The sequence below is a fragment of the Pagrus major genome, chromosome 15 (assembly GCF_040436345.1).
Source record: "Pagrus major chromosome 15, Pma_NU_1.0".
In the NCBI taxonomy this organism is placed as follows: domain Eukaryota; kingdom Metazoa; phylum Chordata; class Actinopteri; order Spariformes; family Sparidae; genus Pagrus; species Pagrus major.
This window is the reverse complement of record NC_133229.1, coordinates 19,527,266-19,657,143: the sequence shown is the minus strand read 5'-3', so window position 1 is coordinate 19,657,143 and position 129,878 is coordinate 19,527,266. Positions and strand designations below refer to the sequence as shown.

Here is a 129,878-nt window from a genome sequence, read left to right as displayed (position 1 = left end):
GTTTCAATTTATTCTCCAAAACTGTGTAGTGTCCCTTTTTTAAGTTTCATTAAAAATCATGATAAATGATGCTAATCTGAGACCAGTTGGCTAATGATGGCGCCTTCTTTAGCAAATCGCCACCGCACAAATCTGTCATAATTGTTTGTACAGCAATGCAGAACGACCTTTAAAACATTAAAATAAAATAAAAAGTGAAAACCTAATTAAGGTCTAAGGACTGAAACGTATCTCCAATAAAGTGTTTTTGCTAGTTAAGACCTCTATCTTCTCTTTTCCATGATTAGTTCCTCATACACAACTGTCATACAAGAAACTGACTGTGTGCATGACCATTTAAAGTCATGATTTAAACAGTGAGAGTTGAAAATTGTTTTAGTAATGAGTCAGCCATTAACGACTTCAAATGCACTCAATGGAAGTTATCTGAGTGGTCAATCTAAACTGTAAAAAGTCCAAGAAACGCAGCCAGCAGCAGAACACACCAACACACAGCTAGCTGTAACATAAATGGCCACAATTGCTATTGAAATCAGATATTGTCTTCAGTGTCGAGGTGATTTCCCGAATATATTCACACAGTTATGTGATCCTGTTGGATTTTCTCATGCATTTCATTGTTGTTTTTAGCTGACAACTTTGAAACCCAGAGGTTTGGGGCTTTCCTACCAGATACCAGTCCTGTCTGATGATGGAAATCCCAGATCGTGACTGAAATCTAATCAACTTGGTCACTATGAGATTTTGAAGAGTCCCACTAAACATTTAGACAAGAGGTTGTCAAGTTTTGAGGTTGAAGGGTCAAGTGCATGCAGGTGGTCTAACAGCAACAGGAAGTTAACTAGCCATTGTAGTTAGGCCCACTCATTTATAGGACAGTGTCACAGCTCACCAAAGCAAAAGAAGTAGCTACATTAAAACCCTGATTTTTGCTATTTTGACTGAGCGGGTCCCTACAGTGTCAGAAAACCTCTGCCTTAGCCTTTAAAGTTGTTCAAAAGTCTTCGATTTTGATGTCCAACTAAGTATTTAAACCCTAATGTGACGTAGTCAGTGTGTGGGAGGATGTTCAGTGTGTGTTCGGCTCAGAGTCTCAGATCATTTCTAACCAACAGCTCTGAGAACATTCCAAAGCAAATGGAAAACATCCGAACAAACAAGTGGTCCACACCCTCGTCACAGAGCCGCAACACATAGAGCAGCTCCTCACACCAAGATCAAAGTTTGTACATCCAAAATTATGTTTGTGTTTGGTTTGTTTATTTTGTTACATGACGTCAGATGAATTTTGTCTAAAGCATCCATGTACCATATAGCCAGAGTAAACATTTTAGCTGCCTCAGGGTCATTAACTGCCTACAGATGGCAATAACTATTTGTCAATTAGCTGTGCAGGTTATAAAGATGAATCAACAATGTCTTTTCTATCTGTTGCAAGTCTACTTTTCCTCATACCGAGGTTAATCCCCTGATCTGGGCGGACAAAACACAGGATTTAACACATCTGTTCAGCTCTGAATTTGCCGGTCCACCCACGTTTAAACTCCACTGTGCTTCTTCCTGTTGAACAAAGTATTAAACAGACCTTCACTGAAGGATTTTCTCAACATCTTAACCTTGAGTAGGCTCCAAGATAGGAACCAGACAAGACATTTTTAGACTTTAGACAGTAACTGTGTGGCCTTGGAGTTTTATTTTGCCACAAGAAGACATTTTGTGGTTATTTCTATCATGTCTTTCAAGTATACTTCCTGGCTTTTATCAGCACTCAGAGTTGTTTGAGTGAATACTTGAAATAGTTCTTGTTGTGTTAACCCAAACAACAGTCACCTCTAAGGGATGAAGAATATGCTGCTCCAATATGTAGGACCAGTAAATAAAAATAAATGTAATAAATATATCTACATAAATTGAACAGGCTAGGAATGAGATTCAAATGTAATATTAGGACTTTGTCTAGTATCACACAGTGTTATTTGTAAGACAACCTTCTTTAGCCTTCAGTGTCTTGCTGTGTGTTTAGCTTGCTGATAATGTGTGTGTGGTTTCCTAGAAACACGTGCTGTGTCAGTCAAACAGTCTAGGGAAATGTCACATGACGTTACCAGTAAACGGAGAGTTAAGGGCAAACAGGAACTGGAACAGGACAGCCTGTGGGTGTCTGTGCTGTGTCTTCAAGATGATCAAAGTCAGGTGGTTTTAATAGGCTTGAGTCTCCACTAAAAGCCTTTTAAGTGACTCTTCCTCTCTCTGGAACTTCCATGAGCTACTTGTATCCCTGCCTTTGTGATGCTGCAGGGCCATAGGGTGTTTTGGGTAAAAGGTTAAAAACAGGGAATGGCAGAAAAAGAGGAGTTACAGATTTACTAGTTAAGTAATGCCTCGTGCTCACAAGGAGACACTTAGTCTGAAGCAGTTTAGTAGCTGCTGCTTATTACAAAAAGGCAGGTTGTTTGTGGGCATGCATGTTTGATAAATGGAATACATGTTTATGGCAAGTGTAAACCCACCCTGAAATCACTACCTTTTTGAAGCCTGAAGTCACCATCTTGTTTTTTATAAGCCAGAAGTGACAATATGTTGATGAGCGGGAGGAGTCTGACTGAGAACCTGAGAGGACATGCCGTGGTGAAGATTTATCAGTCACAAGGCAGCCACGCCAAAAAGCATACCCTGCATAATCGTCTATTTTACTCTAAATGGGACCATAATTTACTAAAAGACCGTCATGCTGTGTTGAAGATACCAGACTTGAAACTAGCGACTGACACCATAAACTCATTAGGAAACCCTTTACTGAAATTATTAATCAAGTTTGAAGTTGAGTCACTGTCTCATAAGCTGAAATATAATCCTACTTATTTTTGCAACAAGTGAAGTTGGCTTTCATTTAATTGCGGTTGGTTTCTAAATTAAACATACCAGCGGATAACACTCAGCAACACTCAAATAAAAACCATGTTTTTGCTTACCTTCTCACCATGGGGAAGGAAATGAGTATCTGTCCAGTGTGTCAAAAGTCATCTGGATCCTTAAACCAGTCACTAGCCTGAAGTCCTAGGGCTAATACTGTATAAACTATATCAAAGAAGAAACCTTCTCAGGTGAAACTGGTGGTGAGACTTCCATTAACTGACGCAAGAGATGTTGTTTCTCTGCCACTATTGTTTGGATTGCTATAAAATTTCGCAAGAGACATTTATTGTTTTTAAAGGATAAATCTCAAAGATTTCAGTTATCATCTGATTTCATCTGGCGGCATTAGCAGGTCAAACTTTCCATTAGCATAGCTAAGTCACAGGTGCATGATTAATGGTTTTTACGGCCTAAGACATCCTGGCTTTCGTCTCCCAGGTCGACTTTCTCAATCCAGAGTACACCAAGCTCAAAGTCAAGTTTTTAGGAGTTACATTTTGAAGAAGAAGAGGATGCAGTACTCTCAATTTGCATTTGGGACAATAGGGTTCTTGCTGACAGCTACCATATTTCCTAAAACAAAAGCCAGTTGTGAAATAACAGCCAGGTCTCACACAACGGCCAGGGGCATGGCCAACATGTACAAATACATTTGGAGTGGATGTCCATTGAGGTCATTGCAGTTGTGCACGCATCGAGGGGGCAGAAAACCAACGGAAGCGAGTGGAGAGAAACCGAGAGAAACAGGAGGCATCCCCAGAATAAGGGAAGAAAAATGTCTCATTGTGCTGTTCGATGTTAAGGAAATTTTAAAAAGATGGCCTTTATTTTTGTAGAACACCGTCATTAAAGACACCATGAATGTGGTTGATTCAAAACCATTTTGGGCATTCAACCATACTTGGCTAAATGTGTTCTTTGAATTGGTTCAGGGTAGTTTCATGCTGCTTGAAAAAAACAAAATACCAATTTCCTGTCATCTTGAGCTGTGCCTTGAACTTTATGCTTTCACACTAATCTTTATATGTCCACTTTTTTGTCATGTTAGATGTTTTCTGCTGGAGGCATGGCAGACTTCCTGTCTCCTACTTCTAAGTAGGCAGGAAACTTTATGCCTACCACATTTAATCTTTGCTTGTCCTGTTGCAGCAGCAAACATTCATCCGGACCACAGTTATGCTCAAAAAACAAGCTACAGAGCACACCAAGTGGAACCTCCACTCTTACTAGCTATCAAGGTTAGGCAGTTTGTCCGTTTGTCAGCTCCAGTGGTGGTCTGTCACTTGATCAATAATACAGATGATGCAGATTTTGAGCCTTTTCTATTGTTGTATTCATTGGCAGTTATTCTGTTTTTGATATAAATGCCTTAGGATTGTGTAATAACGTGGGAGTAGAGTTTTGTCCCAGACTACACTGAGGTATGTGTTGAGAAACTGACTGAGACCAGTGTGTTTGTAAGGACTGTCTGCCTTTATTGAGCCTGTGGGGAAAAAGAGTGCTGCCTCCAGGAAAAATCCCTGTGTGTTTGTTTCCACAATAAGCCAATCTAAGTGTGTCACAGTGAAGACGCCCTCCAACGCTGTGGCTTTTCTCACGTTGAAACTTTACGCACAGAAGCATTTTGTGTAAACCCTTACTTAAACATTTAAATCCACAGCCTAAATGAGGACCACCAAGGAGAAAACTGAGTGCAATATATCAGAGAAGTAAAGAAGAGGATTTTGTATGAGGGGCTTTTTTTAAATTTTTATTATCCTTTGTTCTTTTCAAATCTTTTCATCGTAGGAGCTGAGACAACAGAATCTCAACATTCACAAGTCTTCTCCTTCTTATATATCCACACAGTTACGCTCATTCAGCCAACTGGTTGAAGTCCTGTATGAGTAATTGTGACAGAAAAACTACGATGAATATGAACTTTCAAAACGACCACAATCATACTTTGTAGCATGATTATATTTGTTTTGTATAATGCCAGGTCACTCTGTCTCTCCTCTTTCCTGACAACTGAGTATTATGTGGGTGTTAAACACCTTTTTTAATCAAAGTGCAGGAAAACAATCATTACTGCCTTCGTTTTTCGTGCCAATAAGCTAGGATGCACTGCAATACTTTTTTCTAGCTCACTGCGAAAAGCAAAATCACAACTAAGACTGACTGTGCAAGACATTTAGTGAATTACCAACACTGAATTTCATATACCATTTTACACCAAAATTAGTGTGCATATGCAGGAGCGTGAGTGAACCTGCTTAAAATAGACAATTTACTCCCAGTCCCATTGACTGTAGATGAGTTTGCCTCGATGTTGTGTTTCTGTTTTCTCTTTCTAACCCTAAAGGGTGGAAGTTTACCCAAGGTGATCACAGAAAATGAAACTATCATATAGGCATTTATATACCAAAACTGCATGCGACAAAGCTGCCAAGCTGGTGACCGTAGATCGAGTCAGCGTTTCAACATTTGTATGTGTGAAACCACTATAGAGGGGTAATTGTGTTCCAACATTTACAAACGTGACACCACTGGATATACCTAAGGAGACCTCAGGACAGTTTTAGACTTGAACAGGAAGTTGGCCATCTGCAGCCATGTTTGTGTTGACATAACTGGGTGTTTTTACTGAGACCTCAGGGCATCTCCAGCTGTGTTTGTGGTGACTAAAACAGGTATCGTAAGCCCAAACATGATGTTTTCCATAACCCCGACCAAGTGGTTTTTGTGCCTAAACCTAACCAGAGCATAAGCACAGTGTTGTTGCAACATAAAATTGAACCTAAAGAAACATAAAGTTGCAACATGAAGAAATATAAAGTTTGAACTCATCTGTGGTTTTGCAGAAACGTACATAGTTTTTCTGCTTTTTTACTCTCTTTAACATCTCATTTCCCATCAGACTTGGAAGTCGATGAATGGGACCCAACCCACTGATCTAGATCATATGGGTTGTGTCACACCCTTACCTGCTCATTTTACTTGTTTCAGTCCAACATACAGAAACAATAGTATCTGTTCCTCAGAAGTATCAGTAAACATTCAGCAAATGACACTCAGGTCATCTGTGGGACAAAGTTATTGAAACATCAAAGCTGGGAGGAGTCCATAATCCCAATGTGACAACACATCTGTACTTCCCTCTCCTCTAACGTTCACATTTCTTCACCAGGTCAACACTACAAGCAGCAGTGTTTGCACACAGTTTGCACTTAAAGGAAAGTTATGTAAATCTTGACAGGAAATTTCTCACTCAGCATTTCTGCAGAAACTGGGCAGGGTTCACCACAGTTCGTTTTATACAGAAGTTTTTTTTAGGCATGAGGAAGTCACCATATCCATCCCATTGTGACTCTCGAGGGAGAAAACAGTTCGGTGGATACTTCCAAACATTCAGAGCAATGACAGACATGCTTTCCCCTCTATGAAAGGCCTATGTCTACTTTTGAGCAAGGCATCAAGAGCTAAATGAAACAAGCTGCAGGGAAGTCACCCCAGCATTTTGCCACAACTTCTGCTTTTGATTCCTCTGTGTCTCTGTTCATGAAAATGTGGTGAATTCCCCTGTTGTCTTATGCATTCTGGCTTTTACTATATCTGCATAATGTCCTCTATTATTAGTATGTGAAACATGGAAGAAGAAAAGAAGAAGGATGATGGATGTGGATGGTCTTACCTAATGCAACTTTGATGGTATTGTTTCAATGGTTCTTTTATTCCTTTATATCTTACAATATCTCCTGTAATCAGTGTTAATTGTTCAGGATGAGAGTACTGTAATGTCCGTGATTTCTGGATAAATAAATTGAACTTTGATTGTTGTTTGTCATTTCATTATACACTTTTTGGCTACATAATCTGGTACATTTCTAGCGTTTTACAAATAACTAGGTCCGATTTACACTGTTTGGGTTATCTGGTGGGTTCAAACTAAAATTTGCTGGCCAATTGTTTTGAGACGACCAGCCAGCTAAATTCTCGTCCCTATGGAGAAGGCTATGGATTGTCATGAAATTATCTGCAGACGTTCATGGTCCCCAGAGGATGAATCTAGCGGCACCAGCATGTCAAAGTTTGTACTTACCCAGTGAAATATCACAACAACTCGCAGATGGATTGGCACCCAATTTGGTACAAACGTTCATGATCCCCAGATGTTAAATCCTAATTACTTTTCCTCAAGCTGCACCATGAAATTTGTTTCACACATTCTTGCTCCCTTCCTGATAAACTCAAATAACATTGATCCCCTAATGTTTCATCCAGTGTCATTGTCAGGTCAAAATTTTACTTTAGTTTATAATTAAGTACCAGAAACTCTTATGACATTCCTGAGTTTGGAACTATGGTTGTCGCTATCTTGGTCTTTTGGAGCCAGAAGTGAGCATATTTGGACAAAAGGGTGGAGCTGGGGAGGTTATCCTGATCGAATGGATCTGAATGAAAACTCAAGGATATGCCATTGGAATGACTTGTCAATCACAATTTAGCCACGTCCTAATGCATACCCTGCTTTATCACCTGTTTTACTCAATGAGACCATAATTTACAAAATAGACATCATGCTGTATTCAAGACGACTTGAAACAAGCAAATGAGACCATAAACGCATTAGGCAACTATTCACTGAAGTAATAGGTCACGTGAGAAATAGGGTCATATTCTCATAAGCTTACATACAATTGGACAGCTTTTTGAAACCAGTGGAGTCACCCCCTGCTGGCCATTAGAGTGAAAGCAGATTTCTTTCACATTGGCTTCACAGCTAACATGGTAAACTAAGATGGTTTACATGGTAAAGATTATATCTGCTAATCAGCACGTTAGCGTCGGAGGAGTATTAGGGCCAGGGGTGAGAAAAAAAAGACAAAAGGTGAAATGTCGAGAATAACTTGAAATTTCAAGATTAAAGTCGACCTTTTGAAACTACATCAAACAGCGCACATGATTGCCTCTACAAAATACCTTGTGTAGATGAATTGGGGGAACTCCTTCACAATCAGCTTTAGTAACAAAGAAATGATTTCTCTTTTGGCCCATAAACAGTGTAGTTGTCAGTATTAGGACTTTGAAGAGATTGTGCCGAAAACTGCGTGGGTTCAGAAGGAAAAACCACACAAGGTTGGAAGTGGCCACACAAAATTTCCATTTCAACTTTATTCTCGACAGTTCAACTTTTTTCAAGAAGTGCATAATAAAAAAAGAAAACATCCTCCTCTCACTTTTTTTTCTCACCCCCGGCCCTAATACTCTTCAATAATATTAGCATTAAGCTCAAAGCCGACAGTAGTTTGGCCTCACAGAGCTGCTATCATGGCTGAAGAGTTTAAGTCTTATTCAAATTCACTTTTAGTCTCATTTGCTTGAATAATATTGAACCTTGGAGCCTGTTGGCCAGTATTAGAACAAATAAACTAAACACACTGTTAGCTTCTTAAAAATCTGGTTTTATTTACATAGTTTGGACTCACAGAGGGGTGTAAACAAAGCCAGGAAGGCCACAACAATGAAAACATTGTTAGGAGAGTTTTTATAGAAAATTAATCTCTAAACATTCACTTTATTTTTACTTCCTACCCCAGTAACACAGAGGACACACTCATACTCAGGCTGTGAGTTCACTCAATTGTTCATCAAGGTCAGTGATAGGTGTGTTTGTACATTCAACCATTTTCAAATTAATGACTGCATGTATAGTGATCCTCTGTGTCTCTGTGCGTGTGATCCGGTTTAAAACAAACAGAGAGCTCCATTCATGATGAGCCTTCCTCTGGTGCAGCACAGAGGGAAGGACAGGAGGTGGGTGTGACTAAAAATACAAAAATGTATTACACTGCAAGTCTGTCAGCAGCCTCAGTATGAATGGTGGAGCTGCAGAGGACACGTCTGGTGCAGCAATTAAGAAAGTTAGTGAGAGAAGACACAGAGAGAGAGAGAGAGAAAGAGGCAGAAAACGCGCACATGGCTTGTGGTGTGTTCAGGAAGATCTTCAGTCCGCAGAGCGAAAGTCTTAAAGTGAAAGAAAATGTGTCAGGGCACATATTGGTGCAGACGCGCGCCTTGCAAATGTTGCCTGAGTTTAAAAAGAAAAAGAAAAAGACGTGCACAGTTTGCGCCTGGCAGCCAGTGATGTGAGGTAAGTCTGTGAGTTAATTTCTCTAATGAATTAAACGCGTAAAAGTCAGATTTTCCTCTTCACAGCTGTGCTTCCTTTCAAAGTCCAAACGAGGAAGCAGGTTGTGACTTAGGTGAAACTGTGGCTGAGTTTGTGTCACTTCACTGAAATATCTCAATACTTTTACTGCACAGAATTGGACATTGCAGCACTGTCAACTGTACCAAGAAGTGGAGACAGGTTTGAGGGCCGTGCACGGCGCAGTCATGCGTAATGGGCGGTTTGCGCACAGATAAAAGGAAGTGTGCGGTGTCAGACACAGATAGTAACCCGGCCTTCCTCTTCCTTTTGTATTTTTTTTTTAAAGATATTGAATGACATGTTCTGAAACGTTTCTCTCTAACTTGCTCGCACCTTTTTTTCTCTGCGTGCTGCAGCCACGAACGCACAACAAGCGTCACTGGAGCCGCAGCGGCCGGTTATTATCACCAACCCGCAGAAAATATTCCTGCGACTCGTGTGAACGCCGCTGATCTTTTTATAGTCCGATCCATATCAGTGTGTGAAGTATGGGTGGTGAGCTCCTTGAAAGAGTCTTACCAGAATGCAGTGGGCGTAACTGAAATACTTTTATAAGCTGCTGCGGGCTGGGAAGTCAGGCTCTGGGAGGTGATGCGTTCAGGTGCAGTCGAAGATGAGGGTGACCATGTGCTCATGACTTCAAAAACACAACTTTACGCTGTGTAGAATTGACCCAACATTCTTTGCGCTGCAGTATCAGAATAATACATATAACAGTAATATCATAGGATGCATAATTGAGTATTGAATAAGAAAAAAACTATGATTTTCTGACAACTGAATGTTAGAATTAAACATTAAACATATATTATGAGGTTGATAAGACATATTGTGACTCTCCAGTTGCAATTGCACAGGACAAGTACTAACCTCAAGGTCCATTCAGTAGTTGTTCTGGTGCTTTCGGTTGCATCACGTGATCTTCCTCAGCCGTTTGGAGTTTGTCTAGTTGTTATGGAACTGTACGTGGTTTTATTTCACATCCACATTGGCATATATAGCCTACTCTTGTTCATGTGCGTCATGTCAGAATGTGGGAGCAACATGGACGCCAAAAACAAGTTGTTTTGTGTTTTATTGCTCAGAGCATTTTCAGTATTGGAGTGACTGGAAGAACACGGTAAACAATACGATGACTATACAACTTTCGTCCGCCATGTTTCAGCGACATATGGCACCAACTCTTTTGCCCAAATTTTTCTCCAACTTTCTGAGTTGTTGCATTTGAGAGAGCATTCGCATAAATGTTCCCAGTCCGAATAACTTTTTTCCGCTCATTCCGCTTGCACATAACCACACAGTTATTACTGAGGAAAATACGGCTCACATTTTGTTTCCAAGGGGACTTTGGCCATCAACTGCTGAGCTGAGCTACAGCCGCCCTGCTTCAACAAGAGGATTGTTGAAGCTGCCTGCGCTAGTGCAAATAAAGTCATACATAGTGAATAACTATTCAGTTACTGAAAATAAGGGAGTTGGTTGCCTTGGATTTCCCACATTCTGCTATCTTGGATGTAAATTAACTTAATAGGACAGGATTTTGGCGTCTACACTGATATCAAGCCTGAAGGTTCAGCCGTGACCTTGAAAACATGGCAATTCAAAGTAAATCAGGCAGTCAAAATATGGCTGTATGTTTTTGAGCCTGACAGCTTTTTCAAGACACTCGTGAGGATAAACGCCATAATCCCGATAACGCAATTCACCACGATCACTTTATCCTGAGTGTTTTAATGACGATCTGCAATCTAATTTGTCCCATTCCAAGTCAAGTCCCACTTACTAGGTTTTTCCGGAGCGTTCAGCTGCGTCTTGCAGTTATATTTAACGAACAGTAACAACTAAGAAAAGCGATGAACTGATGGAGACGATGAAATGCAGTTGTACACTCTGGAAAAAGATGATGGGGTTTGATGATCAGCAAGAGGTATATCCAAAAGCTCAGAGAAAACCTAGTAAGTGGACCTTGAGTTCAGTTTTTTGGTAGACCTGGGCTGTTTGTATCCTCTCTTGTTTGACCATCGTTCGTTCTTACGTACACAATCTCTTTGGCCACAATTCAAGTTCAAATGATGGTGTCACCCCTTCGGTTGTGACATGGCTTTAATATTTCCAACAGTATTTGAACTCATCACCACACTGGAGGATTCTTGTCATTTTTTCCTTATGATGACACAACCGTTTCTTTAATGTCTTGGTTCTGTTTGTTAGATACAGAACATGATTCGCTTAACTTTCTATTACTGTCTTTTGTCGTAATGTCACCACCTCATGTCTCCACTATTTGGACTCATTAAAAGTATGTAGCGGTTCTACATGCTGGTGTGTGTGTGAGAGTGTGTGAGAGTGTGTGTGAGTGTGTGTGTGTGCGTGTGTGTGTGTATGTGTGTGTGTGAGTTTCATACTGAGTGACATGGGGTTTCCCTGCCCCCTGTTTCCTCCATTCATGTGGTCGGGAGACTGAGAAGTATAGAGCTGTCAATCCGGATATGAGCTGAATATTGAGTGTGTTTGAGGGAGAGAGAGGAAGAGAAGACAGTACGCATGTGAGAGTGAGCGGGAGTGTGTGTGTGTGTGTGTGTGTGTGTGTGTGTCTGCGTGTGTGCGTGTGTGCATTTGTGTGTGACAGAGAGACAATAGGAGGGGGGAGTGTGTTTGCATGTTTTAATAATACAACCTTTATTTAAAGAGGCTTCTTCTTTGAGTTTGTGTATTGTATTACGTGTGTGTGTGTGTGTGATATGAAGACAGCAGCTCAGTCATTTCCTTGTGTTGTGTTTCCTAGTGACCTCAGCAGCACACGCTTCCTCTTGTCACTTGCACCATTTTGCATCCACAGCAACTAAAACTGATGCTTAGCAGGATGTTTGTCTGAAGTTAATCAATAACATACTATAAGTTTTTGGCTCTGACACAAGATGACAGATTACATGTAAACTAGTTTTAAATCAGTATGTGTTAGCATTGGCGATAAATCGCGTTACGCCAAGCTAGCTTTGATTTCTGAAAACACATTGCAAGTTAAAGGCTTTAATAAAAAATATCTGTTAATTTCTGCATTTCTAGTATTGTCCGTTCTGTTGAGCTTTCAAAATGCCACTAGGGGGCAGTGTTACTCCGAAACTGTGGAGGACCAAAACTGCCAAAATCAACAAATTTTTAAAAAAGAAAATTATTATTCCATTAAAAGCACCAAAAATACTATCGAAAATAAATATAGGCATTAATTAATGTATAAAATGTGACTTATTATTTTTTTTAGTGATACAGTAAAACAAATTCTGATATCGATTTATTGGCCAATAAACACACATTCTTTGCAATGATCCCTCAAATGTGGTTATCAAACATTTTAACAATACATTTGATTTCATTATTAGGTTAACACACACATAACTCGTGAAAATAAATATGCTCATACCGATTGTCTGTGATAGGCCAATATCGGGGTGTAAAGGTAGGTATATAATACTAAATTTAAATAAGTTACGATTAATATAGACACAACACTGTCTGCGCTATGAAGCTGAAGCCCCCCAGGAAATCATTTACCGGTGAAGTCCCAGCTTTTGTTATAACCATAATCAGTATAGATTGTCCTCTCCAGTGATAATCAGCCTTTCTGTTGTGAGTCGGTGAGCATGGAAATAAATCCAAAGCAGGAACTTACTGATTATAGGTTGCTCTGTGTGCTGTGCCTTGGTATAGACAAATTAGGGGAAATGTACACGAGATATGTTGCCATGGAGATTCAGGCAGAAGCGAAGAAAGACGAGACAGAAAGGCGTGAGGTTCATTTCAGGTTCACCTTCCTCTATCAGAGCCAAGTGAGATTCAGGTTCAAGTGAGATTCAGTTTGATTTATCGTCAGGTCGTGTGTTAAATGATGATGGAAAGTGAAAGAATGTTGAAAGTGGGACAAAAACAAACTAATATAGTTCATGCTGCATAGCAAGACCTGTTTACTGTGAAGTTCATAGAGGTCTGGGAAAATAAACCAAAGAATCCTGCACGTGGTCGATTTAAAAAAAAAAAAAAAAAAAAAGCAGGTAAGAAAAGTGCAAAAGTTTTGTCACAATTCGAACCAAGCTACAGTAGGCGGCTGCCCAGAGAAAAGGTGCAGCACCCAGTGCCTTTTTCCTGAGCCCTCTGCCTTTTCCACTCTGAGAGCTACGAGTTGAAAATCTCTCAACTTTTCAGAGAGGCGCTGGTGACGTCAAGGTCGCTTTTTCCTTTTTCCTGGCCTCGGTGATAATATTCACCCTATTTTTGTCTCCTACAGATCATGTCATGCACCCACATCCTCCGTGCTCTGATGAGCAACAGATAGTATACAAATGCTTCATCTTCAGCAGTGCTTTTCTGCCCAACAAAATGCTAAGTGGACACGGGTCTTTTGTGGCTGAATGTTATCAATAACACCTTTTTAATGTTCTTTTTTTTATAATGATTTCATAATGAAGAGAAGTCCAGGACAGTATATCAGCATTGGCCTTGCAAGGTCCAAGACGATTTAAAACAGTCGATGGTGTCTTTTCATTTTCAACCCGTGTAATCCTGAAATTTGGTAAGAGTAGTTAACATCAGCAATTTTGTGATTATGTCACGTGAATTAGTTTACAGATCAAAAAACACATTTAAGTTTGCAGTATCCGATTATTTGGCCACTTGGGGGCAGCAGAAACGAGCTGTAAACGCAACGACATATCACCCTTTAAGTGGATGGGTTCAACTTGTTAGCTTTTTGTACAGTTGATAGATGAGAGGCTTTTTTGTTGTTGTTGCTTAAAACAGCTGCCTGTTGTGGCAAAGACGCTGATGAGAGCAATGAGAATGCACCAAATGGTAAAGCAGAAGCAGGAAAATCAAAACAATGAGCTGAAAGACGCTAAAACGCTCTGTAGAGCTGAGGGGAACTGCAGAGTCAGAGTAACTCTCTGTTGTTTCTGCTTGTGAGTGACCCCTTTTCATATATGTGTAGTCATTTGATCCATTGCTCATATAAGTATTGATTATACAGTAGCAGCTTTAAGTAACCCAGCACCACCGACCTCAGACTGTCAGAGCATTCAAGCGAGAACTCTTTGGTGGGCCAAGTCACTCCCAACGAGACTATGAAGTTTGCAGCTACCGCCCAGTCAATTACAGAAGAGGTTGCCTCCTCTGACTGAACCACAGCAGTGGCGTTGCTTTGCTCTCCTGAGCATGCAGTCAGCAGATGTCTTTACAGGCCACTCCTGCTCTCTTTATGTTGCAGACGGAGATGCAAACCACAGATAGCTCATTCAAATGAAAGTAAACCCTGTGTCTATTTGTGCAGCGACAAAACCAAATGAGTAGGCAGCTTTTACATCATGCACACATACTGAAATTAGCTCAAGTCACCTCACGCTCACATTTGTCATCCTTATCGGCTCCAGCTCAGCATGAATCATGGCGTGTCATTGGTCGGATTAGAATTGCCTGGATGATATTGACTTTTAACTATACATTTACAGGAAGGTAAAATGGCCCTTCACCTGCAGCTGCGCCTCCGTTTTAATGTTCTCACTTCAGTTAAAACAGTACCTTGTTCCTCTGTGTGTTCCCACCTCTGGTCTTATGAAACCAAAGGGGATAAAGTCACAGATGCAAAGTGGTTTCTCTTGACACTTTTTAACACTGGGCGGCCACTATGTTTCATTTCCAGCAGTAGTAGTTTCAGTGGAGAGTTGTAGATTCATACAATAACCTCAAAAAGGAACAGTTGGGAAATACAATTCTTTGCTTTCGTGCTGAGAGGTTATGCAAAAAATAGATACCACTCTCATGTCTGTGGATTAATTATGGAGCTAGAGTCGGGAGGCAGTTAGCGTAGCTTAGCATAAAGACTGGAAGCAAGGGGAAACCAAGCACCTAGGAAGAGCACCAGGCTTTGAAGGCAATTTTCATAGTGGCCGGCATGTCATTACAATGTCATGTGATGCACTGGGGACCAAAACGCCTTTTTCCCATAAGCTTACATTGTGGGAAAGCAGCTGTAAAATAATTTAAGCCATTCAATCCAAGATCTGCATTTAATTTCCCTTCAAGTAAGCCGGGCGCTAAACCGGAAGTTAGCCGGCTTGATTGGCAGAGGTCTCTACTGCGCATGCTCTTTGGGCCCCCCAATGTGGAAGATCCGGGTAATTTTATACCTGGGAAGGCGAGCTTCTTTGGCTTCATGCGTCACTGAGGAGCTTTCCGAAGCTGTATCTAGATTTTAATTGTTAGATCCATGGGGGAAACAGCTAGCCTGGCTCTGTCAACATGACCCAGGAAGGCACTGCACTCGGCTGCTGTTAGTCGTCAGGAAACAGCACATATACTGTATCTCCGCCTAAACCACGACTTTTTTAATATTTTTGTTTACTTTTTTAATAACAAGATACATTATATTAATTAGTGAGCTTTTGAAGTACTTATTGGTGTATTTTTGAAATGTGATGAGAGCCAGGCTAGCTGTTTCCCTCTGCTTCCAGTCTGTGTAATCTCCTCAAGCTCTACTTCAATATTCATTTTACAGACACGAGTGTTTTTTATGGTCTCATCAAACTCTCGCCAGTAGAGCTAAAAAACGTATATCCGAAAATGCCATTTATTCCTTAAATGATTTGGGATGCTTTTAAACCTTCACGAGAAAGAATATTTCAGGTGGAAAATATAAAATTTGATGTCAAATTGCAACGCAGTACAAGTACTACAGACCCAAACAAACTACAGGTCTTCCGCAGGCATAAAAATGTCACTTGTCTGCAGCGCTTAAAGCTTTCAGATTCTGTTTAGACCCTCTGCAGTTACAGTAAGTGTACAGTACAGTACATGCATCATCACGGTGTATGTTAACGCAGACACATGCGTCACTCGCTGCACAGGCACAGCAACACTTCCTCTTCTGTCACTGTCAAGCCTCGATTTTGACATAATACTTCTCTCAGGCAAAAAAAACCCTTCTTATCTACAACTTCTCAATTTTTTAGGAACTAATAAAAGCAGCCTTGTTCGTAGCTTGACAGGCAATGGGTTGCATATTTTGAATTCACCAGCGGGGCTGTCTGAAAGCCTGAGGGTTGGTGAGAAACAAGATCTTCCTGCTGAGGTTCAAACATGAAAACCACAAAATTTGTTTTATGCAAAATCCTCCCTGAGCCAGTGCTCGTGTCATATGAAAAAAAGGCGTGAAGGAATGTGGAGGAATGCGTGTCTGCATTCATGACTTGTGTATGAAAGTGTTTAGCCTTGTGTGTGTGTGAATTTGATGAGGGTGGTTGTGCACAACTGTATGAACGTGTGGGTGTGTGCATACGTGTTCGCCAGCTGGAACCTCTTAGCATTTTATTCTGGTGCTAAAGTGAAAGTACAGTGCGTTTAGAGGCAGGCTGATCAGCCTCATCTGTCAGCAGCATTCCTTATCTTCTCACAGTGTTTTTCACTGTTTATGATAATCTTATCTCTTGATAACTTTCAGAGCATGCAGTTGACTTGTGTGGCTTTCTTATCACTGGTGTGTGTTTGTACCTCTAACGAGGAGGGTGGGTAGAGAGTTGTGTTTTCATTCCTGTCTGTTTCTTGGAAAGATATCTCACAGTTTCAGTTGTTGTTGCACGGAGCTGCAAGAAATCAGCTCATGTGATTTTGTCCCTTGGCCCCGAGTCTGTTGGGGATATCACAAACAGGATCTCAAGGAGCAGCCGTTGCGAGGAGAGTGTGGGAACCTCAGAATGGCGTCTCTGCTTTTTGCAGACGACGTCGTTCTGCTGGCCCCTTCGGTCAGTGACCTCCAGCAGGCACAGGGGCGGTTTGCAGCCAAGAGTGAAGCAGTTGGGATGAGGGTCAGCACCTGCAAGTCCGAGGTCATAGTTCTCTGCTGGAAAACAGTCGATTGCTCCCATCCGGTTGCCCCAAGCGAAGAAGTTTAAGTATCTCGGGGTCTTGTTCATGAGTGACAGGAAGGTGGAGCGTGGATAGATGGATGGATGTGCTAAAATCACAGCTGTTCAAGCTAAATAGTCACCTTGCGAGGCAGCTGGATTAGTGAGATCACAGGTATGTAATCTTGCAAATACATCTTCCCAGGCTTCAAGCTATACACATGTGGCCGGTCAAAAAAGCGATCGGACCAATCAGCGTCCATTGAGGAAAAAGGGGTTTGAGATGTGACGACGGCGAGAACCGACATCTAGCTTGTAAACGATGGCAGCCCCCAAAGAGGTTAGCGTGGATGCTGCATAGCATAGCAGCCGAACTGGACAACATTTCTTCATTAAAAGAAGAGCAAAGAGCGGCACTGAAGGCTTTTTTTGATGGAAAAGATGTTTACGCTCTTCACCCGACTACAACTGACACAGCTGGTAGAGAACTCCTACTATTGATCTGATTGGTTGAAGTTAGCCCGTAATGGAGGGTGACTGGATGAACCATCTGTCTGTAACCATCTAAGTATTTTTTGAAAGCGCCTGCCCTTTTTCGAACAGTTTCGAGCGGCTCCTTTCAAACCTTCTGGTGCGAACATGCAAATCACATGACTTGAAGATAAGTTTAGATAAGAGTTTTGCTAATGTGGAGTTGTTCTACAGGCCAGTAGGAACTGATCTCTGTCCATTCTCAGTTCAGTCAGAGAAACTGAAGTGACTACAGAGCTGTAACAACATTCATTTCCATACCTTAATAGGCAACACTCCTATGTCTGTTATCAGCACCTGAACTTTGAACCAAATCCTCTTCCTGATTGACAGTAAATTGCAGCAATAACAGTTCACACACACTCATAAAACACACAGGATTCTGTTGTGCGACCACCCTGGTTTACAGTTAGAGCTACTGGTTTCCAGTAAGACGCTGCCATAAGGTGCAGCTGGGTGGATGAGGATGTGCGACAGTTCTTGTGCCACTGAGGGGTTAACTGTCTCTCTGTGCAACTCATCGATAACTAACGGCTGCCACAAATGCACCGTACACTTCAACTGTGGGGTTTTTAGTCAGAGCTACTGGTTTCCAGTAAAGACCTGCACCCATTGGCTTCACAGTAGAGGAAGTGGTGGTGGTGAAAGTCTATTCAGAAAAACAAAAAGTTTCACGTGTCAATCACTTATCTTTTCATGCAAAATGGTCTTAGCCTCACATGCATTTACATATCTGCTATTTTATTTCATTGAGCTGATGCTGCAGCTACTTCCTGTGAGCACACACAGTGACAGTCAAGGTCAAAGGCCACAGCACAATGCAATGAGTATGACTAATATACCTTTTTTCAAACATCCGGAGGTAGACTTGCAGCACACGATCGCTCAAATATGATAATTCATTTTTAAAAACAGAGCTGACATAACATTTTTATGTCTTTTAAAAGTGACCAACAAAGAATCTGAGCAGAATATTCAGAGTTTCTGACAGTAAAGTCAGGTTTAATGTCTGAAAAGACTCCACTGCTATTCTAGTATAATATTTTCAAATTCTGTTTAGTATTTAGTACATTTACTTTTTAAATGAGGTGGAGCCAGTCACAGCTAGTGTATACACAGGCTGATATCGCCACTTAGTGGAAAAACACAGACATTACAGTCCGTGTTCAGGGCCACACCTGCTTAACGTTCATCTGCAACAAGTATACTACTGGCCAGTGAAAGTTGAGAATTCAATGCTTGCAACTCATTTACTACTCACACTCCAAACAACTAGTCGATTAATGGACTGTCAAATGTTATCAGATGAATGAGCTGCAACTTATTTAAGAATCCATTCATAGTTTCTGTTATTTTTAAAGCAAAAATCCCAAACGTTCATTAGTTCCAGCTTCTGCCTGGGCCCTGGGAACGACTTTCTGACCTCTTGTAGAGCTAGAATTTATATCTCTATAAATCTAGAGATTAATGACTGATGAAAACAATTTGTCGCAGCCCTATATACCGCTCAGATGTTTCAAGCGAGTCAGGTCAGCCAAACTTTCAGCCTCACACCAACAGGACCTCTCTGCCTCCACCTGCTGGTTACGTTTGCATCTGACACCTTCTTTCTTAAAAGAAGCTTAAATCACTACTTAAAACTTACCTCAAAAAAGCCTTTAATTTAAGCTGTTGTTGTTTTATTTCTATCCATTTTTTCTTTTTTCTTTTTAGCATTGAATGGTTTAAATCTTGATTTACTCAGAGGGACCTCGAAACAAGAAAGTCAAGCATCCATTTAATGATTTATTCAAAAGGAAAAGTGGTACATTAGTTGTAATATATCTATAAATATAAGGCATCAAGCTTAAGTCAATTTACATCTCTGGTTAGGCCTTTAAATTGACAGCTAAGGAGGTACAGTGGGTTGTTGACTAATTGGAAGTTGGTGGTTCGATCCCGGCTGCCTATCCTTTAGTATCCTTGGCCAAGATACTTAAACTCAACTGATGTGTAGAAATGTAATGGGGTGCTTTGGTCAGGAAGCTCTGTATCGCCTTAGATCAGCAGGTCGGCGCCTTGCATGACAAAATCAGCCAACATTGTATGAATGTGTGAGTGAATCGGAAGTCCATTTGCCATTTTACCAACAAATATGTGGATGAAACAGACAGTGGAGTTGTGATGCGTATGGGTATGTGCAAGACACTGAATGTCCAGGACTGTGCCTTAGTTCCTGATCTCTTACCTCTGTGTTAGATACATTTTTAGACTAATGAACAAATGTATACCCAATACAAAAAACATGCATATCAGCTCTGAGGTAGAATGCAGTAGTCACATAGTTGAAAGTTCAATCTGTACTTTGTATTTTCAAACTGGTGGGTCCCAATTGCAGCAAGAATTGTTAAGAAACTGCATCTTTAAAACAGAAATCTTTTAATCTTTTTACCACCTTTAAACGGCACAGAACGTGTTGTTTAAGGCACCTAAGCTGCAGTTATATTCATGCCTACACAAAGTTAATGGGAAAAATACAGATTTAATACATTTATCCACAAAAACTTATTGTCTGTCAGTTAAAGGAGGTATTTGCAGGCTCATTTTCATCGCACTGACTCCGAACAAATTTCTAAAGTTTGATAAAATATTCCAAAAACTCACCCTGCTGTCCTTAGTGTGAGCCCTGGTTGTTGCCAGAAGGGGGCAGTATTTTCCACATCATCCCCATCAGCTGTCTGTGTGCTTGAATTAAGCTCAGTGTAGTTGTGCCCTCCAGCTTACAATCAGTTGGTTCTTTCAACCTCTGTCATGTCCAGAGGGTGAATATTTGAAACCCCGCCCCCTGAGGAATGGGTAGTATTGATTGGTTGGCGGGTGCCAGCTGGCAGTATTGATCGGCATACTTAAAGACAACAATGAGGAGAGCAGTGAGAAGCAGTCAGGTTTTGTTTCACACAGTAGATCAGCTCAGTGAAGGCAGACACAACTGTGGCAATGCATTAGGCTAATTCAGTGTGCGTGTCTGTGTGTGTGTGTGTGTGTGTGTGTGTGTGTGTGTGTGTTTCCCCAGATATATTGATTAAGCTGCAGTTGAAGATTTCCTGAATTGGTGGGACAGAAGGGCAGCTGCGCCTGCTCAGGGCCCTGGTCAGGATGTTAATTAAAGATGAATATTCCACTTGAAAAATCTTCAGTAATAAAATACTCGCCCTTTACTTGTTGCTTGCACCTTCTCAGAGGTGCTGTCGTCGATTTCAATTCATTAGAAATGGATTCCAGGTAATCAAGCTTCACCAGAGAAAACAACACTGAGAGTCAAAGGCCGTGCCAGGAACAATGGTGCTTTGAGCTAAATGCTAACGTCAGCATGCCAACATGCTCTCAGTGACAATGCTAACATGCTGATGCTTATAGCAGGTATAATTTTTTGTCACCAACCTATTTTGGTAGCATTTGCTGATTACCACTTAACATGTGCGGATGAGGAGGGTTCAAACCAAACCCTGATGGGGTTCACCCTGAAGGAGAACATGAATGTCTGAACCAATTCGTAACGGTTCATCCAACCGCTGTCGAGACATTTCGTTGAAAGCCTCAGATGTCAACCTCATGGTGGCGTTAGAGAAGAAATCAGCAGATAACTGCAACAAATTTCATGGCAATCCATGGGGGATTATTCCTCCATAAACCCCGGCTCTGCCCTCAGCTCAAGTGATGGTTACCAGGTAAAGTTGAAAGATGAACCAAGACAGTTTTGGGGAGTTTTGTTTTGTCTGTGTCAGGTTTGAATAAAGTGTGGTTTACAATGATCTTCGAGGTAAAGTTACTGTTTTTGGCAATGAAGTCTGGTGGCTTTGAGCAGATTGATATATCCTTATGGCTGTTTTTGACCCGTCCATGTGTTTTGGTCTACCTTTTCAAAATAGTTGCTGATCAATTTCCTGTCAACGGATCGATTCATCAACTTATCATTGCAAAGAAGAGAGTAATGTGTTTCAATCGTGTCTAGTTGATTCTTAGTTTAAGTATGAGTTTGGGCGATCACATCGATCCACTATATCAGATTAGAGCTTTACTTTTATTTGTACAATTTCAGTGAGTCACCACTGGACCCTCGATGAAGACAAAGACACCCCACCTGCAGCTGCAGCCCTGGTGGTCTCACTCATCATTAATCATACTGGGAACCCACACATTTTCTCTCTTTCTGTCCCATACACTCAGCCCACAGGACCACACACACAAATCTGGGAAAACACAGAGCTACCTCCCACACTGATACACAAACTCATAAGATGAAGACAGTTCCACGGAGGCTCCCATGCAGACACAGGATCACCCACTTTTTTTGTGGGGATAAGTGCCTCAGTCTCCTTCTCCCCCCGCCGTCTGTCCTTGTGTCTTGGTGGGCTAATCAGAAACACAATAGCGTCTCAGTGTATCACCTGGAAACTAATAGTGTTTAGACTCAAGAGGAGGTGAGTCAGATCCTCTGTAGCCTCTGACTCATGACCTAAACCCAGACTGGACTCTCCCAGACTGGATGGAGAGGGAGGATAAAGCAACGGTTGGTGGGGGGGGATGGAGGGAATGTGGGAGTAAAGACGAGGGAGGTGAGGCTGGGAATTAATTTTGCAGGGGCAGACAAAATAGAATAAACACTACAGAGAAAAATATGCCAGAGGTAATGATAGGTATTTGTTGAGACTGTCTTGTTGGTCATTGTGAAAGGCTGAATCCTGTCTGTGTTGCTTAGCCAACATTTTTCTTTTATTTCTTTGATAATACAGTTTTCCTACAGCAATGTTATTTAAACTCACTTACAAAAATGATGTCTTTAGTTTTCTAAAACTCACACACACTGCCCGCTTAACTTCATTTTACTCACTTGTGTAGGTGCCTTGTGTAACAGTGATTTACAGTAGGTGCTGTGTGAACTGTGCGTGCATCAGTCACCAAAACTGCAGCACTATTTACTGTACAGCAGTGTTCCTAGAATTACTCATGTAGACCGACTCCGCAAAGGCGTCAACTGGCAACGTAAAGTGACAATACAAGTGGAAAGTGCTTGTCGGATTGTCCGACAGCACCTGAAATTTTCATGTGTGAAACAGCGTTGAAAAAAACAAAAATTCAGGAGATCATGTGTGAAACCGAGAGCATTTCAGGAGATTTTTTTTTCATGTGTGAAACATAAACTTTTTTTTCATGTGTGAAACCAAGTGAAAACATTTTTTTTCAGGAGAATTTTTTTCATGTGAGCGAAAAAAAAAAAATTCTGGAAAACATTTTTTTTTTCCAAATTGTGTTGTTCAGGAGAATTTTTTTCATGTTTGAAACTAAGTTAAAAAAACCCTGCCATTTCATATATATATATATATATATATATGTATATATATATATATATATATATATATATATATATATATATATATATATATATATATATATATATATATGTATATATATATATATATATATATATATATATATATGTATATACATATATGTATATATATATATATATATATATATATATATGTATATACATATATATATATATATATATAGTTGATTAGTAGTAATCAAAACTAGTAAAAGTAAAATTTCCCCTGAGAATTTTTTCTATTCACACAAGGAAAAAAAGGAAAAAAAGGAAAAATTTCACCTGAATTTTTTTTTAAATGGCGTCCAGGAACACTTAATTATAACAGCTGTTTCTGGTTAAACAAAAATGATCTTACTCTGAATAAAAATGTCTATGTGGCAGTCATTGCAGCCCTTTTTGAAACTTTCAGCTGAGGCAACTTACTGGACCAATTCCCAAACATTTTGTTAGACCTTTAGACACCAAAATATGTAAAAACAAACAAACAAAACAAATACGGACCAGGTTTAAAACTGCAGATATAACTCTTTGAAGTTGGGTGAGTTTGACATTCAGTCAAACGACTGGATTTTGTGTCTGCAAATAACGTTTTTTTGTTGACAGTAACCATGTTTCATCTGACTCTAACCATACTTTAAACCATAGTTTATTTATCAAGCCGATATTTAAAACAGGACTCCTTGACTGTGTTGATGGATGTCTCTGTTATTTTGTCCACCCCATACGTGTGCATGATTGATAAATAATTTACGGTGACATTAACAGAAGAAAGAGAGATACAGTAAGTGGGTGAGTGGGCGCTGGTTCATTCCCACCAGCTGTGAAATCTCCGAGTCCTCCTGCCCAACAGTGTTTCCATGATAAAACATCACCAGACAGATTGTTCCACTTTACGTCGACATGGCAACGGCAGCAACCAGTAATGGTAACTTCAGAGTTAAACAGGACGGAGGTGGAGGTTTTGTTTTGAGGAGATGGAAAGGACTGAAGGAGAGACAGACAGACAGACCGATAATAAAGTCTCTTTTTCATCCCCAATAGTTTAAGTTCAGCTTAGGTTTTGTCTAAAGATATTATATGTAACATATAACATTACAAATGTCTAAAAACGACAAGACCGTTGTTGAGTTGTGTATTTAGATTATTCCACGTTTTCTAACGATGATCAAACTCAGTTTACTCAAAATAACGGTAGGTTTCATTTGTCGCTTGTTGCTAAAATGTTTGCCAGAGAGTTAGTTAGGAGGGAAGTTGACAAGTGAAGCTGAACATAATGTCAATACAACATTAAAAGTTGACCTCATTCATGAAAAATTGTCACGTCAGATCCACTCTATCGGTAATGGTGGTGTTTAATGGTGTGTTCACCACCAGGGAAGCACATTTTGCTTCGAGTTAGTTGCGTGATTTCGGATGCGGTATCATTTCTTTGTTAATTTGCTTTACTGACATGTTCGTCCCAAACACCCACAGTTCCTTTTACTGTACATTAACGGCACCCACTGTGGGTGTGTGTTCTGGTTAACCTCTTACTCAGCTCAGTATTTACCACTGACTCAGATTCTTTCTCTTCGTAACGTTACGTTTATATTCCCCTTCAGTCAACATTCAACATTACGGTATGTAAACACCAGACAATGGAGGTCACCTCTGCAGATCGCTGTTGCAGTCAGGTTGATAAACGGGAGTAAGTATAAATCAAGGTTTTAATCCCAAAAGTTATAAAGTGATCTCTGAGCTCTCCTCCCGTCGGTAAACAGTGTGTTTATTCCTCCAGTAGGTCTGGTTCTGTAATTAGTTTTGTAGGTATTACCACAATGACAACACAACGCACGCTCTGATACACACATTATAATCAAGACACAATGTGTTACTCTATAGTCTGGGTATTACACAGCCCACTCACTGTGACACTTCACATTAGAAAATACCACGGAGTGAGGTCAGCAGTTGGACCCCTCTTACCTGCTGAGTCACCGCGACGCCCTGCAGAGTGAGGATGTGGCAGAAATTGCTGGTTAGTCAACACAGACGTATGGGAGTACCTAAATGAGTAAATGCTAATGTAGGAGAGTTGCAGGACTCTTTTATTAAAGAGTTTTTGTCTCTCAAAAACCAAAAGCACAAGAGCATTACTTTGAAGGCAAGAGTTAGCGTAAGAGTAGCTTCAGTCGTTTCAGTCAGAATAATCAATGGTTTTTAGATACAAATGAGAGGCCTTCTTTTGTCTACCTCAGTCTGAGTTTAAAAAAAACATTGCTTTATAAATTACCACACATTTTTGAGTTGTAAATCTATACCTAAAGTGCCAGATTGAAAGGCTTGACAGGCCCACCACCAGTAACTTAAACAGGGCGTGGATTAGTAAAGTCACCAGCATTAGCAAGGTAACAAAGTATTCTTGTTTTTTTGGACCAGACTTTCAAGGCAACTCAATACTAGCTTACATGTATTAGATGACCAGAAAAGAGAGATGGCCGCTTTTTCGGACATATGAGTAAGCAATGTTATGTTTAATGTAACCATGGCAACTGAAAGTTACAGGTTCATGTTCTCATAGGATACACTTTGCGGTACTGGTTTCAGGCGCTTGAGGCTCACCCAGCCATTACCCAGGGGCAGATATAATATCATGAACACCCAGTTATAATAAAATAACAGCAATACACTCAAAAAGCACAGCTGACACAGATGCCATAGTCTGGAAAGTAATTATATGACATTTTTTAAGGAGGAATGTCCTGCTCAGAGCCTTGAAAGACTCAGTGTTTCTATATAAAAATTGTTGGATTGTTGGCCAGGCATGTTTTATGTGTTGGGGCAGCTGTTTTAGTTGTAAGAAACCAGAGCTATTCCGTGGCAAATCTGACGCATATTATTGCTAATTAGCTAACCAGTGATTAGAAAATGTTCAAAATACAATTTATTTATTTTTCTGTAACTATGGCCATACCACTGTTCTAACTATTATATGTCATCCAGCTGTAATACATTGATTTATATTTTACTGCCTACACACATTCATGTTTAAGTATCTTTGGCACTGATATAAAAACAGTTTATACCAAAATCTTATTTTGAAGATGAACAAAGGCCAATATGTACATGGGCACACACAGTCACCCATAGCAACGACTGTGCGAGGGTTGAAGGTTTGATTCCCACACGGATACTAAAGATAGACCCTGGTGCCATTCATTCTCATATTATGTGTAATGGGTTCTCCTTGACTCATTTGTAGACTCAGTCTCCCACAATGAGCACATTGTTGAGCCAGCATTTCTCACTCAAAATCTTACTTTCTCTTTTTCTCTTGTTGCGCAGAGTCTGTAGGCTGGAAGTCAGTGAAGTAAACAAGTAAGAAAACAATAAAATACATTTTCATTCACTTGCTTTATGTTGTTGTTGCCTTAATTATGATGGCATTTACTGTACATACATGTAGAAGTTATATACTGGGTACTGTAGCAATGTACTGTATCTACTGGCTCAATGGCTCTTCCAGTTGCCTCTGTGTTGTTAAAACAATCTTTTTCATATTAAGTAAGATACAGTCAATTCTATGCATACCATATATGTAATTTTAATATATTTATTAATACCAGCAGCGTGGCTCTATGGCGGGGAACGTCTGCCTGTTAATGGTTCATTTTACCACTTTGTTCCACGCTAAAATATCTCAACAACTGTTTAATTGTTATGACATTTTGTACAAACATTCATGGTCCTCTCATCTACAGTAGCTCCGCCTTTAATTTTGTCCAGTACTTGATCTGCAAAATTGAAGACATTTCCATTGACCACAGCTGTGCTTTTTGATCTAGCTAATTAGCAAATGTTAGCATACAACCATGCTAAACAAATATGATGAACATGGCAGACATTATAGAGAGGCGAAGTCACGCCCCGTCCACCGGACCAACATGGGACCTTATTTCAGAAAACATATGTATGGTAGTGAATGAGGAGACCCCGTTTCTCCCATTTGAATTGTGCCATGACATTACACCTATGATGTTCGTCAATTTAAAAGATAATTTTCAATTGAGAAGGTCATACTTGTTCACCCAAACCTTATAGACCCGGTCCTGTATATTGGCCAGCTCACAGAACTGCAGCTGTCAATATGACCAGACCTGTTGTGATTTTCATGTTTTTTTAATCACTTTCATGTGCCAAGGTGACGGCCATGTTGGTGACGTATATTGAGCGAGACGATTTCGTTTACTGAGTGGTTTCGCACAAAACTAAATGGTATTTTACGACAAACTGAGACTCGCAACTTTACTTTTAAATCGACAAATATCATATGTGATTCGTGACTGAATTCAAAAGGTATCAAAATGTATTTGTTTCCCCTCATTGACTACTCTACGCTGTTTTTTCTGAAATAAGGTCCCATTGAGCGCACCGGACATGGCATGACTCACATCTCTATACACGAGCATCTTCACATGGTCATTGTGAGCATGTTAGCATGTTGGCGTTAGCATTTAGCTCTAGGCGCCACTGTGCTTGAGTCAAACCTAAAAAATGACTTATAATTGTATTGACATTAAAATTGTTTGGCGGTAGAGTGTGTGGTTTTTGTGTGTGTCATTTGACTGAGCTGCAGGAGGGAACGCTGTCTTGTTTCACTTTACATGGGCACACACTATATGCTATTACAGTAAAAATGCAGGTTAGCTTCTAGCTGGATAGATGCAGTCTGCTGCAGTTACATTGCAGAACTGTCATATCCTGTTCATCAGCAATATCAAGTATATGTAATGAGGCTGGAAATACAGTAGCATCCGGTGCAATGATCTGCATCTGTTCCTCATTTCTGTCAATGCCAGTACGGCTACACAAGTCTGTACTTGCCTGTGTGTCTATGGGTGTATGAGGACTGTGTATGTGTGTGTTGTAAAAGCGTGGGAACTACAGAGAAGGATGTGTGTATTTATAAAGTTGGCTGTGAGTTCCCATGATTCCCTCCGGAGAGAAGACTGAACTGGACGAGCCGGAAATTCACTTGTATCACAATAACCCCCCCAAAGCAAACTGATTTATACTGTGGCAACAGAAGAGAGTTCAAATCCAGCATTCACACCTTGTGGTATTACAGCGGATTTCTGGTTGGTTGCCTCTCTGCAGCGCTAAAAGCTTTCCTGAAACATTGCACTTTGCACCAGAGTGAGTGGCCCAAGGTAACATCTGACTGGCGAGGGGTCTTGAATATCACAAGACAATACACTCTCAGGATGAGACGGTAATTTTGTTTTTACTTTATATGTCTCATTACTGCCATGTCAACATGTATAACATCTGGCATGATGACACATTTCTAAATGTCACAGAAAGTGCTGGTCAGGCTGAGGGTGCAGATGTTTCAAATACCTGGACTTACCAAATATAGACATGCGTGATAATGAAAGTATTTCCAGTTAGGCTCAGGTGAATAAAAAGAATTGGCAGCCCCCAGTGGCTGAACCCATGTAGTCCGACTTAGTCACATTGAGACTAAGAATCAAAGATGTATCCATCTGTAATGAATCATAGGTCACCAAACTTAAACCATGCAGCCCATAGTTGTGAAACAAACTTTCACTATCAGCCTCATTTCCAATTTTGATTTCAGGACTCTACTGACCGCGCTTCAACATTAACATTCACTACATAAGCTACTGATCATACCAGATGTTGCCTATGCGTTGTTATGCATCTCACTGATTTTCTTCTGAGACATGCCTAAACCGCCTCCGATTGGCTTGCGTCATTTTCATATTACCAAAGCCTCAGCTGGTTTGTGGTCCTGGTACTCAGTGCTTAATACATCCATCACGTTTTTAGATGGAAGAAGGCGAGAAAGCAGATGAAGTTCAACTGATAGGCACCTTCTTCCCGTCAAAAGAAACATAGAAAAATAACAGAAAGAGAGAGAGGGAGATCTGTAGGGGCCTCTATCCACGGCAGGGTGCATCTTCTTGGCTGTCCTCCTGTGTCCACACACCCCTGGGTGCCCTGTTGTAACCTTATGGTTAGTTTGTGAAACAAATAGCCAGTGGCAGAGCTGATACAGCGGATTGTGAGCTGTAGTTTCCCTGGTGAACACACCGACCGCTACAACAGAGCTGCAGTGTCTTGGGGCTAGTAAGGTAGAGTGGCCAGGTCGGATGTCCTAAGGGCGGCCAGTGGCAGGGCAGTGCAGCTCTGCGATAGCTGAAGTGGTTTGTCGCTCCAGAGGATAAGTAACCCCAAGAGGAGGATCAGAAGAGCCGGAAGGAGGCCGAAGAGGTCGGTGTGTTTACCAGGGAGACTACAGCTCAAAAATCGCTGTATCAGAACCGCAGGAAAAACAGACATAACCAGAGCTACACTATTACCAGTTTGAGTCAAGTGTAGAGAGCTAACCAATGAAGGGCAACCAATAAGAGGCAGAGTGGGGCGGGTCTTGCAAGATAAATAGTGGGATCCACTACTGTATTGGGCACGGCTGTGTTTTATTGCTTATGAAGTCAGTGTTTCATCGTAAAACACAATGTGTTAGCCTATTTCCTCTCTGGAAAGTTACACAGTCTCACTTAAACACAAGGACGTGTGATTTTACTTAAGGAAAGAAAGAAAACAAGAATTTTTCCCCAAATTATGAACTATTCCTTTAAGCAAGGCTCTTAGCCTGACTTCTCCAGCAATGTATAGTCTGGATGTGAATGTGAAGTAGAGCGATCAGTAACCCTTCCCTGGATGGACTAAAGTTAAGACAGTATGCCTCTGGGAATTCTGGGAAAAGGGGAAAGCTGTTTATTTCTGAATTCAGTGGCAGATCGTGCTGTTTCTCATGACACACACAGTGGGGTCAGTTAATGGGTCGACTTCTCAGACTTTCTCTTACACACACACGCACACACGCACACACACACACACACACACACACTCACACTCACACTCACACACACACACACACACACACACACAGACACACACAGTTTGAAGCTCAAGATGTAGAAAGATTGCAGCTTGAGTTTTGAGTTTTTTGTGTGTGTATGTGTGTGTGTCTCTGTGTGTTTGAAAGTTGGCCACTCATTAGTAGAGAGAGCTCATGGAGGAAGTGGTTACCGATGACTCAGCCAAGCCATGCATTTCATTCTTTCTCTCTCCAGTCTCTCTTTGCGCTCTCCTCTCTCTGTCATCTGCTTTTCTCTCCACATTCTGTTCATTCCTCTTTTCTATTCTGGCTCTTTACTTTCTGTCCTGTCACTCTCTCACTCTCTGAATCTCTGTGCCCCCTTTTCTTTTCTCTCTTCTCCTGATTCATCTTGACCTTTGGGGGGTATCTCAGTGTGAGGGTGTTACGTCTGTGTTGTGTGTGTGTGTGTGTGTGTGTGTGTGTGTGTGTGTGTGTGTGTGTGTGTGTGACTAGGACACTCAGCAATGTGTGTGGGAAGATAACTGGCTTCCTTCAGAGTGATTAAAACATTCCTTCTCTCTTCTTTTTTCCTCTCTCCTCTCTCTTTCTCTGCCCTTCTTAGTTTTCAGTGAAGACTTTCTGATGAAGAGGAGGATGAAGACTGACGAACCGGTGAGTGAACACAAGCTGGACAACAGTTTTTTTTTTTATTATTGGCTGGAATTTATCAAGAAGGAATGCAGGTCAAGGAGACCCTCTCCTTTCAGAGTGTAATGCTTGGACTTGTTGAGGACAATTGCTCTGATTTTAGATCCACATTTCTGCTTCAAGAGGTTTGGAAAACAGATCAAAATCAATACAAAAAATACATATTATAGGTTGTTGTGTTGTAAAACTGGAGAGCACAGAGGGCTAAAGAGCAGGAAGGATTCAAGAGCTGGGCGGAAAATATTACAAACATTTTCCAAACATTCGTGGATTGAACTTTGTGAGACGCTGAATACTATAAGATGCTACTTTGTGTTCATTTCTTTTCTCTTAAGTCTTCAAAAAGCAGTTGCTGTATCCTCTTTTTTGAAAATAGATCACAGTAAGGGATTTTCCTCGATCAATAAATAGCGCAGCATGCAACAGCGGGGTTTCTCATCCTGCGGCAATGCGTTTAAAGAAGAGATGTAAAATCTGAAAGTGGATAATCAAGAGACGTGAATAGCACTGTTGAGGACAAATGCATTCAATTTTTTGGCAGCCGGTCAGGTTGCAGGCCAGTATCGGCTATATTTGGCACTTGGCACGTAGCCGCACGCTTCTCCAAGCTAAGTCTTGTAATCGTGGTGTGATGCACTGACCGCACCTGTGAAGGGCTGAAGTGAAAGTAGCGGTGTTGTATATCATGGTGATATTACGGCAGCTGACTTCAGATGGAACAAGGCAATCAAAGAGCTCCAACTCAGGAGAGCTTTAATCACTTTGATCAATCTGTGTACAGGAATGAGTCTTTTACTGACGTTTGTGAGAGTTTCACAATATGCACTGACGCACATTAAACAAGACATGTAGGCAGTATGTTATCATATCAGTGTACATATGAGGAAAATAACGAAACTACATATACTGTACTACAGAATCATGTTTCGGCTTTGTTAAGTCGGCTAGCATGATGTGACGACTGAATTTATGCACCGTTTGCGCATTCTTGTGATAATGTGTCAGACATGCACTGATGCATAGAAATAATTGATTTTTTGCACTTTTTTTTAAATGGTCAATTGGAAGATGAGGGCGTTCTTGTTGTTGTTTACCTCAATCACACATTGCTTTGTAGGCCCAGCAAGTAATACTCTGTCATTACTTGCAGTTGCAGAAACCTTCGACATGACGCAACATATCACTTTACATCTGTTTATCTTGCCCAACTCAGAATATTGGACTATAACAGCTCTACTTGGCATTAAGACAGCATTTTGCATGCTCTGGACAGCTCTTGAGTGTGCACTAGCCACAAACGTATATTTGAACATACAATGTATGATTAAGATCAATGTGGCTAACTGGGTAGATAATTTCATGCATTGGTTTGTCTTTTTTCTATCTGATTCTTTGCTATCTGATCTGGTTAAACTAACAGCTATTACTGTCATGCATGTTTTAAGAGAGCTGTTTACCATGTTTCAAGAAGGTGCCCCATTCATTTCAGTCAAAGTTGCTAACTGGGTAAATATACCATGGATGTAGTAAAGGAAATCTAGATATAGCACTGGAGGCGGAGCGTCGTCCATTTCTCGGAAAACTGCTGAAGGCAAAAAAATTTGACTTCCTGGGTGTAAAATTACCTGAGCATAGCTTCCGCACTGTGCAGCCCATAGAGCGCTGGCACTACACTTCCGCCAGCTAACCTCTGGTTTAGCTCTTCACTAGCTTGAACTGAAAAGAAACAAGTTAACATTGTGGCTATAACATACAGAATGGCTCAAATTCTGATAGTGAAATTAGTCATTTCGCGCCAAAAAATAGATCCACCATTTCAAACCTGTGTCTCTCACAATGTAAGTGTGACATTGTAATGACATGGTTTGGCCACTCTGTCAAACTGGCTTCAAAGTGTGGCACTTTTCCTCGGGGCTTGGTGTTCACTAAGACAAACATGTCTTCACAGCCAGAGCAGCTCCTCTGGGCTTCATTTTTGGACACTAGCTAACATATCTAGTGGAAGCTAGCCTTAGTGCTGGTTCACTTTAGCCTGCTGATTACCAGCTAGCTAAACATCAGTGATCATCTTTGTGTTATTTGTGGAAATTTGACCAAAGGACCATTTGTGCAGCCTGCGTTTAGTTGCCCCAAACAGCCGAATGTACAGACATTAGCTGTAAGCTAACCGACCATATGTGAGGCAGCGTGTGTTTTTGTTCAGCTCAGCATTTGACTTTTCTCAGAACTCCAGAAACTCGTTCTTCGTGTTATTTCCCGCCAATTTCTCTTCTTTTCCCTCTGATGCTAATTTTTTTGCTAATATTTAACTCCCATGGATGGGTTTTTGCCTAAATTCGCACAGCTTCGTGTCACATCATGTCACTTCATATCTACACTTGAATCTTTCCACTGACTGTATATGCAGTGGTTTTTTCATGTACAAAAAATGTAATCTCATACAATAATGTACCAGATTTAGCTACTAGCTGCTTGGTCTGCAGCATTTTCTGGATTGATCAACAAAAGTTGAGGTTGCCACATATTATCATAGCCTACATTTTAACATTTAAACAGTGGATCTAATACAGTGAACTTCACACCGGGTTTGTACTGTACGGAAAGCGATGCTATCACCACACCCTTGTGAAGTGGTTAAAAAAAAAAAAAAAAAAAAAAATCACTGTCAGCACAGATTCAAATTCAACTTTTGAATCACTGTCAATCAGTGGTTCTAGTTCACAATTTTAATATTAAGAATTAACCATTTTTTTAAATTAAGGCCCTGAATATACCCCCAAAAGACATGAATATCATACATAGATGAGTTCCAGGCATGTCTGTGGATATTGAGACGCCGCCCATATTCTGGCCACGTCCAGAACTTTGTGGACATGCAGATGACCAACTTTATGTTACTCAGATCCTCGTGACAATGCTGATGTGGAGAGTTTAATTTGGGCTCCCAGCTGCAGAGCAGACGTGTCATTCTCGTCTGCATCATAACTTAACCTACAACAGAAATCGTTCAATCTGAGGAGAAAACAAAGTCAAGAAACTCAGCGGGGGCAGTGGTTGTGGTTCCATTTTTAGTCTGTTGATGCCACACATATGCCTCCTGTTAAGGCTTAAATTTGAGGCAAACATTAGAGACCATTCCCTCTCTTAATCTCAATCTTTTTGTGTGAAAACTGAAAAACTGACATGAAAACAAGCATCACCTGATATCTTAGTGATAGTTACGGCCTGCTGTGTACTCACAAAGTAAGTGTGTTTGTTTGTTAAGAACTGTACAGTCAAGAGCTGCTCATCAAACAATGAACTTATTTGACATTTTTATTTAGTTACGCCTCTACATCTCGTTTGACTTGTTCTCTTGTGTATTTTTATCCACTGGACAGTCTTGAGAGACTACATTTTGACCCTGGCCTCCTTAAGTGTCAGTGTGTCATCCATCTGCGGCCTAAAGGGTTGGTTTCATGAGTTGGTCAGCAGAATACTCGTGTCTTTTTATTATCTGTAATATCTCTTTCACTCTCTTTTCCTCACCCCTTTCTACACACTCTTCATAATGATCTATAAGTGGTATCAGTTTCCATATATTTTCAGAAGAAGGTTCACAAACACACACACACACGTACACACTCGCGCCCACCTATGCCAGCCCTGTTCCGTCAAGGCCTCCCCCCGTTTACCGTAAATGTGTGTTTTTGTCATCTGTGGGCCTGGATCAAGTGATGCAGTTAGTTTTGGTATCATGTCCGTGGCCGTGCATCTCCACCACTGAGAGAGACCGAGAGCAGTGCAGCGTGGGTAGGCGTGGGAGGGTTGTGACAGAGATGACTCAGCGCTCTGTTGCCGGGTAGAGAAGCACTAAACGCTCACCCACCCCCATACGTTTAAAAAATACAATATCTGATGTAACTGTCATTCATGACCCAGCCTTAGGTAAACACGTATCTAAACCGTACACGGATAATATTTGCTTGCCACAGTTCCCAGAAACCATTTTCCATTGGCGCTATGTGAGTAATGGATTAGTTAATAACAAAGCCAAGAAACAAAGAAATACCTGGAAACGATTGTTGGGGTGCGGCTAATGTTTGAAGGAGGCAACTAAACTGCATGTTCAGTCAGCTTGAATGAAAAGTTTGTTAGCTAGCAAGCAAGTAAAGTCCACATGGAAATAAAACTAGTCACTCCTCGAGCTAGCTTCTTCTGCTTATCACTTTGAGTTCCTGATAAAAAAAAAAATCCAACTGTTTCGAACCCCGTCTCCCAGAAAGTACATTTATATGAAAAAAAGTGCAGCTGCGAATATATTTTTAAGTCAAAGTGACACAGACAAGATTTTGTTTTCTGTTACTATAATGAGGAAATGTGAAATAACTTACCTGGCCAGTTGTTGTTGCCTCTGAAAGAAATCCAGCCAGCGATTGCTTCTGACAGCACGACCTAGTACACCTACTACTGAAAACAATTCAGTGGTAGGCCTAATAAACGTATGAGGCATTTGCGGGGGTACCCTGGCCACCCCTTGGGCCACCCCTGTCAGCGAATCAGATAATGTGGTTTTGAGTGTGAGTCTTTTTTTTTACAACGTCTTCTTTCGTGGCTCAGAACTAGAATGATCTGTTTTATAACATCCATTTTAACCCTTCTTTAGAGATAAGCCTGTATATGTTTGAGTTGTTTAAAGGTACCTTGTGAAGTTGACTGTGAATGAACCAGGTTTGTTTATATTCAGCTGCAATTGTCAGCAATTTTGTTAATCCCCAAAACAATTTTTTGATTAGTGTCCTATAAAATGAAATTAAAGTATGGTTACCACTGTTTCAGTTGGCGGATATGTCAGTCTTGTCACCATGTCAGCACTTGAGGCATGCATATTCATTTACACAAATAATGTGGGGGAGTGATCATTAAAACATTGCTTTACAGTCCCAGCAGCGGTTTAAGATTAATGGTTTTCATTTGTCAGTTTGAACCATTATTCACTGTTTTGTTGCGTGTACATGTAGATATGTGTAAATGTGTGTATGTGAAGTATTCAGATAGCCCGAAGTTGTTGTTTTTTTAAACATCCAACAACAGAAAACAGAAAATAATTCAGCGTTTTTGTCTTCAGTTGTTCAGTTTCAGTGTTCTTAGTCAAAGCTTATTGTTTGTTGTCTTCCCAAAATCGCAGTAACTAAAGTAATAATGATGAAACCGGCACATAAAGACATTACATGTAACATAACGTATTGTTATAGTTCGTTTTGTCTGTGAGCCACATGGCTGATAAGGTCCACAAGGACTCCTGGTAGTCCCTTGACATGACTTTGAATACCACTAAAAAGACAGAATTCCTGTCTGTGGGCTTTTATTAAGTTGTCAGTCAGAATTTATATTTACTGCAGATTAATTACACTGATGGTAAACATTAACGCTTATTGTTGATTCATGCTGATTGTAAAACTAATAAGATGAATCTCTAGATCTCTAGATTTGAAATCCAGCAGCAATATGAACATTTTTAAAAGAGGTTTCAGTTGGCTGGGCTCAATTTAACACCGCAGGATGGATACAACAACATTTAGAACAAGTAGAAGCTTTTTTTTTTCAACTGAGTTGAGAAGAATATATTTACACATCACAAGGTTTGGGTTCGGCAGATAAGAGCAGCGGCAGAAGAAGTGAAAACTTGCTATGTGTCATCGGGAGGATTAAAGCAGAAATGAGAGATTAGAAAATGACTTTGCACCACAGCTGCTTGGAGATATACAACCAATGATGGGCCCCGTTTTTCAGCGCCATTATTTGATGAATGATTGCTTACTTACTTGCATTACTTAAAAAAGTCTTAGTCTCGTGGGTATATTCTACAAATGTAAGCTAAAATTAAGACCAATATTGAAGCGGATGTGACTAACTGATGACTTAAAAAATCCTTTTCCTTCCCTTTAATCAAAAGTTCAGTTAGAGACTGACAAAACAATCTCAAAACAGTTGTTTTAGTGGACGTGTCCAGCTTTTATTTACAGCCGGGCAGTTAAAATATTTCAGCAGGTGTCTGAGGGACAATGATTGATAAAAAAAAAAGCTAACCGGCCCATCAGTGTTTTTGTTTTATTGAACCTGCTGTAACCTTTTTTTATTTGTTCGGTTGGATCATTTACCATTGGGGAACAAAGGAATAGATTAAGGTATTGTGAGAATACATAGCAAAATTGCAGGCCCAATTTTAATGACCTCTTTGAAGTGTGTGTTCAAGCTGCCTCCATTTGGCAGATATAACCTGCCGAGATGCAAAACCAATAGATTCAAGTATCAGTGGTTCCTGCTGCTGTTGGGATGTTGAGTAACGTTATGTAATCCCTAGTTTTGGTGTGAGGAAATGATATGTATGCTGATGGCTGTGTTGATTATGTCACCGCTACCCGGGATAATAAAGATTACCATGACCTTGTTCTGGAGCTTTTGATTGTATTACACAATCTTCCTCAGCAGATGGAGTTTGTCCAGTTGTTGTCAGAGGTTCAAAATCAATAATTCAGTGCACTTTACAGCCACGTTTGCTCAAAAGTTGAGATTGAAAGTTCTCTCTTGACCTTGGAAACAGTTGTTGACAAAACTATCCCACCACAAAGTCCATTTAGTGGCTGTTCTGGAGCTGGAGAACAGAACAAAGGGCGTGCTGGAGTTTTTTTTAACCTGGTTGGGAGTGTCTGTGCCGCTAACCAATCGTAGCTCAAAGCTGGGTCTCTGGGCAGACTTTACACCTGGGTGAGAAGACTTGGAGGATTGTGGGGGTTCTGTTGAAATCCCACAATGAATGAATTCATCTGCAGATCCTAACAATACACCAGATTCATTCCTCAGTTCTCTGACAGCTGCTAAATGGACCCAATGCTGAGATAATCACCAACTGTTTCCAAGTTCAACTTTAAATATCTACATTTAGAGAATTTTGGAATAAAACTGAGCAGATTTTTATTTGAATAAAGTATGCATCTTGTTAATGAAATCCCAAATTTGCAGTCTTGAAGGTCCACTTTCCTACGTTGACTTACACACCCTGTAAAATGAAATTTGGCTTGTCACGCTCACAAGAAGAGAAATTACAAATGTGTTATCCTCTGCTTCAGGGTGTGATCGCCTCTGAAAAGGCCCAAAACTACAGTGCAAAGGATGGAAAAACACAGAGCAAGTTTCACAAAGTGAGCCAAGTAAAGCATTTTTTTTTTTTATTCTGCAGTACTTTACAGTAAATGCTGAACATGAAAAACAAGCCGCAATAAAATGAAGAAGAAAACAACAGAAGACAAAACGAGCAGAATGGGGCCAGAATTGCTTTCTGTGTGAATGTATGAGTGTGCGTTTGTGTAAGCTCGGTACTGGTTTGAATCAAACTGGTTTTGATTTGTCTGAAGGTGAAACCATGACATCGTCCTTAAAATGCCTTCTTACTGTAGAAATTCATGAGTCAGTGATGAATAGTTTCTCAACCGTGGGGTCGAACCGCCTCATGTGGTTCAAGTGATTTGCAGAAAGAGTCGTTGGGAATGTGTAAAACTGTTTGGGCGATGTTTTTCTAGTCCGTAATCAAATTTAAATATGGTTAAAATGGAAAATAGCGTCTAATAACTTGGTGGGAGCTCACTTCATGGTCTCAAATATAAGATACAAAAGAATAAATTCACACAAATATTTAGCTGTGGGATCTGAAAACTATCACGTGCCAGAAAGAGTTAATATGTCTGTGGGCCCAGTAGAGAGCTGGTGATTTGGGTCCATAAATGACGATCAACCTCTCACAACACACTGAGTAAGAGTGTGTGTTTGCGTTCTCATGAGTCAGATGTCAGGTTCCAGATCAATAAATGTCAAAGCTCAATATCCTGTCAAGGTGAAAACAGTAGTAGGTCACTAGTTTGTGGGCGTGTGTGTGTGGGCGTGTGTTCTGTTGCACCTTTACTCATCACCGATTACGGTCCGAGATACAGTAAATGACTAAGAACGCCACAAACATCACTCTGGTCTTTACTCAGAAGTTGTAAGAGAAGTCACAAATGACAAAGATGTTTTCAGAAGCTCATATTCTACGGTTGGCTATCTCATTTGTCTTTTTAACCTTTTATCTCCCAGAGAAAAGTGAGTAATGTCCAACTACTGGAGATGTAATTCTGCTCTGTGAAATACGGAGGTTACAGAGTTCAAGTGCAGCATTTGAAACACGTGCAATGGCTGCGTTCAGTCACTTTAAACAAGATATCGCCTCTAGTGGCCTCTGTGATGCATTTAGCATTAGCATAGGATTAGCATTAATAGCTACGTTTGTTACAATCACTGTTCTGAGGTTAAAGACTTCTGTTGTATCTCCAAGACAGATGCACAGATACATCCCTTTTTTAAAAAGCAAAAGAAAACTCTTTTTTATTAGAGCCCGACCGATTTTTGTGGCAGATACCGATAATAGGGAGAGTATTGGCACTGATCCATGTGGTTCTCAAACAGTTGTGAAGAAGCTATGTAACAGAGGAAGGATATTTTACAGTTTAAGAATAAATTAACAATGGACCTGTCTAAAATGATACTGGTGCAGTGAAACAGTAAAGTTTACTGGGAATTTAAAGGTCCAGGTGTTTTAGAGTCACTATATATTAGCATGTAACTTGCAGTTTATAAAATTAGTGCAGAAATCCACACTGTTGTTGTCCTGCAAAGGTATTATACTTACATAGAACAAAACAAAGTGTAACTAATGAGTTGGTGTTTCTTGTAAATCCCTACAGAAAGTCTCATTTTCCAGCAGAAATGATAACTTTAAAAAGCCACGCCATCTTCTGCCTCTCAATTTCTAACCACACAGTTTCAGCTTCAGGTTTGCCGGGTCTAAAAGTGAGGTGGCTGTTTCCATTGTTCTTCTTAAAAACAAACAGGTAGATCATAGAGGTAGGAGTGTGGAGAAACAAACAGGGCTTATGGTAAAGTACAGTAAGTCTTATTCTGGGAATCATTAGCAGGCGTCCATCATCTTCACCGTGAATCATTAGTCTATGAAAAACAGTATACTGAAGGACTTAGCACTAAGCAGGTGGTGGATGTAAGGCCTGTTGTCTGAGGACATTCAGATGATGATTATGTCACATTAAGGTGTCTAAATTTAAAACTTTCTCTGATTTTCTGCCTTTTGTTCACATAAACCAACATTTTTCCAGAGGTAAGTCTGAAATAAGTCTTTTAATATACTGTAGATGGATTCATACCGTGCTTCACTCCAGCTGGGACAACTGATGTAGCCCGAGTCAAGTGAAGATTGTGTTGCTAAAGGGGAACAAAGTCTAAATGAATGCTTTTTATTAAGATATTAGTGACTGTTTACCTCATTATACTATGATGAGCTGCTGTTTACTTCACTTGTCAGTACACAGTGTCAGCAGAAACATCACACTGTGATAAAAATATAATCATCAGAATATTCCTTGTGTAGACTGAGAAACGCTGCGTGTAGTACGATGCTCGTGTTTTATTTACAGTTACATTCCTGGCCACATGTTGTCAACATTTGTTAACATTACTGGGACAATTACTTCATATTTTTCAGTGAAGATACACTCACTGATTTGTTATAATTCACTCCTTTAAATGCTGCTTTATAGCTTTATAGCGATGCCTTCTCACTTTTTGAAATGATAGTAATACAAGAAAAAACTGCGAACGACATTCTCCAAAAGTCAAAGTGATGCTCATTGTAAACCAGTGGTTTCCAAACTCCAATAAAAACGTATTATAAACATCACCGGCGATTACTATCGGACAGCAACTCCATGTTGCAGTACTGTTACTGTTTCACAAGTCGGTAGTCAAAGAAACAGGCTTCTCGTTGTGTTCAGGATGCGTAGCTTCCGAGTGGTATTGTAACTTGTTCGGCTTCATGCTGTCAGAAGTTAATATTTTGAGACACACGGCACACTGTGGTCACTGTGGTTTTCACTGCACTGGTGAAGCCGAGGGTAAGATACGCCTCATTGTATTTTCTTGCCTTTTTGAGGCAGTTGTCTCATCGTCTACCTGAAATCCTGTCACAAACCTGTCCATTCTTGGCTTGCGGTGCACAACCATGCCTCATTCATTTAGGCTTGCTTTTTTGACTTGTATGCCCCCATTTTGGGAACCACTGTTGTAAACAATAGTTTCTTCGTAGTGTATTTACATAATTAAAGACACACAGGCCTTCAGTTTAACAGTGAATCATACTTTATGAGCTTATCAGAGGTTTCAGCACTTTAAAGGGATTGTTTGGGTCTTTTGATGTGGGGTTGTATGAGGTACTTAGGTCCCACCTAAAAATATATATATATCTGTTTAAGTGCACTACATTCCACTTGTGCGTAGGAATACGGACGTTGTACGGTTGAGGGAGTGTAGTGCCAAAGGAGAAATAGTGTTTGATGGCAACGTAAAGCACCAAAAACGTTAAAAACAAAGCGTACACTTATCGGATATATATTTTATAGGTGGGATTAATTTCAGGTGGCTAAAGTACGTCCTGCTGCGGGTTCGGTTTACAGCAGCACAATGCTCTGCTTCCCTGCCGGTGCCACACGCTGCTTCTCCACACAGGGGGGAGAGCTGACAGTCATCTACTGCAGGTAATACACTGACTAGGGCTAAGTACCTCACACAACCCCACATCAAAAGACCCAAATTATCCCTTTAGGGTTAGGTTACACAAGACAGAAAACTCCATGATGAGTAAAAGTGCAATAAAAAGCATCTTAAGAACCAAAAGTCAAAGTAGTGCTCGTGTTAACAATAGTTATTCTCAGTGTATTTACAATAATTAAAGATCAGCAGCTATAGGGCGTATTTTATGAGCTAATTAGGAGTTTTGGCCCTGATACAGACTCGAAGCTTGTTTAGTGTGTGCTGGGTGAGAGAAGCACTGCATGCTGGGATAGATCCAGTCCACCAAGCAGGATTAACAGTCGAGGATATGTGAAGACGGACGTGAGCAGGCACCTGAGCTCGTACTGTAAAAGTAGACAAACTGCCTGTAAATGACAGAATGAGTGCGATACTTCCAGTTGAGTCTGTGTTAGCGTCATATTGTGATCTGGGTTTTTCACTGCTTTGAGCGGGGACGCCTGCTTTCCAGGAAACTTTGGCCGTGTTTGCGCTTCATATGATAAGTCATCATGCGTGGAGGGTTTACCTGTAGGAGCACATCTCATTGTGTGTGTGTGTGTGTGTGTGTGTGTGGGGCCTGAAACCAGGCAAGGTGACTGACAGTAATATGAAGTCATGACACACAGGAAGTATGACTGTGTGTGTGCTACAAAGAGGGAGAGGGAGTTGTAGTTCGGTGTGCTCTCCACTAGAGGGCGACTCCTCCCCACAGAAAACAACCTGTCCTCTGCAGCAGTGTTTTCTCTGCCACAATCCTTCAACCTTACCTGCCTTCTGAGAAACTTTTCACTCAACTTAAAACATGATTTTTCGACGCTTCCTGTGAAATTTCGATCTAACGCCAACACTAACCTCAATCAGCCAGTGTTTTACATATTTAAACATCGAGTGTGTGTTACAGGAGGTTCATCTTTCCTCTCTAACAGCTCACACAGCGGCTGTCGGGCAAAAATAACACTTTTGAACCAAGTAATCAATATAATTTACCAATAATATCACTTCAGGTTGTGATAGTGTAGCTGTGGGGCTTAGTGCTGAGTTTAAAGTCATTTTATGCTCCTTTATGGTGCGTGTATTTCTTCTAATGTACACTTATGTAAGCTAAATATCCCTACAAATACAAATACCTCACGATTTATGCTGCTGTTGCGCTTTTTGCGCGTGAATATCATCCTCTGTTTCTCTTCGTCATTTTATCCATCAGGCTAAAAGTCACGTTATATACAGGCTATTTCGTATTTTTTATTTTTCAACACACTAGTTTTGCTGTGAAATCCTGTGTCCTACATCGTGCAGTCCTAAAATCAGTCAGAAAACGCCGTCATTTTGTCACTTTTTCATTTTCATGACCAGGATTTGTAGATAAACATAGATGTGATTTTTGTTGAAACGAAAAAAAGAAAAAAAAAACTGTGCAAGAGTTTCCCCACATCAGCTTTTCGAGGTATTAAAAGAGTTAGAGAAGGTAAAAACCTGCATGTTACAGAAAACATACATCACCATTAAAATCTACGTTAAAATTAAGTGCTTTTTGTGTATTTCGTGCGCGATTTTATGCGGTGTAATGTTGCAGTTTATGGTGTTGATGAGGTGGATTTTTTCAATTTGTAACTGCAACAACAAAAAAACACGTAACGATAAAGACATAAAAAATATAATATAAATATAAAGTTTTTATAAAAATCACAAGCAGAAATTTTAATATAACTCAATTTTTATTAGCATCACAAAGTTTCTGTATTTTGATTTTTTCTGCTGCTGGATATAAAATAAAAATCCAGTCTGCAGCTGCAAGAAATGGCACAAGATCAAGCAAGAAGTAATCCCTATTATTGGTCAGTGTGATGGAGGATTAACCCACAAATTACTTTTAAAAAATATATGTATATTTTAGCTTCATGTGTCTGTGGTAACTGTATGTTTGCACTTCACAGCCACAGATCACGTTTGGAGCCAGTTTCTGCGGAGTCACGGTGACCTGCACACACGTCAGGCGGTTTTTAATGTAAGCTGATGTTTCACACACACAGAAACAAAGAGAGGAGAGAAGTGAAATGTAAATGTGACCCGTGTTTTTAACGTGCTGCCTTTTTTTTGCTCTTAAAATCCAGTTTGATTCTTCCTCCTCTTCGACGTTTAATGGAGGATTTTGCGGCGAGTTTGTGCCATTTTACGCATTTCCCTGCGCTTCTAATGTGTTTATTAATGTCGTTGTCACTCTGCAGCCTTGTTACTTACGTATCCATTATGTCTTTAACCAGTAAAATATTATTAAACGAGGAATATGAAGATAAGAAGTTGTTTTTTGTTCACGTGTTAAAATATATCCTGAACCAGAGGAACTCCAGTGATTAATCGCTGCGCACATATTAAAAAACAACCTAATTAACGCCGCAATTAAAGATGGTTTCACAGATAAAAACGGTGCAGTTCTTTTAAAAAAGACGTGTGGTCTGATAAAATATCAAATATCAAACACTAATACTTCCTCTGCATGACATGGAGATGCTGTTTGCCAGATGTGTTTATTACTCTGTAAACATCCAAAACAACAAGAGCAGATAATCTAAATGTCACAACCTGATAAGCTTCCTGTGTGATGAGAAGGCAGACATTTGACATTTTGGGTTAGTTTTTCCTTCTCACACTTCGTCTCACAGAGAGAGGTCGAGTCACATCGGCAGGAATTCATGACGTGAACAGTGTTTTTAAAATAACAGATGATGTGTTGTTGAGGAAGTGTCTGAAAATATAAATTCATTTTGACTCCTTTGTTTTCCAAATGACCAAAACAGTTAAAACCTAAGTAGCACTCTTATTTAAGTAAATTAATTAAATCAGCAATATATTATTTACTTTCTGTTTGATGATGGAATCAGTTTATAAATATACAATAACATCCAAATCCTTATCCTATTTTTGCTTCACCAGCTTCACCTTGAAGTTTGCAGTGCAGCGCTGAAATGATATTTTTCATTATCTGAGTCATGCCTCTCTGCGATGACAGAAAAGTTGCAGCAGAATCCCAAAAACAGATTCAAACCAGCGTAAACAAGCACCTAACTGTGAAATCAACTTGAGCGTTTGAATTTCATTTTCTTTGAACCTTGAATATATAAAGTTTCACATCTTTATTCTCATGTGAGTGTGTTTGTGTGTTTCTGAGTCACCTGCGGTTGTGAGGCAGATAATATTCACCCCACTGCTCGCTCTCACTTTAAGTCAGCAAAAAATGGATATTAGAAACGCTAAAGGTTGAATGGTTCAGACAGTTATTGTCCATGTGGGAGGTTGTGCAGGTGGAGCTGCTTCAACTGTCAACCAGAGAGAGCAAATGCATGAAGTGTCTCGTGGAAAATTAAGGGAGGGCAAGCTGCAAACCTGAAACAACGAACTTTCTTGATAATAATTTTGCCTGGTAAGAAAACCCTAAAGATCACAAGTTAACATTTTAAAACATCATGAATATTATGGATTTACAGTCTAAAGATTAATGTCATAATTCAAAATCCCTTATGAATCATAATTATATTAAAACATACATTATGTTGCAAAACAACATGCACAAACACACAAAAGATGATCAGCACATGTGAAGGTTTAGTTTAGTCTAGTTTAATTTATTTATTTAACAGTAACACTGGTGCTGCAACATTCAACCATGCACGAGCCCAAGATGCACTGAGCTGATACTAATTTGCAACACCTGTCCATGGAGGGCTTTTTAAAAGTTAAAGCTAGAAAAAAAGAAAAGCAAAGCGAAAAGAAGAATAGAAAGACAATACAGTGCAGTTATAAATGTAATGCAGATAAAAATACAATCAAAAATACAGAACTAGGGCCTGTAGAACATTTGTGTGAGGTGTGAGAACAGTGTTAAAAAATTAAAGTTGTGTTTTTCAAGATAACACTTTGTAAAAACCATCATTAATAAATGGTACATTTCTAGTTACTTATTTTTGACAGTTAAAAAAACAAAAATGCTTTATAAAACATTTATTAAGCAGTTGTGTATGTTTTTATAATACTTAAATTGTTAATAAATACTGTGTAGTTCATCTGTAAACATTTTTTGGATGGCCATTATAAAGTTGCAACTGATGTTTTAAACCTTTACAATTGTAAATGTTTATAAAGCACTTCATGTGAAATAACTAAAGTTTGAAGGTGCCATATGTAAGAATGTTACATCTGGAGGGTAGTTGTAAGTTTAACTGAACCAAAATTTGCCACATTTGTGAAAATATGACGCCTGACTTTCTGTACAGGTAAAACTAACTGTAAGAAATAAACACATTTTTCTGCAAAACAACTTTTTCAAAGGGGAATTATGTAAGAATGTTAATTCAAAACATTAAAAAGATTTACTAAAATTATCGAAGAATGTGAAAAAAAGCAGAGTCAGCTAATAGGACTGCTAGCTGTATGGCTAACTGAGCAAGCTAGCTAACGGCAGCTACAGTTCGCAGCAATTGGCGGTTACTGTGGCGATATGCTGCCCCCTATTTGTTTGTATGAATCCGAAAAGTGGCCAGTTCTTACATATCAAACCTTTTTTAATCAACTTTAAATTCACCATGTATTAATGAGCACAATTAATACAAGCACAATTTTGAGGTACTTGTACTTTGCTTTACATAAATTAATTTGAAGTGCACTACTTTGGCTCTGATGCAGCTTTCAATCTGCAAAGTAACTTGTAACTAAGTTATCAAATAAATGTAGTGGAGTAAAGAGTATATTACAGTGTGTTGGCCTCCAAAATGTTTTGGAGTGGAATTATAAAGTAGAAAAAATGGAAATACTCAAGTAAAGTACAAGTAACTCAAAACTGTACTTAAGTACAGTACTTGAGTAAATGTACTCAGTCAGTCAAACAGTACAACAGTACAATAAATCCTTTATGAAGGTATTGTACAAAGAGGTGCTTCTTTTTATCAGCCCACCCTCATTGATGTGAATGGGGTGGACAAAAACAATAAAAACATGCAGTTCACTACAACAGATCCCAGTTGAATCAACGCGTCTCTGAAACACCTGAACATTATTATCTTCATGACGGGAGGATTTACAGCAGGACTGTTGTATCGGGCTGTTAGTCACGGTCGAGCTGTAAAGCCGCCGTAGCCACACGGCACACAAGCATTAGATCATGTATTCAGGGTGTTGGCAGGAGGATTAAGTCTGTATTCAAACTGAGCTGACGGTTCAGATTTTTATTAATAACTACTTGCTATATTTTGGTCATAGAAAATGAAGCTTAGTGCAGGAAACCTCGTACTGAAGTGTCAACTTTTGGCCTTAAAGATTCGGACTAGAGTCACTGTTTTGATGATTTCCACCCTGACATGACTAAAAACAAATGACCTGAGACTCGACTTGGATTTGGAAGTGAAAGACTTGTCACTTGTTTTGGCTTTTCTGTGTTCATTTTAGGTTTTGAATTAGCTTTTATGTCTTGCTGTTAGAATTTTTACTGTTAATAAGTGATTTTTGATTGAGAATAAATTAAGAAATGAACACACTTTTATTAAGCTTTTTGCCTTCTGTTTGATTACATTTTTTTTCCCCACTGAAAATCAATAATTATGATGCAAATATCGACAGATATTAATTTCTTGTCTTTAATCCATACTGCAGTATTTTTGGGGGAGACCTAACCTGCCTGAGAAAAAATGTCTTGGGACTTACTTAAGACTTGGACCAACTGACTTCAGTCCCATGTCTGCCTCCTGGACATGTTGTAATTAGCGTTCAAGGTTCAAACCTGTCGACCAAACTAATTGTGATGTCACAAAATAATTCATACACTCACGTCTTAAACTCTAACTTATGGTGAGCACAGCGAGGCTTTCCTTCCTCAGCACGAGTTTAAAAACCTCAAACACTGCACATGCATCATCCTGCACAGTGAAGCTCAAAAATCCATGTGAAATAACAATAACAGCACTGTTTTCTGTCGGTAGTCCTGGGTGGATTTACAAAAAACGACTTTCTGAGTTACTTCCCAGATTGAAAATCACACTTGTCAGCTTTCAGATGAACATCATGTGAAACCGTGCAATAAATACGATACTTTGATTCTAATCGACGCCTGCTTCTACAAAAAGCACCGTGGGCATCAAAGCGGAGTCAGTTATATTGTTGTGGTTATGAGTTCTGTTAATGATGAAACGGCTACTGAATGTGTTTTTTAAGAAGTGACTGTTCAGTTTCAGAGATGGAGGTAAATGAGCAGGAATCTGAATTTAAAGCTGCTCCATTTAGTTCATTTCTGTTTTGAAAGGGGAAATATTACCCCCCTCATACGTTTATCTTTATGCAGCATCTGCGGTATTGATTACACAGTTCAGTCCATAAGCATTATGACAGTGATATGTCCTCTAATTTTCATTGTTATAGCTGAATGGGGTTGACTTTCAGCTTTAAGGTTGTTTGTATCCATATGAAATGAAGAGTGTGCGGCTCGTGACCTTTTTTCTACGCTGTGGGGAAGGAGTATGTACAAGAAAAGGCTGCCGTTTACACACACTTCATTGCGTGTGAATATAAAGACATTAAAGTTGCATGTCAGCACTTTAACCTTGTCACTTCATTTCAGATCAAATGTGCGGCACTCCTCCAGACTGAACTGTTCATGCGTAGACAGAAAATGAACCTGCACGCTGCTGCTGTTCTTACTTTTGCTCCTTTTATAGTTTTTTAGTTCAGAAATTGAAACTTACGCTGCTGTTTCATTCAGGTTTTCTGGTCTTGATAAGGAATTAAAAGTATCATTTTACTCTGCAGATCAAACCCAAACATCTGGTTTAAACTTGACAAAAACAGTTGCAGTTCCTATTCAGGAAAATGAATGACCGCTGATTTATTTTTGTTGCACTGGCCGAAATTTCAATATTAAGAAACGTGTATAACCAAAACCAAAAGAAAGAAGACATTATGCCATTAACACTGTAAAGCATTACAACATGATAAGACCATTAAGAAGCTGATACAGAATGTAACGCAGGTGGATTGGCACTAAAATAATCTTGTTCAGTCTCGACTACATGCTGACACATTAGCATACAGCAGGTTACATAAGGCCTCCATGTAAGATGATGTTGAAACAATAAAAGCACTGACAACACACCACCCCATCCCGGTATTTACATCTCACAGAGATGTCCTAAAATAACTGGGTCACTAAGCATATCTTCATCGAACAGAATGTGTTTCCCTGTGAGGAGCTCTGTCACGGATCGTATCGTAGGAGGTTTCACTCTGGCCTTGAAACTCAGTGTTTGTGTTCACTCGCTGCTGCTGTAAGCTTCATAAGGAAATGAGGCAAGGATCCTGCTGTGAAGCATGCCGACTATGGAAATGAGAGATTATTATCATTAAGTCATGCTGTCCCACTCGCAGCACACACACACACGCACAAGCACACACACCTGCACACCCAAACCTGCTAACACCCTCATACTGTCTGACACAGGTAAACACCCAGACACACGCAGTTGTCTCAGCCTGCACTTAAACATGAACATGATTTTTTTTTATGGTGTTTGCTTTTAGCACAATAGGATCTTCCTGAGTCACCTTGACAGATATTATAAATTAAAAAAAATATATATATATAATTTTGTTTTGCACTTTTTTAATAGACTTTACTTTCGTTTTTTGGAACATTTTGATTTTTTTAAAATTCCAGCTTTTGGCAGAGCACAAAACTCAAGAAAGCAGGTATGAAAAAGAGGAAAAAAAAGAAGAACAACAAAAACAATAAAAGATAAAATAAAGTCAAATCATCTAGTTTCCATGTTGGTGCTCAGTGATGTTATGATCCTTTATATGTGCTCTCTTGGCCTTTTGTTCTGTAATGATTACTGTAATATGAAACGTAATGAGCACCTGATCAGTACTGTTGCTCTCAGAGTACTTGTTACAGGTCATGTTTTCAAGTACTTATTACAAATCATAGTTGTGGTTTTCATTACGGACCATGTTATCAAAGCGTCTGTTGCAAAACACACTGTCAAGGTTCTCATTCAGAAGAGCTGCAGCTGTTAATCGATTGGCTGCAAACTATCAGGACTTTACTTTTCTGACTGAGGGCGCACTCACACTCGGCAATCAGTACTGTGCCCAAGCACGTTTGACCCCCAAAGTCCAGTTTGTTTGGCTAGTGTGAGCGCACTTTCTTGGCACCCTGGCACGGAGTTGTGCTTTGGCACGGTACGGTTGCTCATGCACAAGCACGGGTGCGCAACGTGGACATGAAGTATAATCATGTGTATTACGCAGCCTTGCATAATCAAGAAATCCAGGAATGTGAGAGGGCCGTCTATGACCAAAAAGACACAAAATAAGCCACAAAAAGTCAGTAAAGTCATGTTGTTTGTGTTGTTCTCCATTGTGCTGCCGACGTGATGACGTATATACAAGAGGTAACCGTGCTCAGGCCCGGTTGTGGCCGGAGCAATGTGAGTGCAGGCGAGACAATCTTGCTTTGGCACGGTACGGAGCAACTGGGCCAAGTGTGAGTGCGCCCTAATAACTAACTACTACTATGACTGATACGAATGATTATAACTCCTAACTTTATCATAAGTCTGAATGCTGTTACCACCATTACTACAAGAACTACTAATATCATTTATTTCTGCTGTATTAAATGAGTTTGGTGTGACAACATGTGACACGTGACTTTGGGTGTGACTACTACTCATACTACAATGACTACTGCAGCAACTGATCCCGTTACTGCTATAACAGCAGGTATGCTACTATAAAAACTACTACAGTTATTATAACTAATAATAGCCTACTAATGCTTCTCCTTAAAATCCATAAATGCAGGTTATAGTACATGTATATATGTACACAGTATGTAGTAGTACTGTATGTGTACCTTTCTTTGTTTTCTGTTTTTGTCCTGATCCTTTATATCATGCAGAGTATGTGATCTGTGGTCTGTTTTGTGGGTGTGGTTGCAAAACACAACTGTAGCGCTAAATTATAGGAAATAATTGTCTGCAATAACATGCATAGATCTGCTGAAAAACTGAGCTGAGACCAACTCATACTGCTAATGCTTTGCTTATCCAAAGGGCTGTATAAAGTCAAATACAGAAGATGCAGAGATGCACTCACTTCTGTTTTATACTGCATTGTGTGTCTGCATTCACGGGTGTGTTCGTAATGCTTCAGGTTGCATGTGGATGATAAACTTCACTTCATGTGCACATGTCCATGCTTCTATAATTTGAGGTTAAACTTAAGTTTAACAGTCACATTTTGGCATCTTGCTGTAAAACCTGGTCACAGAGAGACCGGATTGGTCAACCAGCTGTTTGACTCATCAGCTGCTGGCTCAGAGGAGCTCCACCAGCTTGACCCCAGTGTATCATGGTCATACCCTGACGACCACAATTACTGGTTAGGGTGGTCACTAGTTCCGGATAATACTGTATTCTGGGCACATGTTCGTCGTGTGTGGTTTAACCAGGATTTACCTCATGTTACCAGAATCATTCGGCTCCTGACCAACAGATGCCCACCTGCTGATCTGTTTTGTTTTCGGGACTGCGGTCGAATCCTCAACATTATGTAACTTTTCCATCTTAAAATAACAGCGCCAAAATCATTTTGATGGTACAGTGTCTTGTAATAGGGTGAATGGTGTCTCTGTCTCCATCACTTGTTTCTGCACTATGTAACTTCAGTGAGAGGGTGGGATCACAGCGTTACACACATGTTTACTTCAACATACAAGTTTTCAACACATAATATTGTTTGATTTGATGAGTTTTGTTTGTAGTTAGCACCTACATTATGTCTGACAGCTGTTACAGACCTGGAATTTGTATTTACGGCAGTGGCGTTGCACTCAAAATCGCACAGAATGCCAATTTCTACATAATGTTGCTTTTAAAACTGAAAAATAAATTGCACATTAATTTTGTAAGACAGGCGCATAGGAGAGGGACGCACTGTTGCAAGCAAACTCCCACACACAAGTTAGACAGTGTGGTGGATTTTGCTTGCAACATTATGTCACTTTAACAGGGTGATTTTAAACTCAATATGTTAAAATTAGACTACTTTTATGACACATAAGACATAAAAGAAATAGTAATATATAAAGGATTCTGTATTTCTCCACCAAATTTTCTTTCTCGAGGCATAGAGAAGGCTTTGAAACTGTATTAAGACCTTCATATGTGGAACATAAGTCTATAATGCTTCATTTTATGCGCTTGTAATTTTGAAATAAATTACAAGCGCTGGTAGTGGACAGAACTATTCAATTTGGTGCAGTACTAATTGTAGGGGAAACACAGACAAAGGTCTGACAGTGAGTAACTTTGGGTTAGTTTAGCTGTTGATTTTCAGAAACAGGAATTTCCTTGAAAGAACCACACAATTTAAAAAAAAACTTCCATGAAATATCCAAAAAGAGGTAACTCAGTAAATAACATATAAAAAACAGAATAATTAGATCAAATAATTAGGACAAGCTGAGACACAACTTTTTTTTTAAAGCAGAGATACATGCATGACATTTGTAGTTACATAAAGTCGTAGGAGCAATACTACAGTAATTTGAGTAAAATATTAACCACCTGGCTCATCTCTTCCGTCAGAAATGTCACTTTCCTCTCTGCAGTTTGGTGCATTTCCTGATCTTCCACGTGTTGTAAGCATGGCATTTAGAGCAGATGAGCGTGACCTTTGAACGTTAACATTAAGAGAAAAACTAATTTGAATCTTGCACACAGCTGTAAACAGCAGCTACGTCTCCCTGTTACTGCCAGAGGCTAAAAATACTAAGATCTAACAAAAACAAAAAATCTAGCGTGTGACTCCCACTTTACGCAAAAACACACAGAGAGACAGTGAGTGTGCAATGAGCTGAACCTGAGAGGGTGTGTGCTTTTGTTGACTTTGTCGTGCGAGCTGGCAGCTGATGCCATCTTTGAGCTCTCACTGTAGCTGAACACATAATGGCTGACAGGAGGACACCTGAATCCATTCACTGTGGCCTCCATTCTTAATAGATTTGCTAAAAGTGAATAGTATGCATGATAATGTACATTCATTTAAAGATTTCTTTTAATGTCGATGTTGGTAATTAAACAAGCCAACTGCTCTTGTATGCTGTTATCTAGAACAACTCAGATATGCTTACAAAACAGACAGTAATTTGCTATTTGATAACATTATCAACACATATCACAATCAGTTGCTCCGAGACAGATCTCTGTGGGCTTAGCAGTCTCTGGTTTAGCGTTGTTTGGCCTGACTCCCATTTCCTTTTCCTGTGACCAGACATTAGCCAGGAGCAGCCTTAAACCAAGCTGGGTTAGCATGACTCAGGCTCTCTTCCTCCCGACTGGCCAGTTGGATGGTTGAAAGATGCCACAGGCCGTGATGTCTCAAAGTCCGCCGCTTTTAATCCACAACACCCGCTTTCTTTTACAATGCTCATGACAGTATTTCTGCCGTAGGCAAGCCAGAATATATTCAATTTATCATCAAAGGAGACTAGTAAAACCACCAAATATTCACATGTGCGACCAGAAACCAGCAAAGTATGGTTAAAATAGTTACATTTAAGACTGTCTAATATTGAAGTTGTTCTATAATACAGGTCCGGCAGGGGTTATGATTTTTTTTTCCCTACCCCGTGCTCCTGGAAATAGATGAAGTTGTGCCAGAAGCCCATCATCAAAAGTTCTGTTGTCTGACTAATCGATTAACTGACTAATTGTTTCAGCTCTACAACTGGCTGTTAAATATACATAAATATTGTTGTCGAGAGATGAGAAACCTCCACATGGCTACTACATCACTGAAAATGAAAGGGGGAAAAAAGTCAGATTGTGAGCTCAGGTGAGAGGAGTGTGTGGGCTTTATTTGGCTCCACAGATGGCACACACACACACAAAAAGTTAAATGTCAGCATGCAGCAATACCGATGCCTCCTGTCAAACACGTCTCCCTGAATAGTAAAGCATGAAACCCACAAACCTTTTCTCAGTTTTGTTTTTCAGACAAGAAAAAAAAAACCTGTTGTTTCACCTTGAAGCTGACTAAATACGGCATGTTTTGAGCAGAGATATACATTCACATTCCTGGAACTCAGGCAATATCCCCACCGCTCGTCACCTGTTTATTTATCAGAAACAGTTGGTTTCTGATGGATTCCCCTGTCACGGCCTGTCTGTTCCTGGCACACCGCGCTGTACGAGGAAACAATCTGCTAATTTGAGGTAGAGAGATCATGTGCTGAGCGATCACAGGCGACCTGCTTACCGCCTGTCTCTTATCTGATCTTCCTCTCACTGATCTGTGCCTTTATTAAAGCAGAACTGACATGAACTGGACTTTCCCATTGGTTTTGTCTCATATTCAGCAATTCTGACCAAAATCTCTTCACTCACATTTTAGCTGCCTGAGTAAACCTCTGCAATAACGCTTACGAAAGACTTCCAGAACATATTTTAAGTATTTAAGTCAAATTGAAATCAAAAAGTTGTTTTCTTTTTTTGGGGGGGAGGGGGGTTTGGAGGTAAAAATACATATATATAATATAAATCTTTATTATTTTTATCGCTGAAAGGGAACATATAAATCTATAAATCTATCCAATCTGCCACTCATTCAGACAGTCGAGGTGCATGATTCCATGTTTGTAGCTTGGGGACACTTTAGAAAGCTGACATGGGTGATTGTTTAAAGTCTGTGTCACCTTTACTGTTGTGCCTTAGGCTGCTGTCTTGCTGTTAGTCAGGGTCATCGATCGCTTTATGCAAATACAGTATAAGATAAAATGTGACTGGCTTAATGCGTAGACTTGTGTTTATAAAAGACAGAACAGGACATGACAGTTAGAAAGCAGATCTGTGTTCTGTAGAAGAACAAAACAACATGAGGTACAATTCAGTTGGAGCTGCCATCTTGATTTATTGTCGCACTGCTTTAAATTGCAAAGAAAGCTGCCAGCTGGCAAAATAGAAAAAACAAAAAAGAGCTGCAGCAGTGACGAAGATCTGCAATTCGAGAACAGTTAGACTTTAGATCATTTTTTATTATTTTAAGCTCACTTGTTTAAAAATGTGCGCTCACATAATCGGCCAGTTGTCCATGTCTGAAAACTTACCACAAAGCCACCACTGTTTTGGGTTTCATGTTTTCATTTCAAGTGAGGGATGGATTAGGGAAAGTCTGCGGCCTTTAAAGCTCAATAAAAACTCTTTCAGGAACCCGCTGCTTAAAGTCAAACCTGCCTGGTGGTCAACACACTCAATCATTGTGGGGGAAACATTTGTATTACGAAATGCCCATGAAAAGAGAAGCAATGTAGTGTAGATTCATCACCTTAAATGTCGTCTACTTTAACATTTACTTATCGCTCTGATCATGTTTGCACAATGCAGCATTATGTAAAAATCTCGAGGCTGGTTTGGCACCATCTCACAACTTAACCTATGATCTGCAATTACTTGTCAGAAAAGAAGCCATTTTTGAAAGGCACACTACTGCCAAGAGAAATGACTCCTAATGATCCGACAATCCTTCACTTATCGAATGGTTTTCAACATGTTTTGTCTCCCTGGGAGCTATCAAACCTCTGCCAAGTCAGAGGTGTGAATCGTAACCGTTAAACTGTTTAATGAGTCATATTTTCTCGAACTTATGTTTATTCTATGTCTAATTATTCCTCATCGTCTGAGATGATTGTGGTTGCTCCCTGGTAGCTTCATGTTAGATCATCATTTTAATCAGTTATCACAATAAAAGGAAGCCTGCAAGGTCAAACATTTCCGCCACCCACTCTTCCTATTGTGACAGCTGAGAGGCTGAACTGGGTTAAATAGTGACTTGCACATATTTCATAACATTAAGTGAAGCTAGAAGTTACCACATCACTTGGGTGTACCCTGGTTCATCACGTGGGAAAACACATAGTGCCCTTTTAAAATAACACAAAGTGATGCAAGTCATGTGACATGCGGCGTGTTTCTATTGTGGGAAAATTGATCAAATGTTGCCTAACATTTGGTGCTTTGATCACAAATGCACCAACCTACAATTTTTATCTCTTGTCGCTTGTGTCTAGATTTATACTAGGAGCAACAATTACACTAGTGCTCAGGTGTTTGCTTACAGTGCCGTTGTTGCTAAGGCATACACTTGACTCCAGAGTTTATACTGCTGCCTAATGTTAAAGGGAAAGGGGCACCCAAAAATGAAAATGATGTCATTATCTTCTCACCCCCATGCTGATGGAAAGCTGGATGAAGTTTTGAAGTCCACACAACATTTCTGGAGCTTCGAGGCAAAACAGCGATGCAGCATTTTTCGAAATACACCTGAAGCAGGTCGGTACTTGTTTTCAAACAGAAAAACAAAAGCACAAAATGGCTCCATACAGCTCGTCTGGTGTAATCAAGTCTCTGGAAGCTCAGAGATCCCAAACTGATTTGAAAAGACATTATTTACACCCTTGACATGTAGTCAAGCTTGTGCACCCACTCATGAGAGGGTGCGTGCTAACGCTTTAAGCTCAACAGCTACAGCGAAGATTTCTGCTTAAAAAAGTTTGTAAAAAACATCTGTTCAAATCAAGTTTTGCTGTGCAGCTCTAGAAATGTTTTGTGGACTACAAAACTTCTTATTGGCAGTAGGGTCAGTAGACAACCACTGAATTTTCATTTTTGGGTGACCTTTCCTTTGTTTTTTATTTACATCTGCTTTGCCACAAAATATGTTTTCCTTCAACCCGAGGGCAACAAAAATACATGAGCAACAAACATTTCAGATTTGTTCACTGTAAAGGCCAGTTCCTGGGGAGCATTGCTCTTACTCTGGGGAAGTGTCTCACTTTTAACATTATCAGTTTGTTGTCAGTTTTTTGTTTGTTCTCATATGAAGTTGTCATTGAGGTTCACCACATAAGAAAATTCAATAAATGTAACATTATATGGAGCGCTGACAACGCAGCTGCGACACTTACCTCATCACTGTTGTACTATAACCACAGTAAAGAACATTATTTGTCATTGACGTTTGTGTATAACTGTAATTTCTGCAATCTGTGGGAAAACAACAGATCAGATGAAATATAGCGAAACAGAATTTGAGTAATCTTACTGAGGCGTGTGCGGCAGAGAGACTGATGCTCTTTATTTGTACATCAAAAGTGAATGAAAGTGATTCATCATCAAAGTAAGAAAAAGGAATATAAACACAACTGAAACGTCTACTTATCAAGTTTCTTTGTCTGTTGTCCCTGTGAAAATACCAACTATAGGATTTTATGACAAAAAAGTAGACATATACTAGATTAACCTTTTTAAAAAATGAGTATTCACAGTTGAATCAACAGTGAGTCTGTGCTGTTGTGTCTGTCTGTGAGCATGTGTGTGCATGAGACCTCTCCCACTTGTGGTTGTCTTGTCTCCCAGACCGTAGGAGGCCTGCAGTCTCTCACATCAGGACAGTTAAAACGTCTGCATGCCACCAACACACACACACACACACACACACACACACACACACACACACACACCCTCTCTCACTGTTCTGTGATGAAGATACTGATAAACAGACACACACATTTGTTGGTTGGGGGTTTAAGGGCATATTGTGAGCCAAACAGTCAGTTTACCTCCCACCCAATCAGATAAAATCAACTTATACTGTTAGAAGATGCACCACAAGTTTAAATATTGTACTTTGCAAATGTTCAAATTGTTGTGCATAGAGAGGCAAGTACAGCCCAGTAAAGGAGATGTGGTGGAGGGGGCTATTGTTTCATAAAAACTCATAAATCCACACACTAAAGGTCACAGGTTTCATTTTTGCAGCCAATAACATTTTACCACATGACAGCCTTGTATCTGGTTGAAGCTTGAAGTTACTCACACTGTTGGACCAAACTCGCACTTGGCTAAATATTAAGAATGTAAACTGATTTAAAGAAGAAGGCTAACAATATTCTATACTTTTCTTGAAAATGGTTCCCAACAAATGCACTCCTTACTCCTGTGTAAGGAGTTGGCAGCCATGCTAGCACCTCTGTGAGGCTGTACTTTGAGCACTGCTTTGACCCTAATAAACAGATCCTTATACTTAAACGACTAAATAGGTTGATTGCCAATGACTCCCAAAACAACATATATCATCTTTCACAAAATAACATCAACCGCGGTGGCGTACCAGCGACAGGTTTACCAGACCATCATCATATGCTCGCAGTTTGGTTAGGTTCAGGCAAGAAACCACTTGGTAAAGTTTAGGAAAACACTTCTGTAACGTCAGTTACGTTATGCACGTGACGTCACTTCACTACATTAGTACGTTAAAATCAGTCGCTGTTGACTGTTAGTGTCAGAATGGACATGAACAGCGGTCTCCTGGATGAAAGTGCTTGTTTAACATAACCACCCAGCCCAACCTCCTCCTTACTGTGGACTCTATTCCTGACTTCCTCCTTTGCTGCCGTAATAATTACTATGGCCACTAGAGTTCGTCGTCCAAAAAGAAATGTAAATATGGTGTATGGTCTTTTTTCTGATGAGGATTCTTACTTCTTACTTTAAAGAAAATCAATGGAAATGATTACCTCAAAATTACCAAGTAAAGTAGACTAATAATATTTACGTTGTTGAAACTTTTCAGGTCATACAACTTAAATTTAATAGTGTATGTTACTTGGTAATTCTGATGTAATACTGACTGTTTTTTTTTCTTCAAGTAAAGTCAACTTGTGCTAGATAAAAAGAATCACCAAAGTCTTTACAATTGATCCTGAAGGGGACATCAATGTGTGTACCAAAACGTGACACAAAGGACAAAAACTTCAAAAATCTTAGTGATCAGTTTTTAAAGACGTCATTTCAGGAACAAATGGGCTTCGGGACACAGACAAGTCAGGAAGTATTGATAGACATTGTTAGTTTTTGACTTTTGGGGTTCGTTGACGGTAATAAAAGTACAGGAAAACGCCACATTTATCCTGAACTTGTTTTCGCAATATTCACGGAGCTGACATCGTGCACACAGAGGCAGAAAGACACTGAATTCTCATTTTGCAGCCAAACACGTCATCTCAAACTTTTTGGTCCACCACTGCAGAGACCAACCCGTCTCCTAGAAATTACGTTTGTGTAGCACTAAATTGTTTCCCCAAATCATCGTGGTGACAAACATAATTGCTGATCTGACTTTGTTGAGAGTAGAACGTTTTTTGAGAGAGAGTGAAGCGCTACATTTAGGTCCCACACTGGAATCGCAGGGTCCAGACTCCCATCTGTGGTGAGGTTTGGTAAAGATTGTGGTTTTAGTTAAATGTTGATAATCACATTGTCTCAAGTAACTGCAGACATTTACTGTAATAAACAACATTATGATCTTTCCCTGAACGAGCTTAGTGCAGCCAGTCTTTAAACATAACCATAGAAACGTTTACATCTGCATCATCTCACCTCTCGTATAATAAAATTTTTTGTAACTCAGTGTAACCTTAGGGCAGACAGGCCTCATTGTTTCTAGATCCTTCACACTTTGCATATAGGAAGAGAGTGGGAGTCAGCTGTTCTGCTTCATTGCACTTGGAAACAGCAGGTTGTTCTGTTTCCTCTTGGATTATTTTATTCTGTGGCATTTTAATACAATACAATCATAGATTTAAGTATATATTTAGACTTCGGTCTGTCGGACTGTAAAATTAGGTCTCTAACAAAATTACAAAGTGGGTCGTCACAGAGCAAACAGTCTTACAACCTTTAATATTCACACAAACTGTCGGCTTGTCACCTTTTCTGATTCTTTCTCAGTCGTACTGAACCAAAGTGTTGACACAGCTTGTATGATTTGAGCGATTGAAACTTTGTGATACTTTGTGAACTTGCTTTGTTGGAAAATACAGCCGGAAGAGTGACAGGACGCGGGATGGAAGAGAGGGGGGATAACATGCAGCAAAGGCCCACAGGTCGGATATGAACCCTGGGCTGCTGCAGCGAGGACACAGCAGCTGTAGATGGGATGCACACTCCCCCTTTTATCAACATCTGCATGTAAATCTGATAGTAACAGAGGGATGAACTGATCCAAATTCGATCACGCTATCTTCTGATCTCATGAGCACTTTTATGTTGATTGAACACAAAGTCAAACTTTAGTGGAATCTCAAACCTGCCAGTGTGCTTCATCAGAAGTGTCTGACGAGTGGTCAAACAGCTTCGGAAACCCCCTCCACTCACATTCGACCTAATTAATGCAGTGATTGGCCAGCTGTCAGAAGGTGAGAAAGGAACCAGACTCTGAACTTCTCTCTCTTCTCTCTTTTTTTATTCTCTACATGACTATTTCTGTCACTTTTCATGTGAACAAACAAGTACCGTACTATGAAAACGCTCCAGATGAGACGTACTGAAATTGTGCACCATTATCTACGTATTTGAACGATATCACAATGTCCTCTAAAACTACGATGGCTGGTTTTCACTCCTCCCCGTGGTCCAACAACACGTTGTATGAACTTGGTCAGTACGAGCACAACCCGACCCTGAAACTTTGTCTTGTTGAATTATGTTGCACAGAAGAACTTTGTGTTTACTGTTGCAACTTCATATTCCAAGTACGTATTTATGTTTGCATTGCTTGGAACAAAACTGGCCGACGCAGACCCAAAATGGTGTCAGCTACAGCAGAGATTTAGTGTTAGAATAATGTGATGTCTGATCATTTGTGCATCAGGTCCAGTCATGCAGTATCCACCTATCTTGGCTCTCTTTGTCAATAGAAAACTGTAAAACAGATTGACAATGAATGTTGAGGGATATTACTGCTTGCGTTTTCTTCATGGTCAGCACACTTTTGAATGGAGTTTTGTTCTGCTTGTTGTCTCCCATTGTTGCCTGTTGCTGGGCAGTGTCAGCCAATTGAATGACCGGTGGTGTGTGCAACTGTTCACGTTGTCAGTCTTGATATAAACACCTCTGCAAAGCACTGCAAGTTTGCTGAAAATTCACAGGATGTGCTGTAAAATACTTTTGAGGATCTTTACTCACTCAGTTTAACAAACTCTTGTTGACTTCCCCTCGTTGACTTCCCCTTGGAAGATCCTGCTGTCGTCTTTAGTGATGGTGCAATGGTAGTGAGGGGACAATGATGTTAAGGGATGCATCTTACCCAGAATAAATTGTGATCAATAAGAAAATAAACCTTTTTTTATTTTACATTAATAGACTATTTAATTTTCAGGATAGTGTAACGATCATAGTTCTCAGTTTTCAGGGTGGCTGAAGTGAATATAAATATAAATATCCAAATCCTCCGTTGCCCTCGCTGTTTTGAAAGTGGCACGACAAATATGGAAAATTTGTACATTTCACACGTATCATATCTACGTTTCTACAACACGTGTCATATAATGGTCAGATAACATCAACTGACTTTCTTATGAGAGGGAGGAGGGGCTTGTTGGTGGCATGACACATAGGTGAGATGGTTGCCAAGCGAGGGACAAATGTTGCAGACGACCACACTGACAAAACTGGTTAATTATATCCATCTGTGAGGCAACAAAACTATGAGAAAAATATTATGAGATGAACATTTTGCAGATGTGCCTGTGGCTACAAAACTGGGTATTTTAAGTGAAAGAATCATCTCTTCCTATCCACAGATAGATACTTACGTAGATTTTGATCCCAAGGGAAGTTTTGGCACCCTGTAGGCATCCCTATACAACAAATGCAACATACTAATACACACAAAAACACAAGTTTGAAAAATGGAAGGAACATTTTGAGGATAAAAACACAGCCATGAGGTGATTGTCTAGCCACCAGAACTACTACAAAGACCTGTCTTAAAGGTTTAAAGGTGCTCTTTGTAGTTTTAAGGAAGAAATTTGAATCGGGAGAGAAAGATCTTCATAGACTGATTTTGTTTTTAAAGGCTAAACAAACTAAATACACAAACTCTCTTTGTTTTCATGACTGAATAAACTGAATAAACAAACCGACCTTAAAGGACAACACAATTTCATACTGTTTTACTTTGAAGCTAGAAAGGTGGCAGGGTCCGCCAAATATAAACAAACTGTTCTGCGGACCTTATCTTCCTCTGAGATCAGCTTGTTTATCAGTTATGATACACGACATAGTGCCCCTTTTAACTGTGAGGTGAAAACAGAGCAGGTATGCAAAGTAAGCTGAAACTTAAAAACAGTGCAATGATACATTTTAGTCTAGATTACATAAATTAAACATATCATGAGATATTTTTTTGACAAAAACAAATGCAGGTTGGGCAGCTAAGTGGTTTTTGTGCCTAAATCTAACAAGACCTGAAGTACACGTGTTGTCACAACATGAAATTGAAAATCCACATGAAAAGAAACGTAAAGTTGGGAACATAAAGTTTCAACATGTCTCGAAATCTACAATGCCAACATGTATTCTGGTGATGTGGTTTGAAATTTTGAGGTCACTAGAGCAGATCCTCACTACTCAGGACAGGAAAGTTTGAAAAGTGCACTCTAGGTATCAAATGAAGTGTTACTTATAATATGTAAGACAGTAATTCTGGTAAACGCGTGGTGTTGTGAAAATCATTTACACTCGTTGTCTGTTGCCAGACGAACCACAGACCAGCAGCATTGAAACATATGGAACACACCTTCAGGGTTAAGTGCCTTGCTCATGGGCTTTACAGGTTACTCATTCACTTTCTCCACGTAGTTTTTCCGAGCTGAAGTTTTCTTGTCATCTTATTTCACACCAGCAGCACTCAGGCAGGACGTGTTATTAGTCACAGTGAGTAAAGTTCAAACCACTTGATTTAATTCTTGATACCGCATGATTCAGAACTCAAATGTACACCTTCACTCAATCATTTATTTAATTATTCATTTTGAGAACGCTGCAGAGAAGATGTGTTCATGAAGGGGTGGTTATCTTGGGACTAATTCAGTTAGTGTGGAGGTGTGTGAGGCCTAGTTATAATTGGTTGCCTCCGCACTACTTTCAACAGATGGTGCTGTCGTTTTCATGTCACTTCAAAATGGAGACCACAGCTCTCCTAAGGACTTTTGTTCTCTGTCTCTCTCTCTCGCTCTCTCAGTGCAGCCTCCCACATTTCTCTCAGGTCTACACGCACCACAATCTTCTCTGTTTTTTTGAGTCTCTTTCATGCCTTTTTTTTTCTTTCACTTTTGTTGTTTCTGCTTCAAAACATTCAGAAAACATGCAGACGAGAGAAAAGTTGACTTTTCTATTCCTCTGCTCGCTGTGAAACTGAATCAAAAGAGAACTGCTTTGATCAACGAGGCATTAAAAGGTGACATGATTCAGACTGAACCCACGTTTTAGAAACTGACGCTTCGTTGTGAAAGTTAAACTATGACTAGTGAATATAAGATAGAATTTATGACAAACATTTTCGACAAGCTTTCCACATTTCTTCTTGGTTGAGTTTTAGCTGTTTCACAATTTAACAGCCACCTTCTTTTGATACTTTACTTTCTTCCTATTTTATTATCAGTATCTTTCTACCTAAAATATAAGTACTACAAAAATGGAGGGCAGTAAATTTAAGGTAATTCTCAAACTGAATCCAAATAAGAATAAAGACTGTTGAAGGTCTGTTTTTATTTATTTAAATGCAGAAATTAATACATCTCCAAGTGCTCATTTTTGTACAAAATCTTTATTTTGATCTCTTTCTTTTCTGCTTCTTTCTCTCCCTTTCTTCTTTCATTTTCTCCTCTCTTTCAACTTAAAAATATCAGCTGCAGAGAAAGAGGAAAAGTGTTTTCGGCTCCTCTCTACCCACCATTCTCTCATCCTCTCGGCTTCCTTTTCACTTTTTGAAACACACACCGCGCCTGATCGCATCAAAGCACCAGCCTAGACGGCTTCTCCTTTGCTCTCTGACTAATTTTGATAGTAACAGACGCAGAGTAAAGCTCATCTCTCTCCCCTTTTATATTTTTAGGCAACACAGTCGTGCTGGATTATGTCATGTTTTTCAGGTGTAGTTTTTTTTAATTTGGGTCGCGGGGACGATCGTTTCTAGCGATGGCTGTTTACATCCCACAGAGACGAAGGCAGGCTCTGCTGTCTGGGGAAAAATTGTCCACCTTAGTTCTGATTTGACTTTGTGTTTACCGTTTTTGTCGGACGCTAGAAAATTGTAGTCGGAGGCTGGGTGGTGTTTAGTCACAGGGCCCTGAACCTGAACGTTCCTCTGGGTGTGAACGACAGAGTTGAACTGCTGATGTCGGTCTTGCAAAGAATGACAAGTAATTATTTGAAGCTTGCCTCGTACTCAAAGTGTGGTTTGTTTGCTGCAGGTTTGTATTTTTTAATAAATAAAACTACGAGTAATAGTGAAACTCTGAATCAGAATGAGAATTACTTTGATCGATGAGCCTTTAAAGGTGACATATAAACAGTTGGAGTGTGGGTGGAGTGGTGTTAAATGTTCACAAACCGTTATTTTTTTTCTCTTTTAAGGTCCAATCTACACTTCTGAAAGTTTGATGCTTCAGAGTGATATTTCATTTATTACTCACCAACAAAGGCTTTATATGCTGAAGTGGTTTTGTACAATATTTATCAACATTTATGTAAGTCCTTACTGACATTTAAATTAAAGTGTGTGAAACTTATTTCAAGCTTGTTTTAATTAAATTAAACAATATATCCACAGTATTGAATTTTATCTAAAAAATGATGGGTCATATTGAAAGTGAAGCAGTTACTAAAACTCTAACATGACATTTAATTGTGTCAGATTTGTTTTTCAGGATGTATGTCAGTTTCAAAATAAGCTGTTTAAACTGACATATACGCTCTGAGTGTATTTTGTGTAAATCGGTGTCAGGCTTGTTTTCTTCATATAAATAAATCCATCCAAGTCATACTGAAACTATGATGCTTTGGAGTGATAATAATACCAGCGCACAAGGGGAAATTTGACTTGAAATGCTCAGTATCTGGCAACCCACTCAGTTTCGACTGGAAAGAAAAAAAATCTTTTAACCTTTTCAGCAACAACAAATGCATGTTTAAAACAAAAGCAGAAAAAAAAAAAGGTGAACTGAGGGTGGATGAATATCATCGGGGTGCTGTGTAAAAAAAAATCCTGCTGTTGCGTGCAGAGGGTGATGTGATTTTTGTAGGATCACATGGTCATTCAAATACACAATTTGAAATTTCTTGAGCGTTTTCTAGATTTTCTATTTCACATGTCCTGTCATACGTGCCTGTTTGATCATTTCTTGTTTGTGACTGAGACTAGCAGTTTCAAAATGAGACACAATATTTCACGGCGCATCGTTAACCTACAATATTTATTCTTATTGTTGTGACTAAATTTGTGGGACTGAATATTTAGTGAAGGGACTTTTACTGATTTTTACTGTAGGTGTGTTGACTTAATTTGCCCCTGCTGATGACTCAAAAAGCAGTTTAACATTTTAGTCACTGTGTTAAAATTCCATTCAGGAACATTTTCAAATTATAAATCATCATTTTAACTACTTTTGTACTTGTTTTAGTTTAGAGAAATCACAAGCAGCTGTGCAGTAGATGTTTTATATTTGACTTGAAGCACATTTTCAGTCCCAATTATCATCCTCTTCAGGGAGGTTTTTGAAGGTGCTTGCATGCAGCAGCGAGTTTAAGATATTAAATGTCCTTTGTTTGTTGATTCTCTGATCTAAAATGGGACACTAAGTAAATATAAACATGTTTATGGTTTCAGTCAGGCAGTGTTGCGTGCTTTGAGTCCGTGGGTGGCATCACTCTGTTGCCATCAGTGAGTGTTTGACTAATCACCTCACTAACTTGTTCCAACTGTCTGTGTGAGTGTGTGTGTGTGTTTATTCAGCTACTTTTTTGTATTGATCTGTGTGTATTTAGTGTATACATAATGTGTGAATGTCTGCATCAACCTCTGTGTGCCTTTTGTGTTTCTGAATATGTGCCTATTTTTATACATTATGTGTACATGCATGTATTTTTGTATGTTTTTCAGTATGTGTGTAAATGTGTTTGTACACGTAATATTACTACGTGTCGGAACATATGACGTGTACGTGTGTGTTTGTGTATGTTTATTTTTGACTGGGTGTTATTTGTGTTGATTTTAAGTCTTTGTCAGAATACACATGTGTATTTACGGTGTGTGTGCGTGTTTTTATGTGCATATTTTGATATGATTACTACTACTAGCCCATGTGTCTGAACATATTGTATGTCTACTGGTGTGTGTATGTGTGTGTGTGTGTGTGTGTGTGTGTGTGTGTGTGTGTGTGTGTTACTTCTTCAGGTGTATTTGACAGTGTTTATGTGTGTGTCTTTACATGTTTGCTGTGTATATGTACTTCTACAGCTTCTTCCATGTATTGATCTGAGTGTGTGTATGCATTTGTGAACAGTTTATATTATGAGTGTATATATGCACTGTACTGTATCAACCTGCGTGTGTGTGTGTGTGTGTGTGTGTGTTGTATATGTGGCTGTATTTTACTGGCTGCTTGCTGAGTGTGTGTTTGTCTGCAGTTATGTGTGTTTTTACAGTATTAATATGCATATATTTGTACAATACATGTACATGTATTTGTGTATTTTTTTCAGAAAGTGTGCAAATGTGTTTGTACTTATTGTACATAATATTACAACTGCTACTATGTGTGGGAACATTTGATGTGTATATGTGTCTGTGTCTACATATATTTGTCAGTGTGTATGTGTGTGTCTTTACATGGATACTGTGTATGTGGTCCTATTAGTGTGTGCAGTATATACAGTTTTTATATTTTTACATGAGTTCATCCTTACTGTCCATATGTTGACAACATATAAGTGTACGTATGTACAGGCCTATTATTGTTATGATTATTATAATTATTATGATTATTATGATTATGCTTTTTACAACTAAAAGTCAACCTTCCTCTACTTGAGTGTGTCTGTGGTTCTGCTGTATGAGTGTGTGTACTTTTGCAGTTTAGTGTGCTTATGTACAGTATTCATGTGAATTTATTAGTATTGTATGCATGTACATAGTGTATGTTTGTCAGAGGCACATATGTCAGAAGACATGCACACTATGTCTGTGTTTATATATACTGTAGAATACATGTGTTCAGTCGTTATTACTACTAATACTACGATGATGATACAGTGTGTCCACTTGTTTTTGTGAATGTGTACACTTATTACTGCACATGTGTACTTGTAGTGGTGTATGTGTGTGTGCGTACATGGACATATTTTTGTCTGTGTGTCTATCTTCTTATAGTTTATATATATAATATCTAATTATAAACATACGTGCCTCTATGTCTTTGTCTATACAAGCTGTAGACTACATGTGTATACTAGATTAGTATTGCTACTAATACTACTATACAGTATGGCCACTTGTTTATGTGTGTATCTATTGCTGAACATATGTGCTCTGTGTGTGTGTGTGTGTGTGTACACAGTGTTTTTACGTGTTTCATGCCTTTGTGTGTACTATGTATTCACGTTTACTGTATGTAATTATACAACTACTTCTACTGTACTGCTATGTGCATTTGTCAACAGTGTTTAGTGTTTGTTCTTCTTCACGTGTGTGTGTGTGTGTACATACATTATTTCTGTCAGCGTGTGTGTTTTCTTTTGTAATGTCCCTGTATGTTTTTTTCCCCCCATATTTGCAATATGCTATTTGTGTGTACAGTATGTGTGCCTATGTAATTTTATTGATACTCGTGCTATTAATGTGTGTGCATGCAGTTGTGTGTGTTCACTGTATACCTTGTTTGTGTGAATTTAATTGTACAGTAAGTACAACTGTGTGTACATATTTTTGACAGTGTGTGTGTGTATGTGTTGCTGTGTATACAGTATGCATACTGGTATGTAATTATACTACTACTATGTGCATTTGTGAATACGTGCATTTATTTCTAATTGTAAATGTGGTTCTCTTACTGTTTGGATGTCTGCAGGTGTGTGTATATATACATATAGTATTAGTTTGCATATGTACATGTACATATTTTCATCCGTGTGTGTGTCCTTATGCGTGCAGTTACTTGTGCGGTGTATGGCTCTGTGTACATGTAGAATATTTTGTTCAGTGTGTGTGTGTGTGTGTGTGTGTGTGTGTGTGTGTGTGTGTGTGTGTGTGTGCGTAGAGAGAGGGATATACCAGTTTGTGTGCAGATTTTATTTATTATTAACACTTTCATGTCAATATATGTATATATGTATGCCATGTTACGTGTGTGTTGATATCTGGCTGTGCATGTGGTTCTGTAAGTGTGTGTTCTCGGTTATCTATACAGATACAGACGGGTGAAATTAAAGGAAAAACCTGCATGAATGTCTGGAGAAGCTAAGTACAAATTAAAACCACTGGTTTAAAAAATGTACCCAGTACCAGCTGGTTGTTTTGACGCTATTTCTTATATACTGTTTTGTTATTTACACATTTTGACACAGCGAGATGAAGTTGTGCCTCCAAACGGTCACATATTTACTGTGATTTCAACAAAACAATGACATATTATTAACAATCAGTAACAAATGGTGACATGTAAGTTTAAAAAGAGCAGCAGCAAGTTATAGAAGTTTGCAACCGTCCCACACAGACTCTTCCATACAGGGCATGCAGGGTCACTGACTGTTCTGATGAAAACTGAACACCTCTACAAAGTTTTTGACCCACTGACCACCATCATCAAAGCACATAGAAGAATAGTGTTGATGCCTTCACAAGAGTTTATTGATTTGCAAAATCTTTGCCGAGCAGCACTGTGACTGTCCTCACTGACTATGATTATTTTCCTTCATTTCTCACCCATCTGCATGTGTGTATACAGTGTGTCGCTATATGCAGTGTGCTAAAATATAGGTTGTGTGTGTTCACCAGTATGTATGTATGTATTTGCATGCATGTGGACGTGTGAAACCTCTTGTTCCCTCTTCTCACTGCTCATCATCCGTCTGTCCCGGCTGACATTTACACATTCAAATCAGAGACTGTTTATCGTTGTTTGAGGCACATGACAAGATTGCAGACTTTTCAGCCAGCAGAGGTGCTGTTTGTTTCATATTGTAGGAGTCACTGAACACAGATGTGATGCTCTGACGTCAAGTAAAAGCCTCACATCTTTCACAAGTAACTTTTCAGGAACTAAGAGGCAGCCTTGTTTGAAGCTTTACCGCCATGTTGTTGACCTTTTATGATTAAAATTTAATTTATGCTCTTTAAAGTGAGATCATATTGGCGTTTATCGATGTTTTCATTCTGTTTGGGGTCCTCGAGACCCTTGACCTTTTTTTATACCTCAAAAACACTGTGACACTCAATTATTTTACCTGATTTTATGAAAATTGCCTGTATGCAATATTTAAAACTTACTGATTTTGATGCATTGCCTCGGTTTAATCAACACTATATTTTGATTTTTGTAATAGTAGTTAAACAATATATACAGTACAACTTACATGTTTACATACTCTTTGTCTGTGAGTTATGAGTTGTTATATTTGTTTAGAAATAGCCCACAAAACTATTTTTGTCCTTTTTTAGTGTAATGGTCATTTCCATATTTTGTCACATTGATATCCAGACATTTTTTCTTACTTTAAGAAAGCGAACTAGGGTATTTTTCGTCATTTTCTGAAATTTCTCAGGGAATAATGCATGGATCTGGATGGAAAAAGGATTTAAATATTCTTTTATAGACCGTAGTCTTTTGTCAGCTGTTATACATTAACAAACAGGATATTGGATTACCTTGATTGAATAAAAGGGGACTGTTGGGCCTTGGCAGAGGTTCTAGTTTTCTTAAGTTTTGTAATTTTTCAGGCCCTGGGGAATAAATAACTTGTTTTGGATATCTTTATTCTCAAGTATGCAGATAACAACCATTTCATGTCAATTTTCTTTCCTTCATTTTTTACTTTTGTGTCATATTGCTTACACGAGTGGAAATACTTCTTTCATCCCGTCATAGTAAATAGGTTTCTTCATTTTATGTATATTTTTCCTGAAGTAATTTATTGTTTTGCAGAGAACAAAATCAAATCAAATCTCCTTAATCATCAGATAATGGAACATAATAATATAAACAGTTAACTGAGTTTGTTTGAACGAGTTAATCTTCAGGTTTCTAAATCAATTCATCTATTTTTGAACAAGAAAAGACAGAAATGACACAACAGTTGATCTACTGAATCCTCAAGGCCAAATCTCATCAAATGTGGAAAATATCAGACAAGCACCAACATCAACAGTTACCTGTCCCCATTATTGATTATTAACACGTCCATGTTATCAGTATTTACAGAGCTCTTCACATCCATTCAAAGTTAAAGGCACATACACAGAGGTGTGTGTGATCATTGTTCATGTGGACACATCGCGTCTGTCAGTTTAAAACTGACACTAAAAGTGGTTCTGATGACGGGGCTCAAAGTTGACAACCAGCATCTTCCCAAAACTTGGCTGTGTAATGTAGTAACCATGGTGACCATGAGAGCACTATAACATATCATTGTTGACTGGTGTCATACAGCTACAGTTGGACTGAACCAAGGTAACTGGTTCCGTCATTATTGACATTTATGACTGAATCAGAAATGTTTGATTTCCGAGTTGTCTTTCAGACCGCTTCAGTGATGTTGTTGTTTCCGGAAAACGGTTGCTAGCACCGCCATCCTGATGACATCACACAGGTCATGACGTAAGACGTACGCTTTGATTGGTTGGGTACCAACGTGTAGGCTGTTTTATCTCACAGCAAGAATTTATGACTCTATAATAGCCTAATCTGACACAATAACAATCTTGAGACATAAATATTTTGCAGCCTGAGCCCAACATTATATAATAGTGAATTGCTGATACTAAAGCCGATGTTTACTTTTCACATGTCCGAAGGAAAAGGTGTCGCTGCTGCTGTTCAGTGACCTACCCAACACTGCCCTGGTCCCCAGGCTTCCAGTCTGGACCACTAGCTGTGTGGCTAACTGAGCTCAGCAGTTCGCGGTCACTCACGTGATATTCTAACCCTTATTTGCTATGAGTATGAAACATACAAGGAGGCCCATTCTTACATATTGCACCTTTAACAGGAAGACATTATTCAGTTGCATTATGGGAAATGTAGGATGTCCTATTTTCAAACTTGATCCATGTAGGATTAAACATTCAGCAACCCATTCGCCAGAATGAATGTTGGCAATATACTTTACTGCAAACCATGGACATGTTGAAACTTTACTTTTCTGTAGTTTCAATTTTCAATTACTGTATATGTTGTGACAACACTGTGCTTATGCTCTGGTTAGGTTTAGGCACAAAACACCACTTGGTACAGGTTAGGAAAAGATCGTGGTTTAGCTTAAAATACTTGCTTTGTTTGCCACAAATAATGGCTGGAGATATCCTGACTTCCTGTCAAACTTAGCTGGAAATTGTCCTGACGTCTCTTTGAAAATATGCAGTGGTGCAGTCTTAACTGCTGTCACCGGCTTGGCAGCAAAGTCAGGGATCAAACATGTGCACATATGAAATGTTTTGTAGAAATGTCAGTATGGTGAAAGAATGTATCAGTGGTTTACACAAAGGTTAACTGCCAACATTTTATGTGGGTAACTGGGCTGATTTCAGCTTCTGTTGATTCAATTTTGACTGATGTACCTCTTATCTGTTTCACACAAGTTTGCAAGTGCAGTGCACACTTGTGTGCAATACCGCAGTAAATCTCTGGAGCAGCTTCAAGTTCAAATATGTGGATTTATGATCAAGTAAGAGATTCTTAAAGCAAAATTCAGCCTAAAGTTAGTTTACAGATCATGAGTGGGCTATCAAAACAGAAAGATAGTGTTACACAGTATATTGTCTGTGAGCTTGTTTCATCTGGTCTGTTCTATTGATGGTGCTGTGAGTGAGAGCACATTAGAGAAAAAGTTTAGTGGTGATGATAATGTTGGCAGCAAACTGAGATGCCAACAAAGACACGAACAGCATACTGATAAGAATCATTGCTCTGGGTCGTATGTGATTTTGTTCGCACTGATGCTGAACCCCACAGTTTCCCAGGAATATTAGTCACGTCTTTGGTTTGAGTCAGGGTGGCTCATCACTCCATTCTTTTGTTGTAGAGATCACTCTTCAATCATAGTCACTGCCAGTGACCTGTATAGGAACCTCAGCTCAATGTAAACACGCCACAGTCGGCCAGGTACTGAGAATTGAAACATATCGACTGGATTTTCCCTGTGCTCTGCCGCCTCAGCAGCTCACTGATATTGAACCTCTCACTTCCTTTTTAAAGCCGCTTTGTTTACCAGCCAACATGCTATTTTTACTGGAGGCCTCTCTGCTTGCTCGCAGGCTCAGTTCACTGTTGAAAAGGACAAGTCCTCTTCAGCACGTGTCTCATTTGGAACAACGTGCACTTGTGGTAATTTTTCTGTGACTGTCAACATTTGACACTGTTTTGCGTCGGATACAATAGGTGGAATTTAGTCAGGTGCTTCTTATCTGTGTGACTTTTTGTTTTTCTTCTAAAATCTCAACTCTACCATCCCTCTTTGTATTAGATCAGATTGGTTAACTTGTTCCAACTAAAGCGTCAAAATGTCAAGTTGTGTTATACAGTCATTTACCTTTGGACAGAGCCATGCGAGCAGTTTTCTCTTGCCTCCAGTCTCTCTGATAAGCTCTATTCATCACTTTCTTGCTCTAGCTTCATACATAGCTGAATCATGCAACCTGAATTTGTAATCCAACATGTTTCTGTGATATATTCATCCCTTGTGAAGCTTTTATGCTCAGTTCAAACTGTAGCAGAGAGGTTGACGCAGCTCATTTGTGAGGCTGGAGAGCGATAAAATAAACAGACGCCCCGGTGCAGCTCTAAAGATCTCACAATTATACGTATTTCGCACTTTTTCAGTCGCAGTGTGACAAAGTACGTGCTAATTTGAATGAATGCAATTCCACTTTTAGAGATCAAGATTTTACATGACATCATTTGCAGTCGCTGGCAGATGTTTTGGAGGTCAGTTTTCAGTGTGAAGTGAACAATAGTCTGCTCATTTTTCTCCTCTCCCATCATCATGAATCACGCTGACTAACCCTGCAGCGCTGTGAAAACACACTGACTGTTCACATCTTTGAATATTACTTGATTTAGATGTTTTTTGTAGTTTTTCTGTCACCATGAGGTAAATTTAGGATAAGAGCTCTGAATTCAACTGAAGGTTAATTGAGAATATGGTAATGTTTACGGTTCAAGTTTAACTTATTGAAATGCAAAGTGCAGTGTGAGCTGCTGCAGACAGAGACCCCCAGGCAGAATTGTTGTTTCATCACATGACTGTCTGTTCACAACAGTGTGGGAAGAAGAAACCCAGAGAGAGAAAAGAAGGAGAAAACTTGACACTGACAGAAAGGGAGACAGAAGGAGGTGAAAACAACTAAGATTATCACAGGATTTGTGGTATCAAAGAACATGCGATGCTCCAAAATGTCTAATAGTGATAAAGATTCAAGACAGAGTGAGGATAAATGTGACACAAATGTATGTATTGTAACGATGCTTTTATTTTGATTCCTGGAACAAAAATTGTCACTGTAGTAGCACAAAATTCAAGGTGTAAAAGGACATAAGTAATGCTGAAATGAACATCCTTTAAAAGTGAAAGATAAGAGGTGAGACAGTTGAAAATTTGACCACCCACGTTAAAGATGTTCTTTCACCGTCTGTCTGTCTGTCTCACACAGACAAACAGGCTTCAGGTTTAGTGAAAACGCTTCCCACACAAAGGCCTCTTTGCATCTGTCTCGTGTGTGTGGGATGGCTTTTCAGACATTGCATCATGTGTCGAACAATACACATGTAGAGTGGTGAGTGAGCTTTTACTGTGAGAAACATGACCAAAAAAAAAAAAAAAAAGACACTCTAAAACCTGGTTTGAAACGTGCAGAGAAGTTAAGGGGTTAAACTTTGTTTTCCTCGTCAGCGTTCAGTTTTACCTACGTTGTTTTCAGGGCATGTTTTTTCAGTTCTCTTAGTGGGATGTCTTGAAAACCTGTTTACAGATTTCAAAGAAAGTTTTGCCACATGTGAGGTGCAGACCCAGATGTCTTTGTTTTTTCAAAACATTTCTCTGTTATCAAACATACTACAAGGATCTTTTTAAGGGACATCTAACTCCACCAATTTTACACTTTAAATTGTGTGTACAGGTTTTGGGGAGTACTGCATATGTGAAAAAAGTAGTAAAAAAAGCCTTTTGTGGCTCCGAGTGAAGCTGCATGTAATCTGATAAATGTCCTCTAGTGATGTCAATCAGTGGCTCAGTTGCATTGTGGGTAATGTGGCTCCAGGTTTTTGAAAAGGAAGAAGCATGCCTGGTTCTGCTGTATCGATTTTGAGTGTTTGTTTTTAAACTGTCCAAAATCAGTCCAGCAGTGTTACAGGAGTGCACAACATGGTGTCTACATTACCCACAATGCAACTTAGTTTCTGAGGGACATCACTGGAGGCACTTTATCAGATTACATGCAGCTTCTTCTGGAGCCACAAAACACTTCATACAACTTTTTTTTACATATGCAGTAGTACACTCCAAGACCTGTAAGCACACTTTAATGTATAAAATTGCTCAATTTACCCTTTAACTAGTTTTAATACTGATGCCTCTGTATTGACCTATATGATTATTATAATCATTCTTAATTTGTGTCACCGAGTCAAATTCAAATTTATCAGGGTTGAATACATCATAAATAAAACAAATTTATGCACGAGTGCTTGGAGAAAGTTCCTTGTAGTAACTTTAAAATGACAAATTATAGTTGAATTCAGTCTTTCACCGATGCTGCAGATTTATCAGATACATTTGACACGTATGTTTCATCTTATTATGAAACAAGACGTAGTCATCCAGCATCTTTCAGTGGTTAACACGTGAGAGACTATTGTTACCAGTCCTGAGGGCATATTGTTATCTCAGCTAGAAAAAGAAAACTCAGCGCTGCTGTGGAAACGGGGTCAATTCAGTTTTCTGTGAGAAAGAATTTGCCGGGTGTAGACGCAGTTTAACACCTTTTCACTCTGTATATGCACATGATCACAATTTCTGCACGGAAACGGGTATTTCTCAATAAGAGCGTGCTGAGTGTGTGTGGTGTGTGTGCGTGTGTGTACTCCTTATCATATAAAGACATTTAATGAGTCACATTGCTCCAAAGAAAATTATCAAAGAGAGAATTCAGGCAACATTTTATAGCATTTATAATATTTTAAAAGTTTTAAATGTTGCGGCTCAAATCATGAAGTAGTTCTGGAACAAGAATAAATAATTTCTTAAAACAGTAGATGAGTGTAAGAGTGAAAATGTGATGCGTGACAAAATTGTGCAGACATTAGTTTGTTAAGTTATGGAAATGCTTTTATCTTGTTGACAAATATTGAGTGTTTACAGTAATGTTAAGATGATAATCTGGTATCCTGTAATCAAGCCAGTTGGAGCTGTCCAGGCAGCTGGTAGCTCACAGGGTGGAGAGAAGAGGGGGAGAGGGGAACGAGCGAGGGAGAGCAGGGAGTTGATGGGGATGGAGTCGGTGTGTCATGAGTCGACTGTGCTGTGTTTGAGCTTTATAAGGAAAACTGACATCACACACCCGTGTTGCTTACACTGGTATGATTAACAGATGCTTCAGTCCTGTTACAGAACATAATCCAAACCAGATGAAGGCTATAGAACAAAAGCTGTTTGCATTTTGCTGTTGTGCATGTCTCGACTCTCCGAGTTTGATCTTATCACAGCAGAGACTGGTTTTAACCTGTGCCGCTCAGTGAATACAAGAAACTACATTTAACTACTGAAGCTGGCAGCATATAAAACAAAAACAAAAAAGCAGTCTTCTCTCGGGATAAACTTATTATTGGATCTGATATTTAGCATTTTTCCAATTATCAGAATCGGTCACGTTTTCTGCCCAACCAAATCGAATAAAGGTGAGCTAAGTACATTTCTGCAAAAAGTTAAAACTGAATGTTTCTTTACGTTGCAACTTTACATTTGTTTAGGTTCAATTTGTCTTTTGTCACAACGCTGTGCTTATGCTCTGGTTAGGTTTACGCACCAGAACCACTTGGTTAGGGAAGCATCATGGTTTGGCTCAAAATAACGATGTGATGGTCTGATTTTCACAAAAAACACCTGGAAAATATCCCCAGGTGTCCTTCAAAAAAAAAAAAAACCTGGTTTTCTCCACTCCAAAATGTCTCAACTTGTCCTTAAAATTATCCAGTGGTGTGACTCAAGCTGTGGTCGGCTGTTTAGCAAGCTTGTTGGTTGTAGTAACGATAAAATAAATTCCGATGCAGCTGTCTCACACTGTCGTCACTCACTCAATGCCCTGCCCACAACACTATGTGATTGGTTACACGTCACAAGTAATGGCCTGTCAGCGCTGACTGATGTGAATCTGTAGACCTCTCCAAAATGTAGTGGAGTGGAAATATAAAGTAGTCGAAAATGGAAATACTCAAGTAAAGTACTATACTCAAAATTTAAATATAGATATATTTACAAATATATCTATCTGTACATGTCAGTTGATCATATATTCAGCCTTTGAGGCTATTTTCCATAAAGTTAAGAAAAATACTTAGGCTAAGATAATAAGTTGCTAAAGAACTCTGTATAAAAAAATGAATGTATTTTTATACTGTAGAATGTCTTAATGATGGGGATTTTTCTTTCTTTTGTAGGCTGAGGCGCAGGATTGAGAAACTGTTTCACCACAGGACTATCAGGCAGGTTTCCACCACATTCACCCATCCTGACAGCCGGTGGGGAAACCACCTAAGCGCAGCTCATCCGGTAGGAGTCAACACATTTATAAACTACTGTACTGGCAGTCTGATCAGAGCCTTGTTGATAAAATCAAACATGTTTATCTGACTAAATCCAAAATGATTCCTGTTGAATCAGCTGCTCCATCATGTGGAGCTCCTGACCAGCAGTAAATGGCGTGTACAAGTCTACAGTATCTGAAACAGGGTAATATCATTTCTAGCTCTCTGTAAAAAGTGTTCAACCCACACTGATGTCATTTCTTAATTATTCTACTTCTTACTATAGTTTTGCTCAAGTTCTCTTTTTGTGGTTTAACTTTTTATTTAATCAGTAAATACTGAAGGTCAGGATAACTTCAATTGTCCTGTCGAGTGTGTGACACGTGTTCGTAGCCTCAATCTTCAAAAACCTGCATTTAGAAAAACAAAAAATTAGTGTACAAAAAATCCTCCCACACAGTCTCTCAGTTTCTGTATGCATGTTACAGCAGGGTGTTTGTGTAGTGTTTGTTTCCTTCTGCGTGCCTTTAAGGAAGACACCAAACCTTAACAAAATTGTCATTTCTGCAGCAGCTGCCTGTGCTGTGTCTTTCAGCAAGACCTTGATTATAAACCAGCAGGCCCACAGTGCTGCACTGGAACCACAGACACCCCATTTACCCATCTTGGCCTTAAAACTGGACCTGTGTCCAGATATGTATTCTATGGAGCCCCCTAAGAATCTGTTCAGGATTACTTTTGTGTTACCTCGCAATATCTTTTGTGTCCTCTCACTGTAAATTATGAGTCACATCACAATACTTTTCTTCCCCTCTGCTGCTTCGTAGCCTCTTTATGATGGATCCCTCTGTTCTCACAAGACCTGGTTGCGTTCTCTATGCTTGACTCAAACTGTTCACTCACACAGTAGCACTGGTAATATTCGGCAGCAGCTGACAGCAGTCCTGTCCGCTCTGCCTAACGAGCCCAGAGACACCCTTGCAGCCAAGAGCTTCTCCGAAGGATGCGACCCCGAGAGGAGCAGCAGAAGACCGGGAGAGAGGCCGAACTGGTTAGAGTGTTTACCCGCAAAAAACAACAGCTCAAAACAGACTTCAACAAAGCTATGTGAGTAAACAGTTTGAGTCAAGCATAGAGGATGCAACCAGGTCTTGTGAGAACTTGGGTGGGATAGATAATAACGCGGCTCAGAAGGAATGGAAGCAAAGAAAGCACTGTGACATAACGCAAAAGTACTGTGAGGTAACGCTAAACTCATAGTGAGGTCAGATCTCTGCCCTCCAGACTAGAGCTAAACCTGCAGTGATTTGAGGTAGCAGCAAATCTGCCCCAGATCCGATCAGAGTTCTTTGAGTTGTAGAGTTAGGGGAAACTTTATAAAAATTTGAATGCGCAGTTTATGGCAAAAAAAAAACAACCCTGGTGTCAAGATGGACAAACGTAAAGTTATTCTTGTCTTTGTATAAAATGTATTGTGTCAGTTTGTTCTAGTGTGTTGCAGTACAGATGTGTAGACTACTCTGTGACTGTTGCAACATCGCACACACATTTTTTGTGGTAAATTATTCATTTTCCGCTCCATCATGGGGGTATTTTGTTACTGCAACCGCCTTCAAACAGGCAAACAAACCATCTAAATTCTAATATTCTGTTAACACCTAACCAAAATCTATGCCACATCCTCCCTCCTCTTCTCTCCTCCCCCATGTACCATTTTCATCCACCCTCTACCACTGACTGACAGTGAGTGCAGCTGCAGCAGCTCAGATTAATTAGCTAAAGTGGAGTCCATCCATTCATCAGTCCTGATGATCAATAGTATAAGTGTCATGGTGTCAGCTGGGGCAAAAATGCAAGTGCCAACACCAAAAGCTCATGTGTGATTGTGTGTTTGGTGTTTTATACATCAGAGCGAGAGACTGCCTGGAAACAGAGTCGAAAACAAGAGCCAAGAACTATAAAGTTGCTCATATCAGCAGCTGACGAAGCATTTAGAAAACCTACACAGGAGAGTGGTGTCATACTGCATTAAGCTAGTAAAACTGGTGCTTTTATCAAAGGTACATACTGATTGTCTGTGCTAATAGGATTGCCAGATGTACAGGAGGTAAGGACATTGTAGGTGAAAAAAACGTACGGAGCATGGGGAGGGTGGTAATATTCAGAGTAATAAAGATGATTATTTTTGAAAAAACTTGAATATTCTCAGAGATTTTAAAGTCATAATTTTGTGAGAAAATAACTAGGAAAAATAGTGCCGCCGTTTGCCATGTATTATGCCTGCAGTGAATGATGTAATCAAATTATACCTTACAATCTGATTTAGCAATAAGGAAATACTGATTTTAGCCCCTAATCACCTTATTATCATACGTTTTCCAACTTTGAAGAGACATGCAGACTTCAACGTCACATGTGTTTTGTCACAAAAGTTCAAGTTCTGTCATTTTTAAAAAATCCAAAATAGTGCTAATATACTAATATGCACACTGATTGTATAACTGACTGTGTTGCGTCTTGTTATCACAGTAACCTTCAGTATCACGAGTAGTGATTTGACTGCGTTTAATGAAGACCCGTCACAACATGTTTACATCGTCATCGCAGTTATTAAAGTGTGAGCACCCGTCATGTTTTTCTGTCAGTTTTTTGGAACATTTGCAATAACAACGTGTCAGAAGTGAGTAGATTATTGGTACATTTCAATCTCACGTTTGTCTTCCTCAGACTCCCGGCAATTATGGTCTTACTGAAGGCGTGTAAACCAAACCACTGAGTGTGATGAGTAATTATTACTTTCAGATGAAAACATTATTCTACATAGACCTTTATGTATTCTTGCATCAATGTGCTTCATTAAAAGTCATTCTTCCCGGTTACGCAACCAGTTAAGGAGGATTTTATGTGGCTTTATAGAAAACAAATTAGTGATATTAAAACTGTGGATGAATGAGGCCAAAAAATGGGAGTTTGTCAGCGGTTTGGTTCCCTGTTTCCTGTTTTTTAAAAGCATGACCACAATCATTCCCTAATCTAATTGATTTTACTTTATCTCTGCCAAACAGGTCCCCTGACCTAAATGAAGCTGTAGTAGTTACCCAAACCTGATAGTTATCTACTCTTAAAGGATAATTTCAGCCAAAAATGAAGGTTCAGTCATTATTTACTAAGTTTTGTAGTCCACAAAACAGTGTGGCAGCATTCTCCTCCCACAACAACTGAAGTAGATGGTAAACTTGTTTGAAAACGTACAAAATAACGGGGGGAAAAACATAAAATGGCTTATACTGCTTGCATGGTGTAATCCAAGTTTCTGGAATCCCAGAGACCCCAAATTGATTTGAAAAGATGTTTTTTATATCCTTTTTTAAGCTGAAATCTTCACTGTAGCTGCTAAGCTAATAGCAATAACACACGTCCCATCTGAAGTGGGTGCATGAGCTTGACCCGCTTCCAGGGTGGAAACAATGTCTTTGGGGATCAATTCGGGATCTCGAGACTTCCGAAAAGTTGAGCTATGGAGCCATTTTTATACTTTTTTGAGGGGATTGTTTTTTTTAACATTTTAAAACAAGTCGCCATCTGTTTTGTGTTTTATGTTTTTTCCTTGAAATCCAAAACTTTGGGATTTTTGGAATTAATTAATTTTTGGATTATTGACTGTACATCTTATAGAGGGGCAGAATTGTATAAATATGATAATTATCGTACACCTGGCCACACTGTATAGGACCGCCCTCCACAGTCAGTCCGGTAGGTAGGAGCTTTACAAGCATACCGCAGAGACCTGTCCCCTATAATGGTAAATGCTGTGATTTTTCTTCTTTAAACTGTAAAAACATATTTTTTTAAAAAACAAAAAAACAATCAAATGCAGACCTGAGAAGATTTTGTTTGACAGCGGCGTCACTTAACTGTAACAAATTTTCTTCAGTGGGTGCGTGAGAGCCTGTGTGCATCTGAGTGTTAACTGAGTGGAAACTGAAAGTGCAGCATGTTTCCAGTCATCTTCCCTGTGCTCAGTCTGGACGCGGCCACTTGGCCAAATGCACACACACACACACACACACACACACACACACACACACACAAACACACACATGTGGAGCACAAAAGCAGCAGATGTAAAATTTCCCTCTTAAAAAAGTCTTGTGCCAAAGAACCTCCATTCATTGACTTGTTTTTACAGCTGTTTGTATGTGTGTGTGTTCGTGTGTGTGTGCGCACATCACAATTTATGGTAAATGTACCACCTCTCTGTTTTCTGTTCTTCCTCGGCTCACTCATTTTTATCTGCACGTCCATCTCTTCAGTCAGCAAATGAGCTCCTTCCTCCCGTGAAATGTAAAAGTAAGAGCAGCGTCCAACAGAGCGTGAGTCTCTCACTCCAGTTGAGAAGTCATTTGTTTCATCCTGCTGACTTCGTCCAGCTCGAACAATAGGTTTCCAATTTTTGAATACTCTATTTCACTGAAAACATTTGGACATTGTTATGGCAGGAAAAGCACAGGTGTTACTAATAACTTTAATGATGGCTCTCTTCTATTGGCAGTGTGAAAGTGAAGCAGCCATGATTAGCTTGCTTTTCTTACTCTGGCAAAGTATCTTATGAAAGAAATTGGCCCATGAAAGAGTAATTGGTCACCGTGTGTATCTCATCAGAAGGAAATGGGAGGCACAGGAGATTTCCAACAAAATAAAATTGTGTGACGTGTATAGATGATGTTTGTTTTAGACAGATATGTGGAACATATTCTGGAAAATGAGGTTGCAAGTTGAATCGTGGCATCTGTCAAGTTTGTGATGAATACATTTTTTTTAGCTTTTATAGTTCATAAGATGTGCCCTGTGTGTAAACTTCAACTGTAGAAGAGTTCAGCAGACGCTGGAAGTCATAGTGCCTGTTCCTACAAGTTCTCCCTTTCATAACTCTTTCCACATTTGAAATACAAATTCAGCAAGACCAGCGAAATAAATAACTTTTGCCCCGAAGCAGATCCTGCTGAAAGTTTAAAACGGTTCAAAACTGATGCCAAAAGAGAGGAAAAAATACACTGGAACCCAGTCGCCAGAACAAATGTTGCTGATGTACATTTTCAATTTTAGGTCTGGTTAGGTTTAGGCACAAAAATCAGTTGGTTAGGGTTTAGGAAAAGATCAAGGTTTGTCAAGACAAATACGGCGGGAGATGTCATCGACTGGAAGTTTTTTGAGTCCACAAACATGGCTGGAAGTTCTGCTGAGGTCTCCCTAAAAATGTCCAGCAGCGTCACACAAATGTTGAAACGCATTCTCGAACTGTGTTTACTGGCTTGGCAGCCCTCTCGCCTGTAACTCAACCAACATCATCTCTACCTCCTGATATGGAGTTCAGGTCATAAACTTGTCATTGGTTGAAATGTCAATATTGTAGCTTAAGACACGAAAAAAATAAACGTGTCAGTGTTTTGCAGAAACTTTAACTGCGAGTGTTTTATCCTGGCGACTATGACGAACCTCCTTAAACCAAAGAAACTTTTCATTTCCTGATCTGCAGCCAGAAGAAGAGACCGTGCGTTGTTTTCACTACATTCACAAAACGGGTAACTTCATCTTGAACCTTAAATATTTGTACCAACAAAATTTATAGAGCAACTAGGAGAATGATCTTTCAGGTTGTATGTCACAACAACAGCTCAGGCTTATTGCACACAGGCTTTTTAACGTGAGTGGCTGTTTTTGAACCTTTTGATAAACAGACCATGTTAAATGTTCTCTGTGGTTTCTCTGTGCAGCTGTAGGCAGCTTTTACTTTATTTGATCTCAAAGGATCAGTAAGTCAGTTTTAAATGTTGGTTTGGTTTCAGGGTGTTAACACAGCAACACATGTTGCAGGTTGCAGTCAACAGGCCTAAGTGAGCTGTGTGTGTGATGGTAGTCCAGTTTTTACTTCTTCATAAGTCAAAACGCCGCATTTCATCTGCTTTTACACTCTGTAGTGTCAACATAGATATTTGTGAATAAATATCTGGACATTCATATATTATATATTTTTGTGCGATGAGACTAAACTTTATTTCTTATTGGTCGAGTGTTCAAACTTATTTTAACCATGGACATGGGAACTAGTGGTGCTAAAACAAGGCATTATAAAAACCATCAATTATTAAGCAGGTCTGTGTTCTATACCCTCGTCTACTCTATGAAACGTCTGTATCCTCACTGCTGCACTGCATTATTATAAACTATGACGCTGTCCATTCCTGGCATTAACATGTGTCCAATCACAAGGAGACAGCTCATGATGACACGTTTCGACAAGCATCTGGAGTGGCCGCTCGTGATCACATGTCACTTCCCCCGCTCTATATGCAAATAAATTCAGAACAAACACTGGAACAAACAGACACAATCCTTTCTGTACAAATAAATAAAAGGATTTGAAGAATACCATGTGCCGAATTTACAAGAAGGCTTAAAAAATTAACAATTTGTCATCGAAAGCATTACACAAAGATTATGAAGTTCCTCCTTAATCAACAAATCACAAAATTTAGTGATTTCTTTAAGGGAGTTTGGGGGATTTTCTCTCCCTCTTCATCTCCCCGCTGTTGTTGACTGTAGTTGATGTGACCGCTTTGATCTATAATATGTTGGTGTTTGAGATTGTTGTCTGCTGCAATGCAAAACTCAAATTGTTGTAAATTACTCTTGATAATGATTATGTGTACAAATGAATAAAAAGGGTACACTCATGTAGCTGTAGTCTTATACAACAGCCCTCAGGTCATAATGTTCAGTCTTTGCTGAAACTGTTTTAGACTGTACTTTGAAGTGCTGTTGAACTATACTGCGTTATGCTGAGAGGAGTTTCTAATATTTATATTTATATATACATTGTATAGTCAGCACCACAAGCTAACGCCCCCACAATGACCATAAAGTTGAATCTACATCTCTCTAAAACAAGCTCAACACCTCTTTGGACATCATAACCTTCATGAAGGTGGGAGTTACTGCATTAGCTGAGATGTACTTGATAAGCGGGCAGTAGAGTGTATAGTAAGTAGCTCATCCACCGTAAGAGCAGCATTCAGTTCAGGTGTATGACTCAAGATATCGCTCTGTGAAAAAGAGGATTGTCAGGACGATGACTCGCTGCTCGAGTCACCTTTGATCTCCAGCCAATACATACAGCTGGTGTTAAGTACTCTTAAACCTGCCGAACACTGATGCAGGTTTACACTTAATCAAAAGGGACGACAAGACAAAACACCTACTCATACGTCAAACTGGTAAATCTCCTTTCACTGATAATGAATAGGCGTCGTAGACCCATGGCGTAACCCCTGATCTTCCACCGAAATGCAATTTGTATTCACACTTAATGGCGCATATAGTGAGTGAGCTTCATTGGAATTTGAACAGCTTATTAGTAAATAGGCTACATTTATGATGCTAGGTTATCTTTTTTTAATTAGTGAAAGGGATCTGGGCTTTACTGCATAATACTGACAGTTTTACTCTTTGCTTTTTTACAGACTTTTCATCTGAACAATGTGGGGATCTCTCTTAAAGAAGCTGTTGAAGCTGCTAATGTTGTTGTTGCTCAAAACGTTCCCAGAAGTTGCCTAATAGCATTGCATGCTAATTTTTTTATTTTGTATTTGAATTTAGGCTATCTGGTACAAGCGAAGAAAGGCCTTGTGAGGCATATTAATGCTGTATTTTTCAAAAAAACAACAGCTACAACTTAGAAAAGCTACAGAAGTGGCAACTAACAACAAACTAGTGGCAACATGGCTGTAAAAAGAGGGTTCTATCTATATTTTCCAATAAATAATTAGATATTTTACTTATTTCTCTTATTAAATCCACTTCTTTGACAGCAGACTCGGTCAGAGATTAGCTGTTGTTGCTGTTAAATATCTACACATTGCAATTTGTTCAATAAATGTCCTCCACAGTGTTTAAAGCTGACCCCAGAGCGCTAAATGCAGATCCACTTAATCAGGCAGGGAAGACAAAGCACCGAGTCATCCATCAGACTGGTTAATCCTGTCCCTTCAGTAAATTATTCATCAAAGTTATACATCTTTGTCCTGAGTGAAAAAGATCACCGGAGTGAATAATCTTAAATAAAGACAGCCATACTTTTAGACGAGAAGCTTGGAGAGAAGCTTATTGAGGTTGCGGTTCGAATGTTGCTGCAGGTGTTTCTCTGCTGAACAGTTTCTTTTGAGCCTTTTGGATTTGTTGAAAATTGCAAAAGAATTCATAATTTATCTGTTAAGTCTGGGTTTTTGCGTCCTGATCTGACACACTATCTATATATTTTTTTCTGAGACTGACAGAAGAAAAAGAATCAGAAAACCTCTCAGCGTGTAGCTGTGAAAAGATGTTTCAGTCCCGCTCCGAGTCTGAAACTAAGTGGTGCTTCCCTTAAAAAGGGCAGCCGACTAATTCATCTCCTCAGCTCTTAACAGAGTGATTAACAGCGTCGCCGAAGCTGAGGAATTTGTCTGGCCTGCGGTCGGTGTAATGGCTCAGTGTGAGCAAAGAGGCACGGTTATAAATGGAAGACTGTAATTTATCTTTTTTGTTCTTCTCACAAGGTCTTTAATCACCGTGTCCACCTATGGGATTAAGATGGATAAAGACATTCATTGTCAGAGGAGAGCCGGTGAATAACTTCATTTGAGAGATTTGTCTCAATAAAGATTTGTATCTATAATATAAGATGGGTCTGTTGGGGTTTTAATTGTCTACCACATTCAACTAATTTACCTTTTTTTATTTTTATTTTTTATTTGAGTTATTAAATTCTTGTTTTCTACAAATGAATCTTGAAAGACAGCAAACAACTGTATTGCTCTAAATGATCTCAGATTTTATCACCTGTTTTTTGAAAATAAGACTTTAAAAGCTCAATAATTGATAAATTGTTGCAGTAGGAATAACATTGCACAGATGCAACAGAAGCATTCTGTATTTGTTTTGTTTATTTGTTGAATATGTATGCAAATAACTCAGACTCTTGTTTGTGTTGTTTCTAAAAATGCGTATCAAGATGGACGCCTTGTCGTTTTGAGCCACAATAATTAAAACGTAAGATTTTTTGTTGAAAACATTCAAAAATTAAACTACCAATGTGAAGAAATAAAAGTTATAGCGTTATGACGTCTATGTATTGTGTTGCAAAGATATCTACTGATATTAGCATGCTAACCAGTGTGCTAGCGGTGTAAACACCAATACCCTCATTTTTCCCCCCCCCCCTCATAAATGAAACAGACACTAACATCAAAGTATACAAAGTATCAACAACTAGTCACAAAACATGCATTCAAAATGTATGTGTGACGTCCATCTAATTTAAAAAATAAATTAAAAACACACATGCAGAATGGGTGAATCTGTGACCAGATGACCACAAATTTAAAACATAGATGTCGTCTCGTCCCCAATCAAATCATCTCACTCGTGTCGTTTCACACTACAGGGAGCGTAAACTTTCCAGAACATCATCTGCTAAAAGTCTAAATCTGTCACTGTCTGCATACAGCTTTCCGCCTCATCTTTTCCAGTGATGCACGGCGCTCAGGGGAGGAGGTCCTATTGTCTGTTGTGTAGCCAAAAGTGTGCGGCGCCTTTATTTTACCATTGAGGCCAAACTTCAAAGTGCTTTGTATTAATCCGTTTAGACTGGGCAGACGGGGTCCATCATGACTAACAAAATGTGGTCAAATCAAAGTGACCCCATTAGTCTTAACGGAAATTTGATGTTTATTGAAGCTTTTATGTTTCAGGGATTTTATTTGCCTCTGGTCCTGTTTAACTTTGTTCTCTGTATCAAAACACACGTATTCACATTTGGCTAAGTTTAGTCTGGCTGTTCAAAGTAAATGCATGATGAAAAGAAAACAATAGAAAGCGAAGAGATTAAATTTTTCAGGCTTTGCTGTAAATAACAATACACAATCTATCATGATGATGTACGTGCACAATAAATATGTGGTAAATAGCCAACAGGAGCGCAGCCTTTGTTTCAGTGTGTCAGAGTGAGCTGAGTGGACGTTTAGGGGTTCAAACATGCCTTGAAGGAAAATGAAATTCTTAGATCAACTGTACCTGCACCACGGTGTAGCACAGCTGTTGTCTCAGTCTGTGGTGCAGGCTGTGTGTTGATGTTAAGTCGTCCATCTCCTCTGCAGAGAACATGTAAAGTATCTGTGCAGGTGTGCACGCTCTCACTCACACTTTGATGCATCTTTTTTATATACATTAGTAGCTTAACTTTAATATATAGTATCAGAAACAACATCGATTTTACTCAAAATGGATAAAAAAACTGCTTTCCTCTTTATTTCTTGTAGTATAAAGATATTATACTTTCCTTCCTTATCAAATAAAAGACAATATAAAAGTAAATACAGACATGCTATGTACATTTTCAGCATCAGTTTGTTCTCATGTCATGACATTGCTGTGAAAAGACGTCAGGCTGACTGTTTTATTTTCACTCTCATGTCAAATTTGTCCTCTGGCGTCAAGCCATTGACACTGTATGTACTGTACATGTAAAAATATGCAACTGCACATTATTTTACTGTTAGTTTATTACACCGTAAATGAGGCTAATCTTCAATTAGCTTTCTCTGACCAGATGTTACAAAGGCAACTTAAAAAAAAATGCATTTGCAATGTGTAGCACAACAAATATGCACAAGACAGTACACATTTAACATGTGGTAGTTTGGACAAATGGACAAACAAAAAGAAAGGATAAGTTCTAGCTGTTCTCTTTTATTGTGCTTAAACGTGACTTCTGTTATTGTTGAGCCTCCAACTGTGACCAAAATGTTGAAGGAAAAAGAAATAAAATTCTGCCGTATTAAACCAGCGGGAAGATCATCTCTGGGTTGTGCCTTAATGTGTATTTTTAGTCAAAATCATAGCCCGAGGTTTCCTTTGTTTTCGTCAATGCTGCCTTGTCGTGTGTGTGTGTGTGTGTGTGTGTGTGTGTGTGTGTGTGTGTGTGTGTGTGTGTGTGTGTGTGTGTGTGTGTGTGTGTGTGTGTGTGTGTGTGTGTGTGCATGTGTGTCATGTCAAAGGTCTTAAAACAGGACAGAAAGTCTGGAATTAAAGCAGGAAGCTGCAAGGACGTTGAACACAGATGTTTAATAAATAAAAGTGTTACAGTGAAGAAATCACATATTGTCATTTGCCATGTTGCTTTTTGTCTAGACTTGTACTTAAATTTGTAAAGGCAGTAATTATGGAAGTGCACAAAGTGTGTTTTTACTATAATTGGATGGAAATCATGTTTCCTAACCCAGGGGGACACATAGGTGACACCTGATGCGCAGAAGGGACTGTTGCGTGTGTCGTGTCAATTTAGCTTTCAGAATAACAACAACAACAACAACAACGCATGTATTATTTTAGTGAACCCTAGTTTAATAATCAGAACATTAAGCAGCGTAGATGTCAAAAGCATATTCAGTTTTGTATACGAGATATTCATATATGATCTTCTGATTTATAACCTGGTGGTGGTTTGTGAGAAAAATCAAATTCTGGTGGTCCATTTTTTAAAAATCTGATTTTTTTTCTCTCTCTCTCTCTATTATTATTATTATTAATATAATAATAATAATGATAATGATATTAATAACAATAATAATCACCACAATACTAATAAGAATAATAAACTTAAACCAAAGTTACAAGATGCTTCACAAAATAATACCATAAAATGCAGGTGCAGGTGCAAAACTAGTGAATCATAGAGAAATAAAACAAAATAAAATAAAATAAAAGACATAAAAATAAAAAATAAAATATAAAACAGCAACATTAAAAACCTTTGAACAGATATTTTCCATATGCGTGTATGTACAGGTGTGTTTTGTAAAAGCTTTTTCAATTGAGGAACTGACTCAGCTGCTCTGATATTTACAGTTTGGGGACTTTGTTCCACAGCGTTGTGATGAAAACCATAAAAGCATGATTCCCCTTTGTTTCCAGCCTGGAGCGTGATTAGAGCAGAATAAGGAGTTAGTCGGGATCTTGAAATGAATTATGTAATCGATCGGTAGCCAGTGCAATTCAGCCAGAACCAGAGGGATGTGTTCCTGTTGAGTGTTTGTGAGAAGTACTCGGATAATAAATAGGATTGATTGCCCTTCTAATGATTTAGCCACGACAACAAAGGCTTTTTAATATTTCGTTCCTCATTTCTTAATATTTTCTTTTTTGAGTGCCTTACCCTTTTGCCCTGTTTTCCAAGAGCACCTGACACAAGTTCAGTCTATTGTCTATTGTCTAATAGTTACGGATGCTGCAGATTTTATTTTTTCCCGAAACATCTGGTGGACCAAATCAAGCCTTATGGCAGGCCAACTTTGGCCCATGGGCCTCACTTTGGGCAGCCTGGGGCTATATAATAATGACACCATCCACGTTTAGACTGGTTCTTATAAACTTTGCTTTCACTATGTAATTTTGTCTGCTTTTGTTAGTTGTGGAAGGACAAGGTTTATAGAAATAGCAGGATATTAAAGACAGCTCGTCCTAAACACCACCCTGAGGACATCAGTCATTGAAATAAAGAAAATTCTCCCAAGAGATATCAGAAAAATACACAAAACCAACAACACACTCCAGATTTCCTTGTTAACCATTAAGCAGCATGGCCTCGAACAGGTCACTGCTTTATTTCCTGTCATTAAATATCTACAGTTTTTATATATAATATAGTATAATATTATATTATAGGCTGTTATAATACCTGATTGTAATAGCTGTGGACAATCAGAGGAACCTTGATAGATTATAAGTCCAGTTTGTTCCTTTTGTTATTTTTTATTTTTAGGGAATTGAAATGTGTTTCCTTCTCTGCAGCTCTGAAAAAAACACATTTTTATTTGTGGGTAATAAAAGCTGATAGTTAATTGTGTTGCACTGTGAGCTGTTCCAGCCTGTTGTATTTTATTTGCTCACAGTAGGCCTATTATGCACTTAATATGATGCCCTTTGCTACCTGAGCACCACTCAATGCATTGTGTGTCATCTTGTGTTTTAATATTTTTAACGTTATTTCCCCACATATCCGTCCATTTCCCGTGTTTCCTTTCCTGCACCCTAACAGTGGTTTTCTCTTGTTCTGTTCCAGTTAAATTGTCGCTGAGTCAGTTTGGGGTCATGACATCATCATCATGAGATGGGGAGGCTGGTGAGCGCTGACCACAGGCAGCAAAAGAAGAGGCGGGTCCTGTGTGTGTCGCTGTTTGCAGCTGCTGGTTCTTGGCAACAAAAAAATTGTGCTGTGAAGTTGCCTCAGGGAATAATTTGCTCAAATGTTGAAAGGAAGAACAAACTCAAGAGGTTTAAAGAGGCAGTAAGTAAGATTTTTATTGTCGCGTTGCACAAATGACCATAAAACACCTGCAGGAGGTTGATAGTGCTGTTAATTGTCCAGGTGTTGAGGTTTTTCTGGCTTTCCAAACCGTCTTTCTGGCTTGTGGGCTGTTTTTGAGCAAAAATCTCCACACCCAGTGAAGTCATGCTGATGCTGTTGAAATCACAGCTGGTGGTGAACAAACATGTTAAAATTACTGACAATCTGGAGTCTTGAGCTTCTTTTAATTTACAGTAACACAACTTTATTTATACATCATGCAGAGACGAGCTAAAAGAAAAACGGTTAGAAGTGCTGCTGTGGGGCTTTCATTTATCTCTGTATACATTTTTAAAAAAAAATATTTTATTAAATGTTTAATTATTAATATTATTTGTGATTTACAGGCATACATAGTCACATGTAATAGAAATCTGCTTCCGCCATGTCATGAAAAAAAGATCCTGTAAGGCACCATAACGAGAAACTTTCAAAATAATGACTTTGTATCTGAGTTGTATGAGTTATTATTGCAAAACAGTGAGAAAATAATACTTAATCTCCAAATAATTATATAGTATGTCAAAGTATCACAAAATAATGACGAAGTATCTCAAACTAATGAGTTAGTTTTGCAAAACAGTGAGAAAATAATAACTGATTAATCTCAGAATAATGATAAACTTTTAAAATCAGAGTTTCCTGTTTTCAAGTTTTTTTAATCACATTGATGGACTAACATTTATTTATTTATTTCGTACATTTTCTGCTGCGCTTGTATGTTGAACTGTTCTTTAAAAATATTTTGAGTAATTATCACCAAAGATTTCTGTAATATTTAATTACACAGACTTAAAGTCGACTTTCTTCTAAAAAATGGATATCATGTATGTTGATGACTTTAAAAGGTGCTTAATAAAGACGAAAATGAATAGAGAATTGCGGATTATTGCATCTGCAACACTGCAACTTACAGCATTATTGTTAGCCTCTTTCAAAGCCTCATTTCTCCGTCAAGTTCAATATTTTAAAGCTAATTTGAAGCTCATCTAAATTAATTTAGGAATAACACTCGAAATTCTATAGGATTGCTTTGCACAAAAGATTTGATGTCCGGCCTCAACGACTGAACAAATGTGTCCTTCCTCTCTATGTGTTGCTGTTAATAAACCTCACTTGTATCTTCATTACCAAAATAATAAAACTAAATTGAATACAACATTAATTTGGAAGTGAGTTCAGTCCAGCTCGTTTTTGGTTTTAAGGTCATGAAATTCACTCAGCGCATAAATGACTCTAGTAGGAACAAGTGCATAACAGCACTACTATGTCCATGAGAGAACACATACCAGTAACATACAGTAGTTTAGGGCTGCAACTAAAACTAACAAGTTATTTTAACGTCAGGTTTATTCTCCCCAAACTAAGGCTAGACATTAGGATTTTGGGGACTACAACATGGCTGTTCATGTGTTTTGGTAGGTTTCCACTTCACAGCTGTAAACTGGGATGATTGGACTGATTTCAACAACAAGTGGAGCTATAAAGACCAAATCCAGCTGCGGTGGGAAAAGACGATGCACTTTACAAAAACATAATCTGATTTGTTTTCAAATATTTATGTAAGTCAAGGAAATGTGTATTCTCATAATAAGATATATAATTTGAAGTACTTTCAAATATGTCCTCAAATAGCAGAGTTTCAATACAATAGCCTCCTCTTTAAAAGCTCATAATACAAATTTTATTTGAAGAACCGTGGAGGTTTCATAGTTGATCAATAAACTGTTGATCATTAAACTTCTGGCTGAGTGTCACTGCTGAGTCACACTCTGCCAGAAGTGTTTTCAAAACTATTAACAGGTCATCATTTATGGGTTGAGCAAGTTTCATGACCCTCAGGCTGTAAAGCCACATTGTTAAATTTCAAATTGTGGTTATCAGTGAGAACATGCATCATTCCTGGAAGATTTACTTTTCCCAAACACATTCGACCCTCAGAGGAATGGTTTTTTTGTTTGTCCTTGGATGAACTGAATTTTCTGTTTTCAGCCTCAAAGTGACGACCACATCAGAGAGATACAGCTGTTTGTGTAGAAGTCTGAAATTTGTTTATCAATGCTCCGTCTGCACGCACAGCTAATGCTTTCAGCTGAGGGGGAGAACGGGCATGAAATACCACATTTTGTCCTTGGCTGGTCACTGAGAGCATGTCCACACTGATGCAGGTTTATAAATAACTTATATTTTCTCTCTTTCCCCCCTCAATCAACATAAAGCTTCATTTTCAAGCACTGGAAACTAAACTTGACCTATGATGACACATTTTATAGTCACGTGTTACATATAAGAGACAACACAAATCACACTGAAAAACTTGTTGAGCAGACTCAAACAACTTCAGTGATTTTGCTATGACACCATAATGTGGACAGATAACAGATCTTTTGGAAACAAAAGTTTGAATAAGACAAACTGAGACTTCAACACAGTTTTCAAATTTAATCTGCAGTAATGTGAACATCGCCTGAGACGATGAGGACATAAAAAACCTGACAGAGAAAAGAAGCAAGCGTTGTGGATGATTTAACAACAGCATAAAAAGGCACGGCGTGTCCATCAGATAACTTATATATTGTTACGTTCCTTATTTTCTACCTGTGTTTCTCGTTGTAGTTTAAATCCAGCAGGGCTGAGATTATTAATTTGAATCTATGGACACAGTTTGCCAATCAGTGGTGAAAGAATTACTCTGATATTTTGCTAAAATACTTTGTAGAAATACTCAATTACAAGTAAGTAAGACTCTTTATTTATGTGACATTTAATACAATGTGCATAATCTGATGGAGGGGGAAGGACCCGGAGGAAACCCTCGCAAGCGCGGGGAGAAGACGCAAACTGCTCTCCTTATGTGAGGCAACAGTGCTAACCACTGTGCCACCGTGCAAAGTAAAAGTCCTTCTCCAATGGGTCACACAATAAATCTCTGGGGCTCAGAAGATGATTAAGGAAAAAAGATCATCTGTATGTTTTGTAACAACCCAACAATGTATGTGCACGTGTTCAATCTTTAAAAAAAGCTGAATTTTATGAGCGTATTTTATGATTTTTATTTAGGAAAAAGACTCCCACACACTGTCCACTTATCTTGCAATTAAGTTTAATGACAACAACGTTTGAGATAACCTGATGAAGGTCTAAGTACCAAAAATGTTGTTGTCATTAAACTTAATTGCAAGTGAAGTGGACAGTGTGCGGGAGTCTTTTTCCTGATTTTGTCGGCCTTCGGTCTTCTCCTACACACCTGTCGATCTTAAGGTGTGCAAAAGCTGTACTCTATGATTTTTAATTAAAAATGAAATTAAGTAAGATAGTTTCCTCTGAAATGTAGTGGAGTAGAAGTATCAAGTAGCATAAAATGAAAACACTCTTGTACAACCACCAAAATAAGTCACTTTCCACCGCTGGCCAGTTCATTCAGTTAACCAACCTGTTCCCACGTTTTATTCAACTGTTTGCACAGACTTACACATAAATATTTTATTTTATGCTATTACTAAAAATTAGTCAGTTGTATTGGGATATGGGTGCATATATGCATAAAAGTCAAATGAAATATGTCGCATTTTTTGTGACAGAATAAACAATCAAGTGAAACACTGAAATGTCCCAATATTCCTAACTAGTTTTGAGTAGTGTGTATTAGACACCTGGGGGGCTCCGCACAGTTACAACAGAGGTAAGCAGAGAGGGTCAAGTGAGTTTGCGACCTCTTATTCAGGAGCTTGTTTGTGTTTTGTTTAAGATGTCGTGTTATCAGAAAATCTCACAGCGGCAGCCTGAAAAAATGCAGAAAGAAGATGTCAAGAAAAAAGTAGTGAAAAAAAAGGCAGACTGTGTGTGTGCGTGTGTGTGTGTGTTTTGAAAGAGAGCGTGTGAACTAGGAAGAGAGGGACAAAGATCGAACAGGAAGGAGCGTGTGTGAAAGAGCTCAGACGGAGTGAGTCAGGGAGGGAGAGAGAGAAAGAGGAGGAGGAGGAGGAGGAGGAGGGGAGGGAGATAAATTTGTCTGCCTATAAAGCTCTGCATGCTTCTCGTTTTGGATGTTGTGCCTGTTGTGTCGTGTTTAGCAGAAGTGAATCTTGATTGTAAGAAATGATGAGAATACACCAATAAAACATCTCAAACCCAGGAAGCTGTCTGTCGTGGTTGTTGTCGGTGTGTTTAAGGGAGAAACCACAGTTCACGTGAGAATCATTCAAATATATCTCTGTCATCATCTGGTGAAATATTTATGTCATATGGCCAGTTGATAGGAGTTTATGTGATTCATCTTTGGCACGTGACAGTTAATTCTTCCAATGTAGTCAGGACGAGTTGCCTCCTTTTGTTTTCAACAATGCTGCACAGTGATAATGACAGTGGACAGCAAGTGACCAAAACTGTATCATGAAAACTGTAAATTTACAAGAATGCAAAGTGAAGCAACACATCTCATGTTTGATTCACGAGAATCAAGAATAAACACTTATGGATCCACTTACACTTTTAAGTGGACACTTTGACCTTTTAAGTAGAAACTACAGGCACTTTGTTAGCTCCACTGCTACTAAAATGGGCAAATGTAATGGAAGTCAAGGCAGTGCGAAGATGAACTCTTTTAGCAATAATCTATTATAATGGCTAAATATCTTGATTAAGATTTAAAGGGGCAAGATGTAAGATTTTTTGTTGAAAACATTTTGTATCAACAGAATTTGAAGAAATAACAGTTCTAACGTTATTATGTCTATGTATATTGTGACAGAGATATCTACATAGCATGGTAACCAGCTAGCCCTGGCCCGTAACGGTCCAAAGTTCATGTGCTGTTGGTATAAACACCAACACTCCCCTGCTCCCCAAACTCCCAGTACGGACCGCTAGCTTCACGGCTAACAAAGCTAACTAGTCAAAGGGGGCTACAGTTAGCAGGTACTCGAAGGATATGCTGCCCTCTACTTGTTTTCAGTATGAATTTGACAGGTGGCCAATTCCTACGTATTGCACCTTTAAACACTGATTAATACAATAGTTGTTTTGTTTTTTGGCTGAATCATGAAACAAATGTCCACCACTCATCGTCTTTCCATTTTGTTTCTCACTGTTAACTTAACCTGCAGTTTTCTTTTGTTTTGCACATTTAATGTTTTATTTAGTTTTTTAAACTTTTTTTTTAGAAAAATGGCTTTTCCAATAACAGAGGTACTGTACCTCAACAGCAGCTGGGAATCTTGACTCACTGCAGTGACGTGGAAGTGTTATTGAGGATATGTCACTTCTGACCACACCCAGCAGAGGTGCAAGAGACTTTCATACAAAGACGACACTGCTTTTTAGCCTAGTTTCCAAGGAACAGTTACACATTGTGATTGAGGGTTAGATAAGAGGTTTAATGTGACAGTAATAATGAAACTACAGCCAGCAGCTGAAAACAGGAGGTCCAAAGGTACCAAAGTCTCTAACAATCATTCTTCTGTTTAGAAATCGTGAAAAAAGATGCTACTTATAACGTCACAAGTTGCCTGGGAATCGTGACACTTTAAGTTGTATTCAGTATCAAAGTAATCCAGTGACAGTTTTCTGTACATCCACGGGTACACTGATAACAGGAACTTCTTTTTCGGCATACTTTTACTGGATCTTATCTGCCAAAATGTAAACAATTATTGGCTTAATATGAGCTCAAGTTGTCACCCACAGATGCCATGACAACACTGTACCTCCTGTTTACATTCCCCAAACCCCTAATTACAGAAACTGCAGTACTGGGTGCAGTTGTATTGGCTTTGTCAGACTTTGAAAACCCCTGCTTTTGAAAAAAAAGCTGCTGGCTCATGAAAAGTTTAGTTTTAGGGGAGGTTTTCTGTGTACTTTTTGCCATCTTAAATGTTTGTTCATGTTCTCTTTAACAGGTATGAGAGTTCCCTACACCTTTTTGGGGTATATATCTTTAAAGTAAAAGCTGAACGTGTTTGATTTCCATTTTTCTTAAAGCAGCTTTGAGGAACTTTTATCTTTTGTTGATTCTGGCGGTCCCTGTGGACAACAGCTGTATGAGCACCATCGCCTCCAGTGGCAAAGATCTTGATCTGGCCAGCGTGTGTGCATTTGCTTTGAAGGCAAGTGGAAAAAAGTCAAAACTGTTTTTCCAAGAACACCTATGGACTTTTCCAGGCACTTTGTGGCGACCAAAACCGGGTATTTTTTCACAGGAAGCTGGACCATCTCCATCCATGATTATGGCGACCAAAACGGGTATTATAAGCCCAACGAAGAGATGTTTTTTTAACCATAACCAAGTGGGAGCACCCCGGTAGCTCAGCTGGCAGAGCGGCCCTCCCACGCACAGAGGCCCCACAGTGAAGCACATTGTATAACCTGATGTTTAAAACTACAGTATAGCACCCAAACTAGCCTGAGGATATATCACCCATTGATTGATTTTATGAGGTGTAGCATGATTAGCTCCAGGGTCAAGGCAGGAGCTTCTTTTAACCAAAACTTTCAAAATGTCATCAAGTGTCAAATCGGTTTACAGATTTCACAGATAGGTGAGTGAAGTCGGGGCAAGGGTGTGGAAGATACTCAGCAAAGACACTCACACTCGCCCTGAAAGTTCATAACCTTAACATTAGGTTAGATAAGGTCATTATTAAACTTAAAACAAACACGAAGGCGGGTGAAAGTAGGCTGTCTCTGTAGACGTCGGAGGAAGTGATGAGTGATATGTTTTTCTTGAAACACAGTTCTTATTAAAACATCAATTTCAGTTTTACTACAGTTCTCTTACTCCAAACAGCTAAAACATGGTAAATAAGTCACCTTTTGTGCCAAACTCTTCTACCTTTTTGTGATTCTGGAAGTGCAATGTCATCAACAACATATTGAATTATCCCAAAAGGAAAAAAAAGTGGCTCTGCTCAGCTCTTCTCTAACAGTAAAAATCCACCAAGTGAGTCAAATCAAGCTTAAATATGCTAGCTCACAAGAAAAGAAAGTGAAGTATTCAGAATTCCTTGGAGGGCAAAATCATTCATGTAAAATTTCTTTGGTGATTAATTTATCTATAAAAATGCAACAGAGACAATCGTTTTCTACCATTAGATTTGAGATATGATCACACCCTCCAATGCCGTTAAATGAGTCAGCAGTTGGTGTTCTTCAGTGTTGCCGGGCAGACTGGTACAATCTGTCAGTCAATATGTCTGTGGTTTGATCTGGTGACTTAAACAGAGATTAGATGTGACAGATGGAGGTAGAAACTAGGAAAGAGGGGGTTGTAATTTGACATTTTGATGAGGTCAGGTGAACACAAACACACAAATACACACACACACAGACACACACACACACACACACACACACACACAGACACACACACACACACACACACACCAAGTACTGTGTGAATGTCAACTACACAGTTTTCAGTGAACAGGTCCAACACACCACAGACATCTTGAACAAAAAAGTAACTTCCTGAAGCTGCTGATGAATAGTAAAAAGTATAAAGATGAGTTTTTTAGCCATTCTAGCTGTGTGGGTCCGTGGGTGGCATTCAGGGTCCCCAGAGGATGAATGCTCATGTCTTTGATGAGCCCCTGACTTCTCCTTTCGCACCACCATCAGGTTGACATTTGAGGTTTTGTAGCAAATAGGTCAACATTTAAATTTGTAAAACCAATACCTTGGTTTATGATTAAATAATGACGTGAATATTGTCTGTGTGTTTTTTGTGTTTTTTATATGCTGCTTATCCACATTCCACGATCTCCACATACACTACTCAAAATTAGTTAGGGGAATTAGGATATGGGTGCATACATGCAATAAAAGTCAAGTGCCACATTATTTTTGGGGATCAAAATTATGACCAAAAAAAATTTAAATATGTCAATAAAATACCCTTATTCATAAAAACTAATTTTGAGTAGTGTATATGCACCCACCTCTATGACATCACGTCTCATATCTAACTACAACAAGGACCACAATGGAAATAAGTCCTGTGACTTTCCCTTTTTTTTGTGCATGTTGGTGTTGCAACTATGTAATTGTACTTCTACAGTGAACTGTCAAATAAATGAACTAAACTAAATCACCAGCTTGTAATCCATCTTTAATGCTACTTTGCAGCTGTTAAAGTGCACGCTAAACTAAGATGGAGAGCATGGTACACATTATACCTGCTGAACATCAATTATATCACAATCGCAATATCTGTCAAAAAAATTGTGGGAGAATCAGATCCATCAACAGTTAAAAAAATGAGCGTATTTACAATGTGTACCATCTACTTGAATCAGTATGTAGTACAGATTTGGGACATGTCGTTCCTCTTGTTTTCAGCTGATGTAAACTACACCAGTGACCTGATTTAATATATTTTATGATAGCTAAGCATTGTTGTTTTTGTTCCTTTGGTTTACAATTCATTCTTAAAACAAGTAAAAGTTTCACTTGTTTTTCACTTGAGTCCAGGTGCAGCACAGGCTGTACATGCAGGCAGGTATATGACCCAGGTGAGGCTACTGTAACATAATGCCCTGATAACGATGAGTCATTGGTGTGTTTTTGCTGCAACATCAGACGATAAGACGAACATAAACACGTATTAATCAAGATGAGCTTCACGTGTACCCCGGACTGTTTTTCTTCATTCTGCTGACTCACTCATTCTGTTAACTCCTTTCTGTCTCTCACCTTTTCGCTGTAGGACATAAATGACTTCATGCTACACTAGTAGGTGTAGCCAAAAAGTTCCAACCAATAAAGTCGTCACAATTCTTTTCATGCCATTTATTGAAGCCAACTTTTTGTAGAGGCCAAACCGTGTAATTACATTGTCAGATGATGCACTGCAGCCCAAAAGCTTACATTGTGAAAGAAGCAGCTGTAAAATGGTGGATCATTTTTTTTGAGCGTCACAACCCCTGCAAAATGACTTGTTTGACTGTCATTAGTTGAGCCATTAGGTCCGATAACATTTGGAAAGTCTAGAAGAGCCACAAGATTAAATAATTTTATCTCTATTCAAGTTAACCAGGTGCTAAACCAGAAGTTAGCTGGCTCGGTCAGTGGAAGTCTATAGTGCACACGTTCTACGGGCCCCGCAACACAGAAGATCAGGGTAATTTTATAGCTGGGAAGTCGAGCCATTTTGCCTTCAAAACGCCACTGGGCAGCTTTCATTGGAATGAATGGGACGTCCTCGGTCAGTAAGCACAGCACCAGCCGAAAAGACAACAATGGGACAACAAGTTAACGTGTGCAAAGTAGTGTTTACTCTCCAGTAACAGGGGTAGCATATAGGCAAATGTGAAGAGCCACATTCAAGACACAAATGGTTGTCTACGGGAATATGTGGTTAAAAAGCAAGTGTATCTGAGGCCTAACAGGGAATTTGATTTGTTATGAAACTGTGAGCTTCTTCACATACTAAATGCCGCATTTTTAGCATCGTTTTTCCCCATTTGACCAGTTATCTTTTAGTAACAGTCATCTCATTGCACCCTCTTATTCTGCAATGGTTTAGTGGCAGCTGACTGGAAAATTAGCGCCACCAGCTGTATATCTCTATGAACCAACTCCTTACAATCACATTAAGACAGTAGATGGAAAATGTGCATTCATCTGAATTTTCTTGACATTTGGTTACATTTTGTGATACATTTGGATGGAGACCTGGCTTTTAATCACTTGTTTAGTTTAGAGAATTCACCGAATAAAAATTCAACATGCATGTGTGCATGTAATTAAGTAGTAAACAGTGAAAACAAAGTGAAACCACTCATTGGTAATTAAATGTATTCATGAAACATGATAGTACTTTTAGTGATTAAAAAGTATCTATATCAGTGATTCTGGCCCTGATAGGTATCGGATTGGAGCCAGATTCTGTGGTGTTGCCCAGACGTGCCCAGAGTGTGGAGGAGCACATCACGCAGGTCACCGACAACAACCTTCAACTTTAGCTGAGACAGAACACATGGACTTGGATTTGCCTCCAGAAATTCAGATTAAGCTGTTGAAGATGTTCAGTAGTGGCGGTGCCCTTCTCCAAAAATCGAAGACGAAGCTTCAAAGCATTAATACCTTCAGGGATTATGGGGAAGATTTTAGAGGTCAAAGACAAAACGCTTTATTTTATTGTATTTGTGAACATTACACACTGCAGCAAACACTTATTCAAAGCCTTCTCAACACTTTCAGCAATATAATCCTGCGTCCTTTGTCAGATTTCATAGTTTAACGTCTTCATCGTTGATTAAAATCTAAGATCAGTTTTGTTTTTATCTGCAGGCAGGCTGACTAATTGTTAAGTAACCGAGCCAAGCTGCAGTGCAAGTCTTGTTTGTTAGAATATAATTACTTAACCAGACTGGAGTGTTCAACATAAAACCGTTGTTACATGAACACAGATAACAAATAGCCTGTCAGAGGATTTTTAATGCTGTGGTGAGAGCCAACTGGAGAGTAAACAAGCACAAGGGATCATAACAGAAACCAAATTATTACTCATGATGAGCACTTTTTTTTATTTATTTAAAAATCAATTTGTTGGCCCTGAAATTTCTTTTATGGCATTGTTTGTCTTCTCATTAGGATTACTTTGCACTTACGTTACACATGACAATACAAACTACGTGGAAGTTGTCCTGTGTGTGTGTGTGTGTGTGTGTGTGTGTGTGTGTGTGTGGCTCAGTTACTGCAGTGCCTCGAGGCCTCTGTGCAGCACTGACTGAGAATACGCCCGGACATGTCTAAGAGCAACCTTGCCACACACGTACACACATGCACAATCGCATTTGAATCTACACACTGCTCAGATACACACACTTACACATTGGAGCATGCTCTGTGGTTACAGCCAGCTGCTCAGCTGGTTTACAGCCCAGATAACACAGTCCTGGGTTCAGCCTCACTCTGACACCGTGGACTTAAGTAAAATTAACAACTACCTTTAAAGATAACAATAAAGGGTTGTTCCACACAAATTACAAAAAACATCTCTCACTCATTCTTAGTTGTATTTACCCATGCTGATTTTTGTTCACACCTACGTTTTCAGATGTCCACCTCGAAGGTTTGTGCCACCACATCAGTACACATAGTTTTCACTGGAACTTTCTACCAAAGCAGCCCAGTCGTGAGAGTAAAATGTTGGCAGTTAAAGTTTCTGCAAACCACTGATACATCCACATTTGTACATTTCATACCATAATAACATTTCTCATATATCTCAACAATTCACGTTCACATTTCATGTTTATGACCTGACTTTCATATCGGGAGGTGAAGGGGATGTGGTGAAGTTGCATGTAACCACAGTTCAAGACTCCTTGTCAGCATTTTTAAGCATAACAGAGTAAAACTTTTGCACACATGTGGATCGACAGGTGCATAGGAGAAGAACAAGGGCCAACAGAATCAGGACAAAATCTCCGGTACACTATTCACCTCACTTGCAATCCAGAATGAATTGATGATGGTTTTTGCCTGAAATTAGTCTGAATTTCTGGATGTACACTGTTGGTATAAAGCCTGTCACTGGTCACTTTTTCCCTCCTTCCTTCTGATATCTGTATGTACTGTTTTCAAAATCTTCCGCACTACATGAAACACGACAACCTCCAAGCTATTAACCTACACTCACAAAATGGCAACTTCCTCCTCATGCTAACCTGTTCGCTAACCGCATGAATGTAAACACGCGAGCAGCTGTTACCTTTTTCTTTTGATGGGATTTATTCATTTTAATTCCAGGGCTCGCCTCCCCACAAACCATTTTCCAACAACACTATTTTACAGGGGCACTGTTGCCACATCCTGGGTGAAGACCCAGACCAAGACCATTGTGATTGGTTTAAAGACATGCAAACAAGCATTTTTTGCCCTATACCAGAATGAGAATTGGTGCAGCCACATCTTTCTTCAGCATTTACACAGTACTGTGGAGACCCTAACCACACCCTATCCAACCTATCTGTAAACACAGCATTGTCACAACATAAAATAGGGAATTTAACCTAGACAAAGGTAAATTTGCAACAAAAAAAAGCAAAGTTTCAACATATCCGGATGAAACAAGCATTGCGCCTCGTTTCCACATAGGTATGTGTATTGGAGGTGAGTCAACCGGAAGTCCATTAATTCCTATGGGAATCTCCATGATGTCTGATGTGCCTGCAAAACTGCATGACAGTGTCCTGTGATGTAGCTTAGCTAACAGGCTGCTAGTTAGCTAACATTAATGGTCCTGCTCTTGTCCCTGCAGACAGAATTAGCCAGAATTCACCCATGGCTAAAGAGGTAGTGTATCCATACATAAAGAAATGCATTTCCTTGTGCTGGACACTAGGGGCATTATCCGTATATTTACAGATCTACAGACACCAGTTACATACGTATGTGAAAACTAGGCGTAAATGCCATTTTCCAGTGTATTGAGCATCACAAATCAAACGAACCTCATAGTATTTGGATGAAGGCAGAAATATCACAATATCTAGACAAATAAAACCTTCACCTACATCTCAAAAAGCCGTAACGTTCTGTATTGGTATGGCTGCTGTTCATAGCTCATCAGCGTTACAGACAGTATGTGTGGTCAAAGATCGGAGCTGCCAACAACACGTGTAACTTGAGTGTGATTATGTAAAGGGGAAGTACCAGGAAAAGAAAAAGAGAAATAAGGTAAAAGTGGAACATGTTTACATTTCCATTTACTTTCATACAGTTACTAATGCTCTTATCTAGACTGAGCAGAAGAAAGCAGGAAGCTGATCAGCGAAGACACTTCAACAAAATAGACTCAGCGTTGGCTCCCTCCACATAGAAAAATAACAGAATTTATTGTGTTGTCAAATGCGTCAGTTTTCCTGTTAAGTGTAAATGATGACTGGCAGAAATGGTGTGATGTGACAAATCCTCACGAGGAGGGGGTGGAGGTGGATGTCTTTAGCTTATTAGGAGTTTCATTTTGACACTGGAGAAGTTTACATCCCATCTCATACAGAATATCAACAGAGCATGAATGGGACAGAACTCCTAACCATAAAAAAAATGCTACAGAGCTGTAAACTGAGAGTTGAATATTGCTGTGCTGTCATCATCAGAAACCAACGTTGCTTATAGGATGACAGGTCAGAGGAAAAAAAGTTTTTTTTTCTCTAAAAATGCATTTCCTCGATTGGTCTCTTATCACGTTTTTAAGCACACCACTTTGTGAGATGTAAGCGAGGGAAAGGTGGGTTCAATTAAGGGAAGAGTGATGTACCCATGGTTGCTCATTGCTGTTCCAATTCTTTGAAACCTCCTCAAAGAGTATGACCCTTTTGGTATAAACGCTCAGTTGCTTGACATAGACATCTCTGAACATCTCTGATCTGTGTCAAACCACATAAACGTATCAGTCACAGTTGCATATGATTGTGTTCTGAGACACTGTGACACCAAAAGTGGTGATTCACACTAGTTTCATCCACTCAGACGATCACAAGGCTGATGAGTTTGTGGTTGTGTTTCATAAGTCTGGGCATGTTTGCAGAGATGATGGAGATTCCCTTACCTTATTTTCACAGCAGAGTGATGATAATTAGAAAATGGTCAAATCTGAAAGAAAAACTGTAAGAAGCCTTTCTGTGTTGATCTTGCATGTTCTCCCCGTGCTTACGTGGGTTTCCTACGGGTACTCCGGCTTCCCCCACCATGAGAACATGCAGACTAGAGTCTCCAGTCAGTGCCTTTGACCAAGGCACTGGCTATGATCTAGAGAAAGTCCCAGGGCACCTACGCTGCCCGCTGCTCCCTCAGGATGGCTTAAATGCAGAGTACCAGTTTCACATTGCATGATATGTGGCTATTTCTTCTTTTTCTTCTCCTCCTCCTTCCTTCTCCTCCTCCTCTTCTTCTCATAGTCCCTCCTTCTCCTCCTTCTTGTGTACTTGTATTCTACAACAGTTCTACAATTAACATGTGTGGTCTCTGGATGTCACTCAGTGCACTCAGGGAAGTTATTGTCGGGTTACAAGAGACCAGGGAATGGGCCATAGAACCTTGATCTCACTTTACCAACAAACAGCTTCTTCAGAGTCTACTTGAGTCAGATAAAATGCTCAAAGAAAATCACTGTTTTGTCCTTTTTGTGGCAAAATAAGCCACCAAACGTGGTGACGTATGTACAATAGGGAACCGTGATCAGGCCCGGTTGCAGCCAGAGCAATGTGAGTGCAGGCCAGCAGGGGATTGGGGAGGAGGGACAATCATGCTTTGGCCCCGTTACAGAGCAACTGGGCCAAGCGTGAGTGCACCCTTACTGAGGACTCGTCTCCGTTGATGTAATTTGTAATTTATGGCCCCCTCTGCTCATGGCAATAGCCTCATCAGCTTTTTCTTATCAGGGCCTTCGCACCTAAATCCTGGTCTAATTGGGCTGCGAGGCCCGGCAGCCTCTTTCTTATCAGGGCCATCAGACCGCAGCCGTGGCCTAGTTGGGTCGGCCGAGGGAAGATTAGACAAAGGAGCCCAGTAGAGAGAAGGAATGGAAACCAAACACATTATTAAACAGAAAATGGCAGAATAGTGTAGCACATAGAGTCAACACTCCCTCTCCCCTTTCACCCAGATATCGTAACAATATATGATTTTCTTCACACAGGGTTTCACAACATTATTTCATGTATTACTTACTGACAAGCTGAGATCTGCCAGCACCAACATTGATACAATGACTTTCCTCATTACATAGGAAAACTGTCTATAAACAGAACTACAGTAAGTACTGAAAGTCATACTTGGTCAGCTGTTGACGTCAGTAAACTGTTGATTGTACACATGAAAAAATTACTTTGGTTAAAAATGTTACCGTGCACTTCAAACAACTTTGTAGACACTGTCCATAGAGGTCGACTTGATCAAATCCTAGTTTCAAGACTCATGAAGACAAAACATGAAAAGACATTTTTTGCAAAAGCAATTATAGTATGGTTGAGTCGAGGGAATAATTGTGGTTTTATCTAATGAACTACAGTAATGTATGGCTAGGCTACTAAAAGACTTGATTACAGTAGGGGAGATTGTAATCTCAGTTAAATATTGAGAAAGTCAACAGTGACACAAAGCATGATGTGTTTCTTTATTAACATTTAACTGTTTTAAACTGTCAAACATTAACTAACCGCAGTCCCAACAATCCCAACAACATGCAAGATTAACGATACAAACCCCGACCTCCAGCGTTAAAGTCCCGTGCTTTGGACGTCCACCAGCCACCACAGCACCGGTCATATCATGGTCACATGACATGGATGCGACCTGACTTTCAAATCAGGAGGTGGAAGGAACGGTGGTTGAGAGTTGACCGCGGTTTGAGACTGCGATTCAACATATCAGTGTGACACCACAAAATATTTTTAAAAGGAACCCTGGAGCTGTTGTTGAGGTGACATGGTGTCTGGATATCACCGGCCGTGTTTGTTGTGACCAAAGCAAGTATTTTAAGCAAACACATGATCTTTTCCTAACCTGAAGCAGTGTTTTTTGTGCCTGAACCTAAACACAACACAACATAAACCTGTGGTTTGCAGAATCTTACATTGCCAAACAATTAATCGATCGGACTGAAAATGGCCCATTACATTCTGTGTTAGAACTGACGCTGGTATTGCATATACATTGCGAGTATTGTCCAGTATGAATATCATTTGTTGGATCCTGGGCTATTGAAATCTGTCTGATTGCCTCTGTTTATGCCATCACTGGACTTCTTTTAGTGATGTCGCTGCATTCTCAGAGCTTAGCTATTAACATGTTGAGTAAAATGTTATTAAATTACTTCCACAACTTGAATTATCCTTTAAAAGTCGGTAACTGTATAATCCACAGGTCCTTTCAGGCTCCCTGACGTGTTGTGAAAGTCCTTAGTTGAGTAGATTCCCTTTCTTTTAAATGTTGACACTAGTGGTTAAGTGAAACATGCTGTGCCGGACACAAAGAGGAAGAGTTAAGGCGTAGGAGTGAGGCTGGCATTGCACATGGCCACTTTGCATGAAAGGAAAACAGTTTTTTGACCACAGGGGTTTGTAATTCCACAACTGAATTTTAATGTTTCCATTTCTCTCTTGAACAACGCTGCACCTCACACATGATGGCTGGTCACCTGCCAATGAGGCTGTTAGAGTTGAATGATACACCGAACACGCGATTTCAGAGTGAGGTGAAGCTTATTCAGCATGTAAGAATTTGTGGTTGCATTTACAACGAGAATTCATTTTTCTGGTGAGGACCACTGGTCGTGTTTGGCGTGACTGTTAACTGTTTTACTGATTCAATGGAAAGTGAGTCGAATCTGCCCTGACATGTGTGAAACCACGTGCGTGCACACACACACGCACACGCACACACACACACACACACACATAAATGTGCTATTTTGAAGGTAGTTGATAAGATATGCATCTATGGTGTGGGACATACAGTGTGGCAACTGCAAATGTCAAATCTATTTTTGTTTCTTTGTGTTGTTTAACATAAAGTCATGGTTACTAGGCATATTTTATTGTAACTATACACATACTATTGAAATCTGATTACAAATAATGGCGCTTAACATTTACAACATTAAAATCAAATTAAATTTAAATTCCCGACAATTTCCTTAAATAATGTCCAGCTTACTGTAAGGTAGCCTACCAGTGAGCCTGAAAGATCATCTGTCAACACTAAGTACAAATTAGTGCAGTGCTGATGTTACAAATAAATGGTTTTATCCTTTAAAAAGGTGTTTTTACCTACATTATCAATTGTCAAAGTGAAATGAAATAGGTGGATGTTGAAACAACAAAAAACAAAATAATTCACTTATGTAGAAAGGCTTTCACCAGTCATGTATAGCTACATGTGAAGAGTTAAAAGAGCTATAGTTAAAATGGAGAAGCTTGTTGCTGAAGAGAAGGGGAGGTGTACACACACACACACACACACACACACACACAGACACGGGCACGCACACACACTCACACACAAAGAGTCGTGAGGCTGCTGTTGCGTCTGGGAACAAGCTGTCTTCTTGTTCAGGCACACCGGACATCAGGCGGACATGTTGAAATGTGAAACTGCACAGTCATACTCACACTGACGTACTCATGCATGATATCATCGGGAAGTGTTGCAATTCTTGTATCCTTCAATATGTGATACTGCTCGCTGTGCATTTATTTGTTTACTCAGTGGTTATTATTTGAAATAAAAAGATCCAAAGCACGCCCTGATTTGAAGAACTTTTGTGAATTCAACATCTCACATTTGCACAAGCACAACATTTGTGTGCTGGAGGGTTATGTGAAAATTAATTTGGTCTGTGTTCATGAAAGAGCCACTTACAGCCCTATTTCTTACTTTTACTGATTACATTTCTTGAGAAAAACCCAACCGCCATGTGTAAAAGCAAAAGAATGTAACTTCCTTGACAAACATAGTTGGTTGTTGAGTCTCTTCCCCAGATTGTCAAATACTGACACTTTGGGTTTGCGGCCTGGGTCAGACACCAAGCCAAATGAGACTCAACGATCAACTACGTTTCTCCATGAAGTTGCAGTTTGTTGCTTTAATAGATTATTTCTGTGGCACAATAAGATGAGCTGTGGAAATGTGATGTTTTGAAATGGGAACAACAAGATAATTCAGTCTCAGTTTCGCCCTCAAAAGCTGCAAAAGATGACCACTGACACTGTGTACTTTCAGTTTCACAGTCAGTTTTAGTCTGTATTTGGAGAATCTACTGAGGTCAAGTCTGATCTTTCATTATGTTCAAGTATATACACACAAGAAGAAAGAATTTAGGATCCTGTGGGGAAGTTTAAATGGAAATATGGGCAGACAACTACAGAACAATACAAGAATGAGCTGTTAAATAGGAGACCATTAAAGCAATGAAAGCAGTAACAAGGGACAGCACAAGATATTGTACATAGAAGGTAATATTTGCTATGGAGTAGGTTACACGGGTAGTAACTGTATACTTCAACAATATAATGATTTCTAACACAATATCTTGTAAACAAAAAGACTGCCAGGGAAGTTTTTATTTTCATTGCAAAGGTAATTTGTGGTGCTCTTGTGTTGAACTGGATGGTATCTTCAAGTTCTTTTCACAAATTGGATTGCATTATGTTGTACAGGTGTAAATGTCAGGCCACCTGGTGCCTGTCATGGAGAAAGTAACAAAAAAGAGAAAGTGTTTTCCCGTAACTTTACATCAAGAGCAGCCAACACGGTGCCCACAGGCACCTGGTAGCCCACAGTGAGCCTATGAGTCACCCAACTTAAACCTATACTCCTGATACATATAGCCTTTTAAATAAAAAATAACAGCAGAGACATTATAGTGAGAGACAGAACACTTTTTCAATAGGAAAGCCCGAAACATCAGAGATGGAGGCTGTATGACAAGTGCTCTTTTGGGTGCACAGATCTGACTTGCATTTCTGTACTGGTAGTTTTTATGTCTCTGTGACCATTACAGGTGAAGTTACAGCTTTCTTCTCATTTATTTAGAAAGGGGCCCTGTCTTCTTAGCCCCAAATAACTGTCCGGGGGTGTTGCAAAGACGGCTGCTGAGTGGCGAGACTTGCCTACAAGGCCTATGAGTAAAGGTAAACTGAGCAAGCAAGTAGCCCTCCATATTACTCTCTCTCCTTGACAAAGCTCTCAGTCTCAAAAAGGCTGGTGACCCCCACTATCCAAAAGAATGTTGTGATACTTTGCATTTGTGCAGTTTGTCAGCTTGCCAATTACTCAAGTAAAACACACAGTTGTTGAAAGGTATAACTGTAACACGCCTAGACACTAGTCTTTGAGCTACAGCATGGAGGTCTTCAGTGAAACAGACCTGTATAACCATGTATGCATCACACAGTCCAAAGAATATCTACAAAATGAGTTTACAATCTCTTCACCATCACCAACTTGTGTACATAATGAACCTATGTAGCCTCTCCCTCTCTCTAAGCACAGAGCTCAGCAGAGATTTGTGCTCTGTGCTGTGTTTATATACCTGAACAAGAATAGCCCAGCCTATCACATGAGCCTGCAGTGCCAGGTACACTGACTCATCAGCCAATCAGCTGCCGCATTAGTGTTAGAAAGATGAGTAACAGTGGCTAAATAGAGGCAGGAATCTGACTGGTGGGAAGAGTTCTGAGTCAGCAGGCAACAGTTCCTCATTGGTGGAAAGGCTAACCAATGAAAAGTGAGACTCTGTCAAGCTCACAGTGAGAACCAGTTTAGGAGGGAAAAAACGAATGAGAGGTCACAACATCTGTGGCTTTAGCTGATATTAGCTCATGGTTGTCATTGGATTGATAGTTTATAAAGCATGAAAAAGAGTTTATGTTTTTAACAAAGTAAAAAATATCCCAAACAAATAAGATTTTAGAGTTGCCTCTTTTAAATATGTTTATAATAAACTCTATGCGCAGTCCTATAGTGTGGTGTAGTTTGTGGTCCCTAAGACCAGGAAATCTGTTAACATATTTGCACATCCGGTTCCCTCGTCTCAAAGTCTACGAGGTTCTTAAATTGATGTTCGGTTGTAAGCCTGAAATAAGGTCTGTGGTTACCACAGGCTTAAGATAGTTACACGTTTCGCTCTACAACATAAAATACATCATTAAATGTCCCACAATTTAATTATGAAGCACTTATGTGTCTTCAAAGTGGTTGCTAACAAGTGGCTAAATGAGACTACAGAAGTTGTCGGGGACATTGAACGTCATCGCACCGAACATGGACACTCATCTACTCACTAGTCCGTCTTTACAGGCCGACTTCAGTTACAAACTATTCAAATTTTAACTTTACAACTTGTAGATTTATCAATTTATAGAAAACATGTATAGTAATTCTGCAGGAAGACGCTTAGTGGTGGTGACGTTTATTATGCGACCACAGTGTTAGTCTGTTTATAACCAAACATTTGCTTTATACTTCTAGGGATTTAATTTACGCCATCTGTGAAGATGATCTTGCTGAACAAAGAATCAGAAGCTTGTGTTTTTCACAGAGCTTATTTTCGTGACATTCAAAAATCCAAATAAGAAATTCCATAAACTTTTTGATGAGGGAACCAGGGTGATGCTAACTTCCGGGTTAGCCTACAAAAATATGTCATTGATTTGCTTTTTAACTATCAGCCCAACCCCATTCTCCCCCTCTAACAAACATGTGATGCAAAATGCAATACTAATGTACACTACGTGCAGGGGACCAGAGAGAAAGACGTTTATCTTTAGTGTCTTCAGCTCCCAGTACTTTTGTAGCTAATAATTGAATCTCCCTGATTTAAAGTTTAGTTTCTCTCCTGCAGTTTGTACTTTCAGATACCTGCTTATTTTACTGTTTCATTGTGTTCACTTCGGCTGTTTCAGCCTTAAAGGTCACTTAAGAAAGAAAGAAAGATGAAAGAAGGTTGATTTTTGAGTCTCTTTCCCAACTCATCAAATACTGACGCTTTGGTCACCATCGGGTCGGAACGAGAATCATAAATCAACTTTCTTACAAAGTGGACCTTTAAGTTAGCAGACTTTTATTGTGAAAATTGTATAGGAAACTAAATGCATTCATTACAGAATAAGCAGAGTGGCTTTTCTTCTATACCGTAGGGAGGAAGAGTATTTACAGCCACTCCTTTGACCCTACTCACAACAAGCGAGTCATGACTTAAAAGGCACATCTTCAAGCAGGTAGTCCTGTTGTAATGGAAGTGCAAATCCCTACCTCTGCCTGTGCTGGACTGACGTGCCAGGTCAAACCAAGTCAAGCCAGCACACAGGCCACATGAGATATGTTATCCCTCCAGCACGTTCTGCATCTGCCCTGCGGTCTCCACCTAGTTGGACGAGCAAAGGAAGACCTCCATGGAGGCATTCCTAATCAGATGCCCATCAGAGCTCCCTCACCTGTCTTACACTGTATTGGGACACACTGAAGCTTTTTCTGGCATATTAAATAGTATGATGGTATGGGTACTGGAACGTAGCATTGGTCTTCCCAGTCAAGGTCAGTCATCCTCCAGTCCAGAAGGTGGTAATGCATCATATTTATGGGATTACTCGATCAAGGCTCTCTCAGGGATCAGATAAATGGTACAGCAGCTCGGTGTGCTTTATATTTCTATGGTTTGTGTAGAAATTGCTTGAGCTGAGACAAAATAAGGGCCAATTTCAGTTACAAATGACTTGGATTATAATTTGTTAACTCAGTAGTCCAAGTTTCATGATCTGATGAAGGTGTAATCAATTATCATTACCTGCATGAGCAAATGGAACCATTTGTTTATTCATTTAACAGTGAAGTTGAGATGATCTTGTTCTGTGTACTGACCCCATGAATCACAAAGTATTTTTTTTATTAAAGTATGCCTGTCAGAGAAAAAGGTCAAGCAGGTTTCCCACTCCCATAAACCAATATCCATGTAACTTTTTAACAATTTAACAATGACAGAGTTAGGGTAACAGGGCATGCATGACTGTCCACATCAACGCAGTGCTTCACATCATGCAGTAACACACATTTGCAACTCATAAAAGCCACACCCAACCTCATCCTTTAAACGTCTCCTCTCCTTAACTTCACCTCATTACACCAGGATTTACAGTTCACCCACAACCTGCTAATCACAACCACGTACATCTCCATGCTCTTCCACTGTCCCAGAAACACACATTTCTGTTCACTGAGCGGGCCGGAGATCTTAAGTGGTGACTCAAGGTCCTGAGTGGTGACTCTCAACACTGTCGGCACCTGGTGAACAAAAGCTTGCGCTTTCTTTATGCCGCCCACTTTCCCCTGCACCAGATGGGATTATTTTTGTTTCAGCAGAGGTTTTCAGTTTTATGCCGAAGTTTCCATTGAACAATTTGTGGTTTTGAATAAACACTAAGCTCTCGTCCAAAGAGGCAGCTAATGAGAGCCATATTCAGGCTTTCTGCCTCTGGTTTGGGTTCTGGTGATAAAAATGAAAGTACTGTATGGTGGGGATCTCAATATAAATGGAATAAAAGGAAGAATATTATGTTTTGGTGTATAGTGCAAATTTGACTTTTGTTAGCCCTCAAAAATAGTCATTGTACTTCATTAAAAGCTGCAGCATTATGAGTAAACATATTTGTACATATTTGTAAGTTACACAATGTAAAGTCAGCTCAATTTTGAATCATTTAAAAGATTTGCCTATGACAACTTTACAATCGATACAACATTTTTAAAAACTGCATCCTTTCACCCTTGATTCAGTTAAAGTAATGCTAACCAGCTAGCCCCAGTCCGTCCTGCTCATTTTGTAATGCAAGGGGCGATGGTCCAATAGCCGGCGTAGGCTTATTTGCGAGATGTAAAAGCATCGAGTTCGCCACAGTAAACTCACAAAATGTCAAGAAAGTAAATATTTTTACACCATTTTTCCTTATTAAACAGAAAAACACAATTGTAAACCTTCTGAATCCAAGTTTCTCTAAATAAGATGAGCTTAATTTCCTTGTTAACTCATCTTAAATGTGATAAAACATAAACGAAAAAACTTGCTGGTGTTGCTTTTTTTCCCACCCCTGCCCCTCAGACATCACCACTAGAATTGAGAAGATAAAATATATCAGCCTCTGTCAGCAGGCATGTGAAATGGCCTAAACGGATGGGAGTGTCCCAATGTTTTTTTCAGATGCCTGTATAATAGGAGACCCCTCAACAGCTGTGCGACTGTGCCAGTGCCAGTGAGCAGGGGTCGGGATGGGAAAAGGCCTCAGGGCTTCCCAGATAAACTCCTACCAAACTAACAACTGCTGCCAAAGATTTTGGAAGCATGCTGCTGATGTTAATGTATTTTTAATGGGCAGGAGAATCCATCTGTAGAAGCACAAGAAAACTGCTGTAGTAATTCAGTGCTTATGTTCTCTCCCCATACAACTAGGAAGTGATAAAATCAGTGTGTTCGCTCCAGTTTCAGTGGAAAATCCCACAGTTACTGGCAGTACTTAAATGTAACAGATTTCATACAAATAGATGAAACCTGATAGACTTCACAGACTAACAATATTCAAAACAAAGTGCAGGCGTATGTTTAATAGCGTGCTCAGCTCAGTAAGACTTGAAATAGTGGTTTGCTGTACTGTGTTCATTCATGCATTTGTGGTTAAATGTTTATAAAAATGTCAATTTTCTTTCTTTCTTTTCTTCCAGATGTTGGAGAAAAGGTGTAATTTTGTAAGAAATGGCCAGAATTTTAAAGTAGCTCCATTACTATAGGGTATAGCATAGCCGCTAACTGCTGCTCACTATACTGGACTTGCTACTCTGTGGCTGTAGCGACTAGCTGCCATTAGCAAGTAGCGTGGTTAATCGTGGAGCCAAGTGCCCTATTAGTTGACGGAAGTCTTGGCAGCTTTGGCTTATCGGGGGAGTGTCCGTTGTCAACGGCGGACTGGGACTGAAGACAGACTCTAAGACTGATGGATGTCAGTTTGAAGACAGTGAATAAAGTATGGAGGTGATTTACAGCTGCTCTTACCAGGACTATGACTCCACGGGTAAAAAGACACGGCAGGAGAGTCATGAAGCCGCAGAAGACAGAGAGAAAGTTGTGCATCAGCAGCGGGCAAAAATGGCGTGTCGAGCCGAAAATTTTGAACATCTTACTCTGTGAATTGAGGATTTATTTCGACCGAACCAAAGGTGATTGTGTAAAAACAAACCAAGACTGTTTGTCTTTGTTCACTAAAGGACTTCAATTTAAAGGGTGTATGGTTGTACTTTTCTTTTTAGTAAGTGTAAAAATAATTCCTTTCTTGACATTTTGTGAGTTTATTTGTTTACTTATTAGACTAAGTAGTGAACTTGATGCTTTTACATCTCCCATCTGAAACTACGGCGGCTTTCAGATTATCGCCTCTTGCGGTACAAAGCGGTATTACGAGACAGGATGGGCTGGGGCTAGCTGGTTAGCATGCTCACTTCAGTACAAAATTGCTCCCTTAAACTCTGGAAATCCTTATTCAGATTCCCAGATTGACCCTGCCAAGTTCTCCAAAGCAGGAGACTATACAGAAATTCAGTCTCTTAAAAGAAAAGTTCAACATTTTTGGGATTACGCTTTTCCTTTCTTTTTTTTACCCAGATGGATATTTCCTGTATTGTGTCTTGGTCATGACTAGTGGTAGGTGGAGTTTTCTTATATAGGCAGAGCCAGGCTTGTTTTACCCCCCTGTTTCCATGTTGTCTTTAGGCTAAGCTAAGCTAAGAGATGGCTCACTGTAAGCACATGGACATGTTAGTGCTAGCTTATCAGTCTTCTCATCTAACTCTCACCAGAAAGCAACTAATAGTAATTCCCAAAATGTCACACTTACGCTTATTAAGAGTTAAAGTTTTTCAATTTGTTCTCCTTGTCCATTCAACAGTTCTGTGTAATTTGGAATAAAACGCAGAGGAAATTGGTAATTGCAGTCACATTAGCAGTATTAGCATCGTCCACCGTGTCTGAGCAAGCAAAGGGAAGAACAGGGCTTACAGATAATCAAACTTCACTGGGAAAAAATTCCAAGAAAGTTACAGACACATTCACACACGCACACGCTGCACATGATTATGAGTATGAGAAGAAATTTCTGGGAAGTGCAGTGCAGATAGAGTCAGGAGGTAAAGATGCATGTTTATGCAGGTTATAGAGCAGGCGGTTTATTCCTGATATTTGAAAGAGAAGGAAGCTGCCAGGTACTTTCAGATGGAGAAGGTATTTACCTTGTTGCACAAAACATGAAACACAATTAACTTATTTTGTCCAACTCAAATGACGTACTTAGAGGTCTTATCTGCAAACATGTGGCTCAACCGTCCTGATTGATGTTTATATTCGTCGTGTTTGCCAAATGCTGGTGGTTCTCCGCCCTGTGGAAGTAATAAACTGACAGTGATGAATCAGAAACACACACGCTACATTCAGAGGAAAATGGACTCATTATCTTTATGTCAAATTTGTCTTTCATATAAAGAATCAGTCTGGTAATTACCGTCAGATTGTGAGCAACTGACATGCACAGTTTCCTTTGATTCCTCAATCTGGCATTTGTTCTTTCTGACTCAGAAATGACACATGCTGCTATCAGTTCAGTGATGTTTGAGCCTGAATATTTAAAGGCTATCATTTTTATTATATATTTAAGGCTATTCTTTGAGTGCTTTAGCTCTTCTAAAGTCCTCTGCTTCACAGAAAGTGGTCACACCTACAGAAAGTGAAACTAAGAACATTCCTGTAAAAGCTATATTTGTAGGGAAAATGTGTCACAGTACCACATGCTGTGAGTATGAGGCATAATGGAAACTACAGTAGAATGGAAATGAGCCAAATGCAAGAATCCCACTGATAACTACTTCAAAATTGTGGTGAGAATCCAATCCTTGGTCCTTAAACAAATCAAAGTGGCTTTCACGTGGGATACAAGGAAGATAATTCAGGTTGACTGCATGTTTTAGAGCAGGTAGTTCCTGCTGGTTGGATCGGGATCAGATCTGCCAGGTACTTTCAGCTTTCAGATAGGGGAGGAAAATACCTTGGTGCACAAAGCATGAAATAGCAAAATTAGCCATGATCAGACTCAAAAGAAAGTGCCAAGAGATGCCACACAGTGTGAAAAATTCATTGTGTTAGTGACAAAGGCTCAGGTTCAGTTAGCTTTGCACAGAAATGGCCGGTTAATCATTATTTAAGTACATGATGATTTGTACCCTTGTAAATTGTTTCCAATAACTTTAAAAATATATTTGGTAAATAAAGCAGAGTTTGAGTGTTGTTTTCTCATCTTTTACTTAAAGCAACATTATGTTGAAATTGACATTTTGTGTGATATGGCGCCCCCCACAGTTTCTTAGTGAAACACCACTGTCATAAATACAAATCTCAGGTCTGTAACAGTTTGTCAGACGTAATGTAGGTGCTAACTACAAACAAAACTGATTACGTCATAACAATGTTTTGTGTTGAAAACTTGTAGGTTGAAGTAAACAAGTATGTAAGGCTGTGATCCTCTCACTGGAGTTACATAGTTCAGAAACAAGTGATGAGGGGGCAGAGTTGCTGAGACAGAGACACCATTCACTATATTACAAGACACTGTACCGTCAAAATTATTTTGAAGCTGATATTTTAAAAAGGAAAACAAAAAAAGTTGTTACACTTAAAGTTAAAGTAGCAGTTGCACAACATGAACAATACTCCACTACAAGTAAAACTCTTGGTTTCAAATCTTACAGAAAAAATGCATAAGTTCCTTTCACTTTGGCCTTCACAAGTAACTTTGATGTTGTGTCGTACACTTTGTCACGTATTGTTTTAATTGCTCTGTGTCAGATCTTTCTCAAAGAACTTCTGAAACTAAAGAGGAGGAACTTTATCAAGACCCAGCTACAGCACCTTGCACTGCCGGCAGAGATCACACATTAACCCATGAGCCAGAGAACTCTCTGATTGGTGCAGAGACAAGGCGGGGGCGGGACTTACAGTGTGGTGTGATTACCAGTAAATGGGGAGGGATCCATAAGGAAAGTACCTGAAGATTTGAGATGAGCTAAGAGTCAGGACCGAGTCAAGTGTGTTCAGCTCTGTTTCTGTTTGTGTGTGTGTGATCATGTGGCTGCAGGCTGGCTCTGCAGTGATTTCTAAACAGTGACTTAAACTTAATATAACATGTTTTCTACACATCAAACTTAAATCTTAATGAAGCCACGGCGTGTCTGAGGCTCCCTCACCTAGTAAAAATGATCTCCTAACCTGCTGCTATTCAGGAGCTTGTTGCATGACATACAATGACCTGTGTGTTTAATGAGTCGGAAAAGCCCTCCCGCTCCCCGTCCCACAAATGCCATGCTGACACAAGCTCATTCAGAGACACACTGATGGCTCCTTTAAGTAGAGAAGGAATTTGGAAACAAAAATGGAAAGACAGAATGGTTTCCTCGAATAATAAATTCTTTATTTACTGAAAAAGATAGAGAGAACGATCAGATTTACAGACGGAGAGTCAAACACAAACAAAGAGACTCTTCTCACATTAGTACAACCGTACATTGTTTGCCTCTGTTTGGCTCAGTGACACATATTTTCCATGACCCTCCAGAAGGCTTTTAGATGTGGTGGACCTGACTGTAAGACGGCTCTGCATCCACATCAAAACAACAATCATGTCTGCTATAACATCCGGCGAATAGCATCTTTTTTTTGATTGCTTTGAGTATATTTGTGCCTAATTTTGCTATAAGTCACAGCCAAGGACATGAATAAATGTCTTAATGTTAAATTAGGAAAAAATAAGTACACATTTTCGTAAAAATTGCACAATTTAAAACACCCATTTTTCTTCCAATTTCCAGTCCATTTAATTAATAACTGCTGTATAGATGAGAGCAGCCATACATACATTTGCCGTAACCAGAACACCAGCTGCCATTTGGGTGAAAACAAACACTGTGAAAGTGCTGGCGCCAAGAGGAAATAGCTAGTAGCGACATGTCTAAAACAACACGTCAATCAATAAAAAAATCCCAAAGACTATGATTTTATTTACTTCCCCAAAGAACGAAGGACAGGAAAAGAAGAGATCCGTGGCTTTAGGTCATCCACAGAGAGGATGAAAATGGTAAACCGTGAGACTCGGCCAGTCAATACTTGTCCGTCTGTGTCAAACACCTCACCACAGGTTAGTTGACCTACTGAGTAAATGACATGATTCACCTCACGTTTGGTCTGAACGCACCATAAGCATTAGGTCATCAGTTTTAATCTATTTTTAATCCACTTTTTTCTCCATTTTTACTTCAGAGAAGAACACTGATATTGGAGTATTCTGCAAAACCCTTTCTAACATTCAACCACAACGTTTTTTAGTTCAGTTATACAATTTTGTATTTTGCAAGTATAAACACACACACACACACACACACACACACAGCGAGGTGCAGAAGAGTGTTTTCAAACTTCTTCTCCAGTGCACCATGCTCTATTCATGAAATGTTTTCAGCTGTCTGGCCTCCATCAGGGTGACCTTCACCAGTTTCAAGTTTCAAGGTGAAACACTACCGTCAGAAATTAAATTGCCATGGCTGAATGCAAAGTAGGAAAACAAATAAAAACATTTAAATGATAATCAAAACACGTGTTGAGAGTCAGTTTACAGCACAGCCAAACAAACTCATGTTGTTTTAATAGAGAAGTCAATAATCCGCCTTTTTCCATCGTGCCACCGAGTAGTTTTTCCACACAACAGAAGGGCACAGCATGAGGAGTTGGTTTCCTTGCTGAGGAGTTAGATGGAGATCTACTAGCAACAGGCTGCACACCTCACTTACAGTACTTAGACTAAGGGGCCACTGTAGCGTGGAAACATTTACCACCACCACTACCATGAAAATGTAGGAGGAGGAGGTAATTAAAAAATCCAAATGCATTGAATGAAATGAAATACACAGAATAAAATGATGATACGTTCACATTTGTGTGTCATATGTACCACATTGGCATTTCAACAATATGTATCATACCGTGGTCACATTACATGTTCATGACCTGACTGTCATATCAGACGGTGAAGGATGGTGGTGCAAAATAAAGAAATGTTACAGAAACCAACATCGCGACGATTAATTCTGGCGATTGGTTTGTTATTATTGAAGAATTTCCACAGACGGAACCAAAAACAAGGCTGGATTTAAGAAAATTGATGAATATAAAAGCTATTTGGCTGACAAATAATGCAGTACTGTTAGAAAACAGTATACTAGGTTTACTATGACTTATGTTTCCATTTTATCTAGTTTCATCAGCCACGTCCAGTTTGTATATAGTGGAAATCCAAACTCTCCTCCAGTATTCATTGCTAAACTTTCCGTCTGCCTTTGCAGCATCAGACATGAACACTAGTCAGTGTGCAAAAATGCCTCTTTAAGGTGGCAGTTTCAAAATGACTTCATATTAAAATGGCTGCCTCTTCTCCTTGAACTCTTGCATAGTTTGATTACGAATCTTCATCTGTGGAGCTGGAGCTCATCACCAGCGTGGTTCACCATGGGACAGGTGGTCAGTCTCACAGAGCAATGATTCATTTGATGATGATTATCCAGCTGATGAGTATGATGGGCAAAAAGAAAAGTCTTGGAATCCAAACCATCGTTGAAAAGAGAAATAATCAAAGTTTTTTCTCTCCAAAAAATTGCTGGTACAACCTCAACTTCTGCATAATAGATGACTGGGTGTGCGTGTCATCTCCCAAATATGTTCAAGACGTTGACAAACCCTGGTTGCCAGCTCTTTTGTTTTTACAGATGTTTCACAGTATTTACTGTATATTTGCAACTGTTTTCTCAGAAAAGATTTACCTAAATTTGCACGAGTAGCCCGGTTACCTCAGTTTGTGGTAGGGCATGAGTCATGAGTTGAATTCTGATATATGAACTTATAACAACTCACAAAGTGATAAACACCACTTCCTCATTTGGACGGTCTTGGTTTCCATTTCTGGGAAATCAAGGTATCTAAGAGGACACAGTGAGTATTGGCAACATGTTTTTCTCACTTCGGTGGAACTTTTCCTGTTAAGTTCCCTTTTCTCTGTGAAAGCTCAGTTTGTAAAGAAAGTTCCAGTACGTTGTGAAGCAATCTTGCGTAATTTAAAACACAGGTGAAAAAAAACCCTTCAAATTAAAAAGGTGCACTATGTGGTTTTGGGGAAGAAATTTTAATCAGAAGAGAAAGATCTTCATTGATGATTTTTTTTTATGCCCAAACAAACTAAATAAACAAACTCTCTTCGTTTTCATGACTGAATAAACAAACTGACCTTAAAGGACAATACAATTTCATACTGTCTTACTTTGTTTATATGTGGCGGACCCTGCCACCTCTCCAGCTTCAAACAGTGTGCTGGGGACCTTATTTTCCTCTGAGAACAGCTTGTTTATTCAGTTATGGAAAAGATAAATATTATGAGTTTGTGTTATTACCTCATTAATGTTGTAAATATTAAAATTCTGAGTTTGAATTTATTCTCCAAAACTACATGGTGCCCCTTTAAACAACAAAATATATTATTAATCATCCTTCAGATTAACACATTTTCTGATCTGACACCCCATCGGCAGGATTACACTGATTGTCTGTTCCTTCAAAAACACAAACAAGTCACTGTTGTCAAAATAAACCTTTTTTTTTCGATGTAACACAGCTTTGGTTAATGTTTCCCTTCACTCCAAAATGTGTTTGGCTTATCATTAATTCACTTTGATGTTTGAGCTTCACGGTGCTGAAGTTCGACACCTAAAAGGATGTTTTCACATTTATCTGCTTCAACACCTGTTTAGTGACAATCAGTCAATTTTTATTTGTATAGCGCCAGTTCACAACAAAAGTCATCTCATGACATTTTCCAAATTGAGCACGTCTAAACCATACGCCTTGATAAATTATTTACAGAACACAACTTCTTTGGAAGCCAGTGATGGTCCATTTGCATAATTTACAGTATGACTCACGGCTAGTTTGGCACATAAGAATTGATTTAGCACAGCTGCTCTGTTGTTGTTAGCGGTGCTGAGTCAGGCATGTGCGAGCTGACCAGTTAGAAGAGACTGGAGCTAAAACAGAGCGTTTCAGATAGAGGGGGAATAAAGAGCTGCAGAGCTGGACAGAATTAGATTACATTAAAGCATTTAAACCTATTCTAGTACTCTGAAGATGAGCATAATATGTCTCCTTTAAGCATTTCTGGCTGGGCAAATAAACTTTTTTTTGTGGAGAAAGTATAACAAAGAAAAATTAATTGTTGTAGAAGAGTATTTTTTGTTTTGTCTTAACACACGGCTCAAGAAGATCTTTCCCAAGTTAGGGGGACCTTCGTTGGTGTGGTTACAATAACAACAATTTGGTTATGGTTGAGGAACAATGCTGAATGACTGACTGCACTGTCTGCGCAAAAACAGGAAACAAAGATAAGTGTCATTTACTCTGGGGACACTGGGGACGTGTCCCCATCACTTTTTTAAATGACCAATTTTGTCCCCATCATTTTTTAAAAGCATGATTACACTTTAAACTCTAACAAGGTGATCTTACAAAAATTGAGTAAACCGATTACCTCAAAATTTACAAGTTAAGTAGATTATTAATTTTAAGTTGTAAGAGCTGACAAGCTTTATCAACTTAAAATGATTAGTCTACTTTAAGTAAAGTCAACATTTTTCAATTTGCAGTGTGCAAATGTGCTAGAAAAATCGCGTGCGCTCTGAAATCTCAACTAACAAATGAGATTAAATTAAATTTGATGCGCCGTCATGCATTTTTTCCCCTGCTGCGATCATCTACTCTGACCTCGTAGGATCAGACTCATACAGTGGTCTCCTGTGTCACAGCATGACATTATGTGACCCATCTGACCACCACGACCTCCTTCCTCTGTGGCTCTCTGACATAATTTCCTCCTTTGCTCTCAGCAGACAAGAGTCATAATTAATGAGCGAAACCTGCTGGACTATTGAATCTTAAAAATCTTTCTGGAACATTTCCTTTCTGAGACTGGCGACACACAGGACACTCATTGTCTATAAACATCCATTTTCTAATAAGTAGGTGAGTTGATTCTTTTCATAGTTTCATATTAGTGCAGAGTGAAGCCCGTTTGATCTATGTCAGTGCATTTCCTGTTTCACATCCTTGTGAGGTCATTCCCGGCTGACTGACTCACTGATCCAGACGAGTACAGCATGAAAACAAGCTCGCAAAGCTTTTATTAAAACCAGCTGAGCCGAAGCTATTCAGATATTTAGTTTCATGTATGAATCAAGTCCTACATTTCCCCTAATGCAACACAAGGGTATTTCATCAGAACGTCCCTGCAAGCAAAAACATAAATCTGATTTCTGAGCTCCTTGTGACAATCAAACTAAAGTCGATGTGTAAAATCTGTGGAGGGTCCCTCTCAAGTATTTTACCCCCGAGTGAATTTACCGCTCAGTTTTTTGTATTCTTATTTGAACACAGCACAATATAGCGCAACACAAAGCAACCCAAAGTGATGCAAAACCACAAAAACAAGACAACAAAACGCAACGCTGTGCAACACAGACCCTCAAAGCATCGCTGTATATCTAAAATAAATAAAAGCAGTAAATAAAAAACCTTAACAAGGATGTTGCACAAGCCTTTCAACTCTTCACTTTAGTCAGGTGAATCTCACATCATTTTCCCCGGAGTTAGGCCCGAAAAATCAATTTCAGCAGCATCAAGTTGTTTGGTCGCCCGGGGTGAAGGAGCAGCTTTGATATCTTTGTTTTTGAAGATGTGAGACCTTTTGATTCTGAAACCTGTGGTGGAGGTTTTGCAACAACACCTGATTTTTCAACTTAAGTGGGGTTTAAAAAGGTCTTTCACCGGCTTCACAGAGATTAGACGTATTTGTCTGCGCGTCTGCTTCACAGTTTTACAGTGAGTCAAAACAAAGGCTGATGAAATATTACAGAGTGGCGTGATGAGGCTCACGGCAGGAGAGAAGGAAGTCTCCTCCATTAACGTGTGTTACAGCTAAACCACAGCCTCACATGTGGTGTGAATCTATCCTACTGTCTTTAATTTTTATTCATCCAATAAAGCTGTCTTGTTACAGGGCTTTCACACTTTCCTTTATGTGACTAAACTTGTTAAAAAAGTAATTTCATTTCGAAATCAGTTACAGATAAACTAGTAAATGCATCACAGCTGGACTTGTTCTTGACCAACTCCCGTTCATTAAACAGTCACTGAAATACGTCCAAACTGAGCAACACTTCAACTGGAAAGGAGCCATTCAACAACGTGTGTCCTTCTTACAGTGTGCCATGATTCACAGCATCATTTTAAAGCATTTCATTCAATTATAATGGAGGTTAAATTAACCAGTAACACAGTTCCAGCAAAACAGCTCTTTTAGGGAAACACTAAAGTCAACATTTATTTATTCATTTTTGTCGACCTACAAGTAGTCAAACTTAAAATCTATTGCATCTGGAATCAGCGCTTAAAAGCACCAACCATGTGCAGGTTATTAACCGTAGAGCAGGTGTCTTTAACGTTTTTAGGCTGATAGAGATGGAGCTTGGACCCCCTACTACACATACAGTATTATATAAAATCCTGTTGCATATTAATCTGGGCCTACAACAACATGGAGGGCGGCAAGCCATGGCTAATGTTTTGGTGCGTTAGCCTCACACTCTTCATAACAGGCCAACATGTTTCAATACCAGTTAGCTGACTGTACAGTGATTTAGCATACGGTTCAGTTAGCTTGCTCACATGATTGGAATCATGAGTAGACCATCACCAACGTTCTTTACCAATTGATCTTTTCTAATATTATGTTGTATTTTCAGATATTTTCAAAATAAAAATTAAAAAAATATATAATCACACAATAATTTGGGGAACCCCTACAGTAATCTGAGGAGCCCTTTGGGGTCCTGGACCCCCTGTGGAAGACCCAGGCTGTAGAGCAGGGTGCCCAAACCAAAATTGAAACTTAATGGTGGACCACGGGACAAAAAGCACGTATTGTACTGTATTATCAAGATAGAAAAAGGATCCCAAGTTGCATGAATTGACAGTGTCTGCCCACTGTGCTCAGAATATAAAAAATGATACTAAACTAAGGATAGTACATATTCAAAGATCTTTTTTACCCCACAAAAAATAAAAATAGCACAAAAAGTGATTCAGATTATTATTTCAAAATAGTAACTTTTGCTAGAAACAAGTCAGCAGGTCACATCAACCCTTGGCCTGCAGGCCCCACTGCTGAAGAGTATAAAGGCCCCCAAAGTAGCTAAAACCACCAAAGTCCAAGGAAATATTCAAAGAACATAACCGCAGTGTCCTCAATGGTAGCTGCATCCCTGACACTACTATGATATTCTGATTTTTAAAAAGTTGTCACTACATTAGGTAAAATGTGGGCTGCATTTAGTGTCCTTTAAACTAGAATAGCTGCTGCTGTCAGACAGTCACATATCTGATGTTGAATTCTTTCCAGTTTAGTAATTCAGTCCAAGCAAACTTAATCTCTCTGCAAAAACACCTTCATCCTCAATCAGAATACATTTGCAAAACACGAGTCCTCTAACTGTTCTTAAAGCTTCTTTTGTCTGAGGGGAATATCATGAGACAGAATAACACTGAATCTCACTGTGAGTCACTGAATGACGTGTTTGCTCTGTTAACTGCCAGCGATTATATGTTGTTTTGAGACAAACCTGTCATTAACCCCGAGGGCACAGAGGCAGCAGCAGCGGCGGCAGCAGCAGTCGAAACCGTGCTTTTGGATTTCCAACATTTTCTACATGGTCGAGTGACATCACAATTCAAAATTAAAATCTACTTTTGTGCTTTTTCATAATGTTCGGTGAGAAGACAAACTTCAAGCGTTTACAAGCGACAGTTCTGCATTTGTCACATGTAAACTGACTGACTTCCTGAACTGTATGTTAGCACTTTTGCCCTCGCAGACTTGCATGACATTTGTCACACTTTACATGTCCCATTCACTGAGAGAAAAAAAAGAAGTACAGGATATGTAGTAAGAGAGAGAAGATAAGACATACTTGTGACAGTGTGAACCAACTCAGAGCAGGAAAGTAATGATAAAATTAGAGCTTCCAAAATACTAAAAATAAAATTAATATCAGAAAGCTCAGCCTGCAAAACAAAGTCACCAATCATTTTCTCTGAAGCGTGGGGTAATTCAATTAAAGGGAACAAAACAAACATTAACAATTAGTCCAAGTCCATTTAAAACCCGAACAAAAAGCACCTCTGTTGTCGCTGTCGTGTTTGTAATGTCAGCCTTTCTGCAGCTGTTTGCACACACAAATATGAAGCAGGGACGTCCAGTGATTTTAAACAATTGCAGAGTCTGTCTGTGACTTTTTTTAATCCCATGTTTGTGAAGTGAAGAATTCCTACCATTCAGATTTCCCGTGTTGAAGACAAAGGATCCTGTGAACTGTTTCAGCATTCAAGCATGGTCTTCTTCCCGTCATAGAAACATGATGGCAGGAAGGGAGCTATCAAAAGTTTAAAAGAAAGCACACATCAGGATGCAAAGAAAGTTTTACATACAAGCTCACTTTTATCCAGTTGGTCGTGAGAGGATTTCGCGATCATGAGGATTTTTCAAGTTTCTAATCCTTTAAAAGAGGATTAAAATGAGCAAAATTAGACCTGGAAGGCTATCACATGGCATTGTTGTTGTGTTGAGAGTAGTTTTTAGCAAAATAACATTCATGCTAATCACACCATGGGCTTGAAAGTCATTGTTGGCCTTTTCAACCCAAACTAAAGTGAGATCTTATGCAAACGTCCTCACTTCAGCCTTTTCACAGGAAAGCAGAAATGCCATGATGTGATGTGACTTACTTCACCTCGGCTGGCTGCAGGCTTCAGGCCTGTGGTGTGTAGCATTTCCTATTAGAGCAGCAGGGGTTTGTGGGATTTTGGAGCTGTAAACAGGAAGTTAAGTTGAGCACGAGAGAGCCAGTACAGGAAGTGCATCAGTCAAACACAATTAATCATTTCCAATAACTCAGTCGCCTTTTACAGTAAGTCTACAAGTAAACAGCTGCAACAGGCACCAGTTTTAGACAATATGGAAATTACTGTTTCTATTTTGTCTAATGGTGATAAAGATACACAGTTTGAAGAGCTGAAAAGATGTGTAATCCCTTCCTGAAACAAACAAAATCAGATGAATCCAAATGTAATCTCTCATCTCTTAGTTTTCTTAAATAAAGTTAATAATGATTTTTCACCTTTAACCTACTTCTCAGGTCAAATTCCATTAGTTTATTGATGTCTTTAAAATGTGTCAACATTGTAGTTTTAGCAAACAGGAATAAATGATGCACATGTTGGTGACTATTTCAAGCCAGAAGTTAATACACATTGGTAATATTTTGAGTGTATACGGGACTGACTGGTGTGTTTTTAAAAGTTTTTAGACAATAACTCTGGACACACTTGTTTGAATTTGTTGACAATAAGAACAATATAGAGTTGTGATGTGGGAGAAGTGGACTGCCTCATTCATTTTTCCCATAATGACTCACTTTTATGGCTTGGATTGGCAAAAACCTGAGAGGTTACAAGCTTGTAAACACAAAGTCATTTGGGATAGAAGTTAAAACAACTACTCACATGGTGCATTTTAGTAACAGCCAATCACTGAGCTTGAAAATTCTGTTTCCCCTGTTTCCTGTCTTTGTGTTGTAAGCAAGGAGACGAACCACTTGAAGCTATTTGAATAAAAAAGTGTGTAACGCCAGAAACGTTTGTTGTATGACACATATCCTGCCTTCTCCCCCAAAAAGCCAATCAGGTGCTTTATCACATCCGAATCAGTAACAAATCAGCCGATCGTGTTGTTGCACTGACCAGAGCTCACAGTTGAGATTCAGAGCAGTTTCAACCGATTTGGTGCGGCTGCAGACAGATTTATAATAGGCGTGGAAGAGGAGGATATCATGCTAATACATAGGATTACCAAAATAAAAGTGAGGTTATGAAAGATTAGAGATGAAACTTGTATTTGTTCAAGTGCTTCGGTGGAATGAGTTGACGGCGTCACATCGCGGCACAAGAAGTAAAAGTATTACCTGTGGGAAAAACGAAGGGATCACATAACTTTATAAGCTCTTTTCATCAGATTTGACTGGTGATTCTGTACATGAAGTTTTTATGTCCAGGTGACCATAAAAGTGAAGTTCTGGCTCTCTCCTCATTCCTCTAGAAACGGGCCTGGTAGTGTATTCTTAGCCTGAAATAACTGCTCACTGCCAAGATGGCTGCCTTGCTTAAGACTTGCCTAAAGGACTTTTAGGCTAATTAGATTTGCAAGATCACGTGATCTCCACACGAGAGCTGCATCCTAAAGACTACAATTATAAAATCTTCTATCTATGACCTTTACTTACTTACTAACCCTAGACGATTCGAGTAACGTTTTAATAAACTAATTGTTTTACACATTCATTATACATTTTTCCCAAGAGATTGATTTACCAACTGGCTCTGCTGGTGGCAGTGCTCTGCAGCTGGTGATTGGTTGGAGTAAGTCCAACAGGCGGTAAGTGTCGAAATATATCTTTTAGTTGACAAACTGGAAAATCAGCCTTCATCATTTATGACTTTATTTGGCTCAGGTTGCTGTGGGGTAATTTACTGTTTGGTGTGTTTGCTGGCTGGTTTATTTGGTTTGTTCTGATTATTTTTTACTGCCCTGGAGATGTTTTATTGTCAGCCTGTTTCACCATGACTTTTTTTTTTGTGCAGGTTGGGTGTCTTTGATTTGGTTGTTTTAAACTGGATCCTGTTTGGGCTTGCTGGCAGTGGGTGTTTTGGTGTTTTGCGGTTTGGTTTGGCTCCCTCTGACATGTTTTGTCCTGGCCACATTTGCTTGGGACTGTTGTGATTAGTCTCACGGAGCAGCCTGGTCTCCTGTGCCTATCACATCAGTTTGGACTAGTTTGAGTTAAATTGGTTGCGTCTGTCTGTGCTCGTACATTTCACCGCTCGCCTTTGCTGTGGGCTGTTTAGGTTGGTTTATTTCCTTTACTCTGGTTGACTTGTGGTTTGTCCCCTCTTTAGCTGGGATTTGTTAGGTTGACTCTGGAGCTGCTGGCCTGATTGCCTCGATGACTCTGGTGGGTATACAGTGGTCTGACCTGCTGCAGAGCTGCATATCTGCTTCACCGAGGCTGATGTAACACCAAGCCAAAGAGCGGCAACACAGCTCCTGACACTGCAGTGCTGCTCACATGTAGAAAAGGCTTTGATGCAAGACAAAAACAAGCTCATGTACTTTATGTGCGTGGACACACACAGATTCTCTCAGAAAGCCACAGCGGCCTGAAGAGAGGGAAGAGGAACTTTTTTTCTTTTTTTTTTTGCGGCACTCATCAAAGGGACGTCAGATATCATAAGACGCTACATTTTAATGAGGGCACTTGAGGAAAATTTTAAAAGGAGAGGAGCAGGGTCACATGAGTGTAAGGAAACAGGAGACGTGAAAATAACCAGCTGCCCTACAAACAACTCAAACAGTATTACAGCATGAGACACGCTCTGCCTTTACCCCTAAAGTTAACATATATCTGACTTCTAGCAACAACAGACTAATTATCACAGCAACACAATGTGATAGCTCAGACATTTTTTTTATTTCAGTTTGTCTTTAAAAAGGTCAAACTCTCGTAGAGGAAAATGATGTAAGATCTATAATGTTGAAATCTGTCTTGTGACTTTTGCTGTGTCATCCCTCTCATCACCCAGCACTATAAAAAATGGCTGAAAGCAGAACTACTATAAAATCTATTTTAAGAGTTAACACTACATTTTGTATGCTTCAGATCATTACTACACGCACTTCTCATATTATCTATAGTTTTTGCACCACTGCAGCAGTTTCAATCTGTTTGTCAGCTGATGTCAGTTTGCGTAAACCATCTTCTTGCTAAATTTGTCTCTTTTTTTTTTTGCTCTGCAGTCAAATGCAACCTTTGATCTAGATTATGTTTAGGCGGATTTGCTCAACCTGTTTAGTTTCCTCTGGACTTTTCATGTCTCTTTTTTGTTTGAGGTGGGACACAGTTGAGAGACTCACCCAATTTAGATAGCTGAACAATAAACATTACTGAAATAAATGATGGTAATAGCAAATATAAGATAGCAGTAAATTGTGAAAAGCTAACTACACTGGATTTTTTTAAAAAATAGCCCACATAGTTTTAACTGGCTGATGTATGCCAACTCATCAGCTCCTGAACCAAGCTGAACTTCCTGAACTGTCGCAGGAAGTTCAACCTCTGCTGGGCCTTTTTCCGGACAGTGTCTATGTGGGAGGACCACCTCAGGTCCCCAGAGATTGTGGTTCCCAGAAACCTAAAGGTGTGGAGGATTGTGAGGGGGGGTGGAGGTGGGGGTGTGTAGGGGAGTGTCATCTCTAGGTCTTGTGCTTGTTCAGCTCCAGATGGTTCTGACCACACCAGAGACACTACTGAGCTAAGGTGTCCTTGACCTGAAATATACTGAAAACGCCTGTTCTATACAATTTGCATGTCTGACTTGTATATGATAATGTTGTTTGACCCTCTCTGTATTTATTTATCTGAATCCTGCAGCTAACTGAGTTGGCATTTTGCAAAGAGAAAGTATTTTTAGTAAGAAAATCCTGCTTGTGTTAATTGTGTTATTCCTCCACTTCAGCTCAAACTCTGCCAGGCAAAACACAAATGATAATCTCTTACGTAGGAGATGTAGTAGGAAGCAATCTCTGGAGTTAAAGTAACATTAAATGGCAACAACAAAGTACATGTACTTCAGAGTTGTACATAACTACAGTACATGATTAAATGTACTTAGCTATACTCCACCTCTACCACAAGAAAATACACTGATCCTGACGTGTCAGTGATGATTTGTGTTGGTTCCCACAGCAAACTATTTTAAGTTTGCCTGTGAACCAAGATCAAAAATCTGTTTTCTATTTCCATACGCTTTTCATAATGTCTGCTGTTCCATATTTGTGTGCAGATAGTAAAAGGCTTTGTGATGCTCGCAGCCATGTGGAGCGTTGGCAGGGTTAGTTTACTAATCCCTGCTGAGCTGACGAAGTTTGTTTACAGCCACCCTCTTCTGTAAAAACACAGAATATCCAGTAGAAGATACTATCAGTCATTGACAAATAGGACTGTATATGAAGAGTCACAAGGAAGTGAGGGTGTGTGGGAGTTTATCTTCATCAGTGGCACATCTAGTCTTACTGGACAGTCTTTTTTATGTTGTATTCTAGCCATCGTTGTTTGATGTGTTACTTATCCCTTTCTTTGCTTCTTCTTACTCCTACTCTATTACATTTCAGAGGGGAATATTGTACTGTTTTCCTCCACTATAGTTAAAGTTACAAACTACTTTGCAGATTAAGTTCTCGCATACAAAATGTATGATAATCTTCTAAAATATGATGTATTATTTTTGATGAAACAAAAGTACTAAAGATTAGCTTTTGCTGATAACACTTGTGAATGCAGGACTTGTTATGGTGTTTGTTCTTTTCTTCAAGTAAAGATTTGAATACTTCCTCCACAATTGGTGGCTCACACTAACTCACGCACAAGTCAATAGAGGAAGAGATTAGTCTGGGGGTCTCTGACCACAGCATCCTGAATATGTCTCCTCTTGGCCCCAACACTGCACACACACTGAGCTGCTGCACTGGTTTACGTACATGGTAAGGAAATTATGAGCACACCTGGTTCCTGCTGTGTTTCACACACTACGGCTGTGGGAGTTCGTAGG

At 39.3% G+C, this 129,878-nt stretch overlaps 1 long non-coding RNA gene across 1 annotated transcript; it reads left to right on the top strand.

Annotated features, from left to right (window-relative positions):
• Window positions 1–8,768: 8,768 nt before the first annotated feature.
• Window positions 8,769–92,539, top strand: LOC141009482 (uncharacterized). Its single transcript, XR_012180141.1, has 4 exons — window positions 8,769–9,049; window positions 30,412–30,461; window positions 75,955–76,066; window positions 89,198–92,539. It is a non-coding gene; the product is annotated as an uncharacterized lncRNA (long non-coding RNA).
• Window positions 92,540–129,878: the final 37,339 nt, after the last annotated feature.